At 42.2% G+C, this 144,179-nt stretch overlaps 1 protein-coding gene and 1 long non-coding RNA gene across 4 annotated transcripts; one reads left to right on the top strand and one right to left on the bottom strand.

The window, feature by feature from the left end:
* Positions 1–73,064: 73,064 nt before the first annotated feature.
* Positions 73,065–76,974, bottom strand: LOC106607560 (uncharacterized). Its single transcript, XR_001329229.2, has 2 exons — positions 76,282–76,974; positions 73,065–74,170 (listed from the first exon to the last, which is right to left on the bottom strand). It is a non-coding gene; the product is annotated as an uncharacterized lncRNA (long non-coding RNA).
* Positions 76,975–78,980: 2,006 nt separating this feature from the next.
* LOC106607562 (sine oculis-binding protein homolog) lies at positions 78,981–139,605 on the top strand. 3 transcript variants are annotated; one of them, XM_014204614.2, is made up of 7 exons: positions 78,981–79,387; positions 82,120–82,258; positions 83,057–83,251; positions 83,540–83,691; positions 90,268–90,369; positions 91,076–93,112; positions 99,948–103,533. In XM_014204614.2, the coding sequence occupies exons 1-6, from the start codon at positions 79,295–79,297 to the stop codon at positions 93,101–93,103; spliced, it is 2,709 nt and encodes a 902-aa protein (XP_014060089.1). In that variant the 5' UTR covers positions 78,981–79,294; the 3' UTR covers positions 93,104–93,112; positions 99,948–103,533. The 3 variants fall into 3 exon arrangements, with proteins under 3 accessions (XP_014060089.1, XP_045576663.1, XP_014060088.1); XM_045720707.1 differs by lacking the exon at positions 99,948–103,533 and adding an exon at positions 139,014–139,605 and having other exon boundaries at positions 78,984–79,387; positions 91,055–93,112; XM_014204613.2 differs by having other exon boundaries at positions 78,987–79,387; positions 91,055–93,112.
* The last annotated feature ends 4,574 nt before the right edge of the window (positions 139,606–144,179 follow it).

Here is a 144,179-nt window from a genome sequence, read left to right as displayed (position 1 = left end):
GTACGAGGTATTTTTTGGTTCATGCTTTTACTAGTCATTTTGCTCAGAGCGTGATGATGAGAGGCAAATATAATTGTATGGGAGTCCAGACGGCAGCATTAACTTTTGCCTTGTATTTGTATCCATTCATGCAGTCATTAAAAGAGAGACAACTGGCAGAATTGTGTCCAGAGCCTTATCTTCCACCTACACCTTACCAGAACACAACTCAGAAAGGTACCGGTACAAAGCCGGTTACACATGCAGTGTGTTTGATATTGTAGAGCATGCAGTATGATTGGAGATGGTAGTGCATCGTGTGGTTGAGATGGTAGAGCATGCAATGTATATTCTATTTGTTTGTTTCTGGTTTTTTGGGGGGGGGTTTATCAGGGATAATTTCCAACATAAATATACCTATCTACCAGGCTAATGTCCATCTCTAGAAATGAGTCACTGTATGTTGCAATAGACTAGAGAAGACAGTAGTAGTACCTTTCTTGCATCGGCCAGCTGGCTGACCTTGTCCAATGCAAGGCCGTCTGGAGCATTGAACCCCCAGCGGTAGAACACTCTGTTACACATGTTCTGAGAGGGTGGGAGAATGAGTGAGTGAGTGAAATATTAGAGAGAGTGGAAGGTCAAGATACTGCCTGAGTATAACTCAGTTCAATACATCTATATTGTCCCCGAATGCCGCTTTGCATGAAAACATACAAACAGACATAGGACCATATAAAAGAGCAAACAAACGCTAGTGGAATCAATGTCCTTGATAATGACTGTTTTGTAGCACAAGGGCAGTACTACGTACTGTACTAGACACATCCTATTTAACTTTGCATTACCATAGAATAAAGCTTAGATAACACATTTTGGCATTTTACTATGTGTCTGCAGAAGTAAGTGCTAGCCTGGTCCCAGATCTGTTTGTGCTGTCATGTCAACTCCATGTAATGCCAAACATGACAAGTCATTGTCGGGACATGATAGTTCAAACAGATCTGGGACCAGGCTATGAAAGTGTCACTTGTGTTCTAGACTGTTGATTCTGTGTTGGGCCACTAGAGGTCCCCATTGCGTTGTACTCGCTCAGGTACAGTGTCCAGCACCAGCCCTAGCCTCTCTGAGCCCCCAGGGTGTTCCAGAGTGACTCATGCTTCAGCCCCGCATTCGCCTGGTATGGCCAGCCGGCTGCTCACACAGACAATAGGATCCTGAGCCGGAGGCTTGTCAGGAAACACACACACACAGGCATTTAGAGATCTGACTGCCTAAATACTGCCGTTTCAGCAGCCCTGTGTGTGTGTGTGACATAGATACACACTATCGCACACACACACACACACACACACACACACACACACACACACACACACACACACACACACACACACACACACACACACACACACACACACACACACACACACACACACACACACACACACACACTAGTGTAACTCACTGCCAGAGTCATTTCCCTCGCCTACCTGGCTTGTGCTGCTCAGTAGGACCACATAACAACAACAGCCTCACCTTGTTCCTAACCATCCATCCAATTAGTTCAGCCCCACCAAACCCACCACGCCAAGGCTATTTGAAATGCACTCCACAAACAGCCCATCTGCATGTAATGGGCACACACACTCACAGAGAGACAAACACACACACAGTACAGAAACAAACAAAGGCTGATTCCTCCTCTTACCCAATCTAATTTCTATCTCATAAAAAAAATTAGATTTGACACCCTGCAGGATTATTTCCACTGATGAAGCACAAATCATATTGAAGGCATGTGATGCTATCTAGTGTATATAAAGCAAAGTCAGGACAGAACATGTCATGAGTCCCTCTGTATGTCTGTTGCACATCCATCCACTCAGCTGACGTACTACAGGCAAAACACGTGCGCCAGTATTCACAAAGAACTTCAGAGTAGCAGTGCTGAGTCCCTTACTCTGAGACACTTTACTAATACAGGCCCTGGAGGAAGCAGTCTCATGGTGCTAACTGTCCCACACTGGCCAAACTGGGGGGTTTCACATATGTTTTCACACTATGATAATGTGTTGGCACAGATCTTAAATTTTCACATTGTCTTTTCCAGCATGTTTCCAGCAACTATGTTGGATGCGTTACCAGGAGAGTGCTGTACAGCTCAGCAGTGTGAAAAGGGGTGTCATGAATTTCCCTCCTGGGTGAGGATCAAAGACAGCCCCCCTCACTGTAATAGCTAATGTAAATTGGACACTGCAGTTAGATTAACAAGAATTTAAGCTTTCTACAAATATCAGATGTGTATGTCCTGGGAAATGTTCTTGTTACTTACAACCTCATGCTAATCACATTAGCCTACGTTAGCTTAACCGTCCCGTGGATGGGACACCGATCACAAAGACGTTAATTAAGTACTTTAGTCTAGTAAACTCAACCAAAGACCACCACGTGTGTAACATTTGAAGGATCCAGTCTAACGACTGTGTGAAGGATCCATCCTAACTAACACTCTGAGACAAAGAAGCCTACTACAACTACAAAGGACACTGTGGTGTACAAACCAGAGATTTACATCGAAACCAGAGACTTACATCGAACTACTTGCCATAGATGGATCGTGTGGTTTCAACAGAGAGACAACAGAGAAAGAAATCTATACGTACAGTACTGTGCAAAGGTTTTAGGCAGGTGTGAAAAAATGCTGTAAAGTAAGAATGCTTTATAAAATAGACATGTTAATAGATTATATTTATCAATTAACTAAATGCAAAGTGAGTGAACAGAAAAAACATCTAAATAAAATCCGTATTTGGTGTGACCACCCTTTGCCTTCAAAACAGCATAAATTATTGTTGGTACAGTTGCACAAAGTCAGAGATTTTGTAAGCATATAGTCAAGTGTTTGATTAAAAAATTATACCAAACAGGTGCTAATGATCATCAATTCAATATGAAACACTCATTAAATGAAACTTAAACATCTGTGTAGGAGGAATAAAACTGGGTGAGGAACAGTCAAACTCAGGTAACAAGGTGAGGTTGCTGAAGACAGTTTACTGTCAAAAGCCATACACCATGGCAAGACTGAGCACAGCAACTAGACACAAGGTAGTTATACTGCATCCGCAAGGTCTCTCCCAGGCAGAAATTTCAAGGCAGACAGGGGTTTCCAGATGTGCTGTCCAAGCTCTTTTGAAGAAGCACAAAGAAACAGTGTTGAGGACTGTAGACGCAGTAGTCGGCAAAGGAAACTTACTGCAGCAGATGAAAGACACATTGTGCAATACTTCCCTTCGCAATCAGAAGATATCCAGCAGTGCCATCAGCTCAGAAGTGGCAGAAAACAGAGGGACCCTGGTACACCCATCTACTGTCCGGAGAAGTCTGGTCAGAAGTGGCCTTCATGGAAGACTTGCGGCCAAAAAGCCATACCTTCGACATGGAAACAAGGCCAAGCAAAACTCAACTATACACAAAAACACAGGAACTGAGGTGCAGAAAAATGGCAGCAGCTGCTCTGGACTGATGAGTCAAAATGTGAAATATGTGGCTGTAGCAGAAGGCAGTTTGTTCGCCGAAGGGCTGGAGAGTGGTTCACGAATGAGTGTGTGCAGGCAACAGTGAAGCATGGTGGAGGTTCCTTGAAAGTTTGGGGCTGCATTTCTGCAAATGGAGTTGATCAATGCTGGTCTCCTCAATGCTGAGAAGTACAGGCAGATACTTATCCATCATGCAATACCATCAGGGAGGCATCTGATTGGCCCCAAATTTATTCTGCAGCATGACAACGACCCCAAACATACAGCAAAAGTCATTAAGAACTATCTTCAGCGTAAAGAAGAACAAGGAGTCCTGGAAGTGATGGTATGGCCCCCACAGAGACCTGATCTCAACATCATCGAGTCTGTCTGAGATTACATGAAGAGAGAGATCCACCTAAGGCTGCCTGAATCCACAGAAAAACTGTGGTTAGTTCTCCAAGATGTTTGGGCCAACATAACTGCCAAGCTCCTTCAAAAACTGTGTGCAAGTGTACCTAGAAGAATTGATGCTGTTTTGAAGGCAAAGGATGGTCAAACCAAATATTGATTTGATGTAGATTTTTCTTCTGTTCACTCACTTTGCATCTTGTTAATTGATAAATATAATCTATTAAACATGTCTATTTTTCACACCTGCCTAAAGCTTTTGCACAGTATTGTAAATATGTATTGCATTCCTTTTCTGAATGAGCAGTTGTTAGGACGCTAAATATTCATATTGATGGTGAGCATGGTTCCCCCATGCATGTACGATAAGTCCACACTGTCTCTCCTGCTCTTCTTTCCCCATCCCCTTTCATTGTGTAACAAGCCGTCATATCGGGTTAGTCCACTAGGGGCCTTTCATTGCGTTATGTTAATAATCAATGTATACCGTGTGTGTTTATGTATTTCTGTGTGATTATTTAGTTAGTAAATAAATAATTAAGCCAATTTGTGTATCGCTGAATCATCATTTTGACTAGGGTTCATGCAGATTAATAAAGTCAACGACATTCAGAATGAGACTGATATGAGGTAATAATAACTAATAATTGACTGTTATTGATGTAAGAGATATTTATATCTTTAGAGTTTAAGTCAGGCGATAGTAACTCGTTAAATAACTTTTCCTGTGGTGCCCCAAGATTGCGAATGACTTAATTTTTTACATGATCGAATCACAAAATAATTAAACATAGTTGACTGTTATTTGATCAAATCAATTATCACATTAATGATAGTCACGTCACAACAGGGGTATTAGGCTTAATGCCCCCGTAACCCCACCCAGATAGAGGGATGTGGTCAGTTGGTTTAGCCAAGTTACAAAAACTGCTTTTTAAACTTTTAGATTGCCTTCATATATTAGGAAGTCTTGCCCTTATGCGTATGTAGCGGAGGTGAGTCGGAGTCACGCTCTCGTGATGAGGTAGCCCTGCCTGCGACTTGGTCTAATGCTGAAGACGTTGGTTACCTGAGCAGAATACTGGAGATCAGACTCCACCGGTGACACGTATGCATCGTTCACACTACCAGTATGCATTGTTCACACTGCTATCAACTTTCTTTTGCATGCTTACTGTGATGGCCTTCTGGTGCAGGATGAACCCTGAGTGCACGGGTCCCTCCAGCAGGCCCATGGAGTCAGTATTGAGCAGGAAGGGGGTGAGCAGGAAGGGGGTGACCAGGGTCACATACTTGGCCTCTGCCCAGGGCTTCAGCAGGCCCAGGGTCCACTGCTCTGTCCCACCACATTGTCCAGGATCACGTCAAACCTTAAGGGGGAACACAGGGAGACCGATAACTGGTGAAATAAAAAAGTCTAATACCCTTTTCACATTATTGTGTCAACCCGACATACACATTTATTTTCACTTTGTCCTTTCCAGTACGGTTCCAGCAAAGATGGAGGATGCATAACCAGGTCAGTGCAGTAGAGAACGACTTGATTAATTTGTGTAAAAAGGGTAAGACAGGAGGAAGAAAGAGAGACAGAGACAGGAGGAAAGGAGAGAGATAATCCGATCCACAACAACACAACAATCAAGATGGTCTTTACTGCTATACCTTCATGCTATCCAACAGACAAATAAACACCTTAACCTGAAGACAAACTGAGACATATAGCCAAGCCTAAGTGATTGAAGTGTGTTTCTTAGTAATCTCTGTATGTCTCTACACAGGGCCACTGAGGCAAGGTTAACAGGGTTTATCCTGATCAGCCTCCCATAGGAAGGCATTTAGCCTCCCACTGTAGTCCTTCAGCCATGTCACCATGGAAACCAGGAAGTGAATCAGTGGGCAGGTGTGCCAAAGTGCTCTTGCTCTGCTGGGTGAGTAGGTGTGTGGGAAAAGTTGTTTATGATGTTGACCGTGGGGGGTCATGTTCATTAGGCACCATACTGAAAGAATTGACAAAATCAGGGAGGGACTACCTGTACTTGTCCAATAAGAAACATAAGTTGTTGTTGTCTGTTGCAAAATGTTTTTAAAGATTTTCCGTTACATGACCTAATTATGAACATGACCCAGCTTTGGACTCCCCCAGCCCAGCCCCCCACACACACGCACACACACACACACGCACGCACGCACGCACGCACACACGCACACACACACACACACACACACAAACACAAACACACATACACACACAGACACACACACACACAATTTTACATTATTCCAACGAATAAAACCCACTTCTCCTGCAGTCCCAGCTCTGCGGCCACGTCTCCTGCTGTGTAGTCTGCGACTTCATCTGCCCCCAGACGTCTCACAAGCCCCTCGGCATTGTGGGAGCAGGTCACTGTTCACGTGGGCTCCCCGATCCTTCAACAGCTACGGAGGAAACAGACCACTCTGTGTGTGTGTGTGTGTGTGTGTGTGTGAGTACATGCGCATATACTCTTTGTGATTGCTCAAGGTCACCACTTGTGCTGGTTTAAGAACAGTGTTGAGTGTCGGTGCTATGTGCTACTGGTCAGTGTACTTACCTGGATGGAGAACTTTCCAACACCACCTGAGGCTCCAGAGATAAGAACTCTGAGGGAAGAGAGAGAGAGATCAGACAAGGTCAGCATTCATAGAGAGAAGAGGATCCATTCACTTGCAGTGTAGCACATGTAGCAGACATAGTAGTATCACTGGCTAGTTTGCCGAGCACCAGAGCGAGCATCGTGCAGCTGTGACGTCATCCCGCATGAGAATTAAAGCAGTGTCACTCTCAATCAAACAAGACCATGTTTTGGTATAGTGATTGGTTAGAACGCTGCTTCGGAAGTGCAAAGTGTTGTTGTTGGGCAGATGGTCTTGGGTTTGATGCCAAATTGGAACATGGTGGGGACCTACTGTTACACACAGCGATGCCTGGGAGAGGGCGTATTTGATCATGTAAGAACGTGTGTGTTACTTGCCGTTTGTTAGCACAATTGTCTCTGCACAGGTAGTCTGCGTTGACCAGGGCAGTCAATGCCGTGGTGGCCACGTACGGGATGGACGCAGCCTCCGTGTGACTCACGGCTTTGATTTGGGGGAGACCTAGGGTGGGAGGGCACACACACAGACACACACACACATTTGTTGATTCATAGAAGGACACATGCACGCAAAAACACACATCTGTCCATTTCCCTCCCTTCTCCTCTTTCTTCTGTTTTAGGCAATGATGGGAAAGTGGAACTACTGGAGTTGCTGCGAGGACAGGACAACAGGAAAGGACAGCTTACCGAGAGGTGCCAAATAAATGATGCACCCCACAACTCAATGGCACAGTGGGCACACAGAGGCCAGTTTGTCTGGTTAGTCTAATTGCTGCTTTTGCTGGCTCACGGAACCAGTTGTACTGTGAGTTTTAATTAATTATGCACACTTCGTTGCAATATGATTACATAATAGACTTGTGCCTTGTCCAAGTTGTACTTTTTACAAAATGTTCTCAGTGATCAGGGCCGGATTAAAGCAGGGGCTTACCGGGGCTGAAACCCCTGAGCCCAGGCCAATGGGGGGCCCAAGAGGCATCAAAAATGATATTTATACAGTATATACAGTTGAAGTCGGAAGTTTACATAAACCTTAGCAAAATACATTTAAACTCAGTTTTTCACAATTCCTGACATTTAATCCTTGAAAAAATTCCCTGTTTTAGGTCAGTTAGGATCACAACTTTATTTTAAGAATGTGAAATGTCAGAATAATAGTAGAGATAATGATTTATTTCAGCTTTTATTTCTTTCATCACATTCCCAGTGGGTTAGAAGTTTACATACACTCAATTAGTATTTGGTAACATTGCCTTTAAATTGTTTAACTTGGGTCAAACGTTTTTAGTAGCCTTCCACAATCTTCCTATAATAAGTTGGATGAATTTTGGCCCATTCCTCCTGACAGACCTGGTGTAACTGAGTCAGGGTTGTAGGCCTCCTTGCTCGCACACGCTTTTTCAGTTCTGCCCACAAATTTTCTATAGGATTGAGGTCAGGGCTTTGTGATGGCCACTCCAATACCTTGACTTTGTTGTCCTTAAGCCATTTTGCCACAACTTTGGAAGTATGCTTGGGGTCATTGTCCATTTGGAAGACCCATTTGCGACCAAGATTTACCAGAATTCCATACTTTTATCACTGAGTGTATTAGACAATGTAAACACACTAATCCACCAGAAGGTGGCATAATACCCATTTTATGCCGGAATTTAATTTAATCACACCGTTACACTAACACCTAATCCAGTTCCCACCTGTGACTGAAAACAGGGGGAGAGATCCCAGTTGAAAAGCCCTCTTAAAAATGTAGCTGGCTATAGGACATAAAATGCTGTGTAAAATAGCTAAGACTATAAAGTTGCATTCACTGTAAAGCTATCAGTCACAAGTGGAAACATTTACAACTAAATTAAGTTCTCTTTCATGTATTTTACCTCAGACGATCTGTTAGTTTGGTTGCTAGCTAGCACTCCTAGCAGTTTATGCTGGCTAGCATTTACTGCTAGTAAAGTTGATAGCTTGCAAGTTAGTGCTGCTTTATGCTAACTGGGCTAGTCATTGTCTAAATGACATTCCTAACCATAAAGGGGTAACTAGCCCCCAAGGCCAGTTACCCCAACATATTAAATGACTTTAGTGCCTTCGAATACATTTTTTGAAACACGAGTTTGGCCAGTCTGTGGCTTGAGGCTCATGCTATGTTGCCTGGAGAGCAGGCCAGCAGCTGAGAATACCGTCTCCACACTTGCAGAACCACTGGGGATGCTAAACACCCTTTTGACCACTCTTGCCAGGCTGGGCAGAGATGCAGAGTACAGTAAACACACACACACACACACACACACACACACACACGGTTTTTAGGCAACAAAAAAAAACAGAAAGCTCCTTGAAAGTGGGAATATGCCAGGCCTATTGGGCCATAATCAATTATGGCCTATTGTATAGATAAATAACAAAAATCAATCATACGTTTAAGAGATCTGATTCCACAATGATTTAGTTTGTAGCAGGCTCAAGGGTGTGGGGTTTCCACATCACCAAGTTCAATAACAAAATGTACACCAGTAGCACAACTAGAACGCAAATGGGGAGTTTATTAGGGATTTTGGTAGACTGGGGAAGAAAGGGGAATTCATCAATTACTTCACAGTCCACAAGCCGTTCTCGTTGTCCGTTCTGTTCTCCAGCGGTAATCCTCACACTCGGGTCCTCAGCCAATCTGGTTCAGTACACAAGGGGGATAGTCTGACAGTCCAGGTCACAACAGGTAATCACACAGATATTGTTTTCTCTTCTCCCACTCTTTAAAACACACTTTGTTCTCTGCCCCTTTGTGGGGGCTGCTTCCTCCTTTATCCCCAAGCACTCCCTGGCTTAACGAACAACAGCCTCGCCTCGTTGGGGCAGGAAGTCCATATATGGCTCAGGGGTGGAGCCAGTGGCCTGCAAGATATCTCCCTTCAATAATAATATAATCCTTCTAACCCCCCCCCGGCCCCCCCCCAAAAAAGATGTAGATGTATTGTAAAGTGGTTGTTCCACTTTACAAAGTGAATGCACCAAATTGTAAGTCGCTCTGGATAAGAGCGTCTGCTAAATGACGTAAATGTAAATGTAAATAACCACTCCCCTCACCTCTCCCTGCTGTCTGCCACAAGTTGTTGACACTACATCACCGCACTCCCTCTCTTGCTCTTGGTCCTCATCTTATTAAGTCACCTTTATTTAGTACCTGCGTGTTTTATCAGTTTCTTTATGAAAATATTTAGCGAACTCCATAACAGTAGCTAAAGCAAGGGGCTATAGCAGCACATAAGTAGACTACAAATGCATGCTGGGCCGGGCATGCCCTGAGCTCGTGAAGTGAGAGCTACTGGAGCAAAATTGGAGCGGGCAAGAAGGCCGATGCTCCAGCATTTGGGAATCCCGCTCTGTGCTCCAGTCAAATTGGGCATGCCCCTCTCCTCGCTCTGCTCACATACTCTGGTTCACAGCATTCCAATCTTCCTGCTACGCCAACATGTCTGTATCAATGGCTGATTTCACCAGTAGGCCAATTTCAACATATTGCACTTCAAAGTAAATCTCAGCTCTATTAAAAATACACTGAAGAAAAAGTTGTATATTCATCATAGAGATTCAGGTCTCCCGAGTGGTGCAGCAGTATAAGGCACTGCATCGCCAGTGCTAGAGGTGTCACTACAGACCTGGGTTCAATCCCAGGCTGTGTCGCAGCCAACCGGGAGAACTGCGAGGTGGTGTGCAATTGGCCCAGTGTTGTCTGGGTTAGGGTAGGGTTTGGCTGGCAGGGATGTCCTTGTGTCATTGTGCTTTCGTGACTCCTTGTGCCAGGCTGGGTGCATGCATGCTGACATTGGTCACCAGTTGTACGGTGTTTCCTCCACCACATTGATGCGGCTTGCTTTTGGGTTAAGGAAGCAGTGCGGCTTGGCAGGGTCGGGTTTTGGACTTTTGGCTCATCCGAGTCCGTATTGGAGTTACAGCTAAGGGACAAGACTGTACTTTTTACCCCAAATTACTAGTTAAACACATTTTTTTATTTATAGTAATAATTTTTAAAAAATCATTGTGATTCAGGAGTAATAATAAAACAGAATAATATGCCCCACCAACATTAGAGACATGAGGTTCTTATAGGATTATCTACACAATTAACATATTATTTTACCCATTTGATTGGACACCATACCTGCTGATACATTTAGCCATTTGCTGCCATAGCTATATTTGTAGTAGACAAGTACCATCCTTTGTTTATTTTTGCCCTAGAAAATCCAGAATAAACTTTCATGACAACAGGTATGTTGTTTTTGTGTTAGGTGACGAAGCCCATACCTTATTTACAAATCCAGGTTGGTTAACATATCTTTGTCCGAGTTTAATTTAGTTGGCTAGCTAGCTAACATCCTATGAAGCTCAAATACAATTGTATTTGTCACATGATTCATAAACAACAGGTGTAGACTTTAAGCAAATTGCTTACTTACAGCTCCTTTTCCAACAATGCAGTTAAAGATCAAAATAACTTAAAAATATAAATATTGACACAAGGAACAAGTACACAGTGAATAATGAATACCAATAACAAGTAAAAATAACATGGTTATATACAGGGAGTACCAGTACAGAGTCAATGTGTAGGGGTACGAGGTAATTGAGGTAGCTACAGTATGTACATATAGTATAGTAGGTGTAAAGTGTCTGGGCAACGGGATAGATAATAGACAGTAGCAGCAGCTTATGTGGTGAGTGTGAAAGTGTGTGTGTGTGTGTGTGTGTGTGTGTATGTGTGTGTGTGTGTGTGTGTGTGTGTGTGTGTGTGTGTGTGTGTGTGTGTGTATGTGTGTGTATGAGTGAGTGAGTGAGTGGCATCAGTAGGCATGCATGTGTGTGCATGTATGTGTGTGTTGGGGTGTCAGTGTAGGTATGTGTGACTGTGTGGGTAGAGTCCAGTGTGTTTATGCATTGAGTCCGTGCAGGAGAGTTAGTGCAAAAAAGTATGTATATGACCATTTATAAAATTGGCATTTTTTTATCTACAGACTAGCCCAAAAATAAATGAAACTTGACAAATTATCCAATGGATTATGATAATTTGCTGATGAAAAAGTGGAGGTGCGAAAACAGTTTTAATTTGTTCCATGGCTCAGATGGCCAAGTGTAGGCAACATCGAAAGCTGTTTGACTCAGCCAAAGATGATCTATTAAATTGCTCAGCTCAGTCGTAACCCGTGAAGAAGAAAAATAACTTTGCAGGTGTTTCTAGTTAATAAACAATCCCATGCAAATTGGTGGTAACATTCAAGTAAAGCCCAGCCTTGAAAAGAAATGTAAACTGAAAAGTATTCCCTTCGTCATATCATTGGGGAAACACACGGCATTGGCACGGAAAATATCTGTAGTTACCGCTTCGGGATCCTCCCCTTCAATTTGTCGGGGCTTGGACTCTACAAGGTGTTCGAAAACGTTCCACTGTGTCACAAACGTTGTTGTAATGATCGGACCAAGGCGCAGCGTGCATAGAGTTCCACATGTTATTTAGATGAAACTTACAGAAAAAAATAAAGTGCAAAACGAAACGTGAAGCTAATGTAGTGCTCGCAGGCAACTAGACATAGACAAGATCCCACAACAAACAGGTGGGAAAAGGCTGCCTAAATATGATCCCCAATCAGAGACAACGATAGACAGCTGTCTCTGATTGGGAACCATACCAGGGCAACATAGAAAAACAAAAACTAGAATACCCACCCTAGTCACACCCTGACCTAACCAAAATAGAGAATAAAATGGCTCTCTAAGGTCAGGGCGTGACACAGTGATGTTGGCCCATGTTGACTCCGATGCTTCCCAGTTGGGTGAATGTCCTTTGGGTGGTTGACCATTCTTGATCCACCTAAAAACCACCAGCGGTACAGTTCTTAACACAAACTGGTGCACCAACTACTATACCCCGTTCAAAGGCAATACAGTTTTTGTCTTCCCTATTCACCCTTTGAACGGCACACGTCTCAAGGCTTAAAAATCTTTCTTTAACCTGTCTCATCTTCTTTATCTACAATGATTGAAGTGGATTTAACAACTGGCATCAATAAGGGATCATAGCTTTCACCTGGACTCATTTGGTCAGTCTATGTCATGGAAAGTGTCACGACTTCCGCCGAAGTCGGCTCCTCTCCTTGTTCGGGCGGCGTCCGGCGGTCGACGTTACCGGCTTTCTAGCCATCGCCGCTCCATTTTTCATGTATCCATTTGTTTTGTCTTGTTCCCTGCACACTTGGTTTTCATTCCCCAATCAATCTACATGTATTTATTCCTCTGTTCCCCATCATGTCTTTGTGAAAGATTGTTTGTGTTACATGTTATTTGTTGATGCGCCAGACTGGTTTGTTTTTTTCCGTGGTATTTCACGAAGATGTTTATTGTTAAACATAATTCTTGTGACTGTTTTGCGCGTTTTGCACTTTTGCCTCAATAAAGTATGCGCCTGCTCACAAATCTCTGCTCTCCTGCACCTGACTTCGCTACCAGTACGCACACACTTGACAGAAAGCGCAAGTGAGCTGAATGTTTTGTATACTCAGTGTATATCATACTTCACTAAAACTATGACCTATTGAGTTAAATCGTTGTGCAACATCATAGATAAGCTATGGGCATCGTCCTTCATCTGTGTCACGATCGTCGTAAGAACTGGACCAAGGCGCAGCATACGTAGAGTTCCACATGTTTAACTTCTATGGGCTAGGTGGGACGCTAATTGGACACAGCCAGTGAAATATCAGGGCGAAAATTAAAAAACAACAAAATGTCATAATTCAACTTTCTCAAACATACAACTATTTTACACCATTTTAAAGATAAACGTCTCGTTAATCTAACCACATTGTCCGATTTCAAAAAGGCTTTACAGCGAAAGCAAAACATTAGATTATGTTAGGAGAGTAAATAGACAAAAATAATCACACAGCCATTTTCCAAGCAAGGACATGTGTCAATAAAACCCAAAACACAGCTAAATGAAGCATTAACCTTTGACGATCTTCATCAGATGACACTCCTAGGACATTATGTTATCCCGGTGAATGTGCACATCAATTTACAAAAATACTCATCATAAAAGTTGACAAAATATATAACAATTATTTTAAGAATTATAGATAGACTACCCATGGATGCAACAGCTGTGTCAGATTTTAAAATAGCTTTACGGAGAAAGCACATTTTTCTATATTCTGAGTACATAGCTCAGCCATCACGGCAAGCTACTCAGACAGCCGCCAAGCCTAAACTCAGAATTAGTATTAGAAATATTCTCTTACCTTTGCTAATCTTCGTCAGAATGCACTCCCAGGACTGCTACTTCCACAAGAAATGTTGTTTTTGTTCGAAATAATCCATATTTATGTACAAATACCCCCGTTTTGTTCATGCGTACAGATCACTTATCCAAAAGCATAATGCGCGAGCGCGGAACGAGAGACGAAAAGTCAAAATGTTCCATTACCGTACTTAGAAGCATGTCAAACGCTGTTTAAAATTAATATTTATGGTATTTTTAACGTAAAATTGCGATAATATTCCAACCGGATAATAGCATATTCAAAAGAAGGAACGGCATGTCCGTGTGACCGCGCCTATCCAATCCCTTTGTTGCCAGGCAGACGACTCAGTAACTGAGCTCCTATTATCTGCCCAGTGACAGGAAAATGCTCAAACCACTTTCTGAAGGCTTTAGACAGCCAATGGAAGCCTTAGGAAGTCCAACGTCCCCCACAGACACTGTAGCTTCGATAGAGAATCAAAAAAAGAACTACAATTCTCAGACTTTTCACTTACTGGTTGGATTTTTCTCAGGTTTTTGCCTGCCATATGAGTTCTGTTATACTCACAGACACCATTCAAACAGTTTTAGAAACTTCAGAGTGTTTTCTATCCAAATCGACTAATAATATGCATATTCTCATTTCTGGGCCAGAGTAGTAACCTGTTTAAATTGGGTACGTTTTTCATCCAGCTGTGAAAATACTGCCCCCTAGCCCAGATAGGTTAATCAATGAAATTCACACAAAAAAACAATAAAGAATGAACGAAACGTGACGTCTGGATTGCTCACAGGCAGCTACACAAAAACAAAACCAAGATCCCACCAAACACAGTGGGGAAACGGCTGCCTAAATATGATCCCCAATCAGAGACAACAATAAACAGCTGCCTCTGATTGGGAACCATACCAGGCCAACATAGAAATAAAACAACCTAGATTACCCACCCTAGTCACACCCAGACCTAACCAACATAGAGAATAAAAGGCTCTCTATGCTCAGGGCGTGACAATCGGAAAAAAGTGAATGGGCGTTTAAGGGTGAAAAAAATATGTTTTGAGTTAAATAGAGTTTGGCAATTCAATAATTTTTCTGATGGTGCACTCTGATGTCATCGGCTCCCCCTTGCATGCAGGAACAATAGAGAGCATTAGTAATGACATATTTTTGTAGGAACTAACTATGGGTCATGGACAAAGCCTATGGGGAAATGAAGGGAGTTTTTGTAGGGTTTTTGGATAAAGGCCAAAAATAAGGTATGTTGCAAACACAGGCTTAGGAGATCTTATACATTTTGTTCTATGAGATACATATCATTTATTTATTTTCCTATCATGGGGAACTACATTTTTTAAATAAATAATACATCTAATTTATTTCTTTTTGGTTCTATATTGACCACAACCCTATACCCTAGACACCCACCTGTATGACCCAGATACTAAGGAGAAATCCTTATCTGTTTTATGGGCCTGCTGTAAGCGGCCTGTATGCAGCCAACATGCGGTCAGAGATCTAGAGCAGCACCGCCCCCTCAAGATTCTGAGCCTGCTTGGCAGGGTTGGTCCTGCAAATCCAAATCCCCCTGAAGGGAGAGCATAATATACAAGGAAATTCTCAAAGCTGCTAATGAGAACCTTCACGACCTTGTACCATAGCCAGTGGGGATTCCGGTAGGGTGCCCCCACCCAGGCAGTGGCAGTGCTGGCAACACTAGCTGCAGTAACCCATGGGGAGGGGGTCACACTCGGACATTCAGAAAGGGGGCATATTATTGTGGCCCTGGTGGAACAAAATCAAAGGTCTGACTGCATGGAGATGCTTGGGAATATGGTCACTATGGGGATGGTGCAACTGTTGAGAATCTCAGTCTATGGTTGTGGGAGAAAGGGGTTGAGTGTGTATGAGTGTGTGGGTGTGTGTGTATCCCACAACTGTTGCAAGGTTAGGGAAAAATATGTTAGGGACAATATAGGATGATTCACAATAATTGTTTGCTAATATATTAATTGCCATGATGTAATTTTGGTAATGGCGAGAGGTAAAAATCCTTTGCATAAATTGCCTACATTACTACAAATATTAATAGGTAATTATGGAAAATAAGATAAACAGGATTTTTTTAAATATAGCTATTTTTAATGGCTATATATAATACAAATCGAGGTGAGGGCGACGGAAATGTATTTGATCTGCTTCTGTTCTGTGGGGGGGGGGGTGGTCTGCCAGGCAGTATGGATTTTCTTCCTATTAATAATGTAAAATTAACATCTGTACAGAAAGACTCATGTGAAGGCTGAATTACACGAGGAGGAACTTCTTGATGCAATTAACATCTCTGGGCTAGGTGGCACCAAATCGTCCCACCTACGTAACAGCCAGTTGAATCCTGTGGCGCGATTTTCAAATACCTTAGAAATGCTATTACTTCAATTTCTCAAACATATGACTATTTTACAGCTATTTAAAGACAAGACTCTCGTTAATCTAACCACACTGTCCGATTTCAAAAAGGCTTTACAACGAAAGCAAAACATTAGATTATGTCAGCAGAGTACCCAGCCAGAAATAATCAGACACCCATTTTTTCAAGCTAGCATATAATGTCACAAAAACCCAGAAGACAGCTAAATGCAGCACTAACCTTTGATGATCTTCATCAGATGACACACCTAGGACATTATGTTATACAATACATGCATGTTTTGTTCAATCAAGTTCATATTTATATCAAAAACCAGCTTTTTACATTAGCATGTGACGTTCAGAACTAGCATACCCCCCGCAAACTTCTGGCGAATTCACTAACAATTTACTAAATTACTCACGATAAACGTTCACAAAAAGCATAACAATTATTTTAAGAATTATAGATACAGAACTCCTCTATGCACTCGATATGTCCGATTTTAAAATAGCTTTTTGGTGAAAGCACATTTTGCAATATTCTAAGTACATAGCCCAGCCATCACGGGCTAGCTATTTAGACACCCGGCAAGTTTAGCCTTCACCAAAATCAGATTTACTATAACAAAAATGTTATTACCTTTCCTGTTCTTCGTCAGAATGCACTCCCAGGACTTCTAATTCAATAACAAATGTTGGTTTGGTCCCAAATAATCCATCGTTATATCCAAATAGCGGCGTTTTGTTCGTGCGTTCTAGACACTATCCGAAATGGTAAATCAGGGTCGCGCGCATGGCGCATTTCGTGACAAAACATTTCTAAATATTCCATTACCGTACTTCGAAGCATGTCAACCGCTGTTTAAAATCAATTTTTATGCAATTTATCTCGTAAAAAAGCGATAATATTCCGACTGGGAATCTGCTTTTCGGTAAATAGAGGGAAAAACAGAAAGACGGGGGTGGCCAGTGCACGAGCCTAAGCCCTTTGTCCTCTGATAGACCACTTAGCAAAAGCGCTCGTGTGTTTCAGCCAGGGCTTTGAATTACGTCATTCAGCTTTTTCCCGGGCTCTGAGCGCCCATGGAAGCCGTAGGAAGTGTCATGTAACAGCAGAGATCCTTTGTAAAGGATAGAGATAATCAAGAAGGGGAAGAAATGGTCAGACAGGGTACTTCCTGTACAGAATCTTCTCAGGTTTTGGCCTGCCAAATGAGTTCTGTTATACTCACAGACACCATTCAAACAGTTTTAGAAACTTTGGAGTGTTTTCTATCCAAAGCTAATAATTATATGCATATTCTAGTTTCTGGGCAGGAGTAATAATCAGATTAAATCGGGTAAATTTTTTATCCAGCCGTGAAAATACTGCCCCCTAGCCATAACAGGTTAAAGCCTTTATGGCTGGGAAAACTCCAGGGCTGGATGGCATACCAGTGGAAGTAAACCAAACTTTTGTGGATATACTCAGAGGACCATTATTAACATGTTTTTACCACTCCTATATAAACGGTAGATTGTCGGACACCCAAAGAAATGCCACCCCACACCATGACTGACCCACCGCCAAACCGGTCATGCTGGAGGATGTTGCAGGCAGCATAATGTTCTCCACGGCGTCTCCAGACTCTGTCACGTCTGTCACCTGTGCTCAGTGTGAACCTGCTTTCATCTGTGAAGAGCACAGGGCGCCAGTGGCGAATTTGCCAATCTTGGTGTTCTCTGGCAAATGCCAAACGTCCTGCACGGTGTTGGGCTGTAAGCACAACCCCCACCTGTGGACGTCGGGCCCTCATACCACCCTCATGGAGTCTGTTTCTGACCGTTTGAGCAGACACATGCACATTTGTGGCCTGCTGGAGGTCATTTTGCAGGGCTCTGGCAGTGCTCCTCCTGCTCCTCCTTGCACAAAGGCGGAAGTAGCGGTCCTGCTGCTGGGTTGTTGCCCTCCTACGGCCTCCTCCACGTCTCCTGATGTACTGGCCTGTCTCCTGGTAGCGCCTCCATGCTCTGGACACTACGCTGACAGACACAGCAAACCTTCTTGCCACAGCTCGCATTGATGTGCCATCCTGGATGAGCTGCACTACCTGAGCCACTTGTGTGGGTTGTAGACTCCATCTCATGCTACCACTAGAGTGAAAGCACCGCCAGCATTCAAAAGTGACCAAAACATCAGCCAGGAAGCAGAGGAACTGAGAAGTGGTCTGTGGTCACCACCTGCAGAACCACTACTTTATTGGGGGTGTCTTGCTAATTGCCTATAATTTCCACCTGTTGTCTATTCCATTTGCACAACAGCATGAGAAATGTATTGTCAATCAGTGTTGCTTCCTAAGTGGACAGTTTGATTTCACAGAAGTGTGATTGACTTGGAGTTACATTGTGTTGTTTAAGTGTTCCCTTTATTTTTTTGAGCAGTATATATATATGAATGAATGCTTATGTATACATTTATGGGTATGTATATGGATATACAGTTGAAGTCGTAAGTTTACATACACTTAGGTTCGAATCATTAAAACTCATTTTTCAACCACTCCACAAATTTCTAGTTAACAAACTATAGTTTTGGCAAGTCCGTTAGGACATCTACTTTGTGCATGACACAATTAATTTTTCCAACAATTGTTTACAGACAGATTATTTCACTTATAAATCACTGTATCACATTTCCAGTGGGTCAGAAGTTTACATACATTAAGTGTCACGTCCTGACCAGTATAAGGGGTTATTTGTTATTGTAGTTTGGTCAGGACGTGGCAGGGGGTGTTTGTTTAGAGTGTTTCGTGGTGTGTTGGGCTATGTTCATATTTTAAGAGGGGTGTTTCTTTAGAGTGTTTCAGGGTTTGTTGGGCTATGTTCTTTGTTAGTCTATTTCTATGTTAGTTCCAGTATGTCTATTTCTATGTGGTGTTTGTTGGGTTGACCTTCAATTGGAAGCAGCTGCTCCTAGTTGCTTCTAATTGAAGGTCCTATTTAAGAGGGGTGTTTTTCTATGGGATTTTGTGGGTAGTTGTTCCTTGTTTACTGTTTGTTGCACCTGACAGGACTGTTTAGTTTTGTTATTTTTTGTATACGTATTTAGTTGTTTCTCCTTCTTCAAATAAAAAGATGATCATTTTCCAAACGCCTGAAGGTACCATGTTGATCTGTACAAACAATAGTACGCATGTATAAACACCATGGGACCACACTGCGGTCGTACCGCTCAGGAAAGAGATGCGTGCTGTCTCCTAGAGATGAACGTACTTTGTTGCGAAAAGTGCAAATCAATCCCAGAACAACAGCAATGGACCTTGTGAAGATGCTGGAGGAAACAAGTACAAAAGTATTTATATCCACAGTAAAATAAGTTTTATATCGACATAACCTGAAAGGCCGCTCAGCAAGGAAGAAGCCACTGCTCCAAAACCGCCATAAAAAAAGTCAGACTATGGTTTCCAACTGCACATGGGGACAAAGATTGTACTTTTTTGAGAAATGTCCTCTGGTCTGATGAAACAAAATAGAACTGTTTGGCCATAATGACCATTGTTATGTTTGGAGGATAAAGGGGGAGACTTGCAAGCCGAAGAACACCATCCCAACCGGGAAGCACGGTGTGGCAGCATCATATTGTGGGGGTGCTTTGCTGCAGGAGGGACTGGTGCACTTCACAAAATAGATGGCATCATGAGGATGGAAAATTATGTGGATATATTGAAGCAACATCTCAAGACATTAATGCTTGGTTGCAAATGGGTCTTCCAAATGGACAATGACCCCAAGCATACTTCCAAAGTTGTGGCAAACCTGACTAATTTACACCAGCTCTGTCAGGAGGAATGGGCCACATTTCACCTAACTTATTGTGGGAAGCTTGTGGAAGGCTGCCCGAAACATTTGACCCAAGTTAAACAATTTAAAGGCAATGCTACCAAATACTAATTGAGTGTATGTAAACTTCTGACCCACTGGGAATGTGATGAAAGAAATAAAAGCAGAAATAAATAATTCTCTACTATTATTCTGACATTTCACATTCTTAAAATAAAGTGGTGAACCTAATTGACCTAAGACAGGGAATTTTTACTAGGATTAAATGTCAGGAATTGTGAAAAAAAAAGTTTAAATGTATTTGGCTAAGGTGTTTGTAAACTCCCGACTTCAACTGTATATTGTATATTACCCCAAAAATATATGGGGGATTGAAAATGATGCAGACAATTACATTGAAGGAAGCAACAGTCTATTCGCAATATTAAAGCTGATCCACCCCTTACATAAACATTTGTTTTTGTAAATGAAAATTTTACAAAAAATAAAAATACTCAGATGAAACATAGTGCTATTTATCACAGACTACTTTGTGTCAAAGTTTGAGGACTCTCCCCTCCTCACCAGTGTCATGATCAAAGATATGATCAAGAGCCTCACATACGGTATATTGTTTGATCATTGTGCTGCCACAGAATGAATTGTGAGCAAAGCCTCAAAAAAGCTTTAGATACACTTGAGCTGCGAGAAAATGTCTATATATTATTGAAACAATGTTACGATTGTTTGTGAGAATGCCAACAAGTGTTTCCCGTAGGGGCAAGATTCTATTGAGGAAAGGCTCCCGTGGGGGTTGCCATGGAAGCCAAGAAGGGGAGTAAGGTCTGTGTATGTGTGTGTATATGTGTGTGTGTGTGTGTGTGTGTGTGTGTGTGTGTGTGTGTGTGTGTGTGTGTGTGTGCTTAAACACACATGCATGTGGGGGTCTGGGAGAGGAAGTGTGTCCATCTGATGAATGGGCATGGGCCTGAACTCAATTTTATACACTAATTGTAGTCTCACCCATTAATTTGTAATGACCGGTCATTTTGATCTGGAACACCACAGGTGTACAGAAGTTGAGTAAAACACCCAAAATGTAATCAAAATTATAAAAATGTATTTTGTGTGTTCAGATGCCCTGTGTGGACAAAGTCATGGAACCTTATGACAATCAAATTAAATGAACTACAATTTTCAGAGAGAAAACTCGTAAATCGGTCCAATTCGACAGGAACACATCAGGAGGGTTAACAAAACGTTTTGTAAATTTTGAAGCATTTAGGTCACATAAAAAAAGCACATTAAGCACATGGGGTGGCAGGTAGCCTAGTGGTTAGAGCATTGGGCCAGTAATCGAAAGGTTGGTGGATTCTATCCCCAAGCTGACAAGGTAAAAATCTGTCGTTCTCCCCCTAAACAAGGCAGTTAATCCACTGTTTCTAGGCTGTTATTGTAAATAGGAATTTGTTCTTAACTGACTTGCCTAGAAAAATGAAGGTTATGTTTAACTGACTGATATTATCTCATAGAACAAAACGTCTAAGATCTCCTAATCCTGTGTTAACCTCAGATCTTATTTTCTGCGTTTATCCCAAAACCCTATTCTTTCCCCATTAATTTACCACATGGGAATGGCTGAACGAACCAGGGGCAACTCATTTTCGTTTTTTAGGACTACAAGCTGGCGAGCTCTAAAGAGGATCACTAGAGGACGAGTGTTGGCAACATCAATTACCTAGCTAATCATCTCTAAACCTGTGAATTGTTTGTGTAATCTTTAACTGGGTCATTGATAGCCTATGACTTCTGCTGGCAAGCTTTTGAAAATTTGTGGTGATGTTCCATCAAGTCCCTTAATTTCCCCACACTTGTATCAAGTCCCCTCACGTGTACGTGGCCTAACATCCCACTGCTGACAACAATGTAGCAAACAGCGACAGTGCAGCGGCAGTCAACAACAGACATGTAGTTAAAAGCTAAGTCATTAAGGCCAAGGCTAATTAAAGGCAAGTAATTACTCGGATGAACTACGCTAATTGTTGTACCAAATCATTGTGTCAGCCAGGAATAACCAGATTTTTAAGACTTTGATTTGATTTGTCTAATTACATCTATAGTCATTCACCTAAGCTTTTCAAGCTTTATACAGTTTTTGTTTAGTGAAAGAACAGGGGTGTATAAGGTTAGCAGTGTTGTTTGGGTTAAGGTTAGGGTTAGGTTTAAAATCACATTTTAAGAACATAAATTGCAGAAATAGGCAGGGTTTAGCCATAATTATGACTTTGTGGCAAATAGTTACGACCAAGACAAATTGATGAAAAGGGGAGGGTCTAACTGAATTTGTCCAATAAGAAACACTTGTTTCTGTTGCAAAAAAAAATGCTACAGTGTTCACTAATGAATACACCTCTGGTGCAGGTTCCCCAAATTTCCCCCCCTGCCACACTATAGAATCGAATGTAATTTATGTCAGGCTATATTTCCATGTATGATAGTTTGGACAGACATGACGACACACGATTCCAGGATCATAGGACCAAATATGAATAAAGGTGCCTGTAGTCCCCTGAGGTCAGAGATTGGCTCACATTCATTTGGAATAGTTTGTGTCATGCACAGTAGGTTCTAAGAGCAAAGTTGTAATGAATCTGATGATGGTTTGGGCTTCTGGATGAGAATATGTTGGACCAATGATAATGTGATGATTTGAATGAGTCTAGCGAGTCTATCCTGGTTTATCTTTATTGAGATCCCTGCCTCGATTATACTACAGGTATACTACATGTGCAGCCTACTTTTCCACTGCTTCCCTAGTTGTAACAAAAAGCCACTAGTCACAATTATACAGTAGTCCCACTTGTATCATATTAAAGAGCTCACCAGCAGTAGTCTACAAGCCCCTGGCATTGGTTCAACTTCAAACAGTAGCAGATGAGCCCATAAAGTTTCACAGTAATACTCTGCCTCAAATTAGTGCTAGTAGAGATTGGAGTGAAAGAGTGTCCCCAGAGCCCCTGAAGCAGAATAACCATGGTTCTGTTCCAAATGGCACCTTATTCCCTATATAGTGCACTACTTTTGACCAGATCCTTTTGAGCCATGGTCGAAATTAGTGCACTAGATATGGTCTATGTCCCAAATCACCCTGATTCCACATGACACCAGAACAACAGACAGCTGCTTTTATAATCACAGAGCTTTCGGGGATAGACAAGAGGACACACATATTAGATGCTTTGTTTCAGACCGCCTCATTACAGTAGAGGCTGCCTAATGAAGTGTGAGGGGTGATTCTCATGATAACAAGAGTGAGTCCCAATTATCTCTCCTTTCTCCCAGTTTGCACTTGTTCATTTCCCTTCACTGATTCAAATGGAATGAACTGGTGTAAGAAATATGTTGGACATTCCCAACAGCCAATGCCCCCACTAAAAGCCAGTGCTTTTAGATTTGTGGGAAGGATTAAACAAGTGCACCACTTCTATGTGAGAAAGGAGAAATTATTGGGATGCACGGAAGGAACTTGGCTACAGTTTCTGGTTATACTGAGTGGGGGATCCCTTTCTCCTTACTACACTATGTAAATCATGGACAGTATAAAAAGACTCTTAGATGACTGACATTTTTGGTGTACAACGAGCTCTGTGAACGTCGCAAGGTCCAATGCCTTTTAGTGCCAGAAATAAACTTTCACACCCACATTTGCATATGGAGAGATGTGTTGCATTTTCTGGCCTAAACAGACAAAGAATCGATTTCCTCTGCCTCTGAGAAACAAGCTGAGTCTGGGAGACGGCATATTAAATGGGACAGTCTAGCGAATCCAACAATCTCGCTTCAATATTCTTAGCCTGATTTAGAGGTCTGAACATGAAAGAATACGAAACAATTTTGTAAAATACGAAAGAACTTTGTAGAATTGAAACAAACACTTTCTATTGGTCACAGAGAGAGATAATCACTTTGTGTGTAAAGCTGAAGTTGTAATGAGTCTGCTAACATTTGAATAGTGTCTCTGCATCACTCAGAGTATGACTTGGCAGAAAATGCTTTGTCGTCACTTATATGAAATGGGGACAAAATTGTACCGTTACTAAATATAATCATTTTTATTTTACAGTTGTAAGAAAGGTGAAATCTTAAGGTAAGTTATTTATAATTTAATTGTTACTATATTTAGAAAGCATTTCAGTCCTTTCAAGCCCTATTCCCCCACTTTTGTTGAAAAAAAGGTAACACTACACTGCAACGAGTATTGTAGTTAACTGTAATAACAACATGTAACTGGTAGTAATTGCGGTCTGTAATTACAAAGGTGTAACGATGAACGTTGTTATCATGCTTGTTACAAATGGGCAGGTTAAAAAAAATCACAAATGTAGTGTTTTAACTGTGTGGGATAACTGTGGTAGCCATGGTGGTTAAGTGTGCCTTGAATTCTAAATAAATCACAGACCGTGTCACCAGCAAAGCACCCCCACACCATCACACCTCATCCTCCATGCTTCACGGTGGGAACCACACATGCGGAGATCATCCATACAACTAGTCTGCGTCTCACAAAGACAAGGTTGGAACCAAATATATAAAATTTGGACTCATCAGACCAAAGGACAGATTTCCACCGGTCTAATGTCCTTTGCTCGAGTCTCTTGGCCCAAGCAAGTCACTTCTTCTTATTGGTGTCCTTTAGTAGTGGTTTCTTAGCAGCAATTTTGCCTGATTCACACAGTCTCCTCTGAGCAGTTGATGTTGAGATGTGTCTGTTACTTGAACTCTGTGAAGCATTTGTTTGAGCTGCAATCTGAGGTGCGGTTAACTCTAATTCATTTATCCTCTGCAGCAGAGGTAACTCTTGGTCTTCCTTTCCAGTGGTTTTCCTCATGAGAGCCAGTTTCATCATAGCGCTTGATGGTTTTTGCAACTGCACTTGAAGAAACTTTCAAAGTTCTTGAAATTTTCCGTATTGACTGACCTTCATGTCGTAAAGTAATGATGCACTGTCATTTCTCTTGGCTTACTTGAGCTGTTCTTGCCATAATATGGACTTGGTCTTTTACCAAATAGGGCCATCCTCTGTATACCACCGCTACCTTGTCACAACACAACTGATTGGTTAAAACACATTAAGAAGGAAAGAAATTCCACAAATTAACAATTAACAAGACACACCTGTTAATTGAAATGCATTCCAAGTGACTACCTCATGAAGCTGGTTGAGAGAATGCCAAGAGTGTGCAAAGCTGTCATCAAGTCAAAGGGTGGCTACTTTAAAGAACCTAAAATCTAAAATATATTTTGGTTAGTTTAACCTGTTTAGGATAGGGGGCAGTATTGACACGGCTGGATAAAAAACGTACCCGATTTAATCTGGTTACCACTCCTACCCAGTAACTAGAATATGCATATACTTATTACACATGGATAGAAAACACCCTAAAGTTTCTAAAACTGTTTGAATGGTGTCTGTGAGTATAACAGAACTCATTTGGCAGGCAAAAACCTGACAAGGTTTCAGGCAGGAAGTGGCCTGTCTGACAAGGTGTCGTTCTTCTTGTCTCTGTTTATTGAAGAGTGAGGATCTTAGCTGTCCCGTGACACTTCCTACGGCTGCCATAGGGTCTCAGAAGGCGGCAAAAAGCTGAATCATGGCTTTGCAGGCTCTGGCTGAAAAAAAAGTAGCGCGTTTGGGTAGTGGCTGGTTACAGTACTGTGAGACTCAGGCGCGTGCCCGCGTCAACCGAAAGCTTTGTTTACTTTCCTCAGTTTAGATAAATGGACATTCCCGGTCGGAATATTATCGCTTTTCTACGAGAAAAATGGCATAAAAATGGATTTTAAACAGCGGTTGACATGCTTCGAAGTACGGTAATGGAATATTTAGATTTTTTTTGTCACGAATTGCGCCATGCGCACGACCCTGATTTACCATTTCAGATAGTGTCTGGGACGCACTATTCGGATATAACGATGGATTATTTTGGACCAAACCAACATTTGTTATTGAAGTAGCAGTCCTGGGAGTGCATTCTGACGAAGACAACAAAAGGTAATCAAACTTTTATAATAGTAAAGCTGATATTGGTGAGTGCTAAACTTGCCGGGTGTCTAAATAGCTATCCCGTGATGCCTGGGCTATGTACTTAGAATATTGCAAAATGTGCTTTCACCAAAAAGCTATTTTAAAATCGGACATATCGAGTGCATAGAGGAGTTCTGTATCTATAATTCTTAAAATAATTGTTATGCTTTTTGTGAACGTTTATCATGAGTAATTTAGTAAAATGTTAGCGAATTCCCCGGAAGTTTGCTAGTATGCTAGTTCTGAACGTCACATGCTAATGTAAAAAGCTGGTTTTTGATATAAATATGAACTTGATTGAACAAAACATGCATGTATTGTATAACATAATGTCCTAGGGTTGTCATCTGATGAAGATCATCAAAGGTGAGTGCTGCATTTAGCTGTCTTCTGGGTTTTTGTGACATTATATGCTAGCTTGAAAAATGGGTGTCTGATTATTTCTGGCTTGGTACTCTGCTGACATAATCTAATGTTTTGCTTTCGTTGTAAAGCCTTTTTGAAATCGGACAGTGTGGTTAGATTAACGAGAGTCTTGTCTTTAAATAGCTGTAAAATAGTCATATGTTTGAGAAATTGAAGTAATAGGATTTTTAAGGTTTTGAAAATCGCGCCACAGGCTGCAAGTGGCTGTTACGTAGGTGGGACGAATTCGTCCCGCCTAGCCCATAGAGGTTAACACTTTTTTGGTTACTACATGTTTCCATATGTGTTATTTCATAGTTTTGATGTCTTCCCTATTATTGTACTGTACTATATAGAACATAGTAAAAATAAAGAAACCCTTGAGTGTGTCCAAACTTTTGACTGGTACTGTATATTCGGATATATTACAAGTATACTTAAATATACCAATTCTAATGATATACTACAAAAATAAATATTGTATAAATATAATATAATTACACTACACACTTATTAAATGTGTGCTTTAAATTAATTGTTTTTCAGTCTTTGAGTATACTGTAACTATAATATCATAAACCTTCAATACACTTATTAAAAGTGTACTTAAATTAATAGTTTCAGTCTTTAAGTAAACTATATGTGACTGGAACGAGCTGCAACAAGCACTCAACGTGGACAGTTGTATCTCCATCGCTTCATTCAAAGACTCAATCATGGACACTCTTACTGACAGTTGTGGTTGCTTTGCGTGATGTATTGTTGTCTCTACCTTATTGCCCTTTGTGCCCAATAATGTTTGTAATATGTTTTGTGCTGCTACCATGTTGCGCTGCTGCCATGTTGTGCTGCTACCATGTTGTTGTCATGTTGCTGCCATGCTATGTTGTTGTCTTAGGCCTCTGTTTATGTAGTGGTATGTTGTCCCTCTTGTCGTGATGTTTATTTTGTCCTATATTTTATTTATATATATTTTTTAATCCCAGCCCCCGTCCCCGCAGGAGGCCTTTTGCCTTTTGGTAGGCGGTCATTGTAAATAAGAATTTGTTCTTAACTGACTTGCCTTGTTAAATAAAACACACTCATTAAAACTGTACTTCAATTTCGAATGCTTTCATTGTACAAAAAAGCTTTACGGCGAAAGCATAACATTAGAATATGTTAGGACAGCGCTGAGACAAGAAAAACCACACAGCCATTTTCCAAGCAAGGAGAGGTGTCACAAACACCAGAAATACAGCTAAAATGAATCACTAACCTTTGATGATCTTCATCAGATGGCACTCATAGGACTTCATGTTACACAATACATGTATGTTTTGCTCGATAAAGTTCATATTTATATCCAAAAACCCTATTTTACATTGGCGCGTAATGTTCAGAAATGTTTTGCCTCCCAAAACTTCCGGTGAATGAGCACATCAATTTACTGAAGTACTCATCATAAACGTTGATAAAATATTCAACAGTTATTCAAAGAATTATAGATACACTTCTCCTTAATGCAACCGCTGTGTCAGATTTCAAAAAAGCTTTACAGCGAAAGCTAATTTTGCAATAATCTGAGTACAGCGCTCAGATATCAAAACAAGCCATACAGATACCCGCCATTTTGGAGTCAACAGAAATTACAAAAATTACATTAGAAATATTCACTTACCTTTGATGATCTTCATCAGAATGCACTCCCAGGAATCCCAGTTCCACAATAAATGTTTGTTTTGTTCGATAAAGTCCATAATTTATGTCCAAATACCTCCTTTTTGTTCGCGCGTTTAGTCCACTACTCCAAATGCAGGAAGCGCACGCAAAATGTCACGACGAAAAGTCAAAAAAAGTTCTATTTACGTTCGTAGAAACATGTATAGCATCAATCTTTAGGATGTTTTTATCATAAATCTTCCATAATATTCCAACCGGACTAGTCCTTTGTCTTCAAAAAAGAAAAGGAACACAGCTAACTCTCACGTGAGTGCGCGCCTCTGAGCTCATGTCATTTTCTCACTCATCTAATTCCAGGAGCTCTTGTTCTCTCCCCATTCACAGTAGAAGCATGAAACAACGTTCTAAAGACCGTTGACATCTAGTGGAAGCCGTAGGAAGTGCAAAATGAACCCTAAGTCACTGTATACTGTATAGGCAATCACTTGAAAAACTACAAACCTCATATTTCCACACTTCCGGGTTGGATTTTCCTCAGGTTTTTGCCTGCCATATGAGTTCTGTTATACTCACAGACATAATTAAAACAGTTTTAGAAACTTCAGACTGTTTTCTATCCAAATCTACTAATAATATGCATATCCTACCTTCTGAGCCTGAGTAGCAGGCAGTTTACTACGGGCACGCCTTTCATCCAGACGTCAAACTACTGCCCCCTACCCTAGAGAAGTTAAAGTGGGAGTAAAATTGATTTAATTGTCATATGTAGTCAACAACAATTTGTTCTTAACTGACTTACCTAGTTAAATAAAGGTTACATTAAAAAAAACAATGAACTGAAAATACTCTGTAATGTCAAAGTGGAAAAAATATATAATAATATAAATGTGATAACTAAAATATAGTCATTGCATAAGTATTCAGCCTCTTTGTTCAGGCAAGCCTAAATTAGTTCAGGAGTAAAATGTGGCTTCACAGAATATCTTACATGGGCTCTGTGTGAAATAGTGGTTAACATTATTTTTGTATGACTAACCCTTCCTCTGTCCACCATACATACAACATATGTAAGGTCCCTCAGTCAAGTATCGCATTTCAAGCACAGATTCAGCTACAAAGACCAGGGAGCCTTTCGAAAGTCTCATAAAAGGGGAGTGATTGGTAGAGCGGTAACAATATCAAATCAGACATTGAATCTTTTTAAGCATGGTCAAGTTAATAATTATGCATTAAACCACCCTGACACATCAAAGATACAGTTGTCTGTCAGGTGTGTGCGTACTGGTAGCGAAGTCAGGTGCAGGAGAGCAGAGATTTGTGAACAGGCGCACACTTTATTGAGGCAAAAGTGCAAAACGCGCAAAACAGTCACAAGAATTATGTTTAACAATAAACATCTTCGTGAAAATACCACGGAAAAAAAAAACAGTCTGGCACGTCAACAATAGACACGTAACACAAACAATCTTTCACAAAGACATGATGGGGAACAGAGGAATAAATACATGTAGATTGATTGGGGAATGAAAACCAGGTGTGCAGGGAACAAGACAAAACAAATGGATACATGAAAAATGGAGCGGCGATGGCGACAAGCCAGTGACGTCGACCGCCGAACGAACAAGGAGAGGAGCCGACTTCGGCGGAAGTCGTGACATTGTCCTTCTGAACTGAGCTGCAGGACAGGAATTGTTACCGTGAGGCCATTGGTGATTGTAAAACAGTTCCAGTTAGAGTTGAATGGCTGCAATGGGAGAAAACTGAACATGGATCAACAACAATGTGGTGACACCAAAATAATGATTTAAAGGACATAGTGAAAATAATAATACAAATATACAGAATACAAATATTCCAAAACATACATCTTCTATGCAACAAGGCACTGAAGTAATACTGCAAAGAAAATGTTGGGCCTAAATGGAAAGCCTTATGTTTGGGGCAATTCCAACACAACACATCTCTGAGTAACTGCCACCTTATTTTCAAACATGGTGGTGGCTGCATCATGGTATGGGTATGCTTGACATCGGCAAATAATGGGCAGTTTTTAAAAAAGAATGGGATGGAGCTAAGCACGGATAAAATCCTAGAAGAAAACCTGCTTCAGTCTGCTTTACAAAAGACACTGGGAAAGGAATTCACCATTCAACGGCACAATAACCTACAACACAAGGCCAAATCGACACTGGAAATGCTTACCAAGAAGACGGTGAATGTGACCAAGTTACAATTTTAACTTAAATCTGCTTGAAAATCTATGGCAAGATTTGAAAATTGCTGTGCAGCCATGAGCTGGTACCAGCAGCTTGACAGAGCTAGAAGAATAATTATGATAAGAATAAAGGGCTAGGCACAGAACTTGGGAAGGGTATCAAAAAATGTATGCAGCATTGAAGGTCCCCATCATTTTTAAATGGAAGAAGTTTGGAACCACCAAAGACCCGCCCGGTCAAACTGAGCAATTGGGGGAGCAGGGCCTTGGTGAGGGAGGTGACCAAGAACCAGATGGTCACTCTGATAGAGCTCCGGTTCCTCTGTGGAGATGGGAGAACCTTCCAGAAGGACAACCATCTCTGCAGCACTCCACCAATCAGGCTTTTATGGTAGAGTGGCTAGACGGAAGCAACTCCTCAGTAAAAGGCACATGACAGTGCACTTGGAGTTTGCTAAAAGGCACCTAAAGTACTTTAAGACCATGAGAAACAAGATTCTCTGGTCTGATGAAACCAAGATTGAACTCTTTGGCCTGAATGCCAAGCGTCACTTGTAGAAAACCTGGCACCATCTCTACAGTGAAGCATGGTGGTGGCAGCGTCATGCTGTGGGGATGTTTTTCAGCGGCAGGGATTGGGAGGCTAGTCAGGCTTAAGGGACAGATGAACGACGCAAAGTACAGAGAGATCCTTGATGAAAAGCTGCTCCAGAGCGCTCAGGACCTCAGACTGGGTGAAGGTTCACCTTCCAACAGGACAATGACCCTAAGCACACAGCCAAGACAACGCAGGAGTGGCTTTGGGACAAGTCTCTGAATGTCCTTGAGTGGCCCAATCAGAGCCCAGACTTGAACCCGATCGAACATCCCTGGAGAGACCTGAAAATAGCTGTGCAGCGACGCTCCCCATCCAACCTGACAGAGCTTGAGAGGATCTGCAGAGAAAAATGGAAGAAGCTCCCCAAATACAGATGTGCCGAGCTTGTAGCGTCATACCCAAGAAGACTTGAGGCTGTAATCGCTGCCAAAGGTGCTTCAACAAAGTGCTGAGTAAAGGGTCTGAATACTTGAATTTGATATTTCAGTTTTACAATTTTTAATACATTTGCAAAAATGTATAGTAACCTGTTTTTGTTTTGTCATTATGGGGTATTGTGTGTAGGTTGATGAGGGGAAAAAACTATTTAAGCAATTTTAGAATAAGGCTGTAATGTAGCAAAATGTGGAAAAACTCAAAGGGACTGAATACTTTCCGAATGAACTGTACAGTACTTTCAAAAAAGTATATTTAACTTGAATGTCCACAAAATATATTTAGTGTACTTTCAAAAACGCAGGTGCACAAAAATGTACACTGCTCAAAAAAATAAAGCGAACACTTAAACAACACAATGTAACTCCAAGTCAATCACACTTCTGTGAAATCAAACTGTCCACTTAGGAAGCAACACTGATTGACAATACATTTCACATGCTGTTGTGCAAATGGAATAGACAACAGGTGGAAATTATAGGCAATTAGCAAGACACCCCCAATAAAGGAGTGGTTCTGCAGGTGGGGACCACAGACCACTTCTCAGTTCCTATGCTTCCTGGCTGATGTTTTGGTCACTTTTGAATGCTGGCGGTGCTTTCACTCTAGTGGTAGCATGTGGCTCAGGTAGTGCAGCTCATCCAGGATGGCACATCAATGCGAGCTGTGGCAAGAAGGTTTGCTGTGTCTGTCAGCGTAGTGTCCAGAGCATGGAGGCGCTACCAGGAGACAGGCCACTACATCAAGAGACGTGGAGGAGGCCGTAGGAGGGCAACAACCCAGCAGCAGGACCGCTACCTCCGCCATTGTGCAAGGAGGAGCAGGAGAAGCACTGCCAGAGCCCTGCAAAATGACCTCCAGCAGGCCACAAATGTGCATGTGTCTGCTCAAACGGTCAGAAACAGACTCCATGAGGGTGGTATGAGGGCCCGACGTCCACAGGTGGGGGTTGTGCTTACAGCCCAACACCGTGCAGGACGTTTGGCATTTGCCAGAGAACACCAAGATTGGCAAATTCGCCACTGGCGCCCTGTGCTCTTCACAGATGAAAGCAGGTTCACACTGAGCACGTGACAGACGTGACAGAGTCTGGAGACGCCGTGGAGAACGTTCTGCTGCCTGCAACATCTCCAGCATGACCGGTTTGGTGGTGGGTCTGTCATGGTGTGGGGGGGGCATTTCTTTGGGGGGCCACACAGCCCTCCATGTGCTCGCCAGAGGTAGCCTGACTGCCATTAGGTGCCGAGATGAGATCCTCAGAACCCTTGTGAGACCATATGCTGGTGAGGTTGGCCCTGGGTTCCTCCTAATGCAAGACAATGCTAGACCTCATGTGGCTGGAGTGTGTCAGCAGTTCCTGCAAGAGGAAGGCATTGATGCTATGGACTGGCCCGCCCGTTCCCCAGACCTGAATCCAATTGAGCACATCTGGGACATCATGTCTCGCTCCATCCACCAACGCCACGTTGCACCACAGACTGTCCAGGAGTTGGCGGATGCTTTAGTCCAGGTCTGGGAGGAGATCCCTCAGGAGACCATCCGCCACCTCATCAGGAGCATGCCCAGGCTTTGTAGGGAGGTCATACAGGCACGTGGAGGCCACACACACTACTGAGCCTCATTTTGACTTGTTTTAAGGACATTACATCAAAGTTGGCTCAGCCTGTAGTGTGGTTTTCCACTTTAATTTTGAGTGTGACTCCAAATCCAGACCTCCATGGGTTGATAAATTGGATTTCCATTGATTATTTTGGTGTGATGTTGTGGTCAGCACATTCAACTGTGTAAAGAAAAAAGTATTTAATAAGATTATTTCTTTCATTCAGATCTAGGATGTGTTGTTTAAGTGTTCCCTTTATTTTTTTGAGCAGTATATATATTCCCCAGTATCCTTTTCTACAGTTGAAGTTTTGATTGATAATATGATATTGCTCCACATAATAAAATACTAGTACAATTGACATTAAATCCATTAAATGTATTTAAAATTGTTCCAAATTAAAGAAATATATACTTAAAATATGTTAATGCAATATGATTTAAGAAAATTTTCCACTTGATTAAGTCCAATTTAATTACTAGGATTACCGGATTTAGCTAGTTAAAATAAAGTGTATCTTGAAGGGTACTTAATTAATGTGTACTTGTATAGTACATTACTCATCCTTACAACCTGGCCCTAATTAGAAGATAAACATACTTGTACACCACAGAGTAGATGTAGTAAGTGCATAAGTACAATGTAATTACTAGGATTTACTATGCTTTGAAATAGTGTATTTTTCCACATCTTGGATGCCACTCATATAGATCCCAGTCAGTGAGCTGGGGTATCACAACCTTTGTGAAAGTTGTTACTGTGTGCAGCAGAGAAGAAGCGAAACACTAAGTTGGTAATTTTTATGGAAACCTGCCCATTTGTAAGAAGCATGGTAACAAGCATTCATTGTATTTACATACCGGAATTATTGCCAGTTACATGTTGTTATTACACTGAAACTATGAGCTGTTACAGTTAACTACAATACTTGTTAGAGTGTAATTACACATGTAATTACACTGTAATAAAGACCCCTTAAATGAAGTGTTACCAAAAAAAATTATATATGATTTTTTATATTTTAATAATAGTTTTACTATGTACTTGAGTTTGTGTCCTCAAAAGTGAGTACACCTCAGCAATTTAGAACCATTTTTACCAGAAGGTGAGTTCTAGACCTTTCTAGAACCATGCAGCATTACTAGTTATTGTTTATGGATGTCTAATGAAAAATAATTACTTTTGGGTACATCTATTTAGGCGGAAATCTATATTTTGCTTTAACGTTCAAGAGTTAAAGATGGTTAGAGCTTTCCCTCAGAGACTTATGAGGACACAAATGGGTCACTCTCACTAGCGTCCCTTTAAAATCGTGTTTGTGTGTAGACTGGTGTCCTGGTTCTTTCTAAGTCTTATAACAGCATGGTATACTTTCTTATCTGGGCCTACTTAGCCACCCTGGGACTGATAGCCCACATCACATCATCACATGGTCGTGTTGGGACTACTGCCTAAATAGACAGGCTTTTAATTGATCCTATTTGGTGTTTTAATTAAGAGCACAAAGGGGCCGGATGTTGTGCACCGACACCATTTGGTCAGGGAGATCTATCCCAAGGCTTTTGAGGACTTCACCCGCCCTGACCAGCTGGCCACAGATTGATTTATAATCCCTCCTCAAGGGTAGTTTGCCTCTCTTCTGTTTGCTATTCATCTCAATTTCTCTCTCTCTTTTATGTTTCTCTCTTTCGCTATAACCACCTCTAACTCCCTCTTTTTCTTCCCATCTAACACCTTCTTTCTCTATTTTTCCTTTTCTCCCTGTCCCTTTTCTTCTCCCCCCATCTTGCTGCCGCGTCCCTCTCAGAATTAAAACCAAATGACTTAACAGATCATCCTACTTCTAATAGACAACAGATACATTGAATATGTGGTGAGTTTGGACATTGATAGATACTCACGGCACTGTTAATAAAATTGAGCAATGACTAGCACCCCTGTTTACTATAATATTGAACAGATGCCCTGCTCTGGATGTGCTAATAAAGAAAGAGAGGCTCCACGATAACCCATATGAACGGGGCTAGGCTGGAGGATATTTTTAGAGCGGGCAAGTTGTTTGTTCTCCCTGGAAACCAGGCTGCTGCTGCTTCAGTGATTGGGTACTTGACCTCAGCCAAGCCAAGCCGTGGACCAAAGCACGGAGACCTACTGTAACTAACTAACTAACTCCTGGAAGGCTTATCTCCATGGAGTTTTTTTCCAGGCAGAGATGTTGTAATGTTGTAGGCACCCCCTCCATTTCAGAGTAACCTGGGTTGTGTGCATTAGGCACCAAATGGAAGAAAACGGACTTAAAACAGAGGGGCTACTTAGGCTTGTCCAATGAGAAATGTTTGTTTTCATTTGCTGTTGAAAAACGTTTTCCGTTGTGTACCACAATGAAAAGGACCAAGGGTGGGGATGTTCATGACAGTATGATCTACTCAGCATTATTCAAGTTTGTGGGGATGATCCGCTCTCATGACTTGTCTTTTACTCGTGCCTGATTGGTCAGCGGGGAAACACATTTCTTCCCCTACCCCTCTGCTTGAAGGTCAGCGGTTGAGAGTCACCCATATTCAGTACAGTGCATGTGTGCATGTGATGCTTTTGGCTCTCACAGAGCAATAGAAAACCATACACCCACTACATCTGTATGAGTATTTCCATTTGAACAAGTTTACTCATACATTTGATCTGAGACCTCACTTGCTGCAGTTTCAGATGAATAAATCAAATACATTTAATACTTTGATACTGTGAACCATCAGATCCTCCTCTCCACCCTCTCCGAGCTGGGCATCTCCGGCGCGGCCCACGCTTGGATTGCGTCCTACCTGACAGGTCGCTCCTACCAGGTGGTGTGGCGAGAATCTGTCTCCGCACCACGTGCTCTCACCACTGGTGTCCCCCAGGGCTCTGTTCTAGGCCCTCTCCTATTCTCACTATACACCAAGTCTCTTGCCTCTGTCATATCCTCACATGGTCTCTCCTATCATTGCTATGCAGACGACACACAATTAATCTTCTCCTTTCCCCCTTCTGATAACCAGGTGGCGAATCGCATCTCTGCATGTCTGGCAGACATATCAGTGTGGATGACGGATCACCACCTCAAGCTGAACCTCGGCAAGACGGAGCTGCTCTTCCTCCCGGGGAAGGACTGCCCGTTCCATGATCTCGCCATCACGGTTGACAACTCCCTTGTGTCCTCCTCCCAGAGTGCTAAGAACCTTGGAGTGACCCTGGACAACACCCTGTCGTTCTCCACTAACATCAAGGCGGTGACCCGATCCTGTAGGTTCATGCTCTACAACATTCGCAGAGTACGACCCTGCCTCACACAGGAAGCGGCGCAGGTCCTAATCCAGGCACTTGTCATCTCCCGCCTGGATTACTGCAACTCGCTGTTGGCTGGGCTCCCTGCCTGTGCCATTAAACCCCTACAACTCATCCAGAACCTCGCAGCCCGTCTGGTGTTCAACCTTCCCAAGTTCTCTCACGTCACCCCGCTCCTCCGCTCTCTCCACTGGCTTCCAGTTGAAGCTCGCATCCGCTACAAGACCATGGTGCTTGCCTACGGAGCTGTGAGGGGAACGGCACTGCGTTAATCCACCTCTGGCCTGCTCGCCTCCCTACCTCTGAGGAAGCACAGTTCCCGCTCAGCCCAGTCAAAACTGTTCGCTGCTCTGGCACCCCAATGGTGGAACAAGCTCCCTCACGACGCCAGGACAGCGGAGTCAATCACCACCTTCCGGAGACACCTGAAACCCCACCTCTTCAAGGAATACCTGGGATAGGATAAAGTTATCCTTCTACCCCCCCCCCTTAAAAGATTTAGATGCACTATTGTAAGTGGTTGTTCCACTGGATATTATAAGGTGAATGCACCAATTTGTAAGTCGCTCTGGATAAGAGCGTCTGCTAAATGACTTAAATGTAAATGTAAATGAGAAGTTAGCTACTGAATATGACATTTAATACCAGACAGACCCATTTTTCCAGAGGGAAAAGAGAGAGAGAGAAATAGGTGAATCAACATGTGTCTCTCTAATGAAAACTGATACACCAACCACTCTTCCCAAACACACACACCACACACCCCTCTCTCTCATCATTGTCATTGTGCCTCAGAGGAGGCTCTAACGTGTAGGAAACACAATGTAGTCCGTCATTCATCGGAGGACAGATAGGATCTTATCTGCAGGCTTCCTCCACAGTGCCAGGACAGCGAATGAAATATAATGTTTATCCTGCGGATTAGCGGGCTGATTATGCTGACATGGGAGTTATTGCCCCCTGTGTTCGAAAGTACAGGGAGAAGCCCTTGGGTCGGCACAATGATTTCAGAACAGACAGTACTAATTGGCACACACCATCAAGTAGTGTTCGTTTTCTATCAAATACAAATTATTCGCTCAATTGGCCTTTCCTGGTGCAATGGAATAGTCCCAAATGTGCAAACTGTGCATGATGGAACCAATGGTGTTGTCCCAAAAGTGCAAACCACACTCAATCAAGCACTCATTGCATTTGAGAGAAAGCAAACACTATTTGAACCCAGGTCTAGTACACACACCATCAATATGAATATGAGTTTCCTTCTCCTCTCACGTACCTTTTCAGTTTTTGTTATGAAAGTTCTACTTGCTCTATGAGAGTTGGAGGTTGTGTTTTCGTGGGGGAGCTCATTCCTGCTCAGCCCTGTTAGCTATGTCTGGTTGCCAGTTCTTCATGATATGAGGAATGGAGGAGGGAAGTGTTTGCGGTGGAAGCCCAGCAGGTCGGACGGAGTGTGATGTCTGAATCACCGTCTGAGTCCAGGCTACGGCACATGAGTGTGGCTATTGGACCCATGTCACATCTCACTCACTTCACAACGGAGTGATGCTAGCGAGAGGAAAACGCAAACTTGCTAGGGGGAAAACTCAAAGATGAGTTGACTCTGCTCACACGAATACAAACTCATAAAAAGCTAGATGTTCCTTCTACCCTCACACATACACACACTCTCGCTCCAGAGGCAATTGACTTAAATATTCCAGTCCAGTCACACGCACACACCATAACATCTGTCACCGGCCATGGTATCTGACACTTAATTGGGCACCATGTTCATTATACAAATGTCAGGGGATGGAGGGAGGGTGGAATGGAGGAGTGGGAGAGCTGAGTGGAGCTGGTGGACTGTTAATGAGATTTCATCCAGGCGATAGGCTCCTTAGTCAGACCTCACATCCAGTGTGTGTGGTTGTGTGTGTGTAATTCTAGCCGCCTAGAGAGAACACACTCACTCACCTCACCTAAACCATTAGTTGTGTATATGGTATATCTCAAATTTATGAATGATAGACATATTATTCCACCATCATATGTAAACAGCAGGGTTGCGAACAGTAAGGAGAAAACAGGGAAGTGAAACGGAGAGATAATACCTGAGCTTGTCCTATAACACAGATTTTCATCTTCTGTTGAAAAAGGTTTGCTACAGTTAACCCCACTGAACACGACTTGAGTTTTGATTTAGGACGATTTATCTAGATCTTGGGCATTAGGAGCCATCCACGCTGGTCCGACGAGCTGCTACTCGCTCCAACATTTCCTATGGAAATCTGCTGAAACCTACTTACCATCCAAACCTTTGTCCCATGAAACATGTGTACAACATTGATATTGTATATGCTGAGAACATGGTAACCACATTCTGGGTATGTTCTGTTTGACATTAAGGGAATGTTCTCCTAACTCCAACACCAAAAATGCTGAAACGGTTCTCAAAAGGGTTTTGCTAACATAGATAGAATGTTCCCCTAACTAACGGAAAACTGGACACTCAAACATTAGGGGAACATTACATGTAACATTACAAAAACGTTTTCTCTCCCTATAATTGTAAGCTGGGTTCCTGGGGGATTATAATTGTGATGCATAGGCGTGAACAGGAAGTGAGAGCTCTTGTCTGATTCCTGTGAGGGAGACAAGGGAGCCAATGTGGGTCTAAAAGTAATGCCTCCTGGGTAGGTGATGTGGGCAAACATAGCCCTATACCATGACACGATGAGGGCAGAATGCTATGCGAAGTGCTATGCCAGTCAGGTGTAGGAGCTGGGAGGGTCTGTTAGTGTTGATCTAGTGTTGAGTCAGAGATCTCTATCCCTGATTGAAGAAACCAGTATCTCAATGGTCTACCTATCGTCATTGCAGCTACTGTAAATAAATGTTTATGGTGAATACTTGAAGGAGCCTTTGGTACAGGAGTAAGTTGTGACTGAAAATATTATTTTCGGACAGAAAAAAACATTGTAATCAAGTCAATAGTGTGATGTGTATAACAGGACAATGATTTGAATTTTCATTGTATGTATTCTTCCTATTTTCCTCTCAGTTTGGAGGACAACCATCCTACTCCTCCCTGGAGGAGCCGCCTCTGCTTTGGTATCCAAGAAGAAAACATTTGTACTCGAATGCTTGCTTGGGGGTTTCATGTGCATGAGGAGTAGGAGTATGAGTAGGAGTATGAGGCTCCCCTAGGTCTGGAATTATGTTGGAAAAGAGAAAGTGTCCCCTCTAGCCACAGAACCCTGAAGAATGTCACATGGACCAGCCAATGATGCAGGACACCCTGCCACGGACATCTGAAATGAGAGCAGATAGAGAAGTGATAGAAAGTGGGGGATGAGGTGGATGATATCAGACACTTCTTTACTCTATGACTCATTCCGTTTGAAGGTGCTTTTTCACATCCTCGAAAGTGTTCTCTTTATTCTCAGATCTGTAGGGACAAGCATTTAAAAAAACCAAAATATTTTTGCGTATGTTTCAGAACAGTCTAGGCGCACAATGCTGTTTTGTAAAAAATATGTACTTTTGTCTGAAAACATGATATTTTGTGATATGGCATTTCGGTTGTAAAATTACAGTCCAAAAATGTGGTTTGTTTCAGGTCAGTAAACTTGTCATCTATACTAGGTGACAGGATATTATTCACTACAGTATGAATGCTTTATCCTACGTGTGTATAACAGATTACAGTGTGTTGTTTGTTTTGATAGCTGTCAGATGTTCTTGACAAGTGAGAAAGGTTTGGGGACGCCTGGGTCATGCTCATTGGCTCATTTGACGGAAAACATTTTGCAACAGAAAACAAAAATGAGTGTTTCATATTGGACAAGTCTGGGTAGTCCCTCCCTGTTTCAGTCAGTTTTCTTCCATTTGGTGCCTAATGAACACAACCCTGGTGCCCTGGTCAGCAAAACAAGCCGACTCAATAACACATCCATGTATTCAGCAGTCATTGTACACAGGTATTAACCCCATGTACTTTGTGGGTTCCTGGCTGAGCAGCCTAAATAAATCCTAGTTAAGTCAGACTGAACGCTGCACGTTCAAATGGGCACAGCCTTCAGTCTGGTTTAACCAATATATGGTAGCTCAGATGGCATTCTTTCGTCACACTCCCCCGGCAGCAGACAGAGTGGGTGGAAGCTATTTCCCAGCAGCAAACAGGTGGCATCAGGTGTGTTTCCAAAAGGTGAGGAATAGAAAAGAGAGGGGAGGCAGCTGGAGCTCATCCTAGATATGCTGTTACTAGAACAGACACTCTCAGAGAACAAGTGAGCAGCAGACCTGGGTTCAAATACGTTTAGAAATCTTTCAAATGCTTCTAGTATTTGCTCTAGCCTGCCAGGTTAGCCAAGTGGGCTTTATCACTCCTGTCATTTTAATCAGGTCAGTGTAATATAAATGAGAGAGAGAGAAAGAGCGAGAGAGAGGGAACTTGAGATGGATAGTAAGCAGAAGAGAGGCAGACTACCCTTGAGGAGGTATTATAGGAGCTATAGGAGGACAAGCTTATTGTAATGGCTGGAATGGAATAAACGCAGTCAAATATGTAGTGCATATGTGTTGATGTGTTTGATACCATTCCATTTGAGCCCATGATGGACTTCCGGGTTTGGAGCGGGTAGTCGCACTTCGCTTCGCTCCACAGGTAATATTACATTTCATTACATTACAACGGTTTGATTTGTTTGATCTGAGCAATCTTTTCTTAGCTAGCTACATAGCCGTCTTTGTATCAAAGATAATTGTGTAGTTTAGAGTAATTATCGAGGTTAGCTAGCCAGCCAGCTGTTTTCGTCCTCCTAACTTAGTCAACACTGCTAGCTAGCCAACTAGCCAACTTCTACCGACTAGCAGCACTGTAGAAACTATTACATTATAACGTAACGACTTGATTAGTGTAGTGCTAGCTAGCTACACAGTTGTCTTTGCTGTCTTTGTATCTAAGATAATTGTGTAGTTTAGAGTAATTATCGAGGTTAGCTAGCCAGCCGCGCCTCGACACGACGCCGTTGTCCAGACTCCAGACTTAGTCAACACACCTAGTCACCATCAAACCCACTGCTAGCTAGCCAACCTTTACTGACTAGCAGCACTGTAGAAACTAATACATTACAACGGAACGATTTGACTAGTGCAGTGTTAGTTGTCTTTGTCATAGTTTGATAATTGTGTAGTTTAGAGTAATTATCTAGGTTAGCTAGCCAGCTATTTTCGTCCCCCGCGACGCCATTTTTCCAAACCTAGCCAACTATTACCGACGAGCAGCATTGTAGAAACTAAATACATTACAAAGGGAACGTCTTGATTAGTGCTATGTTAGCTAGCTACATAGTTGCTTTTGTATCATGATAAGGTGTAGTACTGAAACTATCGAGGTTACCTAGCCAGCTACACGTTCAAACAAAGTCAACAACGCAGCCACTGCTAGCTAGCCTACTTCACCAGCCAGCTGTACTGTATCATCTTCGTCATTTTAGTCAATAAAATTTTTGCAACGTAAGCTTAACTTTCTGAACATTCGAGAAGTGTAGTCCACTTGTCATTTCAATCTCCTTTGCATTAGCGTAGCCTCTTCTGTAGCCTGTCAACTATGTGTCTGTCTATCCCTGTTCTCTCCCCTCTGCACAGGCCACACAAACGCTTCACACCGCGTGTCCGCTGCCACTCTAACCTGGTGGTCCCAGCGCGCACGACTCACGTGGAGTTCCAGGTCTCCGGCAGCCTCTGGAACTGCCGGTCTGCGGCCAACAAGGCAGAGTTCATCTCAGCCTATGCTACCCTCCAGCACCTCGACTTCTTGGCACTGACGGAAACATGGATTACCACAGATAACACTGCTACTCCTACTGCTCTCTCCTCGTCTGCCCACGTGTTCTCGCATACCCTGAGAGCATCTGGCCAGCGGGGTGGTGGCACTGGAATCCTCATCTCTCCCAAGTGGACATTCTCTCTTTCTCCCCTGACCCATCTGTCTATCTCCTCATTTGAATTCCATGCTGTCACAGTTACCAGCCCTTTCAAGCTTAACATCCTTATCATTTATCGCCCTCCAGGTTCCCTTGGAGAGTTCATCAATGAGCTTGACGTCTTGATAAGTTCCTTTCCTGAGGATGGCTCACCTCTCACAGTTCTGGGTGACTTTAACCTCCCCACGTCTACCTTTGACTCATTCCTCTCTGCCTCCTTCTTTCCACCCCTCTCCTCTTTTGACCTCACCCTCTCACCTTCCCCCCCTACTCACAAGGCAGGCAATACGCTTGACCTCATCTTTACTAGATGCTGTTCGTCCACTAATCTCATTGCAACTCCCCTCCAAGTCTCCGACCACTACCTTGTATCCTTTTCCCTCTCGCTCTCATCCAACACTTCTCACTCTGCCCCTACTCGGATGGTATTGCGCCGTCCCAACCTTCGCTCTCTCTCTCCCGCTACTCTCTCCTCTTCCATCCTATCATCTCTTCCCTCTGCTCAAACCTTCTCCAACCTATCCCCTGATTCTGCCTCCTCAACCCTCCTCTCCTCCCTTTCTGCATCCTTTGATTCTCTATGTCCCCTATCCTCCAGGCCGGCTCGGTCCTCCCCTCCTGCTCCGTGGCTCGACGACTCATTGCGAGCTCAAAGAACAGGGCTCCGGGCAGCCGAGCGGAAATGGAGGAAAACTCGGCTCCCTGCGGACCTGGCATCCTTTCACTCCCTCCTCTCTACATTTTCCTCTTCTGTCTCTGCTGCTAAAGCCACTTTCTACCACTCTAAATTCCAAGCATCTGCCTCTAACCCTAGGAAGCTCTTTGCCACCTTCTCCTCCCTCCTGAATCCTCCTCCCCCTCCCCCAACCTCCTCCCTCTCTGCGGATGACTTCGTCAACCATTTTGAAAAGAAGGTCGACGACATCCGATCCTCGTTTGCTAAGTCAAACGACACCACTGGTCCTGCTCACACTGCCCTACCCTGTGCTTTGACCTCTTTCTCCCCTCTCTCTCCAGATGAAATCTCGCATCTTGTGACGGCCGGCCGCCCAACAACCTGCCGCTTGACCCTATCCCCTCCTCTCTTCTCCAGACCATTTCCGGAGACCTTCTCCCTTACCTCACCTCACTCATCAACTCATCCTTGACCGCTGGCTACATCCCTTCCGTCTTCAAGAGAGCGAGAGTTGCACCCCTTCTGAAAAAACCTACACTCGATCCCTCCGAAGTCAACAACTACAGACCAGTATCCCTTCTTTCTTTTCTCTCCAAAACTCTTGAACGTGCCGTCCTTGGCCAGCTCTCCTGCTATCTCTCTCAGAATGACCTTCTTGATCCAAATCAGTCAGGTTTCAAGACTGGTCATTCAACTGAGACTGCTCTTCTCTGTGTCACGGAGGCTCTCCGCACTGCTAAAGCTAACTCTCTCTCCTCTGCTCTCATCCTCCTAGACCTATCTGCTGCCTTTGATACGGTGAACCATCAGATCCTCCTCTCCACCCTCTCCGAGTTGGGCATCTCCGGCGCGGCCCACACTTGGATTGCGTCCTACCTGACAGGTCGCTCTCCTACCAGGTGGCGTGGCAAGAATCTGTCTCCGCACCACGTGCTCTCACCACTGGTGTCCCCCAGGGCTCTGTTCTAGGCCCTCTCCTATTCTCGCTATACACCAAGTCACTTGGCTTTGTCATATCCTCACATGGTCTCTCCTATCATTGCTATGCAGACGACACACAATTAATCTTCTCCTTTCCCCATTCTGATAACCAGGTGGCGAATCGCATCTCTGCATGTCTGGCAGACATATCAGTGTGGATGACGGATCACCACCTCAAGCTGAACCTCGGCAAGACGGAGCTGCTCTTCCTCCCGGGGAAGGACTGCCCATTCCATGATCTCGCCATCACGGTTGACAACTCCATTGTGTCCTCCTCCCAGAGTGCTAAGAACCTTGGCGTGACCCTGGACAACACCCTGTCGTTCTCTACTAACATCAAGGCGGTGACCCGATCCTGTAGGTTCATGCTCTACAACATTCACAGAGTACGACCCTGCCTCACACAGGAAGCGGCGCAGGTCCTAATCCAGGCACTTGTCATCTCCCGTCTGGATTACTGCAACTCGCTGTTGGCTGGGCTCCCTGCCTGTGCCATTAAACCCCTACAACTCATCCAGAACGCCGCAGCCCGTCTGGTGTTCAACCTTCCCAAGTTCTCTCACGTCACCCCGCTCCTCCGCTCTCTCCACTGGCTTCCAGTTGAAGCTCGCATCCGCTACAAGACCATGGTGCTTGCCTACGGAGCTGTGAGTGGAACGGCACCTCCGTACCTTCAGGCTCTGATCAGGCCCTACACCCAAACAAGGGCACTGCGTTCATCCACCTCTGGCCTGCTCGCCTCCCTACCTCTGAGGAAGCACAGTTCCCACTCAGCCCAGTCAAAACTGTTCGCTGCTCTGGCACCCCAATGGTGGAACAAGCTCCCTCACGACGCCAGGACAGCGGAGTCAATCACCACCTTTCGGAGACACCTGAAACCCCACCTCTTTAAGGAATACCTAGGATAGGATAAAGTAATCCTTCTAACCCACCCCCCCCCCCTTAAAAGATTTAGATGCACTATTGTAAAGTGGTTGTTCCACTGGATATCATAAGGTGAATCCACCAATTTGTAAGTCGCTCTGGATAAGAGCGTCTGCTAAATTACTTAAATGTAAATGTAATCCCCCTTATAGCGCTTCCCACCAGCCTCCGCTGGTCATATTTGACCAATTTACAAGTTTTCTCTCTGAAAAATGTAGTTCATTTAATCTGATTGTCATAAGGTTCCATGACTTTGTCCACACAGGGCATCTGAACACACAAAATAAATGTTGATGATTTTCATTACATTTTGGGTGTTTTATTTAACTTTTGTCCACCCCTGGTGTTCCCTGTCAAAAATGACCGTTCTTAGAAATTAATGGGTGAGACTACAATATAAAATATAAAATTGAGTTCAGGCACATCAGATGGACACACTTCCTCTCCCATACCCCCACATGTATGTGTGTTTGAGCACACACACCCCACTCCCCTTCTTGGCTTTCATGAAAACCCCCATGGGAACCTTTCCCCAATATAATCTTTCCCCGACAGGAACCAGACCTGTTGGCATTCTCACAAACAATCGCAACATTGTTTCAATAATATATAGAACTTTTCTCGCAGCTCTGGTATATAAAGGTTTTTTGAGGCCTTGCTCACAATTCATTCTGTGGCAGCACAATGACCAAATGATATACTGTATGTAAGGATCTTGATCATATCTTTGATCATGACACTGGTGAGGAGGAGAGAGTCCTTGTTAAACTTTGACACAATGTAATCTGTGATAAATAGCACAATATGTTTCATCTGAGTGTTTGTTATAGTCAAAATAATTCATACATTATGCATTATTTTTACTCAAAAACGAGTTGTATGAGCTCAGGTCAATGAGCCCTACAGGCCATAAATAGCCTATAGGTTCAAAACTTGTAATGTTCACAAGAACTTAAGTTGATAAAAATATCTAACACAACATTAGGTGATAATATATGTGTTATTATCGATTTATAATCAGCTATAATGGAGGTCATTTGGACCGGGAACACAGAATTAATGAACATGAAACAAAACAGGAGGGTTAAAAAATACAAATGAGTTTATCTTGATTTGAGAAAGGCATCTTCTAATTATATGGACAGATTCTGTGTTATGATATGTGAGATGCTCTGTTATGAGCAGAGGTAAAATACCCAAAATTCTCTGGGGTTTAACCCAGGGACACACAAAGCCAATGGGGAGGCAGCTTTCTAATGCTGCAGAAATGTGCTTGAAAGCAGTATCCATATCCATTGGATGTAGTGATCACAATATAGTAGCCATATGTAGGAAAAACAAAGTTCCAAAGGCTGGGCCTAATATAGTGTATAAGAGGTCATACAATAAGTTGTGTAGTGATTCCTATCTTGTTGATGTAAAGAATATGTGTTGGTTCGTGGTGTGTAATGAGTAGAAAACAGACATTGCACTTGGACATTTATGAAATTGCTTATCCCAGTTATAAGCATTAAGAAAATGACTGTAAAAACTGTTAAATCCCCGTGGATTGATGAGGAATGTAAAAGTTTTATAGTTGAGAGGGATGAGGCAAAATTAATGGCAAATAAGTGTGGCTGCACAAGCGATTGGCAAACATACTGAGAAATCATGTGACTAAACTTAATAAAAAGAAGAAGCTATACTATGAAACAATGAAAAACTTTGGAGCACCTTCAATTACATTTTGGGAAAAAAAAGGCATACTCTGCTCCCTCATTCATTGAATCAGATGTCTCATTCATCACAAAACTGACTGATATTGCCAAATACTTTAATTATTTTCATTGTCGAGATTAGTAAACTTAGGCATGACATGCCAGCAACAAATGTTGGCACTACACATCCAAGTATATCTGACCAAATTATGAAAGACAAGTGAGTGTGGGAAACGTTAAAAAATTATTGTTGTCTATCAACAACGACAAACCACCAGGGTCTGACAACCTTTATGGACAATTACTGAGGATAAGAGCGGATGATATTACCACTACTATTTGCCATATCTTCAATTTAAGCCTACTAAGAAGTGTGTGCCCTCAGGCCTGGAGGGAAGCAAAAATCATTCCACTACCAAACAATAGTACTGGCTCAAATAGCTGACCAATCAGTTTTGGAAAAAATGGTGTTTGACCTGAATCAATGCTATTTTACAGTAAACAATTTGACAACAGACTTTCAGCATGCTTGTAGGTAAGGACTTTCAACAAGCACAGCACTTACACAAATGACTGATGACTGGCTGAGAGAAATTGATGATAAAAAGATGGTGGGGGTTGTTAGACTTCAGTGCAGCTTTTGACATTATCAATCATAGTCTGCTGATGGAAAAACATATGTGTTATTGCTTTACACCCCTGCTATATTGTGGATAAAGAGTTACCTGTCTAACAGAACACAGAGGGTGTTCTTAAATGGAAGCTTATCCAACATAATCCACGTAGAATCAGGAATTCCCCAGGGCAGCTGTCTAGGCCCCTTACTTTATTCAATATTTACTTACGACATGCCATGACATGGCTTTGAGTAAAGCCAGTGTGTCTATGTAGGAGGATGACTCAACAGTTACACATCAGCTACTACAGTGACTGAAATGACTGCAACACTTAAACCTCTTAAGGATCCATGACATAACCAAATCTAACTGCCTGTAGCTCAGGATCTGAAGCAAATATATGCATATTATTGATACCATTTGAAAGGAAACACTCTGACGTTTGTGGAAATGTGAGATTAATGTAGGAGAATATAACACATTAGATCTGGTAAAAGATGATACAAAGAAAAACACTTTTGGGGGTTTTGTACCATCATCTTTGAAATACAAGAGAAAGGCCATAATGTATTATTCCAGCCCAGACGCAATTTAGATTTTGGCCACTAGGTGGCAGCAGGGTATGTGCAAAGTTTTAGACTGATCCAATGAACCATTGCATATATGTTCCAAATGTTGTATCAAGACTGCCCAAATGTGCCTAATTGGTTTATTAATACATTTTCAAGTTCATAATTGTGCACTCTCCTCAAACAATAGCATGGTATGTATTCACTGTAATAGCTACTGTAAATTGGACAGTGCAGTTAGACTAACAATAATTTAAGCTTTCTGCCCATATCAGGTATGTCTATGTCCTGGGAATTTTTTTGTTACTTACAACCTCATGCTAATCACATTAGCCTACATTAGCTCAACCGTCCCATGGGGGGGGGGACACCAATCCCGTAGAGGTTTTAAATGACTAGCACACAGCTCAGACACCCATGCCTACCCCACTAGGCAGTAATGCCTTCTGGAACATGTGAACTTTCATGTGCCTTAATAACAAACTTGTATGCCATCTGTAAATATGAATACAACTGTTAAACTACGAGCCTAGTTAGTTTAGCTACGGAAAAAAACAGCAACCTTCCTGCAAACCATGATTGTTTGAGATAATGACTGGGCTGGACATGCCGAGAGATGAGTTCGGGTTGGTCTGCCATGTAGCACGCTTCTGTCTAAAGCATGAGCTGGTCAGTATGTGCAGGTAATCCTTTCTAACATGGCTTTTTTTTAAGATATCACATACTATAAGTGTTGCTCTCGACTTTCTGGAGGACCAAATTTAGAAATCAGTGGAATTAGAGTATGTGATAGCTAAGGAGATGGAGACAATTCTGCCGTTGGATTGCAAATATGCAGGCGGGAGAACACACAGAAAAGAGAACACACAGAAGGCATTCTTTTCGCCACACTCCCCCGGCAGCAGACAGAGTGGGTGGTAAGATAGTCTAGCTAGCTACATTTTCAGATATTACACGTTTCTAATTTTGTCAGAAAGTTGTTTTAATTTCAAGTTAAAGTGTACTGTTAGTTAGCTAGCTAATGTTATGTGTATGATCTGTGAAGTAATATTATTCGTATCTCAGAGCCATTTGCATTGCTAGTTATAGCCTAATGTTAGCTAGTGTCGTGGAAATATTGGCTCAAATATTTCTCAGATACCGGAACTTGTGAATTCAAATAGACATTATTACAAAAGTAACAAAGCCGAGCAGGCCCATGGACCAACTGAACTTTCCAGTCTCAGCACTCTCCTTTTATACAGTTTTACCCTTACTGAACATAGTCACTCCACTTTATGTAAATTATTAATACCCTTTAGCCTTGGCACCCCTTATCTTTTTGCCTTGCTTAGTTTCCATTCATTATTGGCTCAGACATTAGGGCATAGATTCTAGTGGTGGCGTGATAGCAATGACACAAAAATAAACAGACATGCTCACTCCTAATGCAAGTGCCTATCTAATGATGACTATAACTGATTAACTAATGTGCCTGTCCAAAGGCCTTCACAAGACCCAGAATGACCAGGCCTGTGTTGATCCAGCTTTGCACAATCACATGGATTCTGCTTACATTCTGCTTACATATGTTTAATGATTTAACCCTATATTGATTAAGCTTTCTACATTCACATGGGCTCAGCCTACATTCTGCTTACACATGTCTAATAATTAACCCCATATTGATTATGTTTCACTACTTCTGGGAAAACAGTATAGATACTGGAAAATCACCAAAGCACTGGAAATTCTCCTACACTAGCTAACATTGAACCTTGTTGCTTATCTACCTGCAGATTCATCCAGGATAGTAACATTATGAGTTGGGATTACAGTTCATTGTTTAGCTAGCTAGCTACATGTCTAAACAAAAGACTCCACATTGCAAGTAAACATTTCAATAGAATGTTAAGGATGTCACTGTGACAACTGTCGATAGACGTAGCTGGTAAATTCGCTCTGGCTATCTACTCCAATTTCAGAGCACTCTCGTCTGAGTGTGCCAGAGCGCAGAATGACTGATGAATTTACAAACGCTCAACATATGAGCATAAATATGGCCAGTGTCAGTAAACGTTGGCAAAAAAAGTGTAATTCAATTGTTGCCAGCAGCACAGTTGCAGTCAATAACACTCTGGATAACATAAAAACAGCCTATCCAGCTCTGCTAGGATGAGTAAAATGGTCAGAGTGAGCTGTTCTCTCCATTGGGTCTGGAAGTAGCTAGCAAGCTAGCCAACATTAGCCAGTTAGCTTGGGTGTTTGACTGCTGTTGTTAGGTCAGAACGTTAGCATCAACCCTACTCCTCGGCCAGAGCATCCAGTGTGCGCTCTGAAAGCTCAGAGCACAATACGCTCTGAATTTACAAACGGACAATCTGACAATGCTCTGAGTTTACGAACGCCCAGAGCACACTCTGGCACTCCAGATTAAATGTACAAACACACCGGTAGTACAAACCAGCCTTTGGTCTTGAAATCTTTGGTTGTTTAGTACATGGCCTCACATTTGAATCTTTAAAGAGATGGGAGGGGCGAAAGCTTAAGAGGGTGTGAACCATGCTGTATGTGTGTAGACAAAGAAGAGCTCTCCAGTAGGTGTCGCAAAATATTCAAGGGCCATTTTCTCAAAAGTGAGGTAATAAGTTTATCAACTTTCAAAGCAGAATTACTTTCACATTGTTCCTGAACTGTAGTATATGATATACCATTTTCGAGCTATGAGTCTCTACTTTATCCAATGTAAAAAACACAATTTCATATGTTGCTACATAAGACCGAATCGAGACAGTCGGTCACATATGTGGTAGTGGAGTAGGGGCCTGAGGGCACACACTTAGTGTGTTGTGAAATCTGTTATTGTCAGGAATCCCGCTTCCTGAGTCTGTTTTCTGCCTGAGCTGACTGTTTTTTGTTTTGGAGTCTGTTTCCTGAGGTTCCTGAACGCACCCTGTCTGGTTGCCAGGTGACGAAGCTAGGCGGGAAAACTCTTGATTACCCGCACCTGCATCTCATCAGCCATCTGCACACCTGGTCCTGATCATCAGCTCTTCTCTTCATAAGCCCTGACCTGACATCCATTCCCTGCCGGATCGTTAGCAATGAACAGTATGTTGTGTCAGCGTATCAGCCTCATGTTTCCAGAGTTAGTTTTGTTGTTCTGTACTTTTTGCCGGTTACTCACCCCCGTTTACTCTGTCTACAGTCATCCTCCCGGAACATTCAACTCCCTTGCCTGGCCGTCGGTGGATTCAGTGACATCATTGGATCTGCCTATTCACTCTCATCAACTCACCTCCGCTGCCGCTCCGTCTCCTGGATTATTCTATTTTCACATCAAGACTGTAAATAAATACTCACCTTCATTTTACTCACCTTGTCCTGGTCTGCTTCTGGGTTCAGCTTTAGAGAATCGTGACAGAACGATCCGGCCAGAAATGAATCCAGTGGACCTGGACTCCGTTCGCCATGCCATTTCCCATCAGGAGAATATGTTGGGACAACACAGCACGGCGCTACAGGAGATCGCGCTTTCGGTTCAGAACTTTTCTGCTAGTCTGACGAGTATCCAGGCTCAGCTCAGTTTGCCGGCCGATCATCTACCACCTACTTCACCTCTCTCACCTGTCGTTTCTGGAGATGTTCCCTTCCGTGAGCCCAAGGTTCCGACGCCAGAGAAGTACAAAAGGGATTTGGGAAGATGCCGTTCGTTTCTTATGCAGTGTGGGTTAGTGTTTGATGTGCAGCCCCCCTCTTACGCCACAGATCGCTTTTGTTATTGCACTGCTGCGTGGAAGAGCTCTGGAGTGGGCTTCAGCCATATGGGAACGACAGGACACCTGCATGGTGTCATACCAGGAGTTCACGGCAGAGCTGAGGAAGCTTTTTGACCATCCTGTCCAAGGTAAGAATGCAGCTAAGCGTTTGTTCTCTCTTCGCCAAGGAGCACGCAGTGTGGCAGAATTTGTTATTGAATTCAGGACATTGGCTGTGGAGAGTGGGTGGAATGAGGAATCACTGCAAGTGTTTTTTTTTTACCAGGGGTTGTCGGAGCAACTCAAGGACGAGTTGATCTCCTATCCTGAGCCTAGTGACCTGGACAGTCTGGTAGCATTAGCGATTCGGGTGGATAACAGAATCCGAGAGAGAAGGAGGGAGAAGCAATGGGGCACGTCCCATCAATCAGCTACTCGGTTACTATTCGGGTCAGGAAGTGGACCGGAATGAGTCGATCATTATTCACCTCACGGGATGAGTGGAGGGGTCCTGCTTCCAGATCCTGAACCCATGCAAGTGGGGCAGCACGGGTTAACCAAGGAGGAGCACCAACGTAGACGTGAGACCAACAGCTGCCTCTACTGTGGTAGCTTGGGACATTACAGCTCCACTTGTTCCCATTGCCCGTTAACCTCTATGGGCTAGGTGGGACGCTAGCGTGCCACCCGTGGTGCACTCCATCAACAGCAGGTGCATTTCAAGAGCGGCAAATTTGAATCCAAATAAATGTCAAAATTCAAATTTTTCAAACATACAACTATTTTACACCCTTTGAAAGATAAACATCTCCTTAATCTAACCACGTTTTACGATTTCAAAAAGGTTTTACGGCGAAAGCATAAATTTAGAGTATGTTAGGACAGTACATTTACAAGAGTTGTGTGTAATGTTTTGTCAATTCAAAGACAGGGTCACCAAAACCATAAAACCAGCTAAAATGATGCACTAACCTTTTACAATCTCCATCAGATGACACTCCTAGGACATTATGTTAGACAATGCATGCATTTTTAGTTCTATCAAGTTCATATTTATATCCAAAAACAGCGTTTTACTATGGCATTGATGTTGAGGAAATCGTTTCCCTCCAATAACCGGCAGTCAAGTCAGCTTCACAAATTAAATAATTAAAATTAGAAAACATTGGTAAAATATTATATTGTCATTTAAAGAATTATAGATTTACATCTCTTGAACGCAATCAACTTGCCAGATTTAAAAATAACCTTACTGGGAAATCACACTTTGCAATAATCTGAGCACTGCGCCCAGAAAAATACGCGTTGCGATACAGACTAGACGTCATGTTGGGGAGATCTAAAATCGAAAATACTATGTAAATAATCCATTACCTTTGATTCTCTTCATCAGATGTCACTTCCAGGTATCACAGGTCCATAACGAATGTAGTTTTGTTCAAAAAAGCTCATCATTTATGTCCAAAAATCTCCGTCTTGTTAGCACATGATCTAAGCCAGCCGGACTTCTCGTCATGAACGAGGGGAAAAAATATATTTACGTTCGTTCAAACATGTCAAACGTTGTATAGCATAAATCATTAGGGCCTTTTTTAACCAGAACATGAATAATATTCAAGGTGGACGAATGCATACTCTTTTATAACGTATTGGAACGAGGGTACCCAACATGAACTCGCGCGCCAGGTGTCTAATGGGACATCATCGTTCCATGGCTCTTGTTCGGTCAGATCTCCCTCCAGAAGACTCAAAACACTTTGTAAAGGCTGGTGACATCTAGTGGAAGCAATAGGAAGTGCCAAAATATTCCTCAGCCCCTGTGTTTTTCAATGGGATAGGTTTAAAGTCAATACAACACATCAGGTATCCACTTCCTGTCAGAAAATGTCTCAGGGTTTTGCCTGCCAAATGAGTTCTGTTATACTCACAGACACCATTCAAACAGTTTTAGAAACTTTAGAGTGTTTTCTATCCATATATAATAAGTATATGCATATTCTAGTTACTGGGTAGGATTAGTAACCAGATTAAATCGGGTACATTTTTTTTATCCAGACGTGCAAATGCTGCCCCCTAGCCCTAACAGGTTAACTTCTTGGGGCTATGTGGGACGCTAGCGTGCCACCCGTGGTGCACCCTATCAACAGCAGGTGCATTTCAAGAGCGGCAAATTTGAAACCAAATAAATGTCAAAATTCAAATTTTTCAAACATACAACTATCTTACACCCTTTGAAAGATAAACATCTCCTTAATCTAACCACGTTGTCCGATTTCAAAAAGGTTTTACGGCGAAAGCATAAAGTTAGATTATGTTAGGAGAGTACATTGACAATAGCTGTGTGTAATGTTTTGTCAATTCAAAGACAGGGTCACCAAAACCATAAAACCAGCTAAAATGATGCACTAACCTTTTACAATCTCCATCAGATGACACTCCTACGACATTATGTTAGACAATGCATGCATTTTTAGTTCTATCAAGTTCATATTTATATCCAAAAACAGCGTTTTACTATGGCATTGATGTTGAGGAAATCGTTTCCCTCCAATAACCGGCAGTCAAGTCAGCACCACAAATTAAATAATTAAAATTAGAAAACATTGGTAAAATATTATATTGTCATTTAAAGAATTATAGATTTACATCTCTTGAACGCAATCAACTTGCCAGATTTAAAAATAACCTTACTGGGAAATCACACTTTGCAATAATCTGAGCACTGCGCCCAGAAAAATATGCTTTGCTATACAGACAAACGGCCATGTTGGAGAGATCTAAAATCGAAAATACTATGTAAATAATCCATTACCTTTGATTCTCTTCATCAGATGTCACTTCCCGGGATCCCAGGTCCATAACGAATGTAGTTTTGTTCAAAAAAGCTCATCATTTATATCCAAAAAGATCCGTGTTGTTAGCACATGATCTAAGCCAGCCGGACTTCTCGTCATGAACGAGGGGAAAAAATATATTTACGTTCGTTCAAACATGTCAAACGTTGTATAGCATAAATCATTAGTGCCTTTTTTAACCAGAACATGAATAATATTCAAGGTGGACGAATGCATTCTCTTTTATAACGTATTGGAACGAGGGTACCCAACATGAACTCGCGCGCCAGAGTCTAATCGGCCATCACCGTTCCATGGCTCTTGTTCGGTCAGATCTCACAGTAAAAGACTCAAAACACTTTGTAAAGGCTGGTGACATCTAGTGGAAGCAATAGGAAGTGCCAAAACATTAATCAACCCCTGTGTGTTTCAATGGCATAGGCTTATAGGTAATTCAACACATCAGGTATCCACTTCCTGTCAGAAAATGTCTCAGGGTTTTGCCTGCCAAATGAGTTCTGTTATACTCACAGACACCATTCAAACAGTTTTAGAAACTTTAGGGTGTTTTCTATCCATATATAATAAGTATATGCATATTCTAGTTACTGGGTAGGATTAGTAACCAGATTAAATCGGGTACGTTTTTTTATCCAGCCGTGAAAATACTGCCCCCTAGCCCCAACAGGTTAAAGTGCTCGGCTCGCTAAGTTTGGGAGGTCTTTTAGCGAGTCAGTTTCAACCTCTCAATAGTTCTGTTAGCCTGTCCTATTACTTCAATTTCTCAAACATATGACTATTTTACACAATTTTAAAGACAAGACTCTCGTTAATCTAACCACACTGTCCGATTTCAAAAAGGCTTTACAACGAAAGCAAAACATTAGATTATGTCAGCAGAGTACCCAGCCAGAAATAATCAGACACCCATTTTTCAAGCTAGCATATAATGTCACATAAACCCAAACCACAGCTAAATGCAGCACTAATCTTTGATCTTCATCAGATGACAACCCTAGGACATTATGTTATACAATACATGCATGTTTTGTTCGATCAAGTTCATATTTATATCAAAAACCAGCTTTTTACATTAGCATGTGACGTTCAGAACTAGCATACCCCCCGCAAACTTCCGGTGAATTTACAAAAAATGTACTAAATTACTCACGATAAACGTTCACAAAAAGCATAACAATTATTTTAAGAATTATAGATACAGAACTCGCTATGTCCGATTTTAAAATAGCTTTTCGGTGAAAGCACATTTTGCATTATTCTCAGTAAATAGCCCGGCATCACAGGGCTAGCTATTTAGACACCCAGCAAGTTTAGCACTCACCAAAGTCAGATTTACTATAAGAAAAATGTTATTACCTTTGCTGTTCTTCGTCAGAATGCACTCCCAGGACTTCTACTTCAATAACAAATGTTGGTTTGGTCCCAAATAATCCATTGTTATATCCAAATAGCGGCGTTTTGTTCGTGCGTTCAAGACACTATCCGAAAGGGTAAATAAGGGTGACGAGCATGGCGCATTTCGTGACAAAAAAATTCTAAATATTCCATTACCGTACTTCGAAGCATGTCAGCCGCTGTTTAAAATCAATTTTTATGCAATTTTTCTCGTAAAAAAGCGATAATATTCCGACCGGGAAATCGTTTTTTTATTACAAAGAGAGTGAAAGTAAAAGCATGCTATCCCCTCATGCATGAGCCTCAGTCTAATGGCCCTCTGATAGAGCACTTGCCAAACGCGCTAATGTGTTTCAGCCTGGGGATGGAATTACATCGTTCAGCTTTTTCCCGCCTTCTGAGAGCCCATGGGAGCCGTAGGAAGTGTCACGTCATGCCAGAGATCCCCTGTATTTGTTAGAGATGATCAAGGAAGGCAAGAAATGGTCAGACAGGCCACTTCCTGTAAGGAATCTTCTCAGGTTTTGGCCTGCCAAATGAGTTCTGTTATACTCGCAGACACCATTCAAACAGTTTTAGAAACTTTAGGGTGTTTTCTATCCAAAGCCAATAATTATATGCATATTCTAGTTACTGGGCAGGAGTAGTAACCAGATTAAATCGGGTACGTTTTTTATCCGGCCGTGCAAATACTGCCCCCTAGCCCCAACAGGTTAAACCCCTTTTTCCTGCTACACTCATGAACAAGACCCAGAGTTTAGCGATTAACGCATTTATCGACTCAGGTGCAGAAGGCAGCTTTATAGATGCCGACTTGGTGGAACAGCTGGGGCTTTCCAAGGAGAAGTTACCGGAAGCCATTGAAGCAACCACTCTGGATGACAGTTGTCTGTTACGTATCACTATGAGGACTGAACCGGTTAAGATGTTGTTGTCAGGGAATCATTCAGAGGTTGTCTCCTTCTTCATTCTGCCTTCTCCCCATGTTCCTCTGGTTCTTGGATACCCCTGGCTGAGAGAGCACAATCCCACATTCGATTGGGTGACTGGCAAGGTAACTAGTTGGAGCACAGTATGTCATGCTAACTGCCTGAAGACGGCCTGTTCTCATTCTGTTCCCAATCAGGTCAGTTATTCTAACCCCCCAGATTTGTCCCTGGTTCCTGAAACATATCACGAATTGGGTGAAGTGTTCAGTAAGCAGAAGGCTCTGTCACTTCCTCCCCACCGACCTTATGATTGTGCCATTAACCTGTTCCCTGAAGCTGCCTATCCCAAGGGACTGTTATACAGCATCTCTCAACCTGAACGGGAAGCTTTGGAGACCTACATAAAGGAGTCTCTAGCTGCTGGTCTCATTCGTCCCTCGTCATCACCCCTGGGGGCAGGATTCTTTTTTGTGAGTAAGAAGGATGGCTCTCTTCGACCTTGTATTGATTATCGGGGGTTGAATGATATTACGGTCAAGAACAAGTATCCCCTGCCATAGATGAGCTCAGCTTTCGATTCCTTACAGGGTGCTACGGTGTTCACTAAGCTAGATCTATGCAATGTGTATCATCTGGTCCGTATCAGAGAGGGGGACGAGTGGTTGACTGGCTTCAATACACCGATGGATCATTTCGAGTATCTGGTGATGCCGTTTGGATTGATCAATGCTCCAGCAGTGTTCCAGAGCATGGTTAATGACGTCTTGAGAGATATGATCGGTCTGTTTGTGTTCGTTTACCTGGATGACATTTTGATCTTCTCTAAGGAGCCTTCCAGCCACGTCCATCATGTCAAGCAGGTTCTGCAGCGGTTGTTGGAGAACCGCCTGTTTGTGAAGGCCGAAAAGTGACTTTCACGCCCACAGTACATCCTTCCTCGGGTACATCATCTCCCGGGGAGAGATTAAGATGTACCAAGAGAAGGTTAGGGCAGTTCTGGATTGGGCCCAGCCTGATACGAGATTGCAGCTCCAGAGGTTTCTGGGGTTTGCAAATTTCTATCGTAGATTTATCCGTGACTACAGCCGTGTGGCCGCTCCATTAACCTCTATGGACGTAACAGCCACTGTCAGCCTGTGGCGCGATTTTCAAAACCTTAAAAATCCTATTACTTCAATTTCTCAAACATATGACTATTTTACAGCTATTTAAAGACAAGACTCTCGTTAATCTAACCACACTGTCCGATTTCAAAAAGGCTTTACAACGAAAGCAAAACATTATATTATGTCAGCAGAGTACCAAGCCAGAAATAATCAGACACCCATTTTTCAAGCCAGCATATAATGTCACCAAAACCCAGAAGACAGCTAAATGCAGCACTCACCTTTGATGATCTTCATCAGATGACAACCCTAGGACATTATGTTATACAATACATGCATGTTTTGTTCAATCAAGTTCATATTTATATCAAAAACCAGCTTTTTACATTAGCATGTGACGTTCAGAACTAGCATACCCCCCTTCCGGGGAATTCGCTAACATTTTACTAAATTACTCACGATAAACGTTCACAAAAAGCATAACAATTATTTTAAGAATTATAGATACAGACCTCCTCTATGCACTCGATATGTCCGATTTTAAAATAGCTTTTTGGTGAAAGCACATTTTGCAATATTCTAAGTACATAGCCCAGGCATCACGGGCTCGCTATTTAGACACCCGGCAAGTTTAGCACTCACCATAATCATATTTACTATTATAAAAGTTTGATTACCTTTTGTTGTCTTCGTCAGAATGCACACCCAGGACTGCTACTTCAATAACAAATGTTGGTTTGGTCCAAAATAATCCATCGTTATATCCGAATAGCGGCGTTTTGTTCGATGCGTTCCAGACACTATCCGAAATAGTAAAGAAGTGTCGCGCGCATGGCGCAATTCGTGACAATAAAATTCTAAATATTCCATTACCGTACTTCGAAGCATGTCAACCGCTGTTTAAAATCAATTTTTACGACATTTTTCTCGTAGAAAAGCGATAATATTCCGACAGGGAATCTCCTTTTCGGCAAACAGAGGAAAAAATCCCAAAGGCGGGGGCGGTCGGGTCATGCGCATAAGCCCAGTGTCCCTTGATCGGCCACTTGAGAAAGGCGATAATGTGTTTCAGCCTGGGGCTGGAATGACGACATTCTGTTTTTTCCCGGGCTCTGAGCGCCTATGGACGACGTGGGAAGTGTCACGTTAGAGCAGAGATCCTTAGTAAATGATAGAGATGGAAAAGAAGTTCAAGAAATGGTCAGACAGGCCACTTCCTGTAAAGGAATCTCTCAGGTTTTGACCTGCCATTTGAGTTCTGTTATACTCACAGACACCATTCAAACAGTTTTAGAAAATTTAGGGTGTTTTCTATCCATATGTAATAAGTATATGCATATTCTAGTTACTGGGTAGGAGTGGTAACCAGATTAAATCGGGTATGTTTTTTATCCAGCAGTGTCAATACTGCCCCCTAGCCCTAACAGGTTAACTGCTCTGACTTCTAGCACCAGGACCTTCAGTTGGAATCCTGAGGCAGACCGAGCATTTCTGGAATTGAAGAGTCGATTCACCAACGCCCCGATTCTCTCTCAACCTGACGCTGCCCGGCAGTTTGTCGTGGAAGTGGACGCATCTGATGTGGGGGTTGGCGCCATCCTGTCTCAGTGAAGCTCCACTGACGGTAAACTCCATCCCTGCGCTTTCTACTCTCATCGTCTTTCGGCTGTGGAGAGGAATTACGATATGGGTAACCGGGAGCTTCTCACGGTGAAACTGGCCTTGGAGGAGTGGTTGGAGGGAGCGGAGCAACCGTTTATTGTCTGGACTGACCACAAGAATCTTGCTTATGTGCGATCGGCTAGACGTCTCAACTCGCGTTAGGCCGGTGGGCTTTGTTTTTTGGACGCATTAATTTTTCCCTGACGTTCTGGGTCTAAGAACGGTAAGGCAGACGCCTTGTCCCGGATGTTTTCCAAGACGGAGGAGAGTGGGGCCAAGACCGAGACGATTCTTCCCCAGAACTTCGTCGTGGGAGCAGTCACATGGAGGTTCTGGCGGCCCTTCGGACGCAGCCTGGTCCCGGTAGCGGTCCACCCAGTCGGTTGTTTGTGCCTGAGTCGGTCCGGTCTGCTGTCCTCCAATGGTCCCACGCCAGCAAGATGGCTTGTCACCCGGGGGTGGCTCGAACGATGGCGTTACTACGCAGACGATTTTGGTGGACTGCCATGGGAGAAGATACCCGGAGGTTTGTTGCTGCATGCCCAGTATGTGCACAGAATAAAAGTGCCAATCGGGCCAGCTCTGGACTTCTTCACTCCCTACCTATTCCCCGGCGACCATGGTCGCATCTGGCCCTGGACTTTGTCACTGGGTTGCCCTCTTCTGATGGGAACACGGTCATTCTGACTATTGTGGACAGATTCAGCAAGTTCGCCCACTTTGTACCCATCTCCAAGCTTCCCTCTGCCTCTGAGATGTCCGAGATCCTGGTTAGGGAGGTTTTCAGGGTCCACGGGTTGCCCAGTGACATAGTTTCCGACTGTGGTCCTCAGTTTACCTCTGCTGTCTGGAAATCTTTCTATTTGGCCATTGGAGCAACTGTCAGTCTCACATCTGGATTTCATCCCCAATCTAATGGTCAGGCAGAGAGAGCCAACCAGACGATGGAATCCACGCTGTGCTGCCTTGTCTCCTCCAACCCCAGCTCTTGGTCCTCTCAGTTGCCATGGGTCGAGTATGCCCACAATACTCTCCCTACATCTGCTACTGGGATGTCTCCCTTCCAGTGCCTGTACGGTTACCAACCCCCCTTGTTTCCTTCTCAGGAGAAGAATCTCTCGGTACCCTCGGTCCAGGCCCACATTCGTCGTTGCCACCGGACCTGGCATCGGGCCAGAAAGGCTCTCCTTAGAGTTTCTGACCGTTATCAGCTCCAGGCGAATCGTCGCCGGATTCCAGCTCCCGCTTATGCCATCGGAGATAAGGTATGGTTGGCTACACGGGATCTTCCTCTGCGGACTGAGTCAAAGAAACTGTCACCGAAGTTCATTGGTCCGTTTGTGGTGGAGAGTGATCAATCCTGTTGTGGTTCGACTCAAGTTGCCTAGAACGCTCAGAGTCCACCCCACCTTTCATGTCTCCTGCCTCATTATGAATGTATTGAATGTTAGGAATGTTATGAATGTAATGTTTTTAAAATTGTATAACTGCCTTAATTTTGCCGGACCCCAGGAAGAGTTAATGGGATCCATAATAAATACAAATACAAATATGACAGCAGAGTGATAATGAATAACAAAATCAATGGAGGCACTGCCCTGTGTGCCCGGTTGGTATTCAGCCTTGATTACCTCAAGTTCAGATAGCTTGCTAGACTATCTACCAATCTAAAAAATGTTAGCTAACATGGCTTATCGAGTGACTATCAGTGACTGAAATATGAGAAAAAATGCTGATACACAACCTAATTTCGAAATTGCACCTGTTGACCTCTTATATTGCTTATGCCTGGAACCGGTACTATGTATGTCAAAAGTAATATTGAATTGTGTTTGGATGACACATTTCAAGGACATGCATCTACTGCTTGGATAGTTCCATCTGAGCCACTTTTATTTGTGGTTGAGCATCAGCTGGAGTTGTGTAATGCTCACCGCTATTGGACACTTGAGCAGTGGAAACATGTTCTCTGGAGTGATGAATCACGCTTCACCATCTGGCAGTCCGAAGGATGAATCTGTGATTGACAGATGCCAGGAGAACTGTAAAGCTTGAAGTAAGAGGAATAATGGTCTGGGGCTTTTTTTCATGGTTCGGATTAGGCCTCTTAGTTCCAGAGAGGGAAAATCTTAACACCACAGCATACAATGACATTCTAGACGATTCTGTGCCTCCAACTTTGTGGCAACAGTTTGGGGAAGGCCGTTTCCTGTTTCAGCATGACAATGTCGCCGTGCACAAAGTGAGGTCCATGACCTCAACCCCATCTAACACCTAGGGAAGAATTGGAACCCTGACTGTGAGCCAGGCCTAATCGCCGAACATCAGTGCCCGACCTCACTAATGCTCTTGCGGCTGAATGGAAGGAAGTTCCCATAGTAATGTTCCAACATCTAGTGAAAGCCTTCCCAGACGAATGGAGGCTGTTATAGCAGTGAAGGGGGGACCAACTCCATATTAATGCCCACGATTTTGGAACGAAATGTTTGACGAGCTGGTGTCCACATACTTTTGGTCATGCAGTGTATGTTAAAAATTGGCTACAATGATTACATAATCCTGTGTTTGAAATTTCACACTCAAAATAACAGTTGATTACTTTTTCAAATCCAATGTAATTTCCATTTAGATAACATTGTTTCAATGTAAATTGTGACAAGGTGATTCAACCAGTTTGTGCCCATTGGGACAATAAATAGCCTATTAACTTGTGGACAAGTTAAATTATATGTTGGATTCATGTTTCCAACTAAATCAAAACAACAGTTAAAGAATAGGATTAACCCAGGGGCTCAGATCAAACTCTGTCACAACTGCCCAGAGAAGGTGGCGCCTCTCCCCGGTCGGGCGGTGCTCGGCGGTCATCGTCGCCGGACTACTAGCTGCCACCGATCCATGTTTCGGTGTCTTTTGGTTGTGTCTGTTTTAGTCTGCACCTGTTCATTGTTTGTCATTAGTGGGGGGGTATTTAGTTTGTCTGTTTTGTTTGGGATTCGTGCGGGATTGTTGCTTGTCATGTTTTATGTGGTGGGAAGGATTTTTTCATGTATTGTGTTACGCCGCGTATCTTGTTAGGCATTAGGGTTGCTGGGCTGCGCCCTATCAGTTTGGATTTTGGAGCTGTCCTCCTGCCTTATTTTGATTGCGCACCCTGCCTTGGTGCGGCATTTGCTCTTTGGATTATTAAACGTCTGTTCAACGGACCTCAGTCTCCTGCGCTTGACTTTAGCCCTTTCCTGCTATCGAAGGATAACGTGACACTATCCAAGCATCAGATATCCTTTAAATGTTGATATTTGGTTTTCTCAACCAAAAACAATTCAATATTACTTTTGTTATACAGTAAATAGCCTAAAGTTAAGGCTAATTCATAAACCTGGCATAAACCTTTATTCAACCTTAAAATGAGTAACACATCCATGGCCCCATTGAGGTTAGCCTACTGTAGTCTAACTATAAATGTCTTATGTAATCTTATAAAGCGTGCATGTTCAAGCTGTCATGCAAAGGTCACAGGTCTGTGGAGATCTCCACAATTGCAATAATAATCTGCACAATGTTCAAGCAGCATTAATCACTTGCTCTATGCACTCTGTATTTAAGGCTAGGCGTCCCGCTAGCGGGACACCTGTCGACAACTTCCGGTGAAACTGGAGGGCGCACAATTCAAATAAATAATCATAAAAATTATGGATATTAAACATTTAGGTACATACAAGTGTCTTATATCGGTTAAAAGCTTAACTTCTTGTTAATTTAACTGCATTGTCTGATTTACAATAGGCTTTACAGCGAAAGCATGCCATGCGATTGTTAGAGGACGGCGCCCCACATCAAAATATTTTTCAACCAGCACAGGTTTCATAAATTCACAAATATCAATTAAATATTCAATTACTTTTTGAAAATCTTCCTCTGATTTGCACTCCAAAGGGTCCCAGCCACAACATGTAGTGTCGTTTTGTTAGATAAAAACCTTTTTTATATCCCAAAAAGTCTGTTTAGTTGGTGCCATCGATTTCAGTAATCCACTCGTTCAACATGCAGAGAAAGGATTCCAAATTGCTACCGCTAAACTTTGTTAAAACAAGTCAAAATACAATTCTATTTAATCCTCAGGTACCCTAAAATGTAATTAAACTAAACTATTTCATACGAAAAGATGTATGTTCAATAGGAAAGTGATATTAGCAGGTGCGCACACAGACTGATTTCCAACAGTACTAAAACTCATTATTCTTCCTCGTTTTGGAAGAAACAAGCCTGAACCCTTGAACAAAGACTGTTGACATCTAGTGGAAGCCATAGGAATTGCAACTGGGAGCTGGATTTGGATATGCCCCTATACATTCCATTGTAAGAGCATGGGCTATCAAAAAAATAATTCAGGTTGGTTTTCTCCTACCATATCTATTGTGTTGTAGTCTCCTACATTATTTAAAAATTTCCACAAACGTCAGTGTCTCCTTTCTAATGGTACCAATTATATGCTTATCCTGGCTTCAGGGCCTGAGCAACAGGCAGTTTGCTTTGGGCACGTCAGTCAGACAGGAAGTGGAGAAAAATAGACCCTAGCCTGAAGAACATTTATTTTTAATGTAGCCTAATCGCAACTGCAATCGAGGTTATTTGGTTGTGCCATTAGATGAAGCATCGTGATAACTTTAAAGTGTTGTATAAATACAAAATATCTGACATGCTTTTATATGGTTGAAAGCACAGTGATAATACATTTAGATGAAAACTAGACAAAAAAATCAGACATTGTTTTTCCATTAGAATTCGTTTGTGCTTTTAGATGTTTGAAGCGTAGTGATAGCACATCGGGAATTTCAACAAACTTCTGGTTGTCTTTTTGAGTGGGTGAATGAAGGCTGAAATCTCATAATCAACTTCTCAACCAAATACAAGGCATTTGGAAAGTATTCAGACCCCTTCTCTTTTTCCACATTTTGTTACGTTACAGCCTTATTCTAAAATTGACAAAATAAAACATTTCCCTCATCAATCTACACAGTACCCCATAATGACAAAGCAAAAACTGTTTTTTAGATATTTTTGCAAATGTGTAAAAAATACAAAACAGACATACATTATTTACATAAGTATTCAGACCCTTTCCTATGAGACTCGAAATTGAGCTCAGGTGCATCCATTGATCATCCTTGAGATGTTTTTACAACTTCATTGGAATCCACATGGGGTAAATTCAATTGATTGGACATGATTTTTCAGGGGCAGGTACTGGGAGACTAGTCAGGATCGAGGGAAAGCTGAACGGAGAAAAGTACAGTGAGATCCTTGATGAAAACCTGCTCCAGAGCACTCAGGACCTCAGACTAGGGCGAAGGTTCACCTTCCAACAGGACAATGACCCTAAGCACACAGCCAAAACAACGCATGAGTGGCTTCGGGACAAGTCTCTGAATGTCCTTGAGTGGCCCAGCCAGAGCCCGGACTTGAACCCGATCGAACATCTCTGGCAACCTGAAAATAGCTGTGCAGAAACGCTCCCCACGCAACCTCACAGAGCATGAGAGGATCTGCAGAGAAGAATGGGAGAAACTCCACAAATACAGGTGTGCCAAGCTTGTAGAGTCATTCCCAAGAAGACATCAGGGCTGTAATCACTGCCAAAGGTGCTTCAACCAAGTACTGAGTAAAGGGTCTGAATACTTATGTAAATGTAATATTTCATTTTGAATTTTTTTGTTTTTTTGATAACATTTCGAAAAACCTGTATTTGCTTTGTCATTATGGGGTATTGTGTGAAGATTGATTAGGAAATAATCTAATTGAATCAACTTTAGAAAAAGGCTGTAACGTAACAAAATGTGGAAAAAGTCATATTTCCACGTTGAAATTACATGGTGTATATAAAAGTTATATTAAATTGTGTTTAGTTGTCAATGCAACCAAATATTAACATTTAAAGGAGATGTATCTACTGGTCTAGTATGGCTTTGATTCCAGTTTGTCTTCAAATGAGTAATTGATATGTTGGATTAACAGCTCCATCTCAACCAAAAATCAACAATAAAGAATAGGATTACATCAAATAAAACTTTAAATGCACTTTAAGATTCGATGTAGTCCTATTTTTTTCTTAGATTTATTGTTGAGATGGAGATGTGAATCCAACGTATTAATGATTTATTTGTAGAAAACTGGAATTAAAGCCAGATTAAGTCAGTGGCACAGGTGGAACTATCTAAGCAGAAGATACATCTTAGTGTTTGCTTTGACAACCAAACACTATCACTAAATATCATTACAACCAGAGCATGAAACCATAGGCCTATTTTATTGTTTATTTTTTATTCTGGGTTGAATTGAAACAATAGCTGCTGATGACTTTGCAAATGATATATAACCCTCAATAGCATCATTGATGATACAGTATATGAGTGCTAAAGTATGGTCACATTTCATTTCCTCTGAAAAAGCTACCCTTTTGAAAAGAAATACATAGTCCGCCACCCCTTGTCTTACCAGACGCCGCTGTTCTATCCTGCCGGTACATCGTATAACTAGCCAGCTGTATGTTGATATTGTCGTCGTTCAGCCACGACTCCATGAAGCATAAGATGTTACTGTTTTTAATGTCCAGTTGGTAGTTTAATCTTCCCCGTAACTTGACAATTTTGTTGTCCAAAGATTGCAAGTTTTCTAGCAGAATTGAGGGAAGTGGGGGATTATATGATCTCTTCCGAATTCTCAGAAGGCAGACCGCTCTCCGGCCTCTCTTTCTCCGCCTCCTCTTCACGCAGATCACGGGGGTCAGGGCCTGTTCCTGAGGGAGCCGTATATCCTCCGCCTCGGGCTTATCAGAGTCGTGAAAGAAGAAAAATAATTCTGCTAGACCGTGGTGAGCAATCGCAGTCCTGATGTCTAGAAGTTATTTTCGGTCATAAGAGATGGTAGTGGCAACATTATGCACAAAATGAGTAAAAAAATAAGTTACAAACAACACAGATAAACGAACAAAAAACAATATCGGTTGGGGGCACGTTAAATATCTGCCTACTACTCCGGCGCCATTTTACAATATTTTTGTAAATAACAGCTGATATCTAAGGATATCTTGAGCTATTGCTCGCCTAAGGTTGAATATATCATGAAAAGCTGTAGACCACACTACCTACAGAGAGTTCTCATCTGTATTCTTCATAGCTGTTTACATACCACCTCAGTCAGAGGTTGGCACTAAGATAGCATTGAAGGAGCTGTATTCCGTCATAAGCAAACAAGAAAATGCTCACCCAGAGGCGGCGCTGCTAGTAGCCGGGGACTTTAATGCAGGGAAACTTAAATCAGTTTTTCCACATTTCTATCAGCTTGTTAAATGTGCAACCAGAGGGAAAAAAACTCTGGACAAGCCTGTACTCCACACAGACAGACGCATACAAAGCTCTCCCTCGCCCTCCATTTAGCAAATCCGACCATAATTCCATCCTCCTGATTCCTGCTTACAATCAAAAATTAAAGTAGGAAGCACCAGTGACTAGGTCAATAAAAAAAGAGGTAAAATGAAGCAGATGCTAAGCTACAGGACTGTTTTGCTAGCACAGACTGAAGTACACCACATCTATCATTAGCTTCATCAATAAGTGCATCGATGTACGTACAGTGACTGTACGTACATACCCCAACTAGAAGCTATGGATTACAGGCAGCATCCGCACTGAGCTAAAGGCTAGAGCTGCCGCTTTCAAGGAGCGGGACTCTAACCAGGAAGGCTTATAACAAATCCCACTATGCCCTCCGACGAACCATCAAACAAGCAAAGCATCAATACAGGACTAAGATCGAGTCTTTCTACACCGGCTCTGACGCTAGTCGGATGTGGCAAGACTTGCAAACAATTACAGACTACAAAGGGAAGCACAGCCGAGAGCTGCCCAGTGACACGTGCCTACCAGACGAGCTAAACTACTTTTATGCTTGCTTCAAGGCAAATAACACTGAAACATGCACGAGAGCACCAGCTGTACCGGAAGACTGTGTGATCATGCTCTCCGCAGCCGATGTGAGTAAGATATTCACAAGGCCGCAGGGCCAAACGGATTACCAGGACATGTACTGTGAGCAAGCGCTGACCAACCAGCAAGTGTCTTCAATAACATTTCAACCTCTCCCTGTCTGAGTTTGTAATATGATTGTGGACTACAGGAAAAAGAGGACCGAGCACTCCCCCATTCTCATCGACGGGGCTGTGGTGGAGCAGGTTGAGAGCTTCAAGTTCCTTAGTGTCCACATCACCAACAAACTAACATGGTCCAAGCACACCATGACAGTCGTGTAGCGGTCACGACAAAACCTATTCCCCTCAGGAGACTGAAAAGATCTGGCATGGGTCCTCAGATCCTCAAAAGGTTCTACAGCTGCACCATCGAGAGCATCCTGACTGGTTGCATCACTGCTTAGTATGGCAACTACTCAGCCTCCGACCACAAGGCACTACAGAGGGTAGTCCGTACGGCCCAGTACATCACTGGGGCCAAGCTTCCTACCATCCAGGACCTCTATACCAGGCGGTGTCAGAGGAAGGCACAAACATTTTTCAAAAACTCCAGCCAGTCATAGACTGTTCTCTCTGCTACCGCACGGCAAGCGGTCCTGGAGCACCAAGTCTAGGTCCAAAAGGCTTCTGAACAGCTTCTAGCCCCAAGCCATAAGACTGCTGAACAGCTAATCAAATCTGCATTGACCCCCCCCCCCACCTTTTTTACACTGCTGCTACTCACTGTTTATTGTCTATTATCTATTATCTATTATCTATTATCCATGCATAGTCACTTTACCCCTACCTACATGTACATATAACCTCAATTACCTCGACTAACCTGTACCCCTGCACATTGACTCGGTACCGGTACCCCCTGTATATAGCCTCGTTATTGTTATTTTATTGTTGCTCTTTTATTTTTTACTTTAGTTGAAGACCTTTACCGAATGGAACCCTATTCTCCATGTTGTGCACTACTTTAGTACTACAAAAGTAGTGCACTATACAGGGAATAGGGTGCCATATGGGATGCATACCATGAGTTAGCAGCTGTTCTTCACTGTAATTGTCTAATCTTTGGAAAACCTCTTCAACCCCTATTGGCCTTTATCCCTCAGCCTTGGGCCTCTCCTCCCATTACCGAGAACTAACCAACACAGAGTAGGTAGGCGCTTCCGGGTGCTAGGCAACCGGTCATGTGTTGGCCAGGTGTGTGACAGAGATACAAGCTAACATGTTTGTTAGTCCAGTTTACATGAAGCTAATATATCGGAAATAACTTTCCTGTTTCACTCTATTCTGTGTATATAGCTCGTTCCTACAGGTCTAAACATAGTTTACACAAATGAAGAACCTCAATCAAAACCCAGTGCCTATATGCAAAATACCAGACAGGACTCCACACACATCCATACACCAACAGGTCCATACACACTGTCCCATAGGAGTCTATATGTGGATGGAAGGATGGTACACCTGGTTGCTGTTTGGATAGGAATGTCTCTCTCTTTCTCTCTGCATATGATTACCAAACACACAAGTGGTGTCCCACTGGGCGCAAACCGGTTGAATATTTATTCAACCGGTTTGCGCCCAGTGGGACACCACTTGTGTGCTTAATTTTGTGAATTTCGTTCCATCACACAGACAATTGACGTCAAACATTGATTTTTATAACTTTAGTTTTAACTGTGTCTGCAGTTTCAACCTCATTTAATTTGTCAATGTATTGTTCCGTGGAATCTACATGGAAAATGCATTCCATAAAAAAAAAAAAAAGGGTGGAATTTCAACCTCAGCATTATGTCATCATTGTAACCAGTTTACATGACAAACTTCACAAACGTTGTATAAAATGTTGAATTTGTACCTTTGAAACGTCAGATCTTCAACATTATTTCCATTATCAGAAAATGAATTTCTCTGGGCAGCACCTCCTACCGAATAGCTGATCTATCTACAGCTATTAATTTGGTCTCCCATCCAGGGTTTTAACCAAGCCCAGCTTAGCTTTGACATTTCTCACTGACTACTCCCAATGTGCTATCGTGAGAATGCTTATTGAGAGATCTATATATTCACTGTTGCTATTGAAGTCATTCCAAAGGGTAGGTTTAACAGAGCAAATTCAATATTTCAAATTGAACCTTCAAGTTATTCATAAATATGTTTGATTCATTTCTCCACCTCAACCAAAAATCTAAGTTAAAGAATAGGAATAAATCAATTGAAAAATAATTTCAACTGCATTTAAAGTTTGATTAGATTAAATTTAGACCTATTCTTTAACTTAAATTTTTGGTTGAGATTGAGATCTGAATCCAACACATTGGTAGACAAACTGGATATTGAATTGTGTTTGGTTGTCAACGCAAACAAATATCAACATTTGAAGGCGATGTATCTTCTGCTTGGATAGTTCCATCTGTGCAACTGACTTAGTCAGGTTTTAATTCCAGTTTGTCTACAAATTAATAATTTCTATGTTTGATTCACATCTTCAAATTAAAGAACAGGACTAAATCAAATCAAACTTTAAATGCACTTTACATAAAGTTTGATTTCATTTAGGACAATTCTTTAACTTTGATTCTTGGTTGAGATGGAGACGTGAATCCAACATATCAATTATTAATTTGTAGCTAATCTGGAATTAAAACCAGACTAAATCAGTGGCACAAAAGATAGGCCAAAGATATCTCCTTCAAATGTTGATATTTGGTTGTTCAATTCCAATATCACTTTTGCAATACAGTAAATAGCATATTAAATTGTTGGCAAATTAACAAATTATAGGTTGGATTCACATCTCCAATTAAATACAAAATAAAAGGATTACGCCAGTGGATCAGATGAAACTATCCAAGCATTATATATCCTTTAAATGTTGATATTTGCTTGTGTTGTCAACCAAACACAATTCAATATTACTTTTGTAAAACAGCCTTAACTTTAGACTATTTAATATCTTACAAACTAATGTAACAGTACTCATTCAACCTTACAATGAGTAACACATCCATGGCCACATTTTGAGGTAGGCCTACAGGAACTATAAATGTCTTATGTAATCATAGAAAGCGTGCATGTTCAAGATAGCATGCAAAAGTCGCAGGTCTGTGAAGATCTTCACAATTGCTATAATAATCTGTGCTGAATCTTGAACAGCATTGATAATTTGCACTATCATTTTAATGCACTCTCAAGGGGGATAAGACAAGCTGGGCAGGGAAGGGTAATAGAGCAGGGAGAGGATGGAGGGAGACAATAGGCAGGTCAATGGCTCGTAAAGCCTGGCTTTAGGGTTGCTGAGAAGCACTTCCGCACTGCATGGTCTCTCTCCACTGACTGTAGCATCATCAGTTTACTGCGTTCTCACGCTCTACTAGTCTATTCACTGAAGATGTCATTCCACAGCATGCACAACAGGTTGCACAAAAATAACACAGTGGTGGGAACATACTTTAGATTTCGGCATTTGTGCAAAATTTGTTTCCTGTCTATAATGTTGAAATGGATTGAATGTTGTGGATTTTAATACTTTGTTAAATGGGAATTTCACCTCTTTTTAACCTTATATTCAATATCTCCACTCCAGCACCATACCAGTCTCTACATAGGGGTGGCCAGGGTTGGGGAATAACGGATTACATGTAAGGGATTACAAAAAACGGTAACTGTAATCCGTTACATTAACTGCAAAAATATTGTAATCAGATTACAGATACTTTTGAAAAAGTAGATGATTACTTTGAGGATTACTTTTAAATTCAGAAGGGGTGTTTGCGGAAAAAATCTTTGACACTTTTCTGTTTTCTCAATGACTTTCAAATCAGCATTGAAAAAAGGCGCAAGTTTAAGGTGTTTCGACCTGAGTGAGTCTGACCACAAGTCAGAGACCAGTATGATGACACATCATGTGTTTATTGGATCGCGGGAAAATAGCAGGAATAGACTTTTGTAGGCTACAGTCCAAGCTATGTCTTCCAATGCTGCGACTGCTGTCGGCATCCAAAGATTATCAAACTTGAATAAACGCTTAGAGGTAAGGCTGACAGCAGTGGTGTAGTCTACAGTGATACGGATATCACTTATTATTAGAAAAATCTACATAGCGCATTGATGTGAATCACACTGCTGCTCTCTCATTAAGCTATTTGCACCTTATGGATTGTGGCTGTTCACAAATCTAGATGTGCATTTGGACGTTTGGAGTTCTACCTTTAGACATATGAAATGGTAACACTGGTGCTAGAGCTGCTGAATCAAGTGCACCTATTGTCAACAGCATGAAACAAATGAAGAAGAAAAAATAGTTACCCAAGGCTTTGTTGTTTTTTACAAAAATGTTTGGTGATAGACTAGGAATGGCTTGGAGATCGACCGGTTGGTTACCACTGGTCTATGACAAACTAGTAGCATGTTTGTCTGAGGCTACTGATCTCTTCATTTTGCATGGTAAAGATGTCAGACACCAGATAGGTGCACTAAAATGTACATAGTATGGCGCGCCCCTGGAGCAAACGAAGGTTATGTGCCTCGTTCAAACCAGTGACCTTTTGGTTACTTTTTCTGGTATAATTCAACAACGAAAATTGGATGTTAATCCATATTTGTCTGCTGGGACACAAAATGGCCGTCGACGTAGTTGTAGTCCCTTTTTAAAATTAGCCTACATATTAGAACAATATCTGTATTAAAGGGATAGTTCACTGCAAAACTGAGTTTTTGCTACATACTGAAAGTGCTCTCTTGAAATTCTTGACTGCTGACATGGACAATTGTTTGGAACAAACTACATTAAGTGAACTATGCCTTTAAGATGGTTCTAGCCATGAAGCTGCATCCCTGTGAGTATGAAAGTATTTTTCCCCCATTCTCTGCAGCCGTCCTCATGAGTATGCAGCACTGAGGCAAAGACTAGACAGTGTTGGGTAGACTTCGGAAAGCATCTCATTACCTAATCAAATAGTAAATAATATACCTTTGGGGGACCCACTCCAACTCTTGGCAAGTGCATAAAAAAAGTCAGTGCCTTAGGGTTAAAAAGTGATAAATGTGGCATTCTTAGGACCCCAGTCAAAAACGGACATCTAGAGAACATGGTCATAACTATTTTGTAGTGCGTGTCACTGGACTAGAGATCGAGGGGGCATCATAGAATGCAGAGTCTAGCTCAGGCCCATGCAGCCAGCTCAGCAGTTGCTGTCTAGACAAAGTGGCAGCTCAATAAATAATCTGGCTGCTGCTGTTGGACCCCTATAGGAAACTACATTAGGATGTAATGGACCGAGATCGATTGCGAGAGATGATGGATCAAAGTAGAGGTGACAGACCTAGAGGAGTGTTTGAGGGCTGGATCAATGAACAAGCCAGAAATCTTAAAACAAGATTTGGTAGTTTGAAATTACAAAGAGTTTACAGAAGTTAGAAGCTACATGGAACTTTTGCCCTCCAAAAGGGGTTCCTAAATAGAGAATCTTCAAAATGCCAACTCATTGAACCCAGTGACCCAGTTCAGTATCAACCAACAAACCACCTTCAAACAGTAATCCAAGGAGGACACAAAATATAATTTATTATAATTTATTGTACATTGTTATTCTGTACCATTCATTCGGAAGAGCTAACAAAAACTAACATTGCCATTTATACAAAATATAAACTATAAGGGGGAATATACATGTGTCATCCTTTCCCACGTGGTTACAGTACAGTCATTTTGTTATGACCAACCCATGCATTGAAAGGAAGATATGCCAGTTATATCCTCCTTGAAAAAGACCAGAAAATCTTTAGAAATCACTATGCATACAGACTCAAGTCCAGTGTCAAGGTTATTCTCTTCACGTACAACACATTCTGGTACATTGCCAATAACACAAACTAAAAAGCACCAAATCGTGAAAACCCCATTTAAAATATTTTAATTAAAAGAGGTTTGAATTTCTTTATTAATAATCTCCTATGCACAACCTTCACTTTGGGCACATACAAAACACATTTCAGATTATTTTCCTAGGTATAATTAAAAACTACGATTAGAACTTCTGTACACCAAAGTGGTCCACCTTTTGAGAGACATGTGACATGACAACCACCTGCATCCTCCAGGCCTACATCCCCCAGCATTCCACAGACTGATAACCAGGATGTTTTGGTGGAGTTGCTATGGAAACACAGGTCTTGAGGGATGATGGAGTATAGTGCTGGAGCAGGAAGCCATGTTGAAGAGTGCCATTCCTTTGATTCTCCATAAGTGATTTGAAAGGGGTGGTGATGGTGGCAGCTTCCTCTCCAACTGACATTACACTCCCCCTTCGGAGAAAAATGGCAGCACTAGGATTTTCTTTCTTTTGGGCAAATGAGTGGGTGGGGTGAAATCTTAGATGTGAGCCTAGTGGTCTCTGTTCAGTGCGGTTGAGGGGAGTGGTGGTGGTGATGGTAATAGGGCGGTGGATCAAGGGTTCAACAGTAACGGTGCAGGAGGGAGGTCGCCATGACGGTGGGGAGCAGGTGAGAGAAGGGGCTGGACTGCAGTGACACGCCCGCTCCGGTAGGGGAGGTGGAGTTGGCCGAGCTGCTGTATGTGTCTGTGGCCATGGTGGTGGAATTGACGCTGGAGCCCGCACTTGTCGCGTTAACCCATGTGGATCCTGTTGTGTTTTGGGAGACCACCTGCAGGCAACCAGGAAGAGGCTTGGTTAAGCGGAAACTCAAAACGTAATTCTACAGAATTGGAACAATTCCTCATTGATCCATGACAAAGCACATTTCAGCCAAATCGGACATCTTCAATATGATGTAATATCTAGACGACTTGTGAAATGTTGACACAGTTGTGAAATTTCGGTTGTGGAAGGCTGGCTGTGAAAAACTAGCACACAATAGGTTGAACACCAGCTATAGTGGCATGGGTATTCTAGGCCAAGCGTGTAAAACAATGGATTGCGATGTAGATATTACAATGAAATGGCCATTAAGGTTTGCGGAACGTAATTATCCCAGCTAGCACATATGGTTCCTTGGACGTTCTGGGAATGCATGTTTGTGGTTTCACATTTGTGTCCTGACCAGTAAAAAGTTAACTTATTTTGTTTATGTTCTGAGAACAAGTAAGAATTGCCTGTTCTGGGAACATTTATTTTTAGGTTGGAGTGAGGTTCTGAGAACAATTTACTGTGGTTCCATGAAGGTTTTATTAACACTCTGAGAATAGAATGTACAGGTTTTTGAATAACTTCCTTAACGTTCCCTGAATGTTTGAAGACTTAACACTGCTAGCTTCTTTTTTTTCTCAAAGCACAGATAGGACACATGAAAGTGTAATTTTCTTAGGCATTGATCATGCAAACACTTTTGTGACATAGCCTCAGTGAGATTCTACAACCTTCTGTTCTCTATGCATGGAATTAGTTCATGCCGCCACCAGGATGGAGCTAGCGTTCCATATTATATATACACAAAAAGCTGTTCATTTGAATATATTCAAACAGACCCAATTTCAAAGGAAACTCATTAAGATCAGGTGTGGCCAGTTAGTGTGAGTGGCCAACACCTGAACAAACTTCACGTGATAGCAGATAGAGTTGTGGATGCTGAGAACGGAATGTATGCGTTTTTAAATTACATTCTAAGAATGTTTTTTGACGGTTACTAATGTTAATTTTTTTGGAAAGGAATCTTAATGTTCTCAAAACAATTGAGAACATGACATTAATAGAACCATGAGGAAACATTATGCTGAAGTACTGAAATCCACACAGAAAGTTGTTTCTTAAAGTTCTCTTAACATTGACAACATTCCTAACAGTCAAACAGTTGGAGAACGTTCCTGGAACATAACCAAAATTGAAATTAATGTAACCATGTTTGAACTTTCACGAAACGTTCTGTTAAAGTAATGAAATACCAAGAAAAGAATGTTCCTTAAATGTGCCAAAGCCAAGCAACTATACTGCACAATTTCCAGAAAGTTGTGGGGAGGTTGTATGCTAAATAACCACAGTTCAACCATGCTCTCACCAAGCTCAGAAACATAGTTCTCAGAAGTTGTGCTAGCTGGGTACTGATTGAACAATTTTGTAGTCCAACTTTTCATGTCAAATCCCACAGGAAACCCCTGGATTAGATCAAATATCAGTTGCCTATCCAAGCCAAGCACATTTCCATGGAATGGAAATTAAAATAGCAAATAAAACGCAATGCACCTTTAAATTACAGACATACACTGGCAATAATTAGGAAAATCTATATATTTTTTGAATTGCTATGTGTGACTAGCCTATCTGGGTCACAACCACGTATTGCATTGGCCAGTAACACCATACAAAGAGAGAATGATAGTCCAAAAGCAGACAGACGCGCAAACTGTTGGTCTTTGCTACCCGTTTCAGGTTTCGTTTTAGCGCGCTGCACTGACATAAACTTTAACCCTTGGAAAGACTCAGGTGTACCGTGGGTTTAAATAATTAATTCGCCTAAGTGTTTTTATAACAAAGTGATACAAGAAATAAATGTGGGATAATTGCAGAAAAGACACCGAAATTATATGATGTATATGTTTAGGCCTATAGATGAGAAGTAACGAATACCCTAATGGGCTAGCTATTAGGCTACTTTAAGTCCTGTCCACTAAAGCCATATAAAACCTAATCAAAAACAATGTGTTATAAACTATCGAATTAATAACCTACCACAAAAATACCGCAAGCAAATGAAAAGCGAATTACTTAATTTAAAAAAAGTATTTTTCTTTTTAATATGAATAATACATGTATTTGTCATACCTGTGTCGATAAATATATGGCGAAGACAATCACTCCAAGATGAACAACTGTCATTTTTGACATCCTGATGATGATCTTGGCCACAACTTCAAGCGCAGCCACAGTCCCTCTGAAAATGTGATCACTGAAATAGTCGGACCAAGGTTTTATACCAGCATCATGACTGACGTGTGACGTTGAAACTTGGTCACATACACAAACAACCTATAAACAAAATAACAATGTAGCCCACTGTAAAAGCATGTGATACACATATTTGTTTTTATATTGAACATATGCGTCGTTAAAATCCACATGGATTGTATGTATTTCATACATTTATTTTAATAGATGATTTAATTAGAGTATGTGTCATCAGTGGGAAGGCAAAATTCGGAAGCATTCATTGGACTACAACCAAACAAAATATGGCTATTAAACCCATTATATAATGCAATTGGATGGAAAGGTCTGCTACACGGGCCAACTTCAATTCAGTTATTATCAGATTTTAACATCCAAATGAAGCCACATAAAGTTGCCAAATATTGTCGAATATTGCAGTTAGAGATTCCAGTAATAGAGCTGATTATTTTCCTTATTTTACATGCCAGAGTCATGTCTGTTCTAGCCTACATCGTATATCTATTACATCTGAACGTTCCAAAACCTTATGTCTTACTGAACGCGACATTACTTTTGACCAACGGTGACATCTCCTGGCTATAGTTGGTAATGAACCTATTTATGGTCCTATGTGGATTATATTAGGCTACCTGCGTCTTTGGTTTTTGTTTTACCATTGTATGGACAGGTTCCTATGACGCATAGAGTTATCTCAAAATGTTCTGTCCGAGCGTTATATGTATGCAAATCTAATGGGTCAAATACACATGGGTTTCATCGGCAGAGGTAGCCTAACGCTTCGAACGCAGCATCATCTGGATATGTATGGAACAAAAGTTCAACATTCACATTCTGATACATTTTCTGTTAAGCCGTCTACGCATACAGTTTGACGCATACGTTCGATAAATCCAAAGTATGCACCACACCGAACGCACTGAAACTGCCTCTGCAACGCAATGCTGCAAGGCAAACGCAGCGTTTCATTGGAAATGAATGTAATGATGGTGTACCGAGATGCATTACACTGTCGGCGTGCTGGAAGCGTGACTCCATAGTCTAAACAAGCATCCAAATGGTAAGCCAATTTGCCTCAACAGAAAATATGGTAATATCGCCCTCTGGTGGCAAGTCAAAGTATCGCATAATCCAAGACCTTATATAACCGCCCATTGTGAATTTATGGGGGGAACCTGTTTGTACCGCACAAACGTTCTCGATAATTTTCTAAATTGGCAGGGACAATACACTATAATCATCCCTCTATGAACAGTAATGCAAATAATGATACATTAAGGGTACACCAAATTGCCCTTCTTATGATTGGATCCAGATGTGGGGATTGTAACTTTAGGCCTATAAATACCGTCTTGAGTCCCTGCCATTTTGGTAAGTGGATTTCAGGGGGAATAGTGAGGGTCTGGGTCCCCTCCAGAGGGAACCCAAGGGACAGTGTTCCCTTCACTGTCTGTGCTCCCTGCAGAGGCACCAGATGTGCTCTGAGACGGGAAGAGAGGGGGCCTTTTGGAAGGCATCTGATAAGCCCCGTTCCCAAAGCCCAGGCGGATCTCGTATCACCAGTGGCCAGCGGGTCTACGAGGGGAGCGCAACCTGAGCCAGCGCACTGGGATCAGGTTTCTGTTTACATGAGCTGTGGTCCCAGGGTTCCTCGAAACAGAGCAGGGCAGAGGGGGCCGAGGGGAAATGGAAGAGGGGTTGTGCAACACCCCGCTTCCTGTCTTGTCCTGTCTGTCTGTCTGTCTGTCTGTCTGTCTGTCTGTCTGAGGTCCATATAGTCACAGAGGGAGGAGAGTGAATACGGTAAATAAAGATCAGAGAGCGAGAGATAGAGAAAAAGAGGAGAGAGAGAGGAATGCGAAGAGAGGGAGAGAGGGAGATCAGCAAATCAGCCACAGAGTTGTTGGAGACGTATACATTTTGCTCCCGAGTGGCGCAGCAGTGTAAGGCACTGCATCACAGTGCTAGAGGCATCATTAAAAACCCTGGTTCGATCCTGGGCTGTATCACAACTGGCTGTGATCGGGAGTCCCAGGGTGGCTCACAATTGGCCCAGCGTCGTCCGGGTTAGGGTAATGTTTGGCCTAGGGTAGTGTTTGGCCGGGGTAGGCCGTCATTAAATAAATAAATACAAATTAAAAAGACACTTCTCAGTGGCATAGGCCTATGTGGTCTCATCTAAATAAGGCCCTAGCAGGTCCGACTGTGACATCCCGAAAATATAGTGTTAAACATTCATTGAATAGGGATTTCAGCAGAGCAGGCACATCATTATAAGGTACATCAGATCAGTGTGTAGTGGCGTCCTTTCCTCTTGACCATAGCCACTAACAAGTGTGTGGTATCACTGACAGTAAAATAATAGTGGATTGCAGGCTACTTTCCATTGTTATGTATCCCCTGTCCGAGGCTGCTATGTGTCCTCTCGCTATCTCTCTCTTTGATCGAACAGATGTCATTTGAGAAAGCCCCAAACATTATGTATGGGTATCATTTACCCAAACTGACTTTTAATCTATTTATTTAAAGACTGGAATATAACAGACAGTGTTGGTAGTATGTTCCCCACAGTCCTTGCATTCCTAATGAAATGTATCTGTTGAGGGGTGGGCGCCCGGTGTTGGGTTACAGCGCGGAAGCCCCTCCTTGCTCTCCGGGACAGAGAGAGGGGATTGTTCGTTGGCGGCGGTACCACGGCAGCAGCAGGCCACAGCGCCCAACACGCATGTTCAGTGGAGAGTCAATGGAAGGAGCCCTCAGATGACGGACGCAAACGTCTGGGCATGACAGCCGCTGTCACCGAGAGTGACAGCTTTCGCTCTCTGACTCCGCACCTCGACTAGACCCGAGTGAAGCCCGCCAAAGAAGTGACACGGAGCCAGTCAGAACTATGCCAGAGATGGAAAAAGGGAGACCACCGGAAAATAAACGCAGTAGGAAACCTGCGCACCCCGTCAAGAGAGAGATCAACCAAGAGATGAAGGTGAGAGGAAATGTTTTGGCTGCTTTTCTTTTGTCGGTGTTCCGTTTGTGAATTCTTTCAAGGGCAGTTTGAGACAGTGGGAGAGAGCGCCGTGCGTAAAAATCACAGTTGAAGAGGCACAGAAGCGACGCAAACTTTGATTTGTTTCATTGAAATGATTAGCACACCTCCCTTTAAAGTTGTTTTATAATCTAATGCCAATATTATTGAATACTGACGAAATAAAAATGATAAAACAATTGTGTAACATTAGTCCCATATTGGTGAAATAAGACAGCTATATTAGATTACCTGGCCTTGCCATAATAAACCAACTGTCGGGAAATGTACTTTTCCGGGGGGATAGAAAAGTGTGTGTTTAATTAAAGTGTCAATCTTATGTTATCCAATAGGCTATTTGATATCGTGCACACTGAATTGTAGCCCTTCTTTAGTGACGCCATGTCAGTCCAGCTGTGGCCGCGCGCAATGTCCAGTGGTGTTCCAGATGTGCGTCACCACCAGACAGCAAGAACACATAACTTTTTCCCGGCATTGGCTGTGCGCACACTTCTTGTAGTAGGATAGTCTATTACAATCTAACTTTTTATAAAATGGAAGGCATTTGGCCAAACATACTGAGTAACACTGGTCACTTGAGACTATCCGCTTAGGACATTTGAGACTTGTGAGTAAAAGGTAAGGAATATCCATGAGCTTCCCCTCCATAGGACAGAAAACCCCAAAAGGAGTTTGGGTTTTTATTCTGGTCTTTTCGTGAGAGAAGAAATGTGGTCTTTTTACGTGAGTGGTTTGGATTGTAGCTTTGATATACAGGGAGGGGTGTAGAATTACAACTTAACAAATTTTAATCAAAACATGCGAAATGCTATCCGTGCTTGATGTAAGTCAGCCTGGCCTGGATCTGGGCTGGATCTGGGGGTCGGCCCTGGGTTGTTGCCTTTGGCTGGGGCTCTCTCTGTGGTTTGGGATATGGCTTGTCACTCTCACAAAGCAGATGTTTGTCTGAACTGCCAAGAAGAAACAAAAACAACATTGTGGGAAGTAAAGCATGGGGAGGGGAAAGAAAAGATGCCTGTCTCTGTCTAATGAGAAAATAGTGAGACAAAACGACACTTAAATGTAAAATAGAAGGACTTGCCCTGATGTAATCATTGATGAACACTGGGCTAGTCCCATGGCAGGCAGCACTGACAGACTACTACTTTGTGATTCTCAGACATGTACTGGATCTACAGTATAGGCCTTGGGTTATGCGCGGTAATGAACTGGGGCTGTTGGCCTTGAAGGCCAGTTGTATAAGGGTTGCATTATGAAATAGAGAAGGGGAGGGAAAGAAAGAAAGAAAGAAAGAAAGAAAGAAAGAAAGAAAGAAAGAAAGAAAGAAAGAAAGAAAGAAAGAAAGAAAGAAAGAAAGAAAGAAAGAAAGACGGATAGACAAAAAGACAGATAGACACAGTTGTTTCTGGGGCATTCTGTCTGCGGGCTGATCCGGTCTGGTCCTGTCCAGTGTTGTGTCAGCTAAAGGATCTATTTCAACACCATAGTCTGACCCACTCCCTCCACGTAAGACCGTAGCACAGCACGGACACCAAAACTTGACTAATCATCATTAGGCATATTTAGCTGGATATGATACCTCTGTGTGCGCACACACACACACACACACACACACACACACACACACACACACACACACACACACACACACACACACACACACACACACACACACACACACACACACACACACACACACACACACACACACACACACAGAGCTCCATTTCTTTGAGGCCCTGGTCCGGAGCAGAGGTCAGTCAGTGTGAGGAAAGCAGGGGAAAAGAATGTGCAGTCAGTACTACAGGCCTAGTACAACACTCCCACAGGCAGGCTGTCCACGCTGGAAAAGGTTGAAACCCGAGAGTGCAGTGTCGGGTATCAGGGCTGGAAGGTGCCGGGCGGAGGGGGCCAAGGAGAGGCAGAGAGAGGAGAGGGCAGGGGAGAGGAGGGAGGGGACACACAGAGAGGGACTGGAGAGGAGCGGGTCATTTCCCAGAACCATGGGACCTAGCGGTGGTGTAGGATGTCCCGCTCTGATTTCTGCCCATTCCAGATCCTGTTTCTGCTCCAATCCCCGTTTGCCCCCAAAGCCACAGAGGCAGAGAGGTGGGCGGATGAAGAGACAGGGCGAGACGGAGAGAGAGACCTTTGTGTTGTTTTTTAAATCATGGTCTTAATTTAAAAAAAAGCCAGGATGTTCACTTCTCAACCCATCTGCTAAGAACACTTTTTCTTCTTCTCTGTGTCTCTTTTTTCCCCCTCAATTAAAAGAGATAAACAAATGATGATTCATAGATTTCACAATAGTATTAGGTTGAAAAACTTTTCCGTCTCCGATTTAGCAAGAGTAAACAAACTGGAATACATCATGGAAAAAAGAGTCATACTGTATGCCTCTGTGTTCCCCTATTCATTTCATCCAGGCAGGGCTGGTCTGGAAGTCAAAAGAATCCAGCACATTGATTCGGGAGTGGAAGCTCTGGTTACATTTAAAGAGTGGGATAAAAAAGTTCCACTCACAAACCTTGGATGTAAGGTCACTCAAAACTGAAGTTCACATTGGCTTAGCATTAGCATGCAGTGTTTCAGTTGCCCGTTTCCCGCCATATCACCTGACTGACATAACCTATAATGTTGCTCAGTGATTTATTTTCCTTTTCTCCCTCTAGACGTTTGCAGAGAGCACCATGAATGAGCTCCTAGGCTGGTACGGCTATGACAAGGTGGAGCTCAGAGACAACGAGGCAACCGAGATACGGAACTACCCCAACCGAGAGAGACGCCAGCAGCATGTCTCCGTCCTGAAAGGTAAGAAAAGGCGAGGGTCCCGTTCAGTAGGGCACATCGTAGCAAAACGTTTTGCAACAGATAGTGGAAATCTGTGTTTTAATTGAACAAGTTCAGTTAGAGCCTTACCGTTTCAAAATTGTTTCTGCCTACTGAACACGACCCAAGATCATTAGTTCAGATAGTATCTTCCCGTTTCACTCCCTTTCAAAACTTTTCTGCCAACTGAACAAGGCCCAGGTATCTGCAACACAGGTAACATAGTTAACAGAGGTCAGACAGAATTCACGGGTAACCCAATAACAAAGCATACAGGTTGTTCAATCCAGACATAGAATCACTTTAAACATTTGCTAGACATACTTGCAACTTAATTCACCCTTCTTATGTTTCACTTATTATCCCTACAGTAAACCTGTATGGCTGGATTTTTTCTCTTTCTAAAATGTTCAATGCCATTATTGTCTTAGGTCTCTCTTTATCTAGTGTTGTGTTGTCTCGCTTGTCTTGATGTGTGTTTTGTCCTATATATTTTTTGTTTATTTGTATTTTTAATCCCAGACCCGTCCCTGCAGGAGGCTTTTTGCCTTTACGGTAGGCTGTCATTGTAAATAAGAATTTGTTAAATTAACTTTGTTTTGTAAACATCCTTTGGGCTGCATATACATTATTTGTTTATATAGAGTGATATTAGTGCCCCCAAAAGCTCAACATTTTGAATGCAGATTACATTTATTTTGGCACTTATATCATTCCATACCTATGTTAGAACATAAATTGACTCTCATAAAGTGACCATACATATCCTGTGCCTTCCAGAAAACTCAGTGCCGAAGTCCAAGAGCTTGAACAGCAAAGTCAGCCCCTCTGCACTGCCCATGAGGAGTGGAGAGAGAGAATCATCCAGCGTCCCCTCTTCCACTTCCTCTTCCTTCCCCAGCTCCTCCTCTTTGACCAGCCCTAAGGAGCATAAGAGCACTCCCATAATTGTCCCCCTTATAAAGCCATCTGCAGGTAGGGCAAACATCACACATGCACACACACAAACAAGCACTTTGTGTGAACAACTGGGTTAGAACCTGGGTCTCCTGCACATCATAAAAGCTTGCTAGCCCGCTGAGATAAAGCCTAGTCTTCAGGTCATCATCATCATCATCACTACCACATGTAGCCTACAATTATTTGATACAGCTGTTGATTAAACACTTACATGCTCCTAACATGGTCATCTTCATCATCATCATCATCAATCACACTTCGCATGTTGATGTTGATTCCTCTCTCCTCTGGCTCTGTCCACAGTGGAAGACGTGCAGAATGTGCAGATAGTGTGTGTGTGGTGTCAGAAGGAGGGGGTGAAGCGCTACTCTCTCTGTATGGGCACTGAGCTGAAGAGCTTCTGTAGTGAGAAATGCTTCGCAGCCTGCCGACGTGCCTACTTCAAACGCAACAAGGTGAGGGATTCAACCTTGATTCAACTAGGAGTCAATGGACCATTTTAGGTCCGACAAAACTGATGCAGTTCAGATGGAAATAAAGATAAGCACGCACACACAGATACACACACATATACACACACACACTTTAATGGTGAGATTTCTGGCAGGTAAACAAACCCTCGGAAATGGAATACCACTGTTTTCCTCAGTGAGGTCATCATACCATTGTATTGATAAAAAAATCAAGAATTTAAAAAGAGTGTGTGGGTGCATGCATGTGTGAGGGGTTTTATCCAAGCACAGGTAACACACACACACAGCACACACACAAGCTACCCAGGAAAGGGCTGAAAATAGCCCACATGAATATACAGTGCATTCGGAAAGTACTCAGAACCTTTGACTTTTTCCACATTTTGTTATGTTACAGCCTTATTCTAAACTTGATTAAATAGTGTTTTCTCCCTCATCAATCTACACACAATACCCCCTAATGGCAAAGCAAAAACAGGTTTTTAGACATTTTTGCAAAGTTATAAGAAATGAAAAACTGAAGTGTCAGTTTTACATAAGTATTCAGACCCTTTACTATGTACTTTGTTGAAGCACCTTTGGCGGTCATTACAGCCTCAACTTTTCTTGGGTATGACGCTACAAGTTTGGCACACCTGCAGATCCTCTAAAGTTCTGTCAGGTTGGATGGGGAGTGTTGCTGCACAGCTATTTTCAGATGTCTCCAGAGATGTTCGATTGGGTTCAAGTCTGGGCTCTGGCGGGGCCACTCAAGGACATTCAGAGACTTGTCCCGAAGCCACTCCTGCATTGTCTTGGCTGTGTGCTTAGGGTCGTTGTCCTGTTGGAAGGTGAACCTTCACCCCAGTCCGAGGTCCTAAGCGCTCTAGAGCAGGTTTTCAGCAAGGTTCTCTCTGTACTTTGCTCCGGTCATCTTTCGCTCGATCCTGACTAATCTCCCAGTCCCTGCCGCTGAAAAACATACCCACAGCATGATGCTGCCACCACCATGCTTCACCGTAGGGATGGTGCCAGGTTTCCCCCAGACGTGACGCTTGGCATTCAGGCCAAAGAGTTCAATCTTGGTTTCATCAGACCAGAGAATCTTGTTTCTCATGGTCTGAAAGTCCTGTAGGTGCCTTTTGGCAAACTCCAAGTGGGCTTTCATGTGCATTTTAGTGTGTAGTGGCTTCTGTCTGGCCACTCTACCATAAAGGCCTGATTGGTGGAGTGCTGCGGAGATGGTTGTCCTTCTGGAAGGTTCTCCCATCTCCACAGAGGAACTCTGGAGCTCTGTCAGAGTGACCATCGGGTTCTTGGTCACCTCCCTGAACAAGGCCCTTCTCCTCCGATTCCTCAGTTTGGCCGGGCGGCCAGCTCTAGGAAGAGTATTGGTGGTTCCAAACGTATACATTTAAGAATGATGGAGGCCACTGCGTTCTTTCTGCAGAAATGTTTTTGTACCCTTCCCCAGATCTGTGCATTGACACAATCCTGTCTTGGAGCTCTACGGACAATTTCTTCAAACTCATGGCTTGGTTATTAATCTGACATGCACTGTCAACTGTGGGACCTTATATAGACAGGTGTGTGCCTTTCCAAATTATGTCCAATCAATTGAGTTTACAACAGGTGGACTCCAATCAAGTTGTAGAAACAATTTGAAAATGATGATCAATGGAAACAGGATGCACCTGTGCTCAATTTTGAGTCTAATAGCAAAGGGTCTGAATACTTATGTAAATACATTTTTTCAGTTTTTTACTTTTAATACATTTGCTAAAAACCTATAATCACTTTGTCATTATGGGGTATTGTGTGTAGATTGATAAAGATTTGTTTTTAAATCCATTTTAGAATAAGGCTGTAATGTAAGAAAATGTGGAAAAGGTAAATGGGTCTGAATACTTTCCGAATGCACTGTATGTCGCCTTAGAAATAAGGTTCATGAAATTAATAACTTGCTAACATCAGATAACATGTATATATTAGCCATTTCTGAGACTCACTTGGATAATTCATTTGATGATACAGCAGTAATGATACAAGGATATAACATCTATAGAATAGACAGCAATGATTATGGGGGAGGTGTTGCTGTATAAATTCAGAGCCATATCTCTATAATGCTTAGAGACATTTTTTTGTCAAGTGTTATTGAAGTGTTGTGGTTGCAGGTTCACCTGGCACATCTAAAGCCTTTTCTTTTGGGGTGTTGCTATAGGCCACCAAGTGCTAACAGTCAGTATCTAAATAATATGTGTCAAATGCTTGATAGTGTATGTGATGTAAACAGAGAGGTCTACTTTCTTGGGGACCTGAATATTGACTTGTTTTCATCAAGCTGTCCACTCAAGAGGAAGCTCCTCACTGTGAGCAGTGCCTGTAATCTGGTTCAGGTTATTAATCACTTGAAAAGAAAAGGAGAGCCGCACACTCTAGGATCTCAGATGCAATAATTTAATAACCTAATAACCAATTTTTCGACAAACCTGTCTTCATCAGGTTATTAATCAACCTACCAGGGTGTTTACAAACACTACAGGAACAAGATCATGCACATGTATTGATCACATTTTTACTTATACTGTAGAACTTTCTACGTCTAAAGCTGTATCCATACCCATTGGATGCAGTAATCACAATATAGAGGCTATATCCAGGAAAGCCAAAGTTCAAAAAGCTGGGCATAAAATAGTATATCAGAGATCATACAAAATATTACGTGGATGATGTAAAAAATATTTGTGATGTGATAAATAAGGAGCATCCAGACACTGCACTTTAGTAATTTATGAAATTGCTTCTTTCAATTATTGATAAACATGCAACTGTTAAGAACTGACTGTTAGAACTATTAAAGCTTCATGGATTGATGAGAAATTTAAAACTGTATGGTTGAAAGAGATGGTTGCAAAAGGAGTGGCAAATAAGTCTGGCTGCACATCTGACTTACTGCAAATTGAGAAATTATGTGACTAAACTCAACAAAGAGAAGAATAAACTTCATTATGAAGCCAAGATCAATGATATAAATGAAATTATGGGCCGAAAGACAAATTCAACTCCATCGTTCATCAAATCTGAAGGCTTATTCATCACAAAACCATTTGATGTTGCCAATTATTTTAATGACTACTTCATTGGAAAAGTGGGAAAACTTAGGCAGGAAATGCCAACAACAAACAGTGAGCCATCATACTCATGCATAAAAAAACTAATAATGAAAGAAAATCATTGCAAGTTTTCATTTTGTAAAGTTAGTGGGGGAGAGGTGAAGAAATGATTGTTATCAATCAATAATGACAAACCTCCTGGCATTGAAAACAGGTGGAAAGCTACTGAGGATGGTAGCTGACTCTATAGCCACTCCTATCTGTCATATGTTTAATCTGAGCCTAGAGGAAATGTGTTGTCCTCAGGCTTGGAGGGAAGCCAAAGTTATTCCGCTACCCAAGAGTTGTAAAGCCTTCACTGGTTCTAACAGCAGACCTATCAGCTTGCTGCCAGCTCTTAGCAAACTGTTGGAAAAAATTCAGCATGCTTATATAGAAGGGCACTTAACATGTACTGCACTGACACAAATTACTGATGATTGGTTGAAAGAAATTGGTAATAAGAAGATTGTGGGAGCTGTACTGTTAAATTTCAGTGCAGCCTTTGATATTATTTACCATAACATGTTATTGAGAAAACGTATGTGTTATGGCTTTTTAACCTCTGCCATATCATGGATTCAGAGCTGTCTAATAGAACTCAGAGGGCTTTCTTTAATGGAAGCTTCTCTAATGTCAAACATGTAAAGTGTGGTGTACCGCAGGGCAGCCCCCTAAGCCCTCTACTCTTTTCTATTTTTACCAATGACCTGCCACTGGCATTAAACAAAGCATGTGTTTCCATGTATGCTGATGATTCGTTCATATACACATCAGCAACCACACCTAATGAAGTCACTGAAACCATTAACAAAGAGTTGCAGTCTGTTTTGGAATGGGTGACAAATAATTAACTGGTTCTGAACATCTCTAAAACTAAGAGCATTGTATGTGGTACAAATAATTCCCTAAGTTCTAGACCTCAGCTGAATCTGGCAATGAATGGTGTGGCTGTTGAACAAGTTCAGGAGAGTAAATTACTTGGTGTTACCTTAGATTATAAACTGTCATGGTCAAAACATATAGATTCAATGGTTGTAAAGATGTGGAGAGGTCTGTCCATGATAAAAAGATGCTCAGATTTTTTGAGACCACACTCCAAAAAGCAAGTCCTGCAGGCTCTAATTTTGTTTTATCTTGATTATTGTCCAGTCGTGTGGTCGAGTGCTGCAAGGTTGAGCTGCAGATGGCCCAGAACAGAGCAGCACGTCTTGCTCTTTATTGTAATCAGAGGGCTAATATAAATACTATACATGCCAGTCTCTCTTGCCTAAGATATTGTCTAGTCGTGGTCGAGTGCTGCAAGGAAAGACCTAGTTAAGCTGCAGCTGTTCCAGAACAGAGCGGCACGTCTTGCTCTTCATTGTAATCAGATGGCTAATATAAATATTATGCATGCTTGTCTCTCTTGGCTAAGAGTTGAGGAGAGACTGACTGCATCACTTCTTCTTTTTAAAAGAAACATTAATGTGTTGAAAATCCCAAATTGTTTGGATAGTAAACTTACACACAGCTCTGAAACACACGCTTACCCCACCAGACATGCCACCAGGGGTCTTTTCACAGTCCCCAAATCCAGAACAAATTCAAGAAAGCATAAAGTATTATATACTGTATCCGAGTGGCGCAGCCGTCTAAGGTACTGCATCTCAGTGCTGGAGGTGTCACTACAGACCCTGGTTTGATCCTGGGCTGTGTCACAACCGGCCGTGATCGGGAGTCCCATAGTGTGGCGCACAATTGGCCCAGCGTTGTCCGGGTTAAGGGAGGGTTTGCCCGGGGTAGGCCATCATTGTGAAAAAATAATTTGTTCTTAACTGACTTGCCTAGTTAAATAAGGTTATAAATATAAGAGACATTATTGCATGGAACTGTCCCATCTCGTATTGATCAAATGAACAGCAAACCTGGTTCCATAAACAGATAAAGCAACATCTCACGGCACAACGCCTCTCCCATATTTGACCAAGCTAGTTTGTGTGTATGTATTCATATGTAGACTACGTGTGCCTTTTTTAAATTGATGTAGTTCTGTCCTTGAGCTGTTCTTGTCCATTAATGTTCTGTATTATGTCTTGTTTCATGTTTTGTGTGGACCGCAGGATGAGTAGCTGCTGCTTTTGCAATAGCTAATGGGGATACTAATAAAATACAAACAAAATACACACAGACACCCACATACATGCTGGTTTCTAATAGACAGGCCAGTGTTTGGAGCGTGGGAAGGGGTCAAAGTTCGCAGAGGACAGTTAGGGCTCTATTCAATCTGTATCGCTGAAGCATTACAGATTAGGTGATAGAAATGTAAAGGTAATTTTCGTATGCATCGTTTACCAGGAATGCAGTCTCAGCTAACTTGGGAACATTGCCTTTAAATTTCAGCCATGCTGTAATGCTGAACTTCTGCGATACGGATTCAATAAAGCCCTTAGTATCAGTTCGCCTTAATGGAGAAAGGGCCAGTCATAAATACACCACTTCTCTCCCATACACATTACCACCATTTTTCACCCTCCATCCAAGACATGGATTCCCCCTCTTAGAGGCATGGGGGTGTCAGGCAAGGCTATCCCCATTCAAAATTTCCGTTATTTATGCAGCGCTAGGTTATAGTCACACAACAACTGACAGGGGGGGAAGAGGGAATTGTCTGCTGCCTACCTACCAGGCTGCAACAAACAGTCCATTTTTTTGGTTTGTGGAGGTGGGGATGGAACCGTGGCCATTGGCTTGTCCCTGCTTGTCTCACTGAGGAAGAAGGGCAAGGGGCCTAGGGGCAAGGTGTCCACTTTCAGCACATACCTTACCTGCAGCTGCCTCATGTTTCGTAACTGAACACGACTCAGTGGGTCACAGAGAAGGGGGGTGCTCACTGCTCGCAGATCCACACAGGATCAGCTTACATGAATCGGGAGGAATTTCCAATATTAATACAGCCGGACCATTGACAATAATATAAGGGTTTTATGTTTGTCAACTACTTTATCTTATCAAGACATTCCAAAACGTTCCCTTTGTTTCAGTGACCTCAAAGCCCACAGGTCAATGTACTCTGTTACATTGAACCCCTATGACGAGGCGAATCTTGCAGTGGTTATTTTGGAATTGGTTATGTAAGTTTGCTTTAATGACCACGAGAGCCATCCACGATGACTTAAAGCAAATGCTACCTTATCAAAGCTTGGTGCTTAAATCCCATAGCGGTTCAACTGAATCCAGGCTGTACTCTAAAACAACTTTAACTCAATCCTGGGACGTGTTCACAACGTTTTAAAACATTTTGCAACGGAGATAAAAAACAAGGAGTGTTTCTTATTTGACAAATCAGTCAATTTTTTTGTTTGTTTGGTGCCTAAGAACATGACCGAGCTCTTGATAGTTGGTTATAAGTGTATAATGATGTGGCTTTGCCCCCGTCCATCAGGCCCGGGATGAGGATCTCAATGGAGGTGAGCAATCCCCCCAACACATCCGTGCCGATGAATCACCCCGACTGGTGATGAAGATGAACAGCGGTGGGGCCAGAGTAAGAACAGAACATAATCCACATCATGGAAATACTGAAGTTACTAAAATGTTTTTGCTCAAAGGGTACTAATGAAGTCAAGCATGTTTGTCTTTAAGAGGTATACAGCTACTTTAAAACACTTAGGGGCAGTTTGCAGGACACAGACTAAGCCTTAGACTAGGAGTAGGCTTAATTAATCTGTGACTGGGAAACTGCCCCTTAAATTGATAGTTCAGCTGTTTTCCATATATAGATATTTGTTACCTTAAAATAGGCTATGGACAAGGAGAGGCTGCAATCCACATTAGGTTTTGTTAAAGTAGTCATAGCCAACAATTAGCCACATTAGCATGTTGTGACCAATTCCCCATGCAAATTAATCTCTCGTGTTTAGAATATATTACATTTCATGCCCAAATCATAAAAAAAGAACACAATGAATTTAATATGATTTGGCCATGAAATTGAACACCTGCTAAATAGGGAAGATTGCCTTACATGGAGAATTCTTCCCAAATGTTGAAGTCACTCCTTGTCCATTATAGACTGATTAAATGTTTTTTTGCGGAAACAATTAAGAGCCTTTAAGGCATTTTGAGATGGAAAAACAAAACCACTCTATTCAAATAATGTTATACAGTACATTCCACATTCAAATAATTGGTTTTCCCTTTTCACGAGGCACTTTAGTAATTCTCCACAGTCACTCTCGCCTGTACCGCAGGTGTGCGACTGGTGCAAACACGTCCGCCACACCAAAGAGTACCTGGACTTCGGCGCAGGCGCCGAACGGCTCCAGTTCTGCAGTAGCAAGTGCTTGAACCAGTACAAGATGGACGTGTTCTACAGAGAGGCCAGGGCAGCTCTCACCAGCTCCAGCCCAGGCCCAGGAAGACCCACCCAGGATGGGAGAACTGAGTCCAGCGGAGGGGGTCAGAACCAGAAACTCCTGACCCCCGAATCGTGGAACAATGGCGCGGGGGTCGTTCGGGGGAGGACCAGGTCACCCAAAGGGCCCATGCCGATCCACAGCACAGCGGCGGCAAGGACTGTGTCACCATCTGAGGCGTCGTCCTCGTCCTCCAAGGTCCCCGTCTCTGGGCTGAGACACCTGGAGAGGCATGTCCTGCCACCGTTGCCACCCCCAGAGGTGGCAAACCACCACCCCGTCGCCCCTCCTCCTCCTCGCTCCCCCATGGAGCACCACCAGCACCACCACCAGGCAATTCCTCAGATCCCACTGCCCTTCATCCGGCCCCCCCTCCACGCCCAGGGACTGACGAGCCCCCTTGCCAATCCCCACAGGTGCCACCCTGGCCCCCCTTCCAGCCCCATCAACCGGTCCACCCCTCACTCCCCCCACCACCCCCACCTCCAGCCCCCATCGGCCTCCTCCATGAACCCACCTAGAATGCACTCATACCCGGGGGCATACTTCCCCGGCCTGCACTCCCCTCCAATGATGGGGCCCCGTGGCCCTGTGCCCATGCCCCCTATGATGAACTTTGGGAGATGGCCGTCCCTAGGCCCCTTCTTCCCTCAGCCCATGGTCCTGGTTCCCTACCCCATTATTGTACCCATCCCCGTCCCCATCCCCATCCCTATCCCCGTACCCATATCCCCTAAGGCTTCCCCCTCAGACCCCCTAGGGATCTCCCCCATTGGGGTTATCCAGCCCGTGCCAGATGGGATGGAGAAGAGGTGCTCCAGTGGTGTCAAACTGCCCTCTCCCGGGAGCTCTGTGCCAAACAGATTAAATAGAACCACCAACCAGGGTCTCCCGTCGCCCTCCGAACACCCCAAAAGGGATATCACAGATTGGGTTAAATCAGAGAGGCAGGCTCCGTCGCCCATGACGACCCCCCACAGTGCAGAGTCCTCCCCCAGGGCTTGCTACGATGCTTCCCCGTCTTCCACCTCAGTGATTGAGGCACTGTTAGACTTTAAGCTGGGCCAGCAGCAGCAGCCAGAGAGACAGCTCATTCATAGAGTGCTCCAGAGGACCCCAGTCAAGCTGGAGCTCAACCCCCATGGAATGGTGGACCTGTCAAGTAAACGGGAGTCCAGAGCGGGGCAAAGCACCAGGGTAGTGGATACCAGAGTGGACCACCACAACCACCACCATGACATTATCAAACCCACCCCTCCACTATCCCAGTCCCCCCCTCCCCTGCACGACACTTCCTTCCCCCAGAGCCCAAACACACAACTTCCCTCGCACACTCCACCAATGACCAGAGGGGGATGCCGCAGCCCTCCCTCTGATGCCGCCACCTCCTCCCCCCCGATGTCCCCAGACATCCCTAACCGAACGACTACGTCATCATCCACCGACCCTGCTCCCAGCCCAGACTCCTCCCAGTCCCAGAGAGAGGCCCCGCTCCTTGGCCCTGACTCTGTCCTCAGCGAGCTGGAGGCGGTCAAAGAGAACAGCTGCTCCAATGGCCAGGTCCAGGGGAGGGACCAGGGCCAGTTCCCTCCCCTCCCCACTAGCCAATCAGAGGAGCCCTCGCCCAGTGCCGACCCTGAGGACCCCCACATCCTCGATGAGGACCATGCCTATGCCCTGCCCACCCCCACCCCTACACCCACCAGGACGGGCAGTTCCCCAGCCACCACCCACACCACACTCCTTCTGCCCAAGCTCAGGGACAAGGGCGCCCTCTGGAGCCCACCGAGTGTGGCAAGGCCTGGGGACATGGAGCCTGCTCAGAAGAGACGGTGCCTCCGCATCCGAGATCAGAACAAGTAGAAGAGGGAGGTGGGTGTTGTTACACAGGCTTTTGGGGGGGGGGGTGTCATGGAGATGTTAGGATACCTAGTGGAATCTGAATGAGAAAGACGTAATACAGGTGAAGATTATATGAAGGAACTTCCATATAGATTAAATAACCTTAGAAGAAGGTATACAATTAACTGTTTATATCTATCACCAACAATCAAACACACCCATACACACACTCGCTTGCCCTGACAGATCCCCATATAAAACAGTCCAACATCCAAACAAAGCGTTATCACTGTAACAGGGCCTGCATGGTGGGGTGATCTCTTTTCAAAGTTACTCTCACTGTCTCTCTTCTCTGCTCCTTCCCCTGGCCTAGCTGTAATCCTAGAGCTGTGGGGAGTGCCAAGCTCTAATCAAACACGGTTGATTCAAATACATTTTGAGAACCGAGCTAGCACATTTGGTTCCAAAGCCATACACTTACTGATCAGTAAAACAGAAGGTTTTTAAAACATTCTGAGAAAATTTCACCTGTTCTGTGTACATGTTTAGGTTGCAGAGAGGTTCTGATCAGAACCTTTATTGTAGCACGGCATCAGTGAGATTCAACCCTATGCTCTTCTCTTACTTTACTCATGGTATTAGACCACTGCACCACCAGGGTGAAGGTAACATGCAATGTTTTTTTTAACTCATTCAAACCTATTCATTTTAGTCTGTTCAAACAAACCACATTTCAAAGGAAACAACCCTATCAGTCCCGAGACCCCAGCAAAAATCGTCTTTTAATTTATCTGACCTTCATTTATCTGATTGTTCAGCCTTTATATTTAGCCTCACAATGAATTGTTTTACCATTTTCTTTTCAGGATAACCAGGGCTACAAGTAGAATAGAAAACAGTTTGATTGACAAATGAAATAAAAAAAACAAGGTCCGCCAAAGCAAAAACCTGAGAAAAAATGAATTTATATGAATGCAGTACAGAAATGGTTTGCTCAGTGGAAAATGTACGTCCTACTAGTCAGTGACAACTGTGTGGAGTTTGTGACAGAAAATATGGGAGCTTATTACAGTATTATAGACACTATGTCCTGGGATTTCCTATGATCTTCTATATAGAAGAACCGCTTACCTTCTAACAACTCTTGTGTAGCTTGTGAGTGTCATAGAGTGTCATAGAGAAACACATGTTACATGTGTGTGTTTGTGAGAATCTCAGCTTTATTTTAATAGTTTGTAGCTCAAACCATTCAGACTCTACGGACATTTTTGTAAAAAGACCCGGCCCGAGCCCCTTCGGGATCCACCCTTGTCTCACAAACACCGCTCTAGCTCAGCCCCCATTAATCACAGTGTCCACGGGTGAGGTCGATTGATCAAGGGTGATCGAGCAGCTCACCCAAAGGTTTGGGTACTGCCAAAGTTTCACACTGTGATATTATTTTCTCCCATGAACCACCACTCTTCCAATCCAGCCCTCTTTCTGGCATTACCTTGGAGACGGTGGCGATCAGCAGACTCGAAGGCGCTGTGAATATGAGAGCCTGTGTGTGTGTGTGTGTGTGTGTGTGTGTGTGTGTGTGTGTGTGTGTGTGTGTGTGTGTGTGTGTGTGTGTGTGTGTGTGTGTGTGTGTGTGCTGTGAAAATGAGAGCCAGCCCTCAGTGATAGAGCTCTGGGGCTTCATTAGAAAACTGAGCAGCAGAACCGGAACGATCCGGTTACGTGTGTCACAACGACACTGACATGCAATACTGGCCCTGGCGCCGTCGCTCGGTCGGTCTCACTCCTATGTAGGAGTTTAGTGGTGTGCAATCATCTCTTCTAGTCTCATTTAGTAGCATTTATTGGCGTTCTCTTCTCTCCTCATCTCCCCTATTCTTTCTTATCCTCTCCTTCTACACTCCCGTCCTCTCCTCTTCTCCAACTCCTCTCCCCTTTTCTCTCCTCTCCTCTCCTCCCTCTCTCTTCTCTCCATTTCTCTACTATCTCTCCTCTCTCTTTTCCTTTCCTCTCCTCTCTTATTCCCTTCTCTCACTTCACATTCTTCTTCCTGCCAACCAGATGTTCTATGGAAGACATAAAGTACATTCAAGTAACAACCCTAACGACCAATCAGATTGGAACCCTCCTTACTTTCGACAAATCAGATCCGTCTCCAGTTTACCCTTTTCTAATTGTTCATTCAAATGGTCCTTTTGCCACCCAGAGCTGTGTGATTATGTGCTTCTCTTTCCGTTTTACATCCTGGGCTTAATGTACACATGATGACAGAGAAGGTTTTGATTTCCAGTTACCTCTACTTCCTCCCTTCTCCCCTCCCATTTCGAAAAAACCTCAAAAGGTCAAGGGTCATCTTGTGTCTGAAAGTGAAAAAGATGGCTATTGGCAGAGTGACACATAACCCAATAACTGTTTATGGTATATTCCCAAAAGCCATGTGCCAGAAGTATTAAACCATCCTCTTTCAGAGAGGTCCCCGCTTCACCCTTTGTCATTTGTTGTGTTTTCACGTGGTCCACCGGTCTCCTTAGTAACCAATACACATGAAAATCACAGAGTGTTGCCAGCGTTGCGCAGGCGGATTTATTGCTTGGTGTTCTGTGTAAGGGGAGCCTGTGTGTGTGTGTTTGTGTGTGTGTTTTTGGTTTTACTATCTTTGTGGGGACCACAAGTCCTCACAAGGATAGTAAAACAAGGAAAATTCGGACAAGTGGAAGTTTCCTCAGTCCCCACAAGAAAAAATACTATTTTGGGCTTAGTGGTTAGGTTAGGTTGACAATTAAGGTTAGGGTTACAATTAAGGTTAGGGGCTAGGGTTAGGAGCAGTGCTTAATTTGAACCGGAACCTATTTGGCCGGATCCGGTACATCTCGTGGCATGAAAAATGATTGTCTCTCACAGAACTAGAATGAGATTCACTTTCTATGATCTCGCTCCCTCTCTCTGCTCTAATAGAGCCTGCATGTCACATTCGTCATAATAATGATCGGACCAAGGCGCAGCGTGAGTAGCATTCCACATAATTTATTAGAAAGTGAAACTTAGAAAAATACAAAACAAATAAAGAATAGACGAACTGTAATTACAATGCAACTAAACATAAACAATATCCCATAACCCATAAGTGAAAAATAAGCTACTTAAGTATGATCCCCAATTAGAGACAACGATTACCAGCTGCCTCTAATTGGGAATCATACACAATCATCAACATAGAAAAACAAACCTAGAACCCCACATAGAAATAATAAACTAGACTAGCCCCCCAGTCACGCCCTGACCTACTCTACCATAGAAAGACTAGCCCCCCAAAAAAGCAATATTACAACCTATGTGATGTGATAATTGCGTTGTTTGCTCTATAACCTGTTAATTCATATGCCTTACGACCGTGTTATAGAGGCCTAAAGGCCCAGACAATAAGAAGACACAGTGGTAGAATATATTTAACCACACCTTTGTTTTATCACCGGATAGCAACCTCTGTCCAGTGAAGTCCACAAAGCATATTGCATGTACAGTAACAGACAGTTACAAGTTAATGTTTCTGGCATTTTCAGACCACTAAACAAATATTGATTTAGAGCCACAGAGAGTTACCCCAAGTCGCAAAGAAAACAGGAGCTGCCTCCACTATTCCAGCACCATTTCAACTTCTACATTTCAACATTATCAAATCACCTCTTCTTTTGTCTAATACAGTGAAAACTAAAAGATACCAAAAAATAATTTAGTCCAATCAACATCAGTTAAATATGATGTGGCTATTCATGGTTCTGATTTCTTTGTGTGTGTGTGTGTATGCGCGTTTGTGCAAGTAGAAAAACATTTTGACTCACCCTACTTGTGGAGAAACAACAATGCAATCTTCCTCTCTTTCATGTTGACGAAACGGTCTGTCACTCTGTCATACAGTACACGCTTGTATTTGTTGTTGTCCTAGGTTACCTGGCTAAAATGCTTGTTTGCTATCCTAACTTCCATTCATTGGCAACCTTAGTTAACATTAGCCTTCAACATTTAGCTACATATTGAACTTCCATCCTCTCAGGCCAGTGGCACAACAATGTATGAATTAATGGTTGGATCAGAATAGCCATTATAATCATTGGCCAGTACGGAGAATTAAGTAAAACCTCAAGTCCAAATCCCTATCTCCATCCATGGTTAATTTAGAAAGGGACAATTTTAGCTAGGTAGCTAGCCACCAGAGGACAAGAACACAACGAGATGCAACAATTCAAGTTTTTCTGTCAATACCATATGCTCCAAAATCAAAGCTGGCTTCCCTTAACACTTTTTGTTGATGCTCCAGGACCATTTACAGTTAAGCTGGCTCAGTTTAGTTCAACCCTGATTGGCACATTTTTTATACTTTTTTTTTATCAAGGGAGGCCAGATGCTCGCTGGCTTCCCTTGCCTTCAATGCTATGGGCGACAACAATGTCATACTTGTTTGGACCAGACAGCATCAGATAGATGGCATACACGTAGAGAGACAGAGGGGCGCTGTTTCACACGCTCGGATGCTTACTCCTGTGAGATACATTCAGCTTGAAGGAAAATTATGAAACACAGAACGACAAAAGATCAATTATTTTATATATATATATATATAGGTTTTTTTCATTGGTCCATTTTTTGGGTAAGCCTGGCTTCCCTTGGCATCCATGAATACACACCACTGCTACACCATGAGAAAGCCTCAAATTTAGCCACAGAGGATAAATAGCTTCTTTTAAAAATAGCCTAGCTGTGGAGTGTAGCCCAATAACAAGGCATAGCCTACAGTTGGGAACGTGTGGCAAATCTGTCAGTGAACAAACAGCATGCAGACAAAACTGGCCTTTTGCAATATTTGAAATAGTCTACAATCGCGGGAAAACACAGGTTGTAAACCACATGGCTCCTGCTGAAAAGAAGAACATAACCAGCTGTAGGCTACCAAAATATTTGATCAACATCCAAATATTGTTTTACAAAGTAAAACAAGGGAGAGGGGGGGGGCTTTTGGCACTAGCGCATATGCCATCACCAGCAAGTGAGCTGTGCGTCAGAGTAAGTGAAACTGGAAAGCCTTTTTAGGACTATAAATTCCTCCTCATATTGTAGCATACAATATGTCTCCACACACCTAGGCCTAGGCTATTGATGGATTCAAGATAAGGTCGTTTTCATTGATCTCAGATTATCAGTTAGTCAGTGTCAAAGTAGCCTGTCATTTCAATCATTTGTGCAGTATTATTTTGCTTTCAAGACAACTGGGAACTCTGAAAAAAACGAGGTCGAATCATGACGTCAGTAATCTTCAGGTTGGAAAGTCGGAGCTCTAGAAAGAGGCCAGAATTCCCCACTTGGAATTCCGAGTTGGAAGACCGTTCAAAACTAATTTTCCCAGTCGGAGCAAATTTTTTTCAGAATTTTACAGTTGTCTTGAACGCACTGAAGTCGGAAGTCAGATATTTCCCAGTTCTCAGTTCCGAGTTGTTTTGATCGCGGCATAAAAAATATTATGCTAAAGTCTCCAGTAATGTAAAATGACGTAGAATTGGATGAAATGCGTTTATACAAGGCCAAACATTTCCCGGACCCTAGGCTAGAAAAAATGTTTCCCATGTGTGGAACTTCTGTAAGTGCCTCTACTATATTGCTCTTTGTCACAGTGGAAATGTGATGATATGCATGGAATACTTTATTATAAAGAATATTTTTTATTTCTCATGTGTTCCGGTACCTCAAAGCTCCCCAGGTCACCCCCTTCTCGTGCTAACTTTTTGTTCCGGCACCTCCAAATTTACTAATTATGCACTGGTTTGGAGTTAGGGGTTAAGGTTAGGGTTAGGTTGTTAAGGATTAGGGTTAGGGGTTAGAGAAAACAGGATATTGAATGGGAATAGTTTTTTTGGTCCCCAAAAGGATAGTAAAACAAACGTGTGTGTGTGCGCGAGCATGTGTGAGCGTGTGTATACAGTATATGTGTGTGCTGAGGGTGTGTATAGTAACGTGTGTTTGCATGCGTCGCGAGTGCTTATGTGTAATGGGACCCGGTCTGCGTTCACAGTCGACTGACTTTAGCTTAGTAACTCTCAGTGCAGAGGTTAATATGGCTGTCCACTTCCATTGTGTTCGCTACTAAAAGTTTCTTTAAAAATACTTTTAAGTGTTTTAGCTCTGACAAAATCAACAGGCCAACTGGAGGATTTCACCTCAGGAAATAGCCCGGTTTCGTCTCAGTTTTCCCTGCCTTTATTTGGGCTATTTTATTGCCACGTGTAACTAGATCCCTCCACATGGGTATTTGCAGAGCGTTTGAAACTTAAACGGAGAGGGACAAGGGGAATAGAGAGTTAGAGAGTACAGAGCCATGGCTTCTTGGCCCCTGGTGTGTGTGTGTGTGTGTGTGTGTGTGTGTGTGTGTGTGTGTGTGTGTGTGTGTGTGTGTGTGTGTGTGTGTGTGTGTGTGTGTGTGTGTGTGTGTGTGTGTGTGCGAGTGTGTGTTCAGCACAGATGTTCTTGGTTTGATAATAACCTATGCGACAGTTATCTGGGTGTTGACATATCTAAAAGCCTCATTCTCACAGTGTTTATGTTGAGTGGGTGGATTAAGGAAGGGAGGATTGACAGAATAGGAGGGCAGATCTAAGACTACGGTATAGATGTAAATGGAAATACAATTCAAATCTCTTTCTCTCTCTCTCATCCCCCTTTGTCTCGCTTTCTCTTTTTCTTTCTGTCTCTCTTTCACTCTCTCCCTCCGTGTCTCTCTCTTCCCTCTCTCTCTCCTTTTCTTTCTTTCTCTCGCTCTCTCTCTTTCTCCGTCTCTCGCTCTCTCTCTGTATGTGATGAACTGCTTTACATTGTACAGCGGTACCAGATCCAGTGCCCCGCCCTCTTATGGACATCACCAGAACCAACGCCCTCTCTCCAATCCATTCCTCAGCCAATCAGTCAGCCACCAGGGAGATTGGCCCCGCCCTTCTTCTGACCACGAGGTGCCAATCAAGGAAGCAGTCCAATGGGGGAAGCAGCCCAAGATGTGGATTTCCAGTATATTCGCAGCATCTTTGGACTTCAGAGATACCTCCTTCTTTGATCTCTGCCATACTCCATGAGCCTATCAGAGCCCACTCCTCAACCCTATTCAGTGGCTCTACACTAGATGGTAGGCTACTAGGCTCCAATCATCAGCCTTGTGTGGTCTTCTCAGATGGAGCCTGAACCTGATCTCTTTCCTGGGGAAACGGTTTGTTTTCTCTGCCTAGCTCCACACAAAGAGCCACATTGTTCCTCTCCCCCATATCCCACGCTAACTCCCCTACTCAGGTTTTGGGTTACCTGGCCGACGGGGGCTCAGGCTTCAGGAGGAGTGTCTTTTTTTTTGGTCTGATTGAGGGCCAGGAATATGTGTGTACCCCCTCTCCTTCTTTCCTCTCCTCTCCTCTCCACCCTGTACCCCCTGCCCAATTGCAGTATACAGTACACACACTAGTCCTGAAGTGCAACTTCTTACACCAATTGCTTGATAACTTCCTCTTTCCCTCTTATATCCTCTCACGAGGGATGAGGGTACACAATTTCAGTTCAAGAATTTATCCTCTGGTATTTTTCTGAACTATTTTAAGGAGGGTTGGAATTTACATTTTTACATTTTAGTCATTTAGCAGACGCTCTTATCCAGAGCGACTTACAAATTGGTGCATTCACCTATAATATCCAGTGGAACAACCACTTTACAATAGTGCATCTAAATCTTTTAAGGGGGGGGGTTAGAAGGATTACTTTATCCTATCCCAGGTATTCCTTAAAGAGGTGGGGTTTCAGGTGTCTCCGGAAGGTGGTGATTGACTCCGCTGTCCTGGCGTCGTGAGGGAGCTTGTTCCACCATTGGGGTGCCAGAGCAGCGAACAGTTTTGACTGGGCTGAGCGGGAACTGTGCTTCCTCAGAGGTAGGGAGGCGAGCAGGCCAGAGGTGGATGAACGGAGTGCCCTTGTTTGGGTGTAGGGCCTGATCAGAGCCTGAAGGTATGGAGGTGCCGTTCCCCTCACAGCTCCGTAGGCAAGCACCATGGTCTTGTAGCGGATGCGAGCTTCGACTGGAAGCCAGTGGAGAGAGCGGAGGAGCGGGGTATCTCCTGGAGCAATGAAAAAGGGGAAATTTTGAACTGTAAACAATGTCACATGATAACAAAAGAGAGAGGGCGCAAGTCCCATATATCAATCTACTGATATAGCTGAGTTGGCAAGGGAAGTTTTGACTTGCCTGAGACTTGAAGACTTGTCCCCAAAATGAATGCCAAGGCTTTGGCTCAAAGGGCTAGCACAGTCTTGTGATGTGCAGGAGACCTGGGTTTCAAACCATCACACATGCAGTGATTTATAACACCGACTCAGTCATGGGACTTGGGCTGCATTGTCACAGGCATACCATTTATGAAGTTTTTACCACCAATTGGTCTTTTGACCAATCAGATCTTTTGCCAATAATTGGGCAGCTTGTGTAAACACTGCCATAGAAGTAGATATTTTGAGTTTCCAAACCCACTCCCTCTGTTGATGCTCCTTACCTTACTCAGATAATGTGCAGTGGGCTCCTTTTGGTGGGTTTGGAACAACAATGTAGGTAGTCATGTTACCAGCCATGGTATTATTTTGAACCGTCAAAGGCTGCAAAATGCAGCTATCAGTATTACAGTTTGATGAGATACTAACTATACGCATGGTCCCAGATCTATTTGTTCTGTCTTGCCAACTCTTCTAGTCATTGTCATGCCAGACAGTACAAACAGATCTGGGATCAGCATAACAAACTATCCAGTGGGAGCATCATCATCTAACACTCATCATCACATTGTGAGAATTCACTTTTTGTTTTTGCTATACATAGACTTTGCCTTTATATTAACTTATGAATGATGCCTCTATAGATCTTCAAAAAGTGCTTTATTGATTTTTATTTTGATGATGATTATTATACTGTATTTTGCCACTTCTAACCAGTTTCCAAATGTTTTGTTAGAATTTGTCCAGTAGAGTGCAGTGTCGCTTTTGGAACATACAGATACCTGCCAAAATAATGGAAACACTTGAGTAAATGAGGGATACAAAGTAAATTGAGTGCAGTATGTGGTTCCTGAGTTAATTATGCGATTACCATCCCATCATGCTTAGGGTCATGTATAAAAATTATGGGCAAGCCATTATTTTGGCTGCCATGACTATGCCCCCATAGGATGACAATGCCCCCATCCACAGGTCACGAATTGTCATTGAATGGTTTAATGAGCATGAAAACGATGTAAGCCATATGCCATGGCCGTCTCAGTCACCAGATCTCAAGCCAATTAAACACTTATGGGATATTCTGCAGCGACGCCTGAGACAGCCTTTTCCATCACAATCAACAAAACACAAAATTATATAAAAAAAATTTGTGGAAGAATGGTGTCACATCCCTACAATAGAGTTCCAGACACTTGTAGAATATATGCCAAGGCACATTGAAACTGTTCTGGTTTGTGGTATCCCAACGCCCTATTAAGACACTTTATGTTGTGGTTTCTTTTATTTTGGAAGTTACCTTACCTGTAGCAGCTGCCTCTTTTTGTATATACATAATTAGCCGTCTCCAATACCTTTGGTAAATAGATAGGATATTTTCATTAACATAAACATGTATTAATTCACCTTCATTCAGTAAACAACCATACATTTAGTGCCAATACAAGTCTGTCTTTTTCATGCCAATTTCAGCAATGGCTCGATCTATTCATCGATCCTGCCACAGATCACCTGTTGCCATCCCATAGCCAAAATAGAACATTGCCACAACCCCCCACCCCCCCCACACACACACACACATACACACACACACACACACACACTCCCTCTCTCTCTCACACACACACACACACACACACACACACACACACACACACACACACACACACACACACACACACACACACACACACACACACACACCTCTGCCATCTCAGAACTGCATTCCAAAGAGCACATGCCCAATCAGCGTATGTGTAGCCACGGTGACAACAAGCTCATTCCAGTCAACAGGCTTACCTTAGGTCATGCCTATAGAATCATTGTCATCTTAGTCTGCCCAGGGGACTGTGTCACAAACTAGTATGACTCAGCAGTGGTGTCACTCTATACTAATGCCTGTCATATCCTGCAGTACTCCCCTAGCCATTCCTTAGTGGCCAAAATGTCAACAAAAAACTGCCATAGTATATTGCACATCTACCTATACCTACCATTTCTGGCCAGTATCAGTTTGGGAAGATAAAAATGTAAAGTTGTCTGAAACCTATATATTGTGGACTCTGAGGACACAATTCAGATTGTTTTTAATGTAAATGAATATGATAAACTGGGAGCTGTTTGGTGAAGACCCGTTTGTAAAGTGAATAAAGGCTATTCTGACAGTAACAACATCATGTGTTATTCAAGTCTGATGTCGTCTTTTACTTTGTATACCACAAAAATATACTTTTCAATGTAAAATGGTCCAAGTATAGCAACCAAAGTCAAAACTATTCACTGAAACATAACATCCAGATGTAGGCTGGATAACATTCTCTCTGCCATACCTTGGTTGTATCCCAAATGGCATCCTAGTCACTCTGTTAATGAAGTTGTTAAAATGTAACACATTTGACCCAATGCCTCACTTATGATGTTGGTGTCAGTATTTTATATTAATACACAGAGACAGAGATGAAGCGATAAAAAGAAGACTCATTTACACCTTGCACTTACATGTGGTTTCGGGATTGGATTAACATGATCCAATCACCATGTGATCAAGGTTTGTTGCGTCTACACGTGATATTTAAATGTGTCTGGTATCAGTCCACTGTGTCTGCATTGTGACCAGATTTCCTGGTGCCTCCCTGAAATGCAAATTATTTGACAGATATTCTTTCAAAATAATGTGAATGTATTTACTTGAACAGTTAGGCCTTTTGATGTCATAAATTGATGGGGCTACCTATAAATGACATTAGACGCCGGTATAATGATGATATAAATGGTCATTTTTTAATTTATTTAACTAGGCAAGTAGGTAAAGAACAAATTCGTATATATAATGACAGCCTACACCGGACGACGCTGGGCCAATTGTGCATCGCACAATCACAGCTGGTTGTGATACAGTCTGGATTCAAACCAGGATGTCTGTAGTGCCACCTAGCACTGATGCAGTACCTTAGACCGTCATTTAAGCCCTAAGTGATTTAAATGACAATCGAGATAAGTTTACACTTGAATTATGAAACAACACATATGGAATCATATAGAAACCAAAAAATTGCTAAACAAATCAAAATATATTTTATATTTGAAATTCTTCAGTAGACACCCTTTGCTTTGATGGCAGCTTTGCACAGTCTTGGCATTCTCTCATTCAGCTTCACCTGAAATGCTATTCCAACAGTCTTGAAGGAGTTCCCACATATGCTGAGCACTTGTTGGCTGCTTTTCCTTCACTCCGCGGCCCAACTCATCCAAAACATCTCAATTTGGTTGAGGTCAGGGGATTGTGGAGGCCAGGTCATCTGATGCAGCAATCCATCACTCTTCTTCTTGGTCAAATAGCCCTTACAAAATAACCCTTGTAAAACAAATGATAGTCCCACTAAGCATAAACCAGATGGGATGGCGTATCGCTGCAGAATGCTGTGGTAGCCATGCTGGTTAAGTGTGCCTTGAGTTCTAAATAAATCACTGACAGTGTCACTAGCAAAGCACCCCCACACCATCACACCTCCTCCTCCATGCTTCACTGTGGGAACCGCACATGCAGAGATCATCCTTCCACCTACTCTGTGTCTCACAAAGACACGGTGGTTGGAACCAAAAATCGTAAATTTGGACTCATCAGACCAAAGGACAGATTCCCACGGTCTTATGTCCATGGCTGGTGTTTCTTGCCCAACGCAAGTCTCTTCTTTCTATTGGTGTCCTTTAGTAGTGGTTTCGTTGCAGCAATTCAACCATGAAGGCCTGATTCACGCAGTCACATGCGCTGAACACAACAGGTGTAGACCTTACAGTGAAATGCTTACTTACGAGCCCGTAACCAGCAATGCAGTTAAAAAAAAATACAGATAAGAATTAGAGATAAAAGTAACAAGTAACTAAAAAGCAGCAGTAAAATAACAATAGCGAGACTATATACTGGGGGAGGGGGGGCTACCGATACAGTGTCAATGTGCGGGGGCACCGGTTAGTTGAGGTAGTATGTACATGTAGGTAAAGTTATTAAAGTGACTATGCATAGATGACAACAGAAAGTAGCAGTGGTGTAAAGGGGGGGGGGGTAGTATGGTATGCAAATTAGAGTGGGTCTAGGGTTTTTGGGATAATGGTGTTGATGTGAGCCATGACCAGCCTTTCAAAGCACTTCATGGCTACAGTCGTGAGAGCTATGGGTCAGTAGTCATTTAGGCAGGTTACCTTAGTGTTCTTGGGCACAGGCACTATGGTGGTCTGCTTAAAACATGTTGGTATTACAGACGTGGACAGGGAGAAGTTTAAAATGTCAGTGAAGACACTTGCCAGTTGGTCAGCACATGCTCGCAGTACACGACCTGGTTGTCCGCCTGGCCCTGCGGCCTTGTGAATGTTGACCTGTTTAAAAGTCTGACTCACATCAGCTGTGGAGAGCGTGATCACACAGTCTTCCAGAACAACTGGTGCTCTCGTGCATGTATCAGTGTTACTTGCCTTGAAGCCAGCATAGAAGTAATTTAGCTCATCTGGTAGGCTCGTGTCACTGGGCAGCTCTCGGCTGTGCTTCTCATTGTATTCTGTAATTGTTTGCAAGCCCTGCCACATCCGACGAGCGTCGGAGCCGGTGTAGTACAATTCAATCTTAGTCCTGTATTGTTAGAGTCCTGCTCCTTGAAAGCGACAGCTCAACCCTTTAGCTCAGTGCGGATGTTGCCTGTAATCCATGGCTTCTGGTTGGGGTATGTATGTACAGTCACTGTGGGGACAACGTCATCGATGCACTTATTGATGAAGCCAGTGATTGATGTGGTGTACTCCTCAATGCCACCAGAATGATCCCGGAACATATTCCAGTCTGTGCTAGCAAAAAGTCCTGTAGCTTAGCATTTGCTTCATCTGACCATTTGTTATTGACTGAGTCACTGGTGCTTCCTGCTTTAATTTTTGCTTGTCAGCAGGAATCAGGAGGATAGAATTATGGTCAGATTTACCAAATGGAGGCCGAGGGAGAGCGTTGTACGCGTCTGTGTGTGGAGTAAAGGTGGTGTAGAGTTTCTTTCCCTCTGGTTGCACATTTTTACATGCTAGTGGAAATTTGATAAAACTGATTTAAGTTTCCCTGCATTAAAGTCACTAGGAGCGCCCATCTGGATGAGCATATTCCTGTTTGCTTATGGCCTTATACAGCTCATTGAGTGCGGTCTGCATTGGTCTGTGGTGGTATGTAGACAGCTATGAAAAATACAGATGAAAACTCTCTATGTATATAGTGTGGTCTACGACTTATCATGAGATACTCTACCTCAGGCGAGAAAAACCTCAAGACTTCCTTAGATATCGTGCACCAGCTGTTGTTTACAAATATACATAGACCCCATACCCCTTGTCTTACCAGAGGCTGCTGTTCTATCCTGCCGATACAGAATAAAATGTTGTATGTTGTTCATGTTCAGGCACGACTCGGTGAAACATAAAATATTACAGTTTTTAATGTGCCGTTGGTAGTTTAATCTTGCTCGGAGGTCATCGATTTTATTTTCAAATGATTGCATGTTTGCCAATAGAACAGATGGCAGTGGGGGTTTACTCACTCGCCTACGAATTCTCAGAAGACAGACCAACCTCCGCCCCCTTTTTCTCCATCTTCTCTTCACGCAAATGACGGTGATTTGGGTGTATTCCCGGGAAAGCAGTATATCCTTCACGTCGGACTCGTTAAAAGGAAAAAGCTTCTACCAGTTCATGATGAGTAATCGCTATTCTGATGTCCAGAAGTTATTTCGGTCATAAGAGACGGAAGCAGCAACATTATGTACAAAATAAGTTTAAAAAAAGATACAAACACAAAAAAAGAACAAAATAACACAGTTGGTTAGGAGCACTTAAAACATCAGCCATCCCCTCCAGCGCCATTCTACAATTCGCATTGTAGAATGATGGATGACGTTGTACACAATTGCACACAATTTTCAGGTACCCATTTTGGCTTGTGAGATCTTTCAAAACTACTGACTGAAATGATACAAAACCTCTTTAACTGTTGTCTCTACAGGGCCCCTGACTACCTCTGGTGGTGATCACAATGTTTTTTTTATGGTCTACACGTCTAAAAATGTGGGCACAATCAGAAGTGGACAACTGGACAAATGATGCATGCTTAAGTAGCCTAAAGCCTAAGGATTATTATAGTCATCATTCACCAATAAGATAGCACGAATAAAAAAGTTATTTTGAGCCACAAATACTGTATGTCATCAGCTTTTTATAGCCTATTACAGGCTAGAGAAGACTCACGGGCTACCAAGTAAGCAAAATTACATTGAAAATACATATTTTCCAGACGTTGAAGTTAGGTTCATTTTAGGTTCTGCATGAAAGGGGAAAATACGACTTTTCCGGATGTTTAAAATATGTATTTTCTGGCTAGTGAAATCAACATAATTTCCTATTCTGAATTAAAGTTGAAATTATGTATTTTCCAGACTTTGAAAATGTGTATTTCCCGATGTTTAAATCAGTTATTTTTCAGTTCTGAATGAAAGTTTTCTACAGACGTTGAAAATACATATTTTTTGGTCATTGATTCTACACATGCATTCTCATTGAAGTAAGTATTATATCACAATAATACTTTTAAAATCCATTTAATGTAGGAGAGAAGAGATTTCAACATATAATATAATTATTATTGCACCCATCTGTCACCTGCACTTAAGCTATATTTTTCAAAAGCTTTAAAACTGCCAGCGATGCGATGATTTCCTAAGGATTCCAATCTACTGAATAAAACAACAGACTACTTTCACTACAATAACATTCTCAGTAACAGTTCAAAAATATTTTTTCTTGCTATGACTGAGATTTGTTGTTGTTTATCTACCTTAGTTGAATGCACTGACTGTAAGTCGCTCTGGATAATAGCGTTTTCTGAATGACCAAAATGTAAATGTAAAACAAACACTTGCAAAACATTCTGCATATTATTCTAATGAGCTCCGCCCCAAAACAAGTACCAAGTCTGAACGTCTAGACTTTGTTTCACAAGTTTGAACAGCACAATACAGTATGGCACAGTTCAGTACAGTAGAGCATAGTAAAGTACAGTGGAGTACAGTACAGTATGGTACGGCACGGGACTGTAGTTTTATTCAGTAGAGTACAGTATGGTGCAGTTTAATTCAGTAGAGTAGGGTACAGTACAGTTTAATTCAGTAGAGTAGAGTACAGTTTAGTTCAGCAGAGTAGAGTACATCAGAGAGAGTAAAGTAGGTTACAAGACAGTACATTATACTGTATTATAAACTGGCTGGTTCAAGCCCTGAATGCTGATTGGCTGACAGCCATGGTATATCAGTCCATATACCACAGGTATGACAAAACATGTATTTTTACTGCTTATAATGTTTATAATAACAGTAAGGCACTTTGGGGGTTTGTGATATATGGCAAATATAGACCTGTTCGGACCATACCAAATCCAAACCAAACATAGACGTCTAAATCAGGACCCCAATAAAAGACATGCAAAAGACATTGGGATTTGTCCGTGCTTTATGGTACACATGAGCGTTCCAAAACTATTGAAAGTTATGGCGAGTATGAGCTGTGACGGTAAAATCAATCAATGAGATAAGAGGAGAGGAATTCCTGTCAATTAAGAAACTTTGTATTTACACCAAGATAATAGTTGAGTCATGCTGAGCAGAGTGCAGGAGTTCAACAAGGTTGCAGCAGTCGACACTGTCATATGATAAGCACCACCAAATGAATGAGTGAATTCTACTCGGGGAGATTCTGTCAGGATTTGAGTTTGAAAAACAACTTTAATGCCGAATAATACGTTGAGAGAACACTGAAAATAAATGATTAACCCGTTTATACCGTCAAAACAGCGCGTGTTCAGTGGAGCTGTCAGTTTTTATTGCTCATTCAAACAACCTGCAGCAAAATTATTGAGTTGTCTCGAGCGCTGTCCGCCCGCGTTTTAAAGGGCCACGGCAGGTATTGACAAGTTTGTTGTCCGAACATTTCAGTTTGCCATCACATACCATTAACGGACCTGGATTCACTAAATTGTTATCATGTCGTCGGGAGCGGAGAAAAGGCTGGACAGCCGGCTGAAAAAGTTGGAATTCATGATCAGAGACCCGAAGTCAGCGTTAAACTTGGAGAGTTTACTGGTAAGGTTGTAACAATACATATGTCAAAGAGAGTAGTTTGGCTTTTAATGTGTAAATTTAGCTGACGCTCTTATCCAGAGCAATTTACAGTAGCATACATTTTAATATTGGTCCGCCGTGGGAATCGAACCCCCAACCCTGGTGCTGCAAGCTCATTGATCTACAAATTTAGCCACACGGGACCTTGATCAGAGTAATCAAATTGCTATCTCCATAGCTAACTAGCTATAGAATGGACGTTTGATCAGATAATCTATGAGATGGTGATATTCACTTGGAAATTTTATTTTGGATACTCAGGGTATTTAGAGATTAGGGGAGACTAGGGCTATACCGGAGATATAGCCTATTCACGTCGCAGTTAGAGTGACTATTGCGCTGTTTGCTCCGGCATGTTGGAAGACCAAAGTGAATGTAAAATGAAGATTGGGACACAGCAGTGACGCTTCATGATAATCATAAATGGATTTAAGGTGAGCATTTTTGTTCAATGAACAAATTACTTGCATGGACACGTGGTTTTGTTTCAGAATTGTTTGTTATTTTGACATTTCGCAATGTTAAACCAACCGAACCAAATGAAAATAGTCGAACTCAAGATTCAAACTATAGCTCAAAACTATGTGTGAAAACGCCCTAAGAAAGGGAAGCGCTGCATTGCATCATGTATAGGTTACCTCTATGGGCCACATCTGAGACACAGATAAAGACAGCTCAAAGAGTATTTGCTAAGTCACCATGTAGTAGGCTTAGGTGTTAGATAAGAGCAAGAGCTGGGTAAACACTCATGTTGGTCTCCCTGACAGCTAGCTACCTTGGTTATGGCTAGAAGAGATCCAGCTTTTGTCAAATTAAATCAAAAGTTTTTTTGTTTGTTGTTGCTAATCCTAACCTTAACCCTTTTCCTAACCATAACCGAATTATCCTAACCTGCTACATTAATTCTCATAACCTGCTCCGTAAATTCTCCTAACCTGCTACGAAATGTCAAATCAGACGTTAATTTGACAAAAGCTGGATCTCTTGTAGCCATGACCAGCTACCTCTCCTCTGCTTGGACAAGCCCCTTGTGACCTGGCTGGCAGACATCCAGGAATGCACTAAGGTATAGCTGAAAGCCACCTTGTATGGGTGGAGCTCATTGAAACTACAGTATGTTACTAACAACAAACATGGCAGCATGTTGTTAGCTGATAAATCAGGCGATAGGGGACTCACTTGGTTTTTGTTCTAGCCTGTTATCAGTGCATTCATTTGACTAAATCTCAGCACACACCCCATAGCCCAGGGATCATCACCTAGATTTAGCCGGGCCGATTTCGAGGGTCGGAACATAAATACAAATTATTTATATACACACATACATTACCAGTAAAAAGTTTGGACAGACCTACTCATTCAAGGGTTTTCTTTATTTTTACTATTTTCTAAACTCAGCAAAAAAAGAAACTTCCCTTTTTCAACCCGTTTCTTCATTGTAAAGGGTTTAAACACTGTTTCCCATGCTTGTTCAATGAACCATAAACAATTAATGAACATGCACCTGTGGAACGGTCATGAAGATACTAACAGCTTACAGATGGTAGAAAATTAAGGTCACAGTTATGAAAACTTAGGACACTAAAGAGGCCTTTCTACTGACTCTGAAATACACCAAAAGAAAGATGCCCAGGGTCCCTGCTCATCTGCGTGAACGTGCCTTAGGCATGCTGCAAGGAGGCATGAGGACTGCAGATTTGACCAGGGCAATAAATTGCAATGTCCACACTGTGAGATGCCTAAGACAGCGCTACAGGGAGACAGGATGGACAGCTGATCGTCCTCGCAGTGAAGACCACGTGTAACAACACCTGCACAGGATCGGTACATCCAAACATCACACCTGTGGGACAGGTACAGGATGGCAACAGCAACTGCCCGAGTTACACCAGGAACGCACAATCCCTCCATCAGTGCTCAGACTGTCCGCAATAGGCTGAGAGAGGCTGGACTGAGGGCTTGTAGGCCTGTTGTAAGGCAGGTCCTCACCAGACATCACTGGTAACAACGTCATCCTGTGGGCACAAACCCACTGTCGCTGGACCAGACAGGACTGGCAAAAAGTGCTCTTCACTGACCAGTCGCGGTTTTGTCTCACCAGGGGTGATGGTCGGATTCACGTTTATCGTCGAAGGAATGAGCCTTACACCGAGGCCTGTACTCTGGAGCGGGATCGATTTGGAGGTGGAGGGTCCATCATGGTCTGTGGCGGTGTGTCACAGCATCATCGGACTGAGCTTGTTGTAATTGCAGGCAATCTCAATGCTGTGTGTTACAGGGAAGACATCCTCCTCCCTCATGTGGTACCCTTCCTGCGGGCTCATCCTGACATGACCCTCCAGCATGACAATGCCACCAGCCATACTGCTCGTTCTGTGCATGATTTCCCGCAAGACAGGAATGTCAGTGTTCTGCCATGGCCAGCGGAGTGCCCGGATCTTAATCCCATTGAGCACGTCTGGGACCTGTTGGATCGGAGGGTGAGGGCTAGGGCCATTCCCCCCCAGAAATTTCCAGGAACTTGCAGGTGCCTTGGTGGAGGAGTAGGATAACATCTCACAGCAAGAACTGGCAAATATGGTGCAGTCCATGAGGAGGAGATGCACTGCAGTACTTAATACAGCTGGTGGACACACCAGATACTGACTGTTACTTTTATTCCATTTCTGTTAGTCACATGTCTGTGGAACTTGTTCAGTTTATGTCTCAGTTGATGACTCTTGTTATGTTCATGCAAATATTTACACATGTTAAGTTTGCTGAAAATAAACGCAGTTGACAGTGAGAGGAAGTTTCTTTTTTTGCTGAGTTTACATTGTGGATTAATAGTGAATACATCAAAACTCTGAAATAACACATATAGAATCCTGTAGTAACCAAAAAAGTGTTAAACAAATATTTGAGATTCTTCAAAGGAGCCACCCTTTGCCTTGATGACAGCTTTGCACACTCTTGCTATTCTCTCAACCAGCTTCATGAGGTAGTCAACTGGAATATATTTCAATTAACAGGTGTGCCTTGTTAAAAGTTCATTTGTGGAATTTCTTTCCTTCAGTTGTGTTGTGACAAGGTAGGGGTGGTATAAAGAAGATAGCCCTATTTGGTAAAACTCCAAGTCCACCAAGATTGAACTCTTTGGCCTGAATGCCAAGTGTCACACCTGGAGGAAACCTGGCACCATCCTAAAGGTGAAGCATGGTGGTGGCAGCATCATGCGGTGTGGATGTTTTTCAGCGGCAGGGACTGGGAGACTAGTCAGGATCGAGGGAAAGATGAACGAGGCAAAGTACAGAGAGATCCTTGATGAAAACCTGCTCCAGAGCGCTCAGGACCTCAGACTGGGGCAAAGGTTCACTTTCCAACAAGACAACAACCCTAAGTCCACAGACAAGACAACACAGGAGAGCCTTCGGGACAAGTCTCTGAATTTCCTTGAGTGGTCCGGCCAGAGCCTCAACTTGAACCTGATTTCTGTACTTTGCTCCGATCATCTTTCCCTTGATCCTGATTAGTAGGGATGGTGCAGGTTTCCTCCAGATGTGACTCTTGGCATTCAGGCTAAAAAGTCACATTTTTGTTTCATCAGACGAGAAAATCTTGTTTCTCATGGTCTTAGAGTCTTTAGGTGCCTTTTGGCAAACTCCAAGCATGCTATCATCATGTGCCTGTTACTGAGGAGTGGCTTCCGTCTGGCCACTACCATAAAGGCCTGATTGGTGGAGTGAAGCCGAGATGGTTGTCCTTCTGAAAAGTTATCTCATCTCCACAGAGGAACTCTGGAGCTCTGTCAGACCATTGAGTTCTTGGTCACTTCCCTGACCAAGGCCCTTCTCTCTCGATTGCTCAGTTTGGCCGGGCGGCCAGCTCTAGGAAGACTCTTGGTGGTTCCAAACGTCTTCCATTTAAGAATGATGGAGGCCAATGTTTTTTTGGGGATCTTCAATGATGCAGACATTTTTTGGTACCCTTCCCCAGATCTGTGCCTTGACACAGTCGTGTCTCGGAGCTCTACGGACAATTCCTTCGACCTCATGGCTTGTTTTTTGGTCTGACATGCACTGACATGTCAACTGTGGGACCTTTATATAGACAGGCGTGTGCCTTTCCAAATCATGTCCATCAATTGAATTTACCACAGGTGGAGTCCAATCAAGTTGTAGAAACATCTCAAGGATGATCAATGGAAACAGGATGCTCCTGAGCTCAATTTCGAGTCTCATAGCAAAGGGTTGGAATACTTACAGTTTAAGTCGGAAGTTTACATGCACTTAGGCTGGAGTCATTAAAACTCGTTTTTCAACCACTCCACAAATTTCTTGTTAACCAACTATAGTTTTGGCAAGTCGGTTAGGACATCTACTTTGCATGATGCAAATAATTTTTCCAACAATTGTTTACAGACAGATTATTTCACTTATAATTCATTGTATCACAATTCCAGTGGGTCAGAAGTTTACATACAGTAAGTTGACTGTGCCTTTAAACAGCTTGGAAAATTCCAGAAAATTATGTCATGGCTTTAGAAGCTTCTGATAGGCTAATTGACATAATGTCCTAACCGACTTGCCAAAACTATAGTTTGTTAACAAGAAATGTGTGGAGTGGTTGAAAAACAATTTTTAATGACTCCAACCTAAGTGTATGTAAACTTCCGACTTCAACTGTATATAAACAGTCAACGTATTAATCATAACCTGGTATCATATCATCATTCTGAACAGTCAGAACCTCCTTGCATCTGCAAACACCCACGTCTTACTTATGATTTAGTACAACACAAATTGGTTTAATTGTTTACTAGTTAATTAAATGGCAACATAGGATAAACATACAGAGTGCTGCACCGGTTATTGACTGGAGACCTAATTTGCTGAAAACAGTTCCCTAGCGGAATAACAACAACATTGATGCTTGTGAAAGAAGAGATGGAGAGAGCGGGACAGAGACACTTAACATTGGCACGTTCAAAAACTACTCTCACCTACAGTAACCGTATACTTTGCACACAAACCACCGCCTGCTTTGAGTAAGAAATCATTCATGTATTTACGTGAAATACCTTGGTTCGCCGGGGGTCTCTTGGTGAACAGGGCAGCCTTGGAAAGGGGTTTGGGCCTTTTTCGCAGCATGCTTGTAAGGCTCTGATTGTTCGAAATGGTTCCAACAAGTCTTCTATTGTTGTCCCTCTTTGCAGTTGTCCGGTATCCGGTGACTTGTCGTGTAGTCCTGAACAGAACTACAGAGTTGACTTTTATTCCATTCGCTCTTGAAGAGGCTTCTTTGAAGATAGGCCAGCCAGTCATATCAATAGTTTGAGCAGAGTAACAGGATGGTCCAACTTAAAATCGCTTTCGAAGATACTTTACTATCAGCCGTACCAGTGATTGTCCGGGGGGTGAGTTTATTGTCTCCACCTCATTTTAAGATTCAAAGTTCAAACCATGTGCAGCTTCATGTATTTCTGGTCTAATGTGTTTCATTTATACAGTTTGCTCGAAAGGGGCAGTTCTGGTAGGCTGGCATGCTTCCTGACTTCACTCCGGGCAGTAACTACTCACTGTACAATGTTAGGTAAAATAATTATCTCTTAATGCTTCTCAAATCACATCCCTCTCTTAACAAAAACACTTCAATCATTTTTCATTTTATTACATGCACAATGCAGAGTATGGAAACTTTATATGTGGTGGGTATACTTTCCAAGTTACAGTATTTCCTTCATAACATTTTTAATGACATCACAAAAAAAAAGACATTAGTGTTCTATAGATCGCCTCTGACCATACCTCACGTTCTATGTTAGAAATATTGTTCCAGAATTCGATTTTGAATGTGTTAGTTTCAGCAAGAAAAAGTCTGTTGAAACAAAGCACATTCCTTTGGGTGAATCTTGAGTGCAGACCTGAATCTTCTCCCTTGATTTACAACAGGGCATGAGTTGTTAAACCCCCCTAGTTCTTTCATTCCCACTCTAAGGTGAGAGGGGTCTGATTGAAGTTATTCATTGTGAATCTGATCTGACCAATTTGGATTCTCGTGGACAATCATGACACAGTTGACCGGGGCAGCTCTAGCAGGGAAGAAATTTAACAAACTGACTTGTTGGACAGGTGGCATCCTATGACGGTGCCACTTTGAAAGTCACTGAGGTCTTCAGAAAGGCCATTCTACTGCCAATACTTGTCTCTGAAGATTGCATGGTTGTGTGCTCGATTCTATACACCTGTCAGCAACGGGTGTGGCTGAAATAGAAAAATCCACTAATTTGAAGTGGTGTCCACATACTTTTGTATATATAGTGTATCTCATAAGTATTCACACCCCGGAGAATACTTTGTAGAAGCAGTGATTACAGCTGTGAGTCTTTCTGGGTAAGTCTCTAAGTGCTTTCCACATCTGGATTGTGCAACACTTGCCCATTATTCTTTTCAAAATTCTTCAAGCTTTGTGAAGTTGGTTGTTGATCATTGCTAGACAAACATTTTCAGGTCTTGCCATAGATTTTCAAGAAGATTTAAGTCAAAACTGTAACTCGGCCACTCAGGAACTTTTACTGTCTGCTTGGTGAGCAACTGTATATTTGGCCTTGTGTTTTAGGTTATTGTTTTGCTGAAAGATTAAATAATCTCCCTGTCTGGTGGAAAGCAGACTGAACCAGGTTTTCCTCTAGGATTTTGCCTGTGCTTACATCCATTCCGTTTCTCCCCAGTCCTTAACGATAGCAAGCATACCCAAACCATGATGCAGCCACCACTATTCTTGAAAATATGGAGAGTGGTACTCAGTAATGTGTTCTATTGGATTTGCCCCAAACATAACACTTTGTATTCAGGACAAAAAGTTAATTGTTCTGCAATTTTAGCAGTATTACTTTAGTGCCTTGTTGCAAACAGGATACATGTTTTGGAATATTTTTTAATCTGTAAAGGCTTCCTTCTTTTCACTTAATCAATTAGGTTAGTACTGTGGAGTAACTACAATTTTGATCCATCCTCAGTTTTCTCATATCACAGCCATTAAACTGTGTAACTGTTTTAAAGTCACCATTGGCCTCATTGTGAAATCCATGAGCGGTTTCCTTCCTCTCCGGCAACGGAGTTAGGAAGGACGCCTGTTTATTTTTTTAGTGACAAAATGTGTATTTTATTTTATTTTTTAATGTATCTGTGAGGGGTTCAGATAACAGACAGGCAATAATATTAAAAAAAGCATTATTTGTCTTGTCTGTCCCAACTCCCCTCTCCCTCCCCCCTTCTTAGTAGGTGTGGCCCATTCCTATTCCCGAGGTGTGAATACTTTCTGAAGGCACTGTTTTATTTTTCTCAGAGAACTTGGGGGGCCAAGTAAAAATACTTGGCAAGCGGACCGCCAGTTGGGGAAACCTGCCTTAGCCTCAGGCAGTGGTCAGATGCCTTAATCTCTATGATGTTCTCAGGGTTTGGGGCACACCTAATGTGCTAAATGAAGCCCTTTAAAGAATACACATACAAATGTCTAGGCTGGATTGACATGCTTTTTAGGTGGGGGTGTACATACGGTATGTACCCAGTCTGCTCATTTAGTCTCTTTCAATCCCTCCCCCATAACGCCCATGTGCGTATTTAACTGGTTTGGAATAAACAGATTATCTATGTAGTCAGATTGTTGTTAGGCAGATTAGATCATTATGGGATTATAAAAGAAAGATTAGCTAGCAAACTCCATAGACAGATTCTGAATCATACATTATGGGCGTGTATGTATCACGGATCTCAAAGTAGGATGGCTGATTTAGGATCAGTTTTGCCTTTTAGATCACAATGAACAAGAATATATGGATGGGGGGACCTGATCCTAGATCAGCACTCTTACTCTGATACACTTGATATATATGGCCCCTGACCTTACAGAGGGTCTACTCTTGGAGTGGTTGGTTGACGTTGGTTGTAAGAAAAAGTCTCGTGCTCCAAGTTTCAAGTTTTATTAGTCGTATCTACTAGAGGTCGACCGATTATGATTTTTCACCGCCAATACCGATTATTGGAGGGCCAAAACATCCGATAACGATTAATCGGCCAATTATTGTTATGATTTTTTTTTATATGTGTGTATATATATATACACACACACACACACACACACACACACACACACACACACACACACACACACACACACACACACACACAGCTCTGAAGTGACAACGATACTGAAGAGTCTGCTTAGGAGACAAATTCTCTCAACTGTTTGAATAATAAAAATAGAGTTTAAGTTACCTGTGATGAATGCTGAAAACAAAAACTAATTTCTATATGCAGGAAATCCTATTTTAATAATGGGCATGGTAAGAATTGACTACCAAAGTGCGAGTCACAATTCCCAATTCTAGCAAAATCTGAAAAGCAGTTCCTTCATTTATTCCATAGGATATTTTTAGATTAATTTAAAATAAGGTCTGTGTTTGGTTTAGGCTTACACCACCTTGCCAATTTTATAACTGTGTAGATATCCATAGGATGTAACTCTGATCAATATAAGCGAAGATAATTTTTTTTGTAGAGTGGATTTATGAAAATATGTTGACAAACGTTACCTAGTGAGATTTACACGGGTATCAAAACGCCGAGGCGGTTTAAGCACAAAACACAGACCTTATTTGAAGTAGATCAAGACATTCTCTATGGAAGACATGCACAGTAAAATAACGAAGGAACCCCTATCAAGTTCAGCCGCAAGTTATTACAGGAATTATGACGCGTTGACTATTTCTCTCTAAACCATATATCTTTGACTATTACGAGCCTGCTGCTGCCTACCACCGCTCAGTCAGACTGCTCTATCAAATATCAAATCATAGACTTAACTATAATATAATAAACCTTAGGTCATTAATATGGTCAAATCCGGAAACTATCATCTCGAAAACATTATTCTTTCAGTGACATACAGAACCGTTCCGTATTTTATCTAACGGGTGGCATCCATAAGTCTAAATATTCCTGTTACATCGCACAACCTACAATGTTATTTCATAGTTCTGTAAAATTGTAGCAAATTAGTTCGCAACGAGCCAGATTCTGTATACCCTGATTCTGCGTGCAACAAACGCAAGAGAACTGACACAATTTCACCTGGTTAATATTGCCTGCTAACCTGGATTTCTTTTAGCTAAATATGCAGGTTTAAAGATATATAGTTCTGTGTATAGATTTTAAGAAAGGCATTGATGTTTATGGTTAGGTACAGTCGTGCAACGATTGTGCTTTTTTCGCAAATGCGCTTTTGTTAAATCATCCCCGTTTGGCGAAGTCGGCTGTCTTTGTTAGGAAGAAATAGTCTTCACAGTTCACAACAAGCCAGGCGGCCCAAACTGCTGCATATACCCTGACTCTGTTTGCAAGAGAAGTGACACATTTTCCCTAATTAAAAGAAATTCATGTTAGCAGGCAATATTAACTAAATATGCAGGTTTAAAAATATATACTTGTGTATTGATTTTAAGAAAGACATTGACGTTTATGGTTAGGTACACGTCGGAGCAAAGACAGTCCTTTTTCGCGAATGCGCACCACATCGATTATATGCAAAGCAGGACAGGCTAGATAAACTAGTAATATCATCAACCATGTGTAGTTAACTAGTGTTTATGATTGATTGATTGTTTTTTTATAATATAAGTTTAATGCTAGCTAGCAACTTACCATGGCAATGTAAAGCAGGTGGTTAGAGCGTTGGGCTAGTTAACGTAAGGTTGCATCCCCAAGCTGACAAGGTAAAAATGTGTCGTTCTGCCCCTGAACAAGGCAGTTAACCCACCGTTCCTAGGCCGTCATTGAAAATAAGAATGTGTTCTTAACTGACTTGCCTAGTTAAATAAAGGTTAAAAAAAATTAAAACATAAGAATTTTTTTTTGGGGCAAATCGGTGGCCAAAAATACCGATTACCGATTGTTATGAAAACTTGAAATCGGCCCTAATTAATCGGCCATTCCGATTAATCGGTCGACCTCTAGTATCTACAGGATACACATAGTATACACCGTTCAACGAAATGCTTATTTGCAGGTTCCTTCTCGACAATGCAACAACAATAAGAAATTATAAACGATAAGAATAAAAACATAAAGTAAATGGCTCAATAGAATAAAAAATGTTGCGTAAGTAAAATACTGGAAGGCACAATGTATAGTCCAATATTTACACGTGTTTTGGGGAAAGGGGGATTTGGGCAAGTGTTTAAATTGTGCAGTATTTAGCAATCATAATAAGAGTCTGGTAGCAGCAGTTGTGGTGTGTGTGTGTATCATGAATGTATATGTGTGTCTTTATAGGTGTGTATGTCTTTGTGTGTTTGAGTGAGTGCATGTGTGCTAAGGTGCGAAGAATCAGAGCAGGTGGTCAGTCCAGTTCAAGTGTTCAACTGTCTCTGAGCCTGTTGGTATCAGACCTCATGCTCCGATATGGGTGGGATGCACAGTCCCAGTGATCTACTGGTCTGTGGTCGTGGACAGAGCAATTCCTGTACCAGATTGTGATGCGACTAATCAGGACACTCTCGATCGTGCAGTGGTAGTATTTGGAGAAGATGGGGTGGCATGCCAAATTTCTTCATCCACCTTAGGAAGTAGAGATGCTGTTGCGCCCTCTTGACAAGAGTGGTGGTGTTGTTGGTCCATGACATGTCCTTTAAAAATATATATATATATATATTTAACCAGGCAGGCTAGTTGAGAACAAGTTCTCATTTGCAACTGCAACCTGGCCAAGATAAAGCATAGCAGTTCAACACATACACAACACAGAGTTACACATGGAATAAACAAACATACAGTAGAAAAAAAGGAAAACAAAAAGTCTATATACAGTGAGTGCAAATGAGGTAGGATAAGGGAGTTAAGGCAATAAATAGACAATGGTGGCGAAGTAATTACAATATAGCAATTAAACACTGGAATGGTAGATGTGCAGAAGATGAATGTGCAAGTAGAGATACTGGGGTGCAAAGGAGCAAGATAAATAAATGCAGTATGGGGATGAGGTAGTTGTTGTTGAGTAGAGTGTTGGAGGCTATTTTATAAATGACATCGCCGAAGTCGAGGATCGGTAGGATGGTCAGTTTTACGAGGGTATGTTTGGCAGCATGAGTGAAGGATGCTTTGTTGCAAAATAGGAAACAGAGTCTAGATTTAATTTTGGATTGGAGATGCTTAATGTGAGTCTGGAAGGAGCGTTTACAGTCTGACCAGACACCTAGGTATTTGTAGTTATCCACATATTCTAAGTCAGAGCCGTCCAGAGTAGTGATGCTGGATGGGTGGGCAGGTGCGGTTGAAGAGCATGCATTTAGTTTTACTTGCATTTAAGAGCAGTTGGAGGCCACGGAAGGAGAGTTGTATGGCATTGAAGCTCGTCTGGAGGTTAGTTAACACAGTGTCTTACGATGGGCCAGAAGTATACAGAATGGTGTCGTCTGCGTAAAGGTGGATCAGAGAATCACCAGCAGCAAGAGCGACATCATTGATGTATACAGAGAAGAGTGTCGGCCCGAGAATTGAACCCTGTGGCACCCCAATAGAGACTGCCAGAGGTCTGGACAACAGGCCCTCCGATTTGACACACTGAACTCTATCAGAGAAGTAGTTGGTAAACCAGGTGAGGCAATCATTTGAGAAACCAAGGCTGTTGAGTCTGCCAATAAGAATGTGGTGATTGACAGAGTCGAAAGCCTTGGCCAGGTCAATGGATACGGCTGCACAGTAATGTCTCTTATTGATGGCGGTTATGATATCATTTAGGACCTTGAGCGTGGCTGATGTGCACCCATGACCAGCTCTGAAACCAGATTGCATAGCGGAGAAGATACGGTGAGATTCGAAATGGTCGGTAATCTGTTTGTTAAGTTGGCTTTCGAAGACCTTAGAAAGGCAGGGTAGGATAGATATAGGTCTGTAACAGCTTGGGTCTAGAGCGTTTCCCCCTTTGAAGAGGGGGATGACCGCTGCAGCTTTCCAATCTTTGGGAATCTCAGACGATACGAAAGAGAGGTTGAACAGGCTAGTGATAGGGGTTGCAACAATTTCGGCAGATCATTTTAGAAAGAGAGGGTCCAGATTGTCTAGCCTGGCTGATTTGTAGGGGTCAAGATTTTGCAGCTCTTTCAGAACATCAGCTATTTGGATTTGGGTGAAGGAGAAATGGGGGAGGCTTGGGTGAGTTGCTGTGGGGAGGGCAGGGCTGTTGACCGGGGTAGTGGTAGCCAGGTGGAAAGCATGGCCAGCTGTAGAAAAATACTTATTGTGGATTTATAGTGGATTTATCGGTGGTGACAGTGTTTCCTAGCCTCAGTGCAATGGGCAGCTGGGAGGAGGTGCTCTTATTCTTCATGGACTTTACAGTGTCCCAGAACTTTTTTGAGTTTGTGCTACAGGATGCAAAATTCTGCTTGAAAATGCTAGCCTTAGCTTTCCTAACTGCCTGTGTATATTGGTTCCTAACTTCCCTGAAAAGTTGCATATCACGGGGGCTATACGATGCTAATGCAGAACGCCACAGGATGTTGTGCTGGTCAAGGGCAGTCAGGTCTGGAGAGAACCAAGGGCTATATCTGTTCCTGGTTCAACATTTTTTGAAAGGGGCATGCTTATTTAAGATGGTGAGGAAGGGTATTATAGCCCAGGAGTGGCTGTTGGGCTTCTTCTGCTAGCCGGGATATGGGCCTAGCATGGGCTAACTCCAGGCTAATTGGTGCTAGCTTCTGGACAGGGATGTGACGTTAAACCAGGAATAGTCACTCGGATTACAGCAAACTAGCTGTGGTGATCCGGGTGAAAAGGTTCAGAGCTTGCGGTAGGAAACTGGGAATATGGAGAGAGAATAGGTCCGGTATGCTTTGTTTTGAATCGCGTTGTACAGACTGGCGAGAGCTTTCCGAGCTAAAGGTTAGCTGATGACCGCTAGCAGTGGTTAGCTGGCTATTAGCTAGTTAGCTGGCTAGCTTCTGTTGGGGAATACCGGTTCGGAGGTGGATAAGAATACTTTAGAAGAGACAGATCCACACCACATTGGGTGAGGCGGATTGCAAAAGAGTATTTTGAAGTTGAGGTTTAGAAAAATATAAAAGATATGCAAAAAAAAGATATAAAAAGATATATACATGGGACATATTCAAGACGAAGAAAAAAGATGTCTGACTGCTACGGCATCTTGGATCAGTTGGTGATGTGAACGCTGAGAAACATAAAACTGCTGACTCCCTCTACTACAGTCCCATTGATGTGGATCAGGGCATGTTCCTTCCTCTGTTTCCCAAAGTCAACAATCAGCTCAACAATCAGCTCCTTTGTTTTTATGACGTTGAGGAAGAGGTTGTTGTCCTGGCACCACAATGTCAGTTCACTTACCTCGTCCCTATAGGCTGACTCATCATTGTTGGTTATCAGGCCTACAACTGTGGTGTATTCAGCACATTATGGAGGTGGTGTTGTGAGAAGCCATGCAGTCGTGAGTGAACAGGGAGTACAGCAGGGGGCTGAGGACACACCCCTGGGGGGCTTTTGTGTTAAGAGTCAGTGTGGAGGAGGTGTTGTTGCTAGGCCTCACAGTGTGCGGTTTGCCCATCAGTTGCAGAGGGTGATGTCCAGGCCCAGGGCTCTGAGCTTGTTGTCGAGCTTGGAGGATCAATAGTGTTGAATGCTGAACTGTAGTCAATGAACAGCATTCTCACATAGGTGTTCCTCTTATCCAGATGTGTTACAACCATGTGAATTGCGATGGCAATGGAATTTTCCGTGGATCTGTTGGAGTGGTAGGCAATTTGGAGTGGGTCCAGTGTGCCTGGCATGCGGGTCTTGATGTGGGCCATGACCATCCTCTCGAAGCACTTCATGATGACGCATAAGTGCGATGGGACTATAGTCATTTGGGCATGACAATTTGTTTTTCTTGGGTGCTGGGACAATGGTAGTCTCTTTGATGCAAGTGGGGACTACAGCCTGGGACAGGGACAGGTTGAAGATGTCAGAGAGGACGTGTGCCAGCTGGTCAGAACACACTCTGAGGACGTGGCCAGGGATGCCATCTGGGCCTGGGCTTTGTGAGTATTCACTCTTTTGAGAGTTTTCCTCAAGTCAGCCTCGGAGAGTTGAAATCACCTGGTCATCCGGAGCAGAGAGAGTCTTCCTGGATGGCTCGGTATTGTTTGCCTCAAAGCAAACATAGAATTTGTCTGGTGGGCACCGCACAGCTAGATTTGCCTTTCTAGTCTGTGATAGTCTGTAGACCTTGCCACATGCGACGCGAGTCTGAGTTGTCAAACATCAAATCAAGTTTGAGTCTGTATTGTCTTTTTGCGTCCCTGATGGATTTGCAGAGCTCGTACCTGCTTGCCTTGTATGCATCGCACGCCACCGAGTCATCAGGCTTCGTTCTGCTGACATTGAATGCTGCAGGCATGGTAAGGATATCTCCGTTCATCCAGGGTTTTTGGTTGGGGTATGTCCGGATTGTTATTGTGGGTACAACATCAACACATTTCCTAATGAAGCCTGTAACTGACAATGTATATTCCTATATTCCTGGATGAGTCCTGGGTGGATGACTCTTTGAACATATTCCAATCAGTATTCTCAAAACAATGTTGTGCCATTGAGTCAGCCTCATGTCCAGCGCCTCACTATTCTCAGTGATGGTAGCTCTGTCTTAAATTGCTGCTTGTAGTTGGAGTAGGAACAGAGAGACATAATCTGATTGGTCGAAGTGGGGGCGGAGGATGGCTTTGTATGTGTCACAGATGTTTGTATATACATGATCCAGCGCGTTGCTTCCTCTTGTGGGGCTTGATACATTATGGGGATATTTTGGAAAAATGTGTTTTAAATGTGCTTAAATTCACCCGTGACACTAAAGACTGCTTCCAGGTGAGAGGATTCTAGCTGGCTAATGAGCTTGTACAGTTCGCGGCGTGCCACCTTGGTGTTTGCTTGTGACAGTATATACACAGCTGTGATAATAACACACGTGAATTCCCTTGGCATATAGTGGGGCCAGCATTTAAGTGTCGGGAGAACAGGAGCTCGAGATGTTTTCAACCTTTGGTACACGAAGAATGGTTGATAAGGAGACATACCCCTCCTCCTACTCTTACCAGAAGCCACCGTTCGATCCATACGGAAGATGGAAAAGCCATCTTGTTGAATAGTGGAGTCGAGTGTATTGTCTGTAAGCCATATCTCTGTAAAAACAGACACAGCGTTCACTGATGTCCCTCTGTGATTAAAGCCTTGCTCTGAGTTCACAAAGTTTATTTTCCAGCGATTGGACATTAACCATCAGAATACTAGGAAGAGGAGGCCGTGTAGCCCGTCTTTTCAGCCTAGCTTGGAGTCCCCCTTACCTTCCTCTTCTTTGTCACCAGCTTGGTCAGCAGCAACAGGTAAGCCTGCTTGCGGGAAACAAAGGAGCGAAGGTAGTATTCCAGAAGTGTTTGTCGGTCGTAGGAAATTATTGCACAAACATTCTGAGCAAACAGATGAATAATTTACGCAAAAATAGCCATAAGTCGAGCTGGAACTGGCAAGACGTGCGCCCTCCTCAGCATCGCCATCTTATCTAAATCCACAGACATTGATAAAAAATCCATATTTTACCCACAACATAAGTTTACTGCAACTAGTTTGTTATGGTACACCCAGCACATTCAGTGCCTTCAGAAAGTATTCACTGACTTTTTCCACATTTTGTTGTGTTACAACCTGAATGTAAAATTAATTGCATTGAGATTTTTTTTGTCATTGGCCTACACATAATACCCCATAATGTCAAAGTGGAATTATGTTTTTCAAAATTAATGAAAATGAAAAGCTGAAATGTCTTGAGTCAATAAGTATTCAACCCCTTTGTTATGGCAAACCTAAATAAGTTCAGGAGTAAAAATTTGCTTAACAATGACTAAATTGCCTCACCTTGCTTTCCTGGTTGGCTGGATGCAAGTTACACCGTCCAATTATAATAAATTATCTATAGGAGTGCAAGTTTCACCATGGCACAGATTGTGCGGCGACATGTTGGCACATGAAAATGAATAGAATATGACAAATATGAGTAAATTCTTGCATTCTATCCATGCTGGTTTTTGTGGGCAACCTGAGATGTAAAACAGGTAGCTGTCGCCAATGTATTAATGAGCAATTTGCCTAAATGGGTAATGAAAACACTTCAACCACTTCATTAGAGAAAGGCCCATAGAAACCCTCAGACTAAAGCACTATTGTGAGATTACTAGAGCTTGATCTGTCATGGATTCAACTATAAGCATTTTACTTTACACTATAGGCTAGTTGCTATCCCAGCTATGCTAAGCCACACCTATTCAACCATACCTAAATTAATAGACAGTTGTTATTTTACAATGATAATCTATTGTTATTCAGATACAGTGCCTTCAGAAAGGATTCATACACCTTGAATTATTCCACATTTTGTTGTGTTACAGCCTGCATTCAAAATGGAATCAATAAATGTCTTTCTCTCAGTCATCTACACAATACCCCATAATGACAAAGTCAAATCATGTATTTAGAAAAGGTACAATTTATTGAAAATGAAATGCAGAAATATAGTATCTAATTTACATAAGTATTCACACTCCTGAGTCAATCACAGGAGGTTGGCGACACCTTAATTGGGGAGAATGGGCTCGTGGTAATGGCTGGAGCGGAATCAGTGAAATGGTATCAAATACACCAAACACATGGCTTCCATATGTTTGATGTCATTCCATTCTCGCCGTTCCAGCCATAATTATGAGCCGTCCTACCCACAACAGCCTCCACTGGTCAGTCAATACATGTTAGAATCGACTTTTGTAGCGATTACAATTGTGAGTCTTTCTGGATAACTCTCTAAGAGCTTTGCACCCCTGGATTGTACAATATTTGCACATTATTCTTTTTAAAAATTCTTAAAGCTTTGTCATGTTGGTTGTTATCATTGCAAGACAGCCATTTTCAAGTCTTGCCATAGATTTTTAAGCCGACTTAAGTCAAAACTGTAACTAGACCACTCAGGAACATTCAATGTCATTTTGGTAAGCAACTCCAGTGTACATGTGGTTATTGTCCTGGTGAAAGGGGAATTTGTCTCCCAGTTTCTGTTGGAAAGCAGACTGAACCAGGTTTTCCTCTAGGATTTTGCCTGTGCTTAGATCCATTCCTATTATTTTTATCCAAAGAAATCCCTAGTCCTTGCCGATAACAGGCATAACCATAACATGATGCAGCCACCACAATGCTTGAAAATATTAGTGGTACTCCGTGATGTGTTGTGTTGGATTTGCCCCAAACATAACCCCAAAAAATGTGTATTGTTAGGTTCTAAATGAACCGAGTAAAACTCACGGCTCAAACCAAGTTTATTCCCCCAAGGGTCGGACAGCTGCACAGACAAAGACATGTTTCCACCAGTGGTATTGTAGTATATATATATATATATATATATATATATATATATATACCCCAATTTGGGTGAAGTATCCTCCTTCCCTTTAAACATTACATATTTATTTCTAGGAAATTAAGTGATGCGGGCAGTAAACTGTTCCTTCTCCCTTAATGTGACCAGACCTCCATTCCTCACTAATCCACATCTCTCCATCCTTATCAGTGACTGCAACCATGTCATTGCCTTTCCTTTACTCAGTACATTCCAAGCTTAATTGCCTCCACCATATACATTCCTCCTACAGATAACCATTAACTTCTGGTGTAGAAACCAGAATATGGGAGTCAATATTTCAATAGGGTACCTGAGAATTAACAATATTTAAAGTTTAGTAGTCAGAACCCATCAGTATTTAAGACATAAAGTTAATTTCTTTGCCACATTTTCTTCAGTTTTAAGTGCCTTGTGGCAAACAGGATGCATGTTTTGGAATATTTTTTATTCTATACAGGCTTCCTTCTTTTCACTCTGTCATTTAGGTTAGTGTTGTGGAGTAATTACAATGTTGTTGATCCATCCTCAGTTTTCTCCTATGACAGCATTAAACTTTGTAACTGTTTCAAAGTCACCATTTGCCTCATGGTGAAATCCTTGAGCAGTTTCCTTCCTCTCCGGCAACCGAGTTAGGAAGGACATCTGTATCTTTGTAGTGAATGGGTGTATTGGTGCACCATTCAAAGTGTAATTAATAACTTTACCATGCTCAAAGGGATATTCAATGTCTGCTTTTATTATTTTTTTCTCCCATCTACCAATAGGTTCCGTTCTTTGCGAGGCATTGGAAAATCTCCCTTGTCTTTATGGTTGAATCTGTGTTTGACATTCATTGCTCAACTGAGGGACCTTACATATAATTGTATGTGTGGGGTAGAGAGATGAGGTAGTCATTCAAAAATCATGTTAAACACTATTATTGTGTACAGAGTGAGTCCATGCAACTTATTTATTCCTGAACTTATTTAGGCTTGCCATTACAAAGGGGTTGAATACTTATTGACTCAAGACATTTCAGCTTTACATTTTTTCATTAATCAGTACAAATTTAGAAAAACATAATTCCACTTTGACATTATGGGGGCCAGTGACAGAAAATATAAATTGAATCCATTTTAAATTGAGGCTGTAACACAACAAAATATAGAAAAAGTCAAGGGGTGTGAATACTTTCTGAAGGCACTGTATCTCAATAACAATAGATTATCATTATCATCAATAAACCCTCAATCCACCTCACTTAGTTAAATCACAAGCGTGGTAGGCTCAGATGGGTACACCTGGTGATATGAGGCCACTGGATGATACTAAAGCAGTGTAATGTTCGGGCGAAAACGTTTTGATTCAGAGTGAATCAAGAATGCCACCTGAACTTGGCCAATAAGTAATGCAGATTTTTGTGTTCTGTTGTAAAAATAATTGCTTCGCTGTGCCCTAATAAACAGGACCCAGCTCTCTAGAAGGCCTAACAATGAGGCATGCTGGCCCCAGGGTACCACCCCTCAGGAAGCTCAAATCACTTCCTGGAATTGAGCATGGAGATAACCCACCATGACCTTACAGTACTATTTGCTGTTTGTTCACGCTTATTTTGGTGTAGTCACTGGCACTCAGCAACGTTTGTGAGGAAAATAAATAGGAATACATGTTTCAATGAGACGTGTGTCTCCTGAGTCAGTTTACCATAGGTCTGTTTGTTCCTGTATTTGTTTTATTTTTTCATCTCACATTCAATCAGAATGTAAAGACAGGCCTGTAAGGAGTTTTTTTGTGAGAGAAATGTGATAGCGCTAAAACATTAAGAGTACCAAACACGACTCAAAGTTTAATGTACAGTAAATCATCTGAATGTAAAGTTATGTGGCCCTATTCCAAATGCATGCAGTCAATGACAAAATTGACTCAGTCACACACACACTGCCCCTTAAATGAAGTGGACCCCAAGCTCCCAGAAATGCTGGGTAAAGTCAGAGAACTCTGTCCCATAAGGAACTGTACGTTATTTATAATGAGGGCTACCTGGAGAAAATCTGACCTTTATGAAATTAAAATGGATGTCTCTCCCTTCAGTAAAATATATTTTACCCAACCCTCCCTGAAAGCTTGGAGGAAAAAAGCAAGTGGCCCTCGACTATACCCAAAATAATAATAAAACATAAGTGGATAGCAGAGAACATGCCTACCATTTACCCTCACTCCTAGTACAGACCAGGGCTGGGTTTACCAAAAGCATCGTAGCACTAAGATCATCTTAATTCCATTGACACTAAATGGACGGAAGATTATTTTAGTGCTACGATGCTTTTGGGAAACCCAGTCCAGAGCCTTAGCTATGCAGTTTTAGAAACTGGTCTTCGTTTTGTAAGCATTACATGGCAAAGTAACCATAAGGTTGCGGACAAGTGTAGGGGTGAAAAGAGTTCGATTTTAATAAAAGCCCTGCATAAATCATTTGTTATTTAACACAGCAGCCGTATATCATCAGGTAGGCTTATATGCACTTGAAACTTCTTTCATTTGGGAAACTATAATTTTCTAATTTATTCTTATTTTATTCTATGATATTGTTGTTACAAAATAGATATGTGTTGACTGATTAGGGCATGGGAATATGAAGCTAAATTTACAAGCTAGGCATGCATAGCTCACTGCATGATCCTCAAACCAAAGACCGGCCAAACTTGTGTTTCTAAAAGCGAATTAAAAGTCACTGTAGAATGACTGTATAGCCTAATAAGGCATTTTTCATTAAATTATTATTTAATTCTAAGTACTTTATTTGCATGTTGTTGAAGTGCTGTTGTTGGTGTGTTGTTGAAATGCTGAGTGCTCCTGCCAGCCTGTAGCCAAATGCTGAAGCCAAATGCTGAAGCCAAATGCTTCACAATTGATTTCTAAAATGGCAGGCAATAACCTTGAAATAATAGTCATACAGCCTAAATAAGTTATTTTTGTTCCTTCTTAGGCTACCTGGCTTGCTCCTGACTGATTTAGAGTTAGTATGTTATTTAATGTCTAACGTCAATTAATATTGACAGAATTACACATTACTTCCCAAGCAAAGTCAATTTATTTTTGTCTCCTCAACTATAGAAAGTTGTAGTGCAGCCCCTGAATGACATAGAGACAAACAACATATATGCCATATGAATCAGTCACGTCTTTCCTTGGCATTTTACAGCTTGTTTCTAGCATAAAGCATTACGGACTAAAGCATCGTTATAGATCGCTTTATATAATCCGGTCCATTAAATGTTTTTCAAAGGGGTAGACCTATGCTTTTAGCCATTTTCTATAACAAAAGTCACTATCTTCACATACCCCCTCAATTCGAGGCTTGGTTTTAACTTAACACACCAAGCTCTTCGCTGAGATATTTAAAGAGAGACTGTCAAACAGGTAGATCTATCTCGTATTTCTTGAATAGGAAGAAATAGGCTCCAACACAAAGCACTCTTGTTTTTAGTAGCTTAAAGTCAAATTAAAATGAAGACTGTTTGAATGAATTAGGCCTTCTCGAATTGGCCTACTTTCAGCACCCATGCACACTATCTCCGCAGCTGCGCTTCATAGTAATGTAAGTTATGTAAATTACTTGAATATGGCTTAATGTGAGGTCAATAACTCTGATAAATAGCTTCATTATTTTTTATTCAAATAAATTCTAGCAGTAGCAAGCTTACCTCTGGTCCTTCTTCTCATCTTCGTGCTCTCCCTCTCAAACTGAACTGGGTAGGCCTAGTCCACTTGCAATGTCAGGGTTTCCATTAGCATGCAATTGCCGGCTTTTAGCTAATTTTGTCGTCTTTTGGCCAAAATCCACAAATAAAACTGTTGCCGGCCAAAATGACATGGAGAAAAGAAATCCCATTGCAAAATAATGCTTTTTATTCATTGATGGAAATACCACTCGATGTAAACACATTTGACCATCATGTTTATTCATCGATAGGTTAAATTGCATAATTTAAATTGACCTGTGTATTTTTGTTAGTCATCATGTACAGTTGAAGTCGGAAGTTTACATACACTTAGGTTGGAGTCATTAAAACTCGTTTTTCAACCACTCCACACATTTCTTGTTAACAAACTATAGTTTTGTGCATGACTGTAACAGCTATCTTCAGAAATGAACCAAGGCGCAGCAGGTATGTGAATACTCATCTTTAATTACCCAACAAAAGGAGTAAAGCATCCACAGGAAACAATAAACACGACAGCAGCAACAGCTTGCAGGCTAACAAACACAGTGCAAAACAACCACCCACAAACCCAAAGAAAAACACACACACCTATATAGGACTTCCAATCAAAGGAAACTCAACACACCTGCCTTCAATTGGAAGTCCCAATCAACAATACAAACATTCCCCATACACAAAACTGCCACGTCCTGACCCCAAAACTAAAACAATAGCTCCATCTGCTGGTCAATGACACAAGTAATTTTTCCAACAATTGTTTACAGACAAATTATTTAACTTATAATACACTGTATCACAATTCCAGTGGGTCAGAAGTTTACATACACTAAGTTGACTGTGCCTTTTAACAGCTTGGAAAATACCAGAAAATGATGTCATGGCTTTAGAAGCTTCTGATAGGCTAATTGGCATAATTTGAGTCAATTGGAGGTGTACCTGTGGATATATTTCAAGGCCTACCTTCAAACTCAGTGCCTCTTTGCTTGGCATCATGACAAAATCTAAAGAAATCAGCCAAGACCTCAGAAAAACAATTGTAGACCTCCACAAGTCTGGTTCATCCTTGGGAGCAATTTCCAAACGCCTGAAGGTACCACGTTCATCTGTACAAACAATAGTACGCAAGTATAAACACCATGGGACCACACAGCCGTCATACCGCTCAAGAAGGAGACGCGTTCTGTCTCCTAGAGATGAATGTACTTTGGTGCGAAAAGTGCAAATCAATCCCAGAACAACAGCACAGTAAATCGACCTTGTGAAGATGCTGGAGGAAACAGGTACAAAAGTATCTATATCCACAGTAAAAACGAGTCCTATATCAACATAACCTGAAAGGCCGCTCAGCAAGAAAGAAGCCACTGCTCCAAAACCTGGTCTGATGAAACAAAAATAGAACTGTTTGGCCATAATGACCATTGTTATGTTTGGAGGAAAAAGGGGGATGCTTGCAAGCCGAAGAACACCATCCCAACCGTGAAGAACGGGGGTGGCAGCATCATGGTGTGGGGGTGCTTTGCTGCAGGAGGGACTGGTGCACTTCACAAAATAGAAGGCTTCATGAGGAAGGGAAATTATGTGGATATATTGAAGCAAAATCTCAAGACATCAGTCAGGAAGCTAAAGCTTGGTTGCAAATGGGTCTTCCAAATGGACAATGACCCCAAGCATACTTCCAAAGTTGTAGCAAAATGGCTTTAGAACAACAAAGTCAAGGTATTGGAGTGGCCAGCACAAAGCCCTGACCTCAATCCCATAGAAAGTTTATTTTGGAAGGATGATGTTGAATGACCTTGACCAGGAGGCCATCCTTCTGAGAGGCCATCCCAGTCCCTGTACATCAGAGGCAGAGTTCTACTAGTCATTGTGTCATATCCTTGTTATGCTGTTTATTAGCAGACTCATCTTCTCTCCCAGCTGTGTTGCATTTGGGAGAACACTGCTATGGAGGGCAATAAGGGATGATGGAGGGTAAAGATATTGAGTTCATTAGCCTAGTAGTTTTGATTTTTAACCATTAATATTAATACATTTTAATGTATTAATCATTAGGTTGTTTGATGGAGATGAGACGGTAGCATACTACTTAGAATGCATGCCCAGCCCAATACAGTACATTGCTTCATTCTTAGTTAAGTTATTGAAACATAGCAAGTTTTAGTTAAAAAGATTTCAAACTTAAAGGGATAGTTTAGCAATTTTACATTGTTGTGTCTTTACTATGGATTAATAAATGATGACGTGCTGTTTTATTAAATCAATTCTCTGTAATTAATATTACCTGATTAAACTAATCATGTAAATGTAAATGTAATTAACTAGGAAGTTGTGGCACCATGGAATAATGTTTTATAGAGCTGTTGTCTTCCGAATAAACTCTTAAAGATCTGGTAATCTTTTATATCAATAGCAGTCAATTATTAATCGTCACTTTATTCAGTGTCATCTGAACGTCGTGAAATTCTTGGTTATCTTCACGAACCCTGGCTAACAAGTTGAATCAGCAATACAAAATTTGGTTTAATTATTTATTTACTAAAAACCTAAATCACACAGAATTACATATACACAGGATGGATCATACATTGATTACTAATTATGTCATAAAAGAAAACGTCCCTGGCGGATAGAACCGATATGACGGCTGGGTACACAAAGAAAGAGGGTTGGGTTTGAATGAAAGAGCGGGAAGACTGAGGAGCAAAAGGATTGGGTCTCTATCGGACCTTATGAAGCTATGCTATCGTAAATACGGAATCTTATGCATTCTTAATAACCAGCCATTCGAAAAAGGAAAATGCAAGAAATACATTTACTCTGAGCTGCACTTCGATAGATTTGTCGAAGATGGAAGGCTGGGTTGCCCAGCAGAGATCTCCCTTGTCCTTTGAAGAATATTTCTGGCTGGATACAGTGGGGGAAAAAAGTATTTGATCCCCTGCTGATTTTGTAAGTTTGCCCACTTACAAAGAAATGATCGGTCAAAATTTTAATGAGGGAAATAAGTATTTGACCCCTCTGCAAAACATGACTTAGTACTTGGTGGCAAAACCCTTGTTGGCAATCACAGAGGTCAGATGTTTCTTGTAGTTGGCCACCAGGTTTGCACACATCTCAGGAGGGATTTTGTCCCACTCCTCTTTGCAGATCTTCTCCAAGTCATTAAGGTTTCGAGGCTGACGTTTGGCAACTCCAACCTTCAGCTCCCTCCACAGATTTTCTATGGGATTAACCTCTCTAGGGTCGGCGGGACGAAATCGTCCCACCTACGTAACAGCCAGTGGAATCCTGTGGCGCGTTATTCAAATACCTTAGAAATGCTATTACTTCAATTTCTCAAACATATGACTATTTTACATCATTTTAAAGACAAGACTCTCGTTAATCTAACCACACTGTCCGATTTCAAAAAGGCTTTACAACGAAAGCAAAACATTAGATTATGTCAGCAGAGTACCCAGCCAGAAATAATCAGACACCCATTTTTCAAGCTAGCATATAATGTCACATAAACCCAGAAGACAGCTAAATGCAGCACTAATCTTTGATAATCTTCATCAGATGACAACCCTAGGACATTATGTTATACAATACATGCATGTTTTGTTCAATCAAGTTCATATTTATATCAAAAACCAGCTTTTTACATTAGCATGTGACGTTCAGAACTAGCATACCCCCCGCAAACTTCCGGTGAATTTACAAAAAATTTACTAAATTACTCACGATAAACGTTCACAAAAAGCATAACAATTATTTTAAGAATTATAGATACAGAACTCCTCTATGCACTCGATATGTCCGATTTTAAAATAGCTTTTCGGTGAAAGCACATTTTGCAATATTCTGAGTAGATAGCCCGGCATCACAGGGCTAGCTATTTAGACACCCAGCAAGTTTAGCACTCACCAAAGTCCGATTTACTATAAGAAAAATTGTATTACCTTTGGTGTTCTTCGTCAGAATGCACTCCCAGGACTTCTACTTCAATAACAAATGTTGGTTTGGTTCAAAATAATCCATAGTTATATCCAAATAGCGGCGTTTTGTTCGTGCGTTCAAGACACTATCCGAATGGTAAAGAAGGGTCACGAGCACGACGTTTTTCGTGACCAAAAAATTCTAAATATTCCATTACCGTACTTCGAAGCATGTCAACCGCTGTTTAAAATCAACTTTTATGCCATTTTTCTCGTAAAAAAGCGATAATATTCCGACCAGGAATCTGCGTTTAGGTAAAAAGACGAAAGAAAATAAAGCATGGGGTCGACTCGTGCACACGCCTAAGCCCATTGTCCTCTGATCGGCCACTTGCCAAAAGCGCAAATGTGTTTCAGCCTGGGGCTGCCTCGATATCATTCAGCTTTTTCCCGGGCTCTGAGAGCCTATGGGAGCCGTAGGAAGTGTCACGTTACAGCAAAGATCCTCAGTCTTCAATAAACAGAGACAAGAAGCTCAAGGAATGGTCAGAGAGGGCACTTCCTGTAAGGAATCTTCTCAGGTTTTTGCCTGCCATATGAGTTCTGTTATACTCACAGACACCATTCAAACAGTTTTAGAAACGTTAGGGTGTTTTCTATCCAAAGCCAATAATTATATGCATATTCTAGTTTCTGGGCAGTAGTAATAACCAGATTAAATCGGGTACGTTTTTTATCCGGCCGTGTAAATACTGCCCCCTACCCCCAACAGGTTAAGGTCTGGAGACTGGCTAGGCCACTCCAGGACCTTAATGTGCTTCTTCTTGACCTACTCCTTTGTTGCCTGGGCCGTGTGTTTTGGGTCATTGTCATGCTGGAATAGCCATCCACGACCCATTTTCAATGCCCTGGCTGAGGGAAGGAGGTTCTCACCCAAGATTTGACAGTACATAGCCCCGTCAAATGATGCGGTGAAGTTGTCCTGTCCCCTTAGCAGAAAAACACCCCCAAAGCATAATGTTTCCACCTCCATGTTTGACGGTGGAGATGGTGTTCTTGGGGTCATAGGCAGCATTCCTCCTCCTCCAAACACGGCGAGTTGAGTTGATGCCAAAGAGCTCAATTTTGGTCTCATCTAACCACAACACTTTCACCAGATGTCCTCTGAGTCATTCAGATGTTCATTGGCAAACTTCAGATGGACATGTATATGTATTCTTGAGCAGGGGGACCTTGCGGGCGCTGCAAGATTTCTGTCCTTCACAGCGTAGTGTTACCAATTGTTTTCTTGGTGACTATGGTCCCAGCTGCCTTGAGATCATTGACAAGATCCTCCCGTGTAGTTCTGGGCTGATTCCTCACCGTTCTCATGATCATTGCAACCCCACAAGGTGAGATCTTGCATGGAGCCCTAGGCCGAGGGATATTGACAGTTCTTTTGTGTTTCTTCCTTCTCACCAAGCTGCTTGGCGATGGTCTTGTAGCCCATTCCAGCCTTGTGTAGGTCTATAATCTTGTCCCTGACATCCTTGGAGAGCTCTTTGGTCTTGGCCATGTTGGAGAGTTTGGAATCTGATTGATTGATTGCTTCTGTGGACATGTCTTTTTTACAGGTAACAAGCTGCGGTTAGGAGCACTCCCTTTAAGAGTGTGCTCCTAATCTCAGCTTGTTACCTGTATAAAAGACACCTGGGAGCCAGAAATCTTTCTGATTGAGAGGGGGTCAAATACATATTTCCCTCATTAAAATGAAAATCAATTTATAACATTTTTGACAAGTGTTTTTCTTGACATTTTTGTTGTTTTTCTGTCTCTCACTGTTCAAATAAACCTACCATTAAAATTATAGACTGATCCTTTCTTTATCAGTGGGCAAACGTACAAAATCAGCAGGGGATCAAATACTTTTTTCCCCCACTGTACGTTGTAGTCTGTCATTGTGTGGTAGAACGGATACGTTGTAGTACCCTGTCGTTCTGAAGAGATTGTCCGTCCTTTCCTAGGCCACGCACGTTTGCAGCTGCTGCTGATAACTCGACGTCTAGGATGTATCACTTCTTTAGTGAATAAGAGTTCAAAGTTTGTACCAAGTTGCCATACTCAACTCGTGCAATATTCTGGCTGGTGAAGCCGAAATTCATCCTTCCAGCGTGGCGATCATCAACTCCGCGTTGAAATTAGCCCTTTTTTAAACGTATGGACATCAGTCCTCACGTCATCGGGAACACAACTGTGAATTTCGTTAGGTTGTAGTCGTTCAACCATTCGCAACCAGAGCTCACGCTGGGGTTGGCTTAGTCTGCCGTGAATTGTGTCACGGGGGCTCTTATAGAAATGTAGAAAAGGGGTTGGTTCATAATTTCCATCCAATGCCTATTCACTTGGGTGTGGCCACTGAGTGAGCATATTTTGCTTATGAAAACAATTCTCTAATTTTAAAAACTAAAATTACATGTCATGATTTCACAAATAGTTTCATATTTAAACGTTTAAATTGCACAACAATCACATGTGAATCCGATAACTAGAATGTGTAGACTTTCCAAGATACAGTTTATGTCGTCCTATCATCAGTAATAATGTTTCAGACGACAACTGATCTAACATCATGTTCTCTAGGGGCTAGGGGGCAGTATTTTCACGGCCGGATGAAAAACGTACCCAATTTAGACAGGTTACTACTCCGGGCCAGAAAATAGAATATGCATATTATTAGTAGATTTGGATAGAAAACACTCTGACGTTTCTAAAACTGTTTGAATGGTGTCTCTAAGTATAACAGAACTCATATGGCAGGCAAAAACCTGAGAAAAAATACAAGCAGGAAATGACAATTTTGTGGCTGTACTATTTTCAAGTCGTTGGCAATAATCAACAGTGACAAAGGATTCATTTTGCACTTCCTATGGCTTCCACTAGATGTCAACGATCTTTATAAAGTTGTTTGAAGCGTCTATGATGAACAGAGACCGAATGAGAAGGAAGGGAAGTTGACGTCCCTGGGAGGTCGTCACTTCATTATTGTGCGCACATGCACGTTCATGTGAGGCGAGACATTTTTCAAAACTTGTTTCAAGACACAGGAGAGGTCGGGTTGAAATATTACTAATGTTTCACGTTAAAAATGGACCAAAAGATTGATGCTAAACAACGTTTGACATGTTCGAACGAAGGTAAATAGATTTTTTTTTTTACTTTTCGTCGTGACTTTTCCCTCCCATTTTGAGTAGCCTACGGAACGCGCTAACAACACGGAACAGCATGGAGTTATTTGGACATAAATTATGAACTTCATCTAAAAAAACATTTGTTGTGGACCTGAGATTCCTGGAAGTGCCTTCTGATGAAGATGATTAAAGGGAAGGGAATATTGCTAATGTTATTTATGGTATTAGATGATCCCAACATAGCGGCTAGCTGTATAGCCTAGTGTATTTTTCTGACCAGAGTACTCAGATTATTGCAAAGTATGCTTTCCCAGTAAAGTTATTTTGAAATCTGTCATCTGAATGCAACCGTTATTCTTTGAATAACAGTTTAATACTTTAACCACATTTTATAATGAGTATTTTTTTGTAAATTCACTGGCAGTTTTGGGGGAGACACATTTTCTCAACGACACGCGCCGATGTAAAATGCTGTTTTTGGATATAAATATGAACTTGATCGAACAAAAATGCATGTATTGTCTAACATAATGTCCTAGAAGTGTCATCTGATGAAGATTGTCAAAGGTTAGTGCATCATTTTAGCTGGTTTTCTGCTTTTGGTGACGCCTGTCCTTGAATTGAAAATGGATGTGTGTACTTTTTTAGCTATGTACTCTCCTAACATAATCTAACTTTATGCTTTCGCCGTAAAGCCTCTTTGAAAATCGGACAATGTGGTTCGATTCAGGAGATGTTTATCTTTTAAATGGTGTAAAATAGTTGATTGTTTGAATGTTTTGAATTTCCCGCCTTGCTAGCAATCCGTGGGATTAGATACCTCGATACCCAAGAGGGTTTAAGTACCAACGGATACTTTCAACTGGTTGGATTACCTAAATATTGTTCCGTTCCCAACCTTTTGATGTTACCATACTCTCTCTATGTTAACAAAGGGCTTTCCAAGAGTCCATTCTGTAGAGTAGAGAGAGAAAAGGGGGAAAGGTCATAAACCTCAAAAACAGGGCAACGTCACGACAACATTTAGATCATCAGCTTTCAAGGTAAGTGAACAGATATCTAAATATGTAACATCGCTGAACTATCCGTATTTTTTATTTTTTTTGCAGGGGAACTGAATTCTCAGATGAATTGTGTATATAAGACATAAAATCATTTCAAACACAGTAAATGTATTACATGTATTTTTCTTTTCCCAGGAGTCCATGAATGCCTTGGCCCTGGATCTGGACAACCCGGCGCTACGGAAAAACAAAAATATAGACACCTTCTTAAACCGATGTAAGAGCTTTCCTAATAGAATTGCTTTTGATAATAAGATTTGCATGCATTGCATTATCTAGACTTCTTCCCTATCAGACATAATGGAAGACAGGTTCCTGATTGTTTTACAGTCGACTTCTGATATTCGCACATTTGACACTGTTGTGTGTTTGTGCCTAACTGAAGCATGGACATTAAAATAATATATATATTTTTAATTAGGACAGGTAGATTGCATTGTTACGGAGTTAGCTCTCACTGTATTGCAGTGGAGGCTGGTGACTGGGAGAACCACAGTATAGGCGCGAAACGCACGTAGATGACAAAGAGTGTTAATAAAATTGTCAAAGACTGACAGAGGTTGAGGTGTTCATAGGCTTTAGTGCAGGACAGGCTCATCATGGATGGATGGTGTAGGAGAAGAGCTCAACTCCTCCACTGAAGACAGGACAGGATTTAACTGAAAAGACAAACAACAACAACAGATTGTTACGTGAATTAAGTTATCAATGTTCTTAAACCGAACTTCAATTAAACTACTCAGTCTGGCCCCCCCCCATCCTTACGATGTGCAAAGCCTTTTATATTAACACACACACACACACACACACACACACACACACACACACACACACACACACACACACACACACACACACACACACACACACACACACACACACACACAAACTTACATCAGTAGAGAACTCCACCCAGCTTTAGGCGGCTGTATTTTTCCACAGTACCCAGACCACCTGTCTCCTTATCTTTTGCCAGCCTAGCTGTTCTCTGGCCGTTGTTTCTCTCCCTAACTTAGGGAGACATCTTCTCCTGTTCCTTTCCCAAGGTCGTCTTATCAACTCTGCCCTGCTCATTTTGAAGTGGTAAAAGTGTCTTACTCACACACAGTATTGGAATATAGTTTTAACCCATTATTATAGCCTTATTTCGAATACATTTCAACAGGTTATAGGGTTTCTGAGTGAAATCATTTAGTCAAACCTTTAATCATATAATTTCCATTACACAGATGAACTCAGACATCTCAGAAATCACAAAGTCAAACACCGACTGCGCATTTCGCCCACTTGACACATCAAAGTAGCCCAAAAAACGTTCCTGAATGAAGCCCTGATCATCCACATACCTGACGATAACTGACAACTGCAAGCAGACTGGTGGCACCGTAAGTCCCAGAGCGATGGGGCAATTTTTACCCCCTGGGGCCTGGAGTTTTTCCTTATATGTTAACCTAATTAGGACAACTCTGGACCCTATAAGGTATGACAGTGATTAATCAGTTGTAAAACTGATTTCTATGGGCTATGATGTGACCAGTTTTTCCTAATCAGGTCACATGGTTTTAAAAAACTCCTGAAAAAAACTCCTGGTCCTGGGGGGGGATGAAAACCCTGTCAAACTGCAGCAACCTTATACAGTGCTTCAGAAAGTATTCAAAACCCTTGAATTTTTCCACATTTTGTTACTCTAAAATTGATTAAATAAAATAAATCCTCAACAATCTACACACAATACCCCATAATGACAAAGCAAAAAACAGGTTTACAAATGTATTAAAAGCAGAAAACCTTATTTACATACATTACCCTTTGCTATGAAACTCGAAATCGAGCTCAGGTGCATCCTGTTTCCATTGACCATCCTTGTTTCTACAACTTGATTGGAGTCCACCTGTGGTAAATTCAATTGATTGGACATGATTTGGAAAGGCACACACCTGTCTTTATAAGGTCCCACAGTTGACAGTGCATGTCAGACCAAAAATCAAGCCATGAGGTCAAAGGAATTGTCTGTAGAGCTCTGAGACAGGATTGTGTCGAGGAACAGATCTGGGGAACTGTCTGCATCATTGAAGGTCCCCCAAGACAACAATGGGCTCCATCATTCTTTAACCTGTCTGGGAACGGTCCCACCCTAGTCAACAGCCAGTGGAATCGCGTCGCGCGAAATACAAAACCTCATAAATGCTATAACTCTCAAACATATGACTATTTTACACCATTTTATAGATACACTTCTCCTGAATTGAACCACGTTGTCTGATTTCAAAAAGGCTTTACAGCAAAAGCAAAACATTAGATTATGTTAGGAGAGTACCCTGCCAAAAAAAATCACACTGCCATCTTCAAAGCAACTAGATGCATCACAAATACCCAAAACACAGCTAAATGCAGCACTAACCTTTGCCAATCTTCATCAGATGACACTCCTAGGACATCATGTTACACAATACATGCATTTTTTGTTCGATAAAGTTCATATTTATATATAAAAACAGCAGTTTACATCGGCGCGTGACGTTCAGAAAATATTTTCCCTCAAATGCTTCCGGTGAATAAGCGCTACAATTTACAAAATTACTATTCGAAAACATTGTTAAAATGTAATATTGTCATTCAAAGAATTATAGATTAACATCTCGTGAATGCAACCGCATTGCCAGATTTAAAAAGAACTTTACTGGGAAATCACACTTTGCAATAAACGACGTGGTATGCTCAGAAAAATAGGCTAGGCGATACATGTTAGCGCCATCTTGGAACCATCTAAAATCAAATATACTATTGTAAATATTCCCTTACCTTTGATTATCTTCATCAGAAGGCACTTCCAGGAATCCCAGGTCCACAACAAATGTAGTTTTGTTCGAAAAAGTTAATAATTTATGTCCCAATAGCTCCTTCTTGTTAGCGCGTTCCGAAGGCTACTCATAATGTACTGAAGCGCGCGGGACTTGTCGTCACGAATATGCAAAATATATATTTACTTTCGTTCAAACGTCAAACGTTGTATAACATAAATCTTTAGAGCCTTTTTCAACCAGAGCTTCAATAATATTCAAGGCGGATGATTGCATTGTCTTAATAAATGTTTCAGAACAAAAGGGTTCCCATGGGCGCCCGCGTCATAGTAGTAATAGCCTTCCCCCTGTGACCAACTTCCCAAGCCTCTCTTTGGGTCAGTTTCTACCATAGAAGACTCAAACCATTTTGTAAAGAATGTTGACATCTAGTGGAAGCCTTAGGAAGTGCTAAATGATTAATAAGTCCCTGTGTGTTTCAATGGCAAAGGTTTGAAGTGATTCCACACATCAGATTTCCATTTCCTGTTAGGATTTGTCTCAGGGTTTTGACTGCCATATGAGTTCTGTTATACTCACAGACACCATTCAAACAGTTTTAGAAACTTTAGAGTGTCTTCTATCCAAATCTACTAATTATATGCATATTCTAGTTACTGGGCAGGAGTAGTAACCGGATTAAATCGAGTACGTTCTTTATCCGGCCGTGCAAATACTGCCCCCTATCCCCAACAGGTTAATGGAAGAATTTTGGAACCATCAATACTCTTCCTAGAGCTGGCCACCCGGCCAAATTGAGCAATCAGGGGAGAAGGCCCTTGGTCAGGGAGGTGACCAAGAACCCAATGGTCACTCTGACATAGCTTCAGAGTACCTCTGTGGAGATGGGAGATCCTTCCAGAAGGACAACCATCTCTGCAGCACTCCACCAATCAGACCGTTATGGTAGAGTGGCCAGCAGCAGGGAGACTAGTCAGGATCGAGGGAAAGATGAACGGAGCAAAGTACAGTGAGATCCTTGATGAAAACCTGCTTCAGAGCGCTCAGGACCTCAGACTGGGGCGAAGTTTCACCTTCCAACGACTCTAAGCACACAGCCAAGACCACGCAGGAGGAGCTTCGGGACAAGTCTCTGAATGTCCTTGAGTGGCCCAGCCAGAGTACGGACTTGAACCGGGTCTAACATATGTGGAGAAAACTGAAAATAGCTGTGCAGCAACACTCCCCATCCAACCTGACAGAGCTTGAGAGCATCTGCAGAGAAGAATGGGAGAAACTTCCCAAATACAGGTGTTCCGAGCTTGAAGCGTCATACCCAAGAAGACTCAATGCTGTAATCACTGCCAAAGGTGCTTCAACAAAGTATTGAATGAAGGGTCTGAATGTTATATTTCAGGTTTTTTAGACCTGTTTTTGCTTTGTCATTATGGGGTATTGTGTGTAGATTGATGAGGGGAAAAAAACTATTTAATACATTTTAGAATAATGCTGTAACATAACAAAATGTGGAAATGCCAAGGTCTGAATACTTTAAGAAGGTACTGTAACTAACCGCTAGATCAACTGCACAGGGATTTGACTTCTGTATGCAGGCAGGTCACCCCTCATACAAATCAGTGTTCGATGTCCATCCATGTCTGAGGATGTCGGGAGATGACCTGGAAACCGTCCACTAGGGGCAACAGTGAGCCTTGTTAACTTCAAGGAGGCTTTGCTCTTGCTAGAATGTTGTGGACGGGGAGGGCGGATGGGCATAAGCATCTGGTTCTAAACGTTGCATGTTTGAATCCAGCGATAAAGTTAGTTACCTTAACCATTCGGAGTTAATGCCTAAACTTAATCAAATGTTATTCTTCACGTGCAGACCTTACAGTGAAATGCTTACTTACGAGGCCCTAACCGACAGTGCAGTTTCAAATAATACGGATAAGAATAAGAGATAAAAATAACATGTAATTAAAGAGCAGCAGTAAAAAATAGCAATATATACAGGGGGGTCCCGGTACAGAGTCAATGTGCGGGGCCACCTGTTAGTTGAGGTAGTATGTACATGTAGGTAGAGTTAATTAAAGTGACTATGCATAGATGACAACAGAGAGTGGCAGTGGAGGGGAGAGGGCGGGAGGGCAATGCGAGTAGTCTGGGTAGCCATTTAACTAGATGTTCAGGAGTCTTATGGCTTGGAGGTAGAAGCTGTTTAGCCTGTTGGGGCTCAGGGGCAGTATTGAGAAATTTTGAAAAAAATATGTGCCCATTTTTAACTGCCTCCTACACCAACTCAGAAGCTAGGATATGCATATTATTAACACATTCGGATAGAAAACACTCTGAATTTTCTAAAACAGTTTGAATGGTGTCTGTAAGTATAACAAAACTCATATTGCAGGCAAAAACCTGTGAAAAAGAGATTAAAAAAAAAATGTGAATTTTGTGACTGTACTATTTAGTGTCATTGTTTTATAGATACCATAGTGAGAAAGGATTCATTTCGCAACACCTA

This window comes from Salmo salar, chromosome ssa06 (assembly GCF_905237065.1).
Source record: "Salmo salar chromosome ssa06, Ssal_v3.1, whole genome shotgun sequence".
NCBI classification, from domain to species: domain Eukaryota; kingdom Metazoa; phylum Chordata; class Actinopteri; order Salmoniformes; family Salmonidae; genus Salmo; species Salmo salar.
The sequence above is the reverse complement of the archived record's forward strand: the minus strand, read 5'-3'. Positions and strand labels throughout refer to the sequence as shown.

What these genes read in the sequence shown, in the direction of transcription:
- LOC106607562 (XM_045720707.1), top strand. Translation starts at nt 79,295, where the DNA reads ATGCCAGAGATGGAAAAAGGGAGACCACCGGAAAATAAACGCAGTAGG. An exon ending in GCATGTCTCCGTCCTGAAAG is followed by an intron (nt 82,259 to 83,056) that starts GTAAGAAAAGGC and finishes TGTGCCTTCCAG; the next exon opens with AAAACTCAGTGCCGAAGTCC. An exon ending in TGAACAGCGGTGGGGCCAGA is followed by an intron (nt 90,370 to 91,054) that starts GTAAGAACAGAA and finishes AATTCTCCACAG; the next exon opens with TCACTCTCGCCTGTACCGCA.